This window comes from Nerophis ophidion, linkage group LG01 (genome assembly GCF_033978795.1).
Source record: "Nerophis ophidion isolate RoL-2023_Sa linkage group LG01, RoL_Noph_v1.0, whole genome shotgun sequence".
NCBI classification, from domain to species: domain Eukaryota; kingdom Metazoa; phylum Chordata; class Actinopteri; order Syngnathiformes; family Syngnathidae; genus Nerophis; species Nerophis ophidion.
The window spans coordinates 75492089-75636267 of record NC_084611.1 but is presented as its reverse complement, the minus strand read 5'-3'; the positions used below and the strand labels follow the sequence as shown (position 1 = coordinate 75636267).

Below are 144179 nucleotides of genomic sequence, written 5' to 3'. Positions count from 1 at the left end.
ATTATGACATATCATTAAAATACCATGTGTTACAATATGAAAATTAAAGCAAATGTTTATTTGAAGAAAACCGATGACACAGAAAGTTCCCCTAAAATATTTTAGACATTAAAATGACCATATAGTAAATTAACCTTGCTCCAAAATTACAAATCCCACCAGACAGGTTTAAGTTACAATTGATATATTTTTAGGTCCTGAAGAGGGTGTGCTTGTTGCTGCAATTTTGCAATTCGGTTTCAAACTTGCCATTTCTTGTTTAAAAAAATACTTGTTTTTGAAAAAAATAAATCATGCTTCCCCACAGTAACCACAAAATCTGAAACCAATAGCATACTTTCTGAATTTACAACAGCATGTCAACAACTGTTTATGAGCAGATATTACTGATATTTGCAACAAATCATATTATATATTATAAACATGGGTCTACAAGGGCTGGACCTGAATATCCCATCTTTGTGGTGGTATAAGTGGTTCAGGAGGCGGGAAGAGGACACTGGTGCTGGACTGCCGCCAAAAAAATTCAATAAATAAACAGCAGGAGATATCCATGCTAATACTGTCGGACTCCGGAGCAAAGAAATTGCTATATATATATATATATATATATATATATATATATATATATATATATATATATATATATATATATATATATATATATATACATATATATATATATATACACATACATATATATATATACACATACATATATATATATACATACATACAGTATACATATATACACATACACACATACATATATACATACGTATGCATATATATACATACATATACATATATATACACATCATAAATGAAACCTTACAGGTTTAGTAAAAATAAAAATCTCCTGTTCTGCAACCGTAAACACATCCAAAAAAGTAGCTGCGTGCCACAATGCCAAGTTTGCAGTTGTTAGCTAGCTAGCTAGCTGGCAGGCTAAATGGGTTAGCTAATGCTAACGTTAAGTATTCCATATTCCAACACTGACTTGAACAGATAAGCAAAGGCAACGTACAAAGTTAATTGAGCATATAACCTACCCATGTGGCTCCATTTCCATGAACTTTCTTGTTAAATGACTGTCCACGCCATCTGCTGTCTTCCGGTGAAATCCTGGTGCCCATGGGCGTGTCTGAGAGGAAAAGCGCAAACGATCCTCTGACGCATGCGCTGAGTGACCACAAGGTGGCAAGGTCTACTGCTATTATCCAAGTATATTTTACTTTCTGGTATCAGGTTGTAAAATCAATATATTAGTTAAGTAAATATTACTTGGAGTGAATGATCCATCCATCCATCCATCCATTTCCTACCGCTTATTCCCTTTTGGGGTCGCGGGGGATGCTGGCGCCTATCTCAGCTTCAATCGGGCGGAAGGCAGGGTACACCCTGGACAAGTCGCCACCTCATCGCAGGGCCAACACAGAGAGACAGACAACATTCACACTCACATTCGCACACTAGGGCCAATTTAGTGTTGCCAATCAACCTATCCCCAGGTGCATGTCTTTGGAGGTGGGAGGAAGCCGGAGTACCCGAAGGGAACCCACGCATTCACGGGGAGGACATGCAAACTCCACACAGAAAAATACCCGAGCCTGGAATTTAACCCAGGACTGCAGGACATTCGTATTGTGAGGCAGACGCACTAACCCCTCTGCCACCGTGAAGCCCAGCAAAACAAAATCAAACATTTGAAAATGTCAATTAATGCACTAAGTACTTGGATTACTGCATCAATGCAGTGTGGCATGGAGGCAATCACATATAAAAGTGAGGATACAAAATTACAGAAAACCATCAAGTAATTAAATAAAAGGTGAGATTTTAAAGTAAAAGAAGTGAAATAATAAATATTTGTAAAATTTAAATGAATATCCGTGGTAACAATTACAAGGCCAAAAAATATTTTTTTTCCAGTGTAGGATTGGGTAAAATAATCCACTAGACCGTAAATGGATCGATATCTTTAAAATTTTGCAACATTGGTTTAGGGTGACACTACGCCAACAATAGTTTGACAACAAGCCGTTCCGGGAAAAACACAAGAAAGTGAGGGATTCACCAGCATTTCCACCCGACTCTCCACTGGCCTTCAAGATACGAAACTGGGGCAACATTTCAGGGGATATTTCATTGAAAACTGAATGATACGAAAAGTGGGACTTACGAAAACCGAGGTACCACTGCATATGTATTTAAATGTTTTCCTTAGTCAGCTGACCAGCTCAATAAAATGGTACCAAAACATGTGAAAGAACAGAAATTAAGCTACTATTAATACGCATCATGGGTTCAAACAAAGTTCTCACAAAGCATTTACAATGGTCACATTGCTATTTCTGTCCAATTATTAGGACATTGTGGCATATTGGTAAGAATCCAAAAAGCAGCAGCAGCACCCACAAAAACAAAATAGAGCACAATTGAGTCAGTGTGGAAGCTACAGGGCTAGTCAGGTCCAGTTACAAATCTGCAGCCTACAAGAACAATAGGGTAGAGAACCAGAGCAATAATGTAGACAGAAGAGCTGCAGCAGGCAGGTCATCAAACCGCTCTCTGTGTCAGCAAAGAAGATGAAATGCAGCCCTGTGCACTGCCCTGGTCAAGGACCACAACACTGAATCCCCACCGCCTAGCCCTGATGGAGCATTCTTGGGAAAGAGGTGTGGTTGCATTTTGATTTTGGTTTGCATTGGTAATGGATTTTCCAGTAAGTAGGGCTGGTCCGTATACAAGTATTACAGTTAATACCAGTATATTTTAGAAATAGATATATATTTGAGACAATACCGCCATACTGATATATTTTGATGTGCCTTTGTTATGGCCGGTTGCCCTTCTCTGCCCTTGATGCAATACAACAAACTTTTCAAAAGAATATTGTCGCACAGTTGCAAACTTCTCGACTCGAGTGATGCAATGTGTTGGTTACTGACTGCATTTGGCTATTGGTGAGTGACTACAGATTTATTTACACATACATCAATTTGCTTGGGAACCTGTATCTCTTAGTGAAGCAAGTTTATCACTAATCTCATCTGATTATGTTGTTCAATTCTGTTAGTGACATAGCACAACAACTAGCGATAGATCCTCTCTGCTGCTCGCTTGGTGTGTCAAATGTTTAGCTACTCTGCGGCTTGAAAGTGCCTCTCCCCATAGCCCGTGCTGACTAACCTAGTCTAATGGCTGGATGGCTGAAGAGTAATTTCAAATTTATCAGCCAGCGGCCTTCATCCCAGTTAGCGAGTAGAAGCTCCATGTACCCCCGCACACAAGCATGAGCTTATAAACCTAAAAATGATGGACAAAATTAACAAAAACTGCTTTGACATAGTAATGGCTAATTCATTACTTTATAACAATAAGCAACACGTTACATTACTACTTAAAACAAAAATAATCTGAGTTAAGTTAAAAGTTAAAGTACTAATGATTGTCACAAACACTTCAGGTGTGGTGAAATTTGTCCTCTGCATTAGACCCATCCCCTTGACCACCCCCTGGGAAGTGAGGGGAGCAGTGGGCAACAGCGGTGCCGCGCCCGGGAATCATTTATGGTGATTTAACCCCCAATTCCAACCCTTGATGCTGAGTGCCAAGCAGGGAGGCAATGGGTCCCATTTTTTTTTTATAGTCTTTGGTATGACTCGGCTGCGGTTTGAACTCCCAACCTACCGATCTCAGGGCGGACACTCTAACCACTAGGCCACTGAGTAAGTGCTCTCACCACTGGTTATCTAGCCATAAAACAACCTTAAGCGCTTTGTACGTTTTGTTTAAGATACCGGTACATGGTTTCACCTAAACTGCCGAGATACCTGTGGCGTGGTCATAATGACGTCATTGAATAATTGGAATTAATTGCTATGATGATATGATTTTCTTTAAAACGGCCACAAATGTATACATACATTTAAAACTAATCTGCTTTTATTAATTTATATTACCTTAAATCTTTTTTTATTGTTTTGCCATATTTTCAAATTGTTGCTGCATTTTGTACAAGGTACTTTGAGATTTTTTTCAAGCGTTTAAAAACCTTCGACATTTTCAAATTAAAAGCAACTAGCAACAAATCAAGCATTCTCTTCTGGCGTTATTATAGAATGTACTCTTGTTTAGAGACTTCTATCCCTCAATGTCCCTGACTAAAGAGGCTGAAACGGGCATGACGTCACACTTGCCTCGCGCTGTTGTTCCAGTTGGACTTTCTTCTGTTAAAAGCCGCCACTGTCTTCTTAATATTTGCACATTTTGTAGATGGCTGTCCATGCAGATATATCTGCATTATACATAAAATTCACCTGTACATCGCAGTAAGTATAAAATACAAATCTGAAGTGGAAATTCAGTACCACTGTACTGTCTTAATCTATACAAAAGTTTGCACATGTCTTCAATCCTACACAGACTTTGATGAACTCATTACTTTTCATAGCAGTCCTTTTGACAAACTGTAGAATACTGATAAAATATAAACAATTAGCAGCATTACAACATATAGCCCCTGACTTGCATGAAAGAGAGTAAGTAGTCTAGCAAGGGCCAACCAAGAAAGACCTTTTGGTGAGGACCTGCTTAAGTGAGCATACACAGGAATCAACTTCTGCTAGTTGAAACAGCAGTGGCTAAACAATTCATGTTCTGAAAGTCAGGACTTTGAAAAACATCCCAAAAAAACAAAAAAATGTATGATAAAATCAAAGAATTAACAAACAGAAAAAAGAAAAAAAGGTAGTAGCGCTATTACAGACAAAAACGGAAAAATATTCAATGAAGAGCAGATAGCGACCCGATGGGTTGAATATGTAACCAAGTTATATGGTGACAAAAAGAGAGCAGAAATGCCCCTGATTACGTCAACTGATGGACATAATGTTATGAGGAACTAGTAAATGCTATCAAGACAATAAAGACAGCAAAATCTAACTTCCCAGATGATATGCCAATAAAATCACTGAAAGCTCTTAATGAACATGATACAAAATTATTAACAAGATTGGGGAACAAAATTTACAACAGAGGATCTGCTGAATTGGGACAATCCATTGTTGTTCCCTTGCCAAAAACAAAGAAAAAAAACAACAAAAGCACAAGACTGGGCAGATTTCCGAACTATCAGCCTAATGAGTCATTCGACAAAATTACTCCTTAAAATAATACAACAAACAGTAAGAAAAAGAATCAATGAAGAAATAAGTCAACTACTAAGTGGTTTTAGACCAGGCATGATTACTCGAGGAGATCCTCAATCAAGATGTTTATATTTGCTTCATAGACTATACCACAGGTTTTTGATAGAGTCAAGCATTCCAAAATTATTGAATGTCTTTCCAAAATAGGCATATGTGGGAAAGAAAAACAAATTATTACAAAGATGGATTGGGAACAAACAGCAGTCATAAAAGCCGATTGAGGAACGACAAAAACATTTTATATTAAAAAAGGAGTAAGACGAGTTTATGCATTGTCCCCAAGTCTGTTTAATTTATATATCGAAAACATTTCAGAGAAGGTGAAGACATGGCAGGTTTATCTATAGGTGGTCTTAACGATACGTTGATGATACATCCTTGTCACACTGAACACAAACAACATTCAACTATTACTAATTGTAGTGAATGATAAAGGCAAACCATATGGAATTAAAATTAATATGAAAAAATACAAAGCAATGGTATGGTAGTAAGAAAAAAATCAACCACGTCCAGTAATCCCTACAATAGATGCAGAGCTATAGAACAATTATCCAATATCATGTATTTGGTCAAAAGCTTTTTTTTTTTTATTTGTCATGAAAAAGGCAGGTTTTTGGGTTGGTGCACTAGTTGTAAGTGTATCTTATGTTATTTATTATTATTTGTTTTTTTGGGACGGCGTGGCGCAGTGGAAGAGTGGCCGTGCGCAACCCGAGGGTCTCTGGTTCAATCCCCACCTAGTATCTACCTCGTCACGTCCGTTGTGTCCTGAGCAATACACTTCACCCTTGCTCCTGATGGGTGCTGGTTAGCGCCTTGCATGGCAGCTCCCTCCATCAGTGTGTGAATGTGTGTGTGAATGGGTAAATGTGGAAGTAGTGTCAAAGCGCTTTGAGTACCTTGAAGGTAGAAAAGCGCTATACAAGTACAACCCATTTATCATTTATCATTTATGTTAATTTAATTAAAAATAAAATAAAAATTAAAATACATAAAAAATGTAAAAAAAAATAATAATAAAAAATTCTTCCCCGGCCCGGTACCAATCGGGCCTGGTGGTTGGGGACCACTGGTATAAAGGACCTTGGACCACTATAAACACATCGGCATTCTTGTAATGACATATAATCCTTGCTTGCAAACATAACACTGGGGTCCAAATGTGTGATTTACAGAACTAAATTTTCTCCTTTTAGGCGGTTACATTTTTTTCATAATAAGATTTACCGTATTTCCTTGAATTGCCGCCGGGGCGCTAATTAATTTAAAACCTCTTCTCACTCCTGCGCTTACCAAAGGCATGCAGTAAAAATTTGAGTGTGATGTAAGCTTAGACCTTAAATCCTACTGAATAGCTCTAAATCTTCTTCCCTTTATGCGATTTCAAATTACCGGTATTAAAATCAGCCTCCTACATTTTGAAAATGATGACAGGGGAAGTGTCACTCGTCTGGCGGTGGTTTGACTTCAAGTGGGAATATGTCGAACAGACAACCATAATTTGTCAAGTATGGTGTTAAAACGTTGCTACAAAAAGTAGCATTGCTGCTAATACGTTGCATCATTTGAAAAGCCACCTGCTAGAATTTGAAGAGTGATTACTCCGCATTTCAACATCTCCATTTGGTGCCACACGTCCACAAAATCATGCACAAAAGTGCACTTTATTTGTTTTAAACTATTGTAGTGGCGTTCTGTACAAAAAGTGCACTTTAATTTAGTGCTGTTTTGATATGTCATCTTAGTGACATCATGCACAAAAGTGCACTAAAAGCTCGTTTTAAAATGTCTCTGACAATCTTGCACTTTCTGTTTTGGAAATGACATAAATGTGTGTGCCACTGCTTAATAGGTGTTTAATAAATACAGTTTTGGTCAATTGACTTAGTTGTGATTTCCTTCTCTGCATGAAAGTTTAAAATGAGCATATATTAATGCAGTATGAACAATGTTTTAATGTAGACACATAGAATCATCATACTGCTGTGATTTAATGCATCAAGTGTTCATTCAAGGCTAAGGGAAAATATCGCGATATATATCGTGTATCGTGACATGGCCTAAAAAATAGAGATATTAAAAAAAAGGTCATATCGCCCAGCCGCCAGTCCCACACACACACACACACACACACACACACACACACACACACACACACACACACACACACACACACACACACACACACACACACACACACACACACACACACACACACACACACACACACACACACACACACACACAAAGAGCCTGCCTTGTTGCCCTTTTAACTTGCCTTGGTTTCCTAAAATATGAGCTCTCCTTAAAGGAAACACTTGCCTTGACCTTAAAAAAGTTAAAATTCAAGGCCTACCAGATTGTAGAGTCAAGACTCAGAATTAACTGAAAGATGGTGTGATGGAGCGACGTCAGACGACGACTTACTGTATATTTGTAATATCAGTGGATGCTATCTTGCTTCAAAGCAACTTCATGGACATTACTTCTAATTTTCACTTATTTGAGTGGATTACTGGATGGCTATGAGGAAGGTTGATAAAGTGCGGTAGCAGCAGTCATGGGTAAAGCGCGTTCACTTTAAACTGACACTAACTTATTAGCGTGCGTGACTTTGAGGGACTTTTGGCGAAATACTGTTGTGTTAGAAACTTCTGTGTGGTGTTGCTTGCTAATTTGTGATTATTCCAAGATAATTTTCAATATGTAGCAGTGGCAGCTGAAATAAATTTGTCATAATTATGGACACAGTTGGATTGAAAAAATACGTGAGCGGTATTGTTAGTCCAGAATTTTTACAGCCCAGGAGGACCGACCTTATTAGGAACCAATACCAAAACATATTGGTGCTTTGTATACATGCCTACCTCGCACTAACTCATGTTCCATCATACTTTCTCTAAGATTACCATTTTTCTGGACTCACTAGGACAGGGGTGTCCAAAGTGCGGCCCCCACACATTGCAAAATTGATAGTATTGCAAAAATTTAAAAACATTTTAAAAAAGCGGAATGAGGTGAAATCTAATGAGGAAAAACTGGCAATGTTGACACAAAGCTGCCATGCGGGCAGTTTGTTTTTTTCCTTTTGTCTTTATTTTCTTTTTTTTCCATTGCTCAAAAAAAAAGGACAAAAAATCTATGTTATAATGAATTATTACTTAAAAAGTATCACTTTAAAATGTTTTATGTGGAAAAAATATTGCATATGTTGTGTGGTTGCCATATAAAAACATAAAAGTTTTGACAGAGCATAAAACAAACAAAATAATAGTTCCAACTTAAAATCGACAGATATGTCGGAAGTTGATCTTGAAACGTAAGTGTTAAAAGTAAAAAAATTAAAAAAAATAATAAAAATGTATCACTTATGAGTGGGGAACCTTTCGTATCTCAAATATATTTATTAGGATTTTATCTAACTTTTCACTGAGATTACTCAAAAATATTAAATAATTGAAATCAATGGTGTCCTGCATTATTGATCTTTGAGGGCTTTAATTGCTAAATAAAAGGAACTCTCCTGAAGGAATCAATAAAGTACTATCTATTTATCTAAATACTGCATATTTCAGTTTTATTATAAAACACAAAGTTGTTTTTGACAGAAAAGGCATAAAACCTTATTTGTTTTACATTATATCAACCTCAAGTTGATATAGAGATTTATTGTAAGCATTAGATTAAAAAAAATAATAATAATTTGACTTTTTTCTAACATTTTAGTGACTGGGACCCTCAATGCTCCCCAGGAGCCCTAAGGATTAAAAAAAAAAAAATCTATATATTTTGTTATGGTTTGAAAATGAAAAATATCAAAATGGCCCTTGCATGCTTAAATTTTTCCGTGTGCGGCCCTCTGTGGAAAAAGTTTGGACACCCCTGCACTAGGACAACAACATATTCTTTCGGCATTTGATTGCTGAAAATGACTAATTATGTTATAACGTGGTGGAGTGGCTGCTCTCTCACACACAATTCTAATAAATAATCCCAAGACTTATCACTTTCACATTGTTGTACTATGAGCCCACAGTAGTTAAAAAAAACTATTTGAATGAATGGGCTGAGTAAGAGGTGAGTCATAAGCGTAGCACGTCTTTGGCGTATCCCTTTGGGTCTGTGTCCGTAGGATCAGATCCAAAGTCTGGAAGTACTTTGAAAAATAAAGAATCTTAGTTCACAAGGAAATCAGAATGAGCTATTTGTTTCCGTTGCTGCTGAGACTTGTGACATGCCTTTTGCACGTTGAGAGGATTCCACAGATAAGCCTGAAAGTCAACTCATTGTACCCCTGACACAGCAAAGTAAGCCTACTCATAATTTTAGCACGGGGGGGTTCAAGGAAAGATTACAGCCAACAGACTATGATCAACACCTGGGTAAATGACCACCTACTGTACTGTATGATGAGTAGTTGTGACACATACATCCCGTTAATTAGTAGTTACTGATTATTCATGTCTTGAAGTAACTAAGCAAACATACAGTACACTGCCTGGCTGCAGCCAAGGACAATTCAGTGGTCAGAAGAACAACAACATGACTTCAATGATGGGAATTTAGGCTACATCCCTGCACAAGGCACAACTCCTCTGGGCAACAATATTCTGCTCAGTAAAACACTGGCACGGAAACAGGAGTTGAGAACATAGAAAAATTCACTGATGTTAAAAAATTACATTTCAAAAGTAACAAAAGCAGATGGATTAATTTGGTTCTGCAAGATTCTGGAAAATATTTTCGTGCTTAGACTTGCGATAAGGGCTTAAGCTATCGAATATTTAAGTAGTCAAGTAATCTATCCATTAATTTGTTCGAGTAATAGATTAATCGGATAAAACACACTTTATAGTCTAAATGCATATTTAAGGAAAAATAGTCAAGATACACAAATATCTTTCGGCTTGCAATAACCTTTTTTTATACAGTGGGGCAAAAACTGTCTCTCACAGTTGAAGTCTACCTATGATAAAAATTACAGACCTCTGTCATCATTTTAAGTGGGAGAACATGCACAGCGCTATATAAATATAATTCACTTCACTTCACAATCAGTGGCTGACTAAATACTTTTTTGCCCCATTGTATATATAATAAATGTCCTTCAACATTGAAATTGCACTTTTAACGTGTGCGCATTAAAAAAATTAAGAAAAGAAAATCTATTCGCCATTTGCCACAGTAAAGATCTTGGCACCCACACATCACCGCTCCCATGTGCGCCCTGTTGCAATTATGACCATGTATTGAAAGTTCCATGCACCCCGTGCAGTCCAGAGTTTATCTTTTTTTTTTGTTACACTCAAACGATTAATAGAAGCGACAAAGTACAAATCTAAGATGTTCCTTAGTGTAGTTATTAATTGGTTTAATCAATTAATTGTTACAGCCCTCATTGGGATTGCGATTTTCCGGGATTATTTTGTCCACACAAACGCCCACGCACGCACACCATGTTAAATTTCCAAGTCTGTCTGATATTTTTAAAAGGTCTGATGAGAACAGGCACCAAAAACATGATGTATTTCGGGTCACATATACTTGTAGAATTTTCATTTAGATAGCAGATTGTTTTTTACCAGATTATACGTATGTTGGATGTAATAAAGAGGATGTAAATGATCTCCCCCCAAAAAATAATGTTATGTACTGCAAAGAGACAATGTTTCTGACAACTTCACTTGTCCTTTTTGGTACCACTGAAAGACCAGAACAAAGACTCCTCTCTTTTTAGGTTTTTGTCACCATACAAGCAGACTCTGGTCTTGAGTGAGGCAAGGGTGAAATCTGATCGCACCAAACTCTGACCAAAAACACCAAATACAAACATGACCTGGTGAGGCAGAGCAACACCCATACCATAAATCAAATATACAGCACTACCTTGACTTACGAACTCAGTTACTTCCCCGAATGAGCTCAGAACTCATAACACTCCTATCTCAAATCTGCTTCCCCGATTGGAAAATTATTTTAAATGTATGTCATCTGCGCATGGCCCTCAAGAAACCAAAATTTTAACATGCAACATGCCTTTTGATAAGAAACACACTTTTAGATGTGCCTGGGCAATATACCCTAAAATTTGTGGAAAAAAAAAAATTTTTTAATATAGTCTGCAACAAAAAAAAAAAAACTTTATGGATAAAATCGATTCAAAGCCCAAGCCTACTTTTAGATAGGAAATATTGTTTGAAAAACATAACAATAGCATGTACTACAAGCAACTACAATAGTTTTATGAAGTAATATAATAATAATATTCAGCATTTACCTTGGGGAACAGAGCTTTATATGTGTCCCTTATGGGCTGCTTCTCTGTCGTGTAGCATTAGGAACTAAGCAATAGTTGTTCACGTTGCACGGGGACGTATTTGGGTGACGGTAAGAGTTGACAGCAACTGACATGCACGTTTGTGTACAAAAGTAATGCTTAATCGTATAGTTTGTTGAGTCAGGACTGAAACACGTCAAATAGAGTTAGCAGCTTCTTAATATTTTTACAAATAAATGTCTGTCGTTTGGATGCTTGTGGCTAAATGCCGCAGAGACTGACTGGCGGATAGTGTGATGCGGACTGACAGTGCTGCAGTCGAGCTGACTCTATAAAGGCAATATAGGCTAACTTTTTAGAATGTTTATCATTGTTGTTACATCTCAGCTGGTATATGTCAGCTGCTAAAAAACAAATCGTACATACAAAGGAAAGTCCTACAAGTCTATCCGACCAGAAAGTTGCTTTGGGTGCATGAGATCATCGGCTAATGTAAATTTCACATGTCTTTATGTATATCATGAGCTGTGACCATTATTACATCTGCTGACAAAAATACAAGTATGATTACTAGCCAGAAGGCCTTTAGAGGAAAATGTATTTTGCTCATCATCCACAATCTCTATGTGTGTAAAGAATGTACATCTTTCTCAGTTTTGAGGGTTCTACACAAGTAAAGAAATTGCTATTATGAGGCGGTTAACAATGCAGCGAATTGGGATTCATAATTTCTGCCTATAAAGCACTCTAAAACATCCATACATCCATCCATTTTCTACCGCTTGTCCCTTTCAGGGTCATGGTGGATGATGGAGCCTATCTCAGCTGCATTCGGGCAGAAGGCGGTGTACATCCTGGACAAGTCACACCAAAAAAAGCCAACATTGTTCCATTTACATGCTGTGCCTTGCGTATAAACCAAGCTGCTACCTTTTTCCTACATTTTGAACCCTGCAGCTTAAAAAACAGTGCGGCTGATTTATGGAATTTTTTTTCGCTAATGTCCGTAATGCTTTGTGCTCAATAGTTCTCAGTAAACCCAAGCAGAGGCCTGAAAAGGTATGTTATCGTTTGTGCAACGGCGCCATCCTTGGTGGAGTTTGCTCACTGCAGGTATTGAGGGTTGAAAATTTATTTCTTGTTTTGATGAAATAAACCGGAAGTAAACCCGTCCATAGCATGTTTGCTCGTAAGGATTCTTCATTCATCACTCCAGGCAACATAAGTTTTACAATTTACCTAAAACCATACTTGTTAAACCGTCCCGTGTGTGATGTCTATAGAAGTGTTTTCATGCACATTTGTAAGCGCCATCGTAATGCAGTAGCTAATATGCTAATACGTTTACGAGTAGAAGTGTGGGAAATAATCGATTTTTAGATGCATCAAAATTTGGACATGAATGATTATATAATAGATTAGTAAACGTTCATAATTGATCATCGATGTATTTCTTGTAAATAATGTAATGAAGACAGTTTTAATATTTAGCTGACTGCAACGAGCCACCTTACTGAGAGATCCGATCAGCTCCTTCATTATAGGGCACTTATGTTCGGTTTTTGAATACATTTCTATTAATTTAATAAATGTGATGAGAATTAATGTAACTGCTTCGTATAACAGATGCACTGTTTTTAAAATGTGCAAGTGATAAATGATTATTTAATGAAACGAAAAGAAATGTAAAACTGCATCAATATACATGAATTAAAGATGCATCAATAATCAATTTTTAATCGAATCTTGGCTCCTGAATCGTAATAGAATCGGGAGGTGACCAAAGATTCCCACCTCTATCTACAAATATGTGTTAGTATGATGACCTTACAATTGCATTATATTTGTATTTTTTCAGTTTCACAAATATCTAAGTAAATTCACCAAAATTCCACCGTGGAGTTATTGAGTCGATTCTGCTGATTGAAGAACTAGCTTCCACAGCGAGTGGGTCCATGACGATGGCTTCTGTTTTGTTTGATCAGCCGTCTTACTGCCGTGTTACGGACACCATTTGGAAACAATTAAAAGGTATGCAAATAAACATTTACAAAATCTGTGTAAATAAATCCTTTCACAACATATGTATCTGCGACTTATAATCCGGTGCGGCTAATACACAGAAAAAAAACTGTTCTTCAAAAATTTTGGTGGGTGCTGCTTATATCTCGGTGTCCTCTATAGTCCGGAAAATACGATAATTTTCTGGCGTTGTGACACATCGTCTTCCTTCAACTGATCCTTTGATCACTAGCAAGCAGTCAGCTACTTGCTAGTAGCTAGTTTGAGCTGCTAATAACATTGGTTGCAACCCACCATTAAATTCAGAGCTGCTTCTATATTGCCATTGAGTTTAGAAACGTTAATGCTAGGTGATAAATCATACATCTCTCCTAGGGCTCCACGATTTATCAACATCAAGATTTTGATTAGTGCGCTAAAAACCACGAGGCGGAGATTTTTTTATTTTCTTCGATGGCATTTGAGTGACAGACGTTTGCCAATCAGAATTGTTGATCCCTTTGCTTTCTGGCCAATCAAAAGTGTTTAAGAAAAAATGAAGTTTGTGTGCGTTGCAGCGGAGGCATCCAGTACGCTAATACAAAAATACCACTTGCTCCTCGGAAAAAGTTTAAATTACACACACAGAAAGCACGTGCTAAGAGCCTTGCTCCTCACCAGTGAGAAGTTCTCCACAGTAAGATTTTTGCTTATAGAAAGGAATATACATTTTATTTTGTTTGTTAGTTTATTTATTTAGGATAAAGGTATTTATCTTCCAATTATGGAAAAATAGTAAACAATTCTACAGTAATGATCAGTGTTAATTTTGTTGACATGAAAACGTTCGTCTTAGTTATTGTCAACCTATTTTCCGCTGACTAAAATAAAACGATAATAAATCAGAACCAATGCACGTTACGATGGATCCCGTGCTGTTTTTCTTAGGAATTAATTCTTCCTTCATTTGTTACCAGATTGGCACCTTCTTTCTCTAGTATTACTACTCGTATCACTCCTCTAGCATCACAGCTAATGTTACCCATGCTGCTACCTCTCATGCGGGGGCGTATGATGCGACAGTGTGTGACGTTTGTAAGAAGGTGCGCTTGTCTGTGAGGAGACACAAGGAGTGGGAAAAGCCTGTAGTGTAATGCCTGAAGCTAAAAGTAACTGCGTGAGAACGTATACTCAAATATCACGATATAGTCATTTTGTATATCGCACAGAGACAAACTCGCGATATATAGAGTACATCGATATATCGCCCAGCCCTACATGAGGGTCATACTTAACATAAAAACCAAAGTAGTTCCCACTGCCAGATCTGAATTATGGTGGATCATGTTCAATTACAGGTATATTTGAGCCATCAGCCGTGTTGCGATGAGCTATAGATGCTCTGCCTCAGCAGCTTGTTTTAGTCTGAATGAATGTGGGAGGTGCAGCTTAGTGCATCTGCGCTCAACTATGCCGTCTTAGGCTTCAAGAGGACTCATTGAGCTTTCTGCAGAGCGCATCGTCACAAGTTGATAAAACCAAATCAAGACCATTGTATCGAGCGGTTCAATAAGAAGAGGTGTATTGTTGCACCCCTAATCTTAGCATCCCTAAATCCCATTACCTGCCTTGTTAGTCACCTCATATTAGCAGTTTTTCACTATTTAGAATGTACAGAAAAGGAGAAAAAAATGTTCTTGTCTCCTATAGGGAGTGTGGATGATGGGCAACACACACGACATCCTTCCGAGCAACACTTGGGTAACTTGCCGTGTCTGAACAGCCACTCCAGGCCTATAAGCATTACAACAGCACGCACGCAACTCAAGAGTGGCCTTGTGGTTAGAGTGTCCGCCCTGTGATCGGCAGGTTGTGAGTTTAAACCCCAGCCGAGTCATACCAAAGACTATAAAAATGGGACCCATTACCTCCCTGCTTGGCACTCAGCATCAAGGGTTGGAATTGGGAGTTAAATCTCTAAAATTATTTCCGGGCACGGCCACCGCTGCTGCTCGCTGCTCCCCTCACCTAACAAGGGGGTGCAACAGGGGGATGGGTCGAATACAGAGGGTAATTTCACCAGTGTGTGTGTGACTATCAGTGGTACTTTAAATTTAGTCTGGGATTGATCTTTTTTTTACTTATAACTAACGCTTCGTCCACCTTTTAAGGGGTGTCGTAATGGGCAACCGATCAGCAACAGTCTGTACAATGTGTGTCTGTTCTTGAACAGGTTTGTGCTGAAAATTAAATTCCGTTATACTTACGCAATGACAAAGTTTCTTCCGGGGGGGGGGGGCGCAGTTGCCCTTCGAGTGAGCATCAATTATTTCTGACCTGAGTACAAGTTCAAGTATGAATGAACCATACAAGTCTGCTTGAAATAGGAGGAAAAAAAAAAAAAAAGGAAAAAAATACTGTTTTCTACGGAGCCCCTAAAGGACATGGATATTTTGCGAGACGTTGCAACACTTTTAGCCAGGCCTCGCAACACTTTTAGCCAGACCTCACAACGCTTGGCGCGAGACCTCGAACGCTTTTTAGCGGGATCTCGCTAAAAGTATTGCGAGATGTCGCTAAAGTTTTTTTTTCCTACATCAGTGAACCGGAAGTAAAACAGACACAGCAATGGAGCATCTTACCAATCATCCGTGGGAGAACTTTATTGATTTCTAATTTAGTATTGGCCTAACATATAAAGACATCAAATCGGAATATGGTCCCACAACAGACCACAGATGATGGGTAAGTATTGAGAGATCTCGCAAAACATTTTTTTCCCCTCCATACCCCTTTAGGGGCTCAATAGTTTTCTAGTAATGACTCAATCACAAACAATAAGACCATAAAGATGAATGACCCTTACAAGTAGGGCTGGGCGATATATCGATTTATACGATATATCGCGGGTTTGTCTCTGTGCGATATAGAAAATGACTATCGTAATATTCGAGTATACGTTCTCACGCAGTTACTTTTAACTGCGGGCGTACACTTCAGGCTCTTCTCACTCCTTCTTGTCTTTCCTTCTCACAGACAAGCAGGCGCATATTCTTACATACGTCACACACTGTCACGTCATACGTCACATACAAATACGCTCTCGCAGAGCAGAGAGGTAGCAAACTGGGCTACGTTAGCTGCTAACGCAGCCGTACAAGAAAAATAAGATGCGGATCTGGTAACAAATGAAGGAAGACTTAATTCCCAATAAAAACAGCAGGGTTTCCATCGTCTGACGGTGGTTTGGCTTCAAGTGGGAATATGTCCAACAGACAACCGTAATTTGTCAAATGTGGGGAAAAAGCGTTGCTATAAAATGTAGCATTACTGCTAATATGTAGCATCATTTGAAAAGTCACTCGTTAGAGAATGAAGAGAATTTCATAACCTTGGTAACATACCACATAGTGAAGGACGAATATTATGTGATTTCCTGTTATGCAGCTAATTTTTATTCGACACTTAAAATGTCTCTGACAATCTTGCACTTTATGTTTTGGAAATGACTTGAATGTTTGTGCCATTGCTTAAAACCTTTGAAAAAAACACTTTTGGTCAATTGACTTAGTTGTGATTTCCCTCTCTGCATTAAAGTTTAAAAGTAGCATATATTAATGCAGTATGAAGAAGAATGGTTTAATGTATACACATATAATCATCATACTGCTGTGATTATAAGCATCAAGTGTTCATTCAAGGCCAAGGCAAAATATCGTAATATATATCGTATATCACAATATGGCCTAAAAATATCGCCCAGCCCTAGTTCCACAACAGAGCACAGATGATGGGTAAGTATTGAGAGATCTCGCAAAACATTTTTTTCCCCTCCATTCCCCGAAGGATTCTAGCGGGAACTCTCATTCAACCCTTTTTCGATTACGCTTGCACGTCCTGGTACCCCAGCACCTCCAAAACCCTCAAATCTAGACTCCAAACATCCCAGAATAAGCTAGTCCGGTTACTTTTATACCTCCACCCCAGATCACACCTCAATCCAACCCACTTCTCCAAAGTGGGCTGGCTCAGGGTGGAGGACAGAGTAAAACAACTTGCACTGAGCCTAGTCTATAAAATCCGCTCCACCTCCCTGATACCGAAGTACATGTCAAACTACTTCCTTAACGTAAATGACCGCCATAACCACAACACCAGGGGGAGCTCCACAAACCACGTTAAACCCAGATTCCGATCTAACAAAAGGTCTTAACTCATTCTCTTTCTATGACACATCAATGTGGAATGCACTCCCAACAGGTATAAAAGTAAGTGCATCTCTTTATTCCTTCAAACCCGCTCTAAAACAACACCTCCAGGCAACTTCAACACTTTACTAATGCCCTCCTCCATTCACATCCCATCTCCCCGGATTATAAACAACCTAATGTAAATAATCAAATGTACTTCTAATGTATATACTGTACTTGTTCTTATGCTATCTGAACTCACTATGTTCTCTGCTGGCTGTACAAATCCTACTAAATAAGACCTACACTGTTTCAATGTACACATTTCTCTGTTGATGCAATTGTTGATGACTGAAGTACTGATATCAACCAAAGCTCCTCATCCCACCCCCCGGATTGTAAATAATGTAAATAATTTAATGTGCATACTATGATGATTAACCTGCGTGATGACTGTATTATGCTGATAGTATATATTTGTTCCATGAATTGATTAACGTGGACCCCGACTTAAACAAGTTGAAAAACTTATTCGGGTGTTACCATTTAGTGGTCAATTGTACGGAATATGTACTGTACTGTGCAATCTACTAATAAAAGTATCAATCAATCAATCCATAGTTTTCTAGCAATGACTCAGTCACAAACAATAAGACCATATATCCTTTTCCCAAACAACTACCCATAAAGATGATTGACCCTTAGAACACAATTCTTAAACTATAGGGTTCCCCTATTGTAGTGGTTCTCAGCCTTTTTTTAGTGATGTACCTCCTGTGAACATTGTTTTAATTCAAGTACCCCCTAATCAGAGCAAAGCATTTTTGGTTGAAAAAAAGAGATAAAGAAGTAAAATACAGCACTATGTCATCAGTTTCTGATTTATTAAATTGTATAACAGTGCAAAATATTGTTCATTTGTAGTGGTGTTTCTTGAACTATTTGGAAAAAAAGATATAAAAATACCTAAAAACTTGTTGAAAAATAAACAAGTGATTAAATTATAAATAAAGATTTCTACACATAGAAGTAATCATCAACTTAAAGTGCCCTCTTTGGGGATTGCAATGGAGATCCATCTGGATTCATGAACTTCATTGTAAACATTTCTTCACAAAAAAAGAAATCTTTAACATGAATATTTATGGAAGATGTCCACAAAAAATCTAGCTGTCAACACTGAATATTGCATTGTTGTATTTCTTTTCACAGTTTAGGAACATACATTCATATTTTATTGAATAATTATTCAATAAATATATATTTTTAGAAATAAAAAAATATATATATATAACATGTACCCCTTGGCATACCTCCAAGTACTCCCAGGGGTACGCGTACCCCCACTTGAGAACCACTACCCTGTTGAGCCCAATTTGAAGATGGCAGCTCATCTCTCAAATCCGAGCTGGCCTTCTATCGAGTAAGGCCTGCCCGCATGCTCTGCAGTCGACTGACAGCCGACGTGGAATCAACATCTGTAGTGGTGAAAGTCATCTCCTCTTGCAGGGGGAGCGAACACACCGGCTTCCCACAGCAGCGAGGTTGTGTAACAACAGCGTGGAATGAGGACAACACAACACGGACATGACACGCGACAACAGTCTGCAGCTATGATGCCTTTTTTTACGGGCTATGCAAATGAATGGCAGCGTCTCATTTGAGAAGCTATATGACGGAAACATAACACGGAAATTCCAAAAACCACACGGATAATTGCCGCCGAAGGAGCGGCGAGGAACATTTGACCGGACAGCCGTCGGTGTTGTTGCTATGTGGGCCCGAGCAGTTTACAGGCACCGAATTGCCACCAACGTGGTATACGGCGACAACATTGTCGCCTATAAATATGTACAAATAAATGCAACAAATGCTTACCAGGCGTGCTTTTCCATGCCGGGGCGGTGCAGTTCGGTCTCTCCCAGTCTTAAACGTCAACAATGGCCATCTTCTCCGCTAATTAAAACCTTAATAGACCACCGAGGAGGACACGCTCACACGCACGGGCGGACCGCGTCCAACGCAGTGCCATGCCCCTCCTCGCCCCGCCAGCTCCAACAGCTGCCAATTTAAAGGAGAAGTTAATGTATTTCAATTTTTTTTTTTACTTCTAATTGACGAAAAGAGGCATCAACTCCGCCATGTAGACGCCGGTTTGACGGGAACACCGCGCGAGTCACTGACAAGGAAATCATTCAGAACGGCTTGTGATTCTGCAGGCTCCGAGGAGGGGCGAGCCAATCAGCGTTTAGAATGATCTATGATTGACATGTCATCAGCCAATCGTCTTGTGGAATGACGGCTCCCCGGTCAAGCGGAATGACCGTGGCTGCCAATCCCCGTTGATATTCATTATGATGGAAGGCGGGGCTTGCAGGTGTCGCACAGAGACATAGTTGGCAGACGAATGCAATTATAATGAAAACGATGATGCTGTGTTCCAAATTTAAGTTATTTACTGCAATTGAGTGAGCCTATAGCTTTGTACTTTTTTATTATATATATATATATATATATATATATATATATATATATATATATATATATATATATATATATATATATATATATATATATATATAGGGCAGCACGGTGTTACAGAGGTAGTGCGTCTGCCTCACAATACGAAGGTCCTGAGTAGTCATGGGTTCAATCCCGGGCTCGGGATCTTTCTGTGTGGAGTTGGCATGTCCTCCCCGTGACTGCGTGGGTTCCCTCCGGGTACTCCGGCTTCCTCCCACTTCCAAAGACATGCACCTGGGGATAGGTTGATTGGCAACACTAAATTGGCCCTCGTGTGTGAACGTGAGTCTGAATGTTGTCTGTCTATCTGTGTTGGCCCTGCGATGAGGTGGTGACTTGTCCAGGGTGTACACTGCCTTCCGCCCGATTGTAGCTGAGATAGGCACCAACACCCTCCGCGACTCCAAAGGGAATAAGCGGTAGGAAATGGATGGATATATATATATATAAATATACATATATATATATATATATGTGTGTGTGGGGAAAATCACAAGACTACTTCATCTCTACAGAACTGTTTCATGAGGGGTTCCCTCAATCATCAGGAGATGAAAAAAATCTCCTGATGATGATGAAGTAGTCTTGTGATTTTTCCCACATATATATGTCGCGCTCTACCACGGTATCGAGCATTATTCTCTGGATCATCCAATTGAGACATATACATATATATATATATATTTATATATATTTATATATATGCCAACAGTGCCAAAACCACCAGTAACTGGTGTACTGACCATGGCATTCCTGTCCTGCCAAGAACCCCATAGAGAATTTGTGGGGTATTGTGAAGAAGAAGCTGAAAGACACCAGACACAATAATGCAAATGAGCTAAAGGCCGCTATTGAAGCATCCTGGGCATCCATAACACCTCAGTAATGCCACAGGCTGATTGCCTCCATGCCACGCCGCATTGATGCAGTAATCCGTGCAAAAGGATTCCCAACCAGGTACTGAGTGCATTAATTGGCATTTTCAAATGTTTGATCTTGTTTTGCTGTTATAAATCTTTTTTTTCTACTTGGTCTGAAGAAATATTCTAATTTTTTGAGATAGGATTTTTATGTTTTCTTAAGCTGTATGCCATAATCCGCAATAATAATAAGCTTGCAATATTTCAGTTGATGTGTAATACAGCTGTTCTCAAACTTTCACCTGTGAACATGTTTTTAATTCAAGTACCCCCTAATCAGAGCAAAGCATTTTTGGTTGAAAAAAGAGATAACAAATGATAATTGGTAAATGGTGAATGGTTGTACTTGTATAGCGCTTTTCTACCCCTTTTTTAAGGAGCCCAAAGCGCTTTGACAGTATTTCCACATTCACCCATTCACACACACATTAACACACATGAAAGGTGCTAACCAGGTCCCATCAGGAGCAAGGGTGAAGTGTCTTGCCCAAAGACACAACGGACGTGACTAGGAAGTAAAATACAGCACTATGTCATCAGTTTCTGATTTATTCAATTGTATAACAATGCAAAATATTGCTCATTTGTAGTAGTCTTTCTTGAACTATTTGGAAAAAAATATATAAAAATAACTAAAAACTTGTTGAAAAATAAACAAGTGATTAAATTATTAATAAAGATTTCTACACATAGAATAAATAATCAACTTAAAGTGCCCTCTTTGGTGATTGTAATAGAGATCCATCTGGATTCATGAACTTAATTCTAAACATTCCTTCACAGTTTATGAGCTTACATTCTTATTTTGTTGAAGTATTATTCAATAAATATATTTATAAAGGATTTTTGAAATGTTGCTATTTTTAGAATATTTTAAAAAAAATCTCACGTACCCCTTGGCATACCTTCAAGTACCCCCAGGGGTACTTGAAGTTACTATTTGAGAACCACTGGTGTAATGAATCCAGAATGTATGACATTTTAATGTCTTTAGTTGCTTTACAGAAAATAGAGGACTTTATCACAATATTCTAATTTTCTGAGACAGTCCTGTATATATGTATGTATGTATGTATATATATATATATATATATATATATATATATATATATATATATACATACATCCACATATATATATATATATATATATACATACATCCACATACACACATATATATATATATTGCATTCTATTTTAGTTACTTTGAATTTACAACCCCCTGACGCTGTTTTATACAGTTTTTGTACTGTTTTATGCTGTTTTTGTACTTACTTTGATTATTATTTTCAACTGTTTGTAAATGTTGAAATTTATAAATGAAGGGTTATTAAAAAAAAGAAAAAAAGAATGCAATTATAATTGCACATACAATATGTGGGAGTCAAAGTGCATTAAAAACAGCATGACATTTGCAATAAAAAAAAAAAAATGGCCAGTGCTTCTCTTGGATAATGTAAGCAAGACTTCCTTCCTTTAGACTTCCTTTTATTGTCATTCAAATTTGAACTTTACAGTACAGATCAAATCAAAATTCACTTAGAACGATTTACTTAACTCTTTTATTGCCGAATTTACAGTTTTGCGCGGAAGTTTGGGGGCACACCTACAGGGACACTATTGAACCTGAAAAAAAAGCAATTGGAATTATACATTATGCCTCATTATGGCTCCAGGATTAGGTCTCTGCTTTTTGCAGATGATGTGGTCCTGATGGCTTCAACTGGCCAGGATCTTCAGCTCTCACTGGATCGGTTCGCAGCAGAATGTGAAGCGACTGGGGTGAGAATCAGCATCTCCAAGTCCGAGTCCATGGTTCTCGTCCGGGAAAGGGCGTAGTCCCATCACTAAGTTGGGGAGGAGCCCCAGCCCCAAGTGTAGGAGTTCAAGTACCTAGGAGTCCTGTTCACGAATGAGGGAAGAGTGGACCGTGAGATCGACAGGCGGATCGGTGCGGCATCTTTAGTAATGCGGGCACAGTATTGATCCGTTGTGGTGAAAAAGGAGCTGAGCAGGAAGGCGAAGCTCTCAATTTACTGGTTGATCTACGTTCCCATCCTCACCTATGGTCATGAGCTTTGGGTTATGACCGAAAGGACAAGATCACGGGTACAAGCTGCCGAAATGAGTTTCCTCCGCCGGGTGGCGGGGCTCTCCCTTAGAGATAGGGTGAGGAGCTCTGTCACCCGTGAGGAACTCAGAGTAAAGCCGCTGCTCCTCCACATCGAGAGGAGCCAGATGAAGGGGTTCAGGGATCTGGTCAGGATGCCACCCGAAAGCCTCCCTAGGGAAGTGTTTGGGGCACGTTAAACAGACAGGAGGCCAAGGGGAAGACCCAGGACACGCTGGGAAGACTATGTCTCCTGGCTGGCCTGGGAACGCCTCTGGATCCCCCGGGAGGAGCTGGACGAAGTGGCTGCGGAGAGGGAAGTCTAGGCTTCTCTGCTTCGGCTGCTTCCCCCGTGACCCGTCCTTGGATAAGCAGAAGAAAACGGATGGATGGATGGCATAATACCCCATATAGAGCTCATAACAATGATCTGTTCATAATGAGTACTTTTTCTTAAACTACATGATACAATCAATACAGTAGCCTTCAAGTACTGTTTATGGCTTCAAAAAATATACAGAGGCGGTTTTCACTCAGAGGTGGTCCACATGAACTCAGGGGTGTCCTGAAATTCAATCATAGTAAATTCTACATTCAAGACTCAAACGTTATGTATAGCGGGGGTGAAAGTGTGGGACAATGTGAACAGAGAATTTAAACTGTCCTCTAGCCTAAGATTGTTCAACCTTGCGGTAAAAAATGTGTTGTTGGGAAACTATAAACAACATGACTAGTTGTTTGGACTATCTCAACTGTGGGACACAGGTGCAAAAAACTCACTGTGGAATAAGGGACATAACACGCCAGACAAGGCTTCAGAAGACGAAAGATACCCAGGCAAGATGGAGCTAATCTCATGGTCACTCAATGCTATTATATCCATATTGGTGTATGTATACTGACTTATCATTATCATATGTTATACTTGTTCTGAAATTATCATGTATCCATCCAATCTGCTGTTGAAACTTGGACTATATAACCAACATATATAACCAACATATAAATTGATTGTAAATTAGGGGCGCGACATGGATAAGATGTCTGGCTTTTTTCCCCGTATCCCTTTTTGCATGTCTGTCAAACTACAGAGTGACGAAGTGTTGCTATATATGTCTGTTTGCCGAAATAAATAGATTAATTCATTCATTCGGATAACATTTTGTTTCATTAGCTTGTTGCAGTGCAGGATAAAAGAGCAATAAGGTGCAGATGTAAATAAATAGATCACTGTACGGATAAATAATTTGCACTTTTTTTATATGCATCCATGTTTATGGATGCATGTGTGTGTGCATATGTATATATGTATGTGTGTTAATTTAAATGTATTATATATAGATAATATATAGCATCTATGCAGCAACCACTGAATTGAATTATATTATATGTATTATTGTATTATATATTGTGTATATATATATATATATTGTATATGTATAGGGGTGGGACCAAATAAGTTTACTTCTTCCCACTCCCTTTTGAGCCAATCTTGACATATACAAAAGATTAGTCACACGTAATGTTTTCTATGCAGGTGTAAAAATAATGTATATATATATATAAATATTTCTTTTGTATTTTATGTCATTCTTTTGTTTTGTTTGCATGGCTCAAAATAAACCATTCATTCATTCATTCATGTTATATTGTCTTTATATTCCAGTGAGTTAATCCGTTTTGGGGGATTGAGGGAATTATTATGATCATGCAACATGCACTGCAAGAGCATACATTGAACCAATCTCTTGATAAATCAGTTAAATATGCAAATAATCCCAGTGTCGTGGTTAAAATGTAATTTTGTTTTGACTCAGAGACAGTGTGGGCAACTGTTTAGTGTATATTTGAAGTATCTTCTGCAGGTTTGTACTGTTCAAATGGCCCAATGTTGTCACCAAGTGGCCATGTTAGACACTACACCTTTCTTGGCAACTGATTGCAGGTTTATAGTTATGAAGTAAATGAAAAATGTGATTTAGTCATGACAATATTCTCAGCAATAATAATAACAAGGTAACAACGGGTCATTTCCTGACAAACTAGCAGATATGAACAATCCATCCATCCATCAATTTTCTACCGCTTGTCCCTTTTGGGGTCGCTGGCGCCTATCTCAGCTGTATTCGGGCGGTAGGCGGCGTACACCCTGGACAAGTCACCACCTCATCGCAGGATATGAACAATCGCTAAAAGGAAAATAATGATGCCCTGCGATGAGGTGGCGACTTGTCCAGGGTGTACCCCGCCTTCCGCCCGATTGTAGCTGAGATAGGCGCCAGCGCCCCCCGCGACCCCAAAAGGGAATAAGCAGTAGAAAATGGATGGATGGAAAATAATGATAGCTTCAAGTACACTCGTAATTTGGCAACTTTTGTGAAAGATTTTTGGATTTGTTCAAGTGTTTTCTATATTTTAGATTTTATTGAATTTTGAAATGCATATCTTTTGGAGTTGTGTAGGTTTTGTTTCTTATTTCAATTATCAACCTCCTTCACAGCCTCTAACAACATAACACGCTATTGTGACTGTGCACGTTCTATACGGACATGAATGCACCCGGGATGTGCGCTGTGCTGGACCATACGGCAAATTTTGTTATCGACACAATACTAGGGTGATTTTTAGACTGACATCGATACTTAAAACAGAAAAAATATTTGAATGAATAATTCTGTTTCAATTTTATTGATCATGATTAGGAAAGTTGTATAAATGAGGGTTACGTTTTAGGGTCAAGTTTGATTACAAAACTTGTGGACAGTTTAACACTGTATCTGTATAATATATTACATATGTAAACAATACAACAATTAATAAAATTCAACAATATAATAATACAAACAATAGCAAAAAAAACCCCGGATATTAAAAAAAGAATAGGGCTGGGCGATACATCGATATACTCGATATATTGAGGGTTTGTCTTTGTGCGGTATAGAAAATGACTATATCGTGATATTCGAGTAGACGTCCTCACGCAGTTGCTTTTAGCTGCTGGCATTACACTACAGGTTTTTCCCACTCTTTCTTGTCTCTCCTCACAGAGACATAAAACAAGCGCACCTTCTTACATACGTCACATACGTATATGCCCTTGCGGAGCAGAGAGATAGCAGCATGGGTAACGTTAGCTGTGGTGCGAGTAGTAATACGAGAGAATGAAGGTGAGAATCTGGTAATAAATGAAGGAAGAATTAATTCCCAGGAAAAACAGCAGGGGGTCCATCGTCTGGCGGTGGTTTGGCTTCAAGCGGGAAGATGTTGAACAGACAACCGTAATTTGTCAAGTGTGGGGCAAAAGCGTTGATACAAAAAGTAGCATTACTGCTAATTTGTAGCATCTTTTGAAAAGTCACCCGCTAGAGAATGAAGAGTGCTTGAAACTCTGCATGTCAACATCTCTGTTTGGTGCCACACCAACAAAATGCCGAGGCAACCCTTTCCACATCAACATCGTATGAAAAAAATAGTCGACAATAGAAAGAGATAACGTCCGCATTAACCTACCACATAGCGAAGGACATACATTATTTGAATTCCTATTATGCAGCTCATTTTTATTTGACACTTATGGAAATATCTTGCATCATGCACAAAAGTGCACTTTCTTTGTTTTAAACTATTGTAGTGGCGTTCTGTACAAAAAGTGCACTTTAATTTAGTGCTGTTTTGATATGTCATCTTAGTGACATCATGCACAAAAGTGCACTAAAAGCTCGTTTTAAAATGTCTCTGACAATCTTGCACTTTCTGTTTTGGAAATGACATAAATGTGTGTGCCACTGCTTAATAGGTGTTTAATAAATACAGTTTTGGTCAATTGACTTAGTTGTGATTTCCGTCTCTGCATGAAAGTTTAAAAGTAGCATATATTAATGCAGTATGAAGAAGAATGTTTGAATGTAGACACAGAGAATCATCATACTGCTGTGATTATATGCATCAAGTGTTCATTCAAGGCTAAGGCAAAATATCGAGATATATACAGTGGGGCAAAAAAGTATTTAGTCAGCCACCGATTGTGCAAGTTCTCCCACTTAAAATGATGACAGAGGTCTATAATTTTCATCTTAGGTACACTTCCACTGTGAGAAACAGAATGTGAAAAACAAAATCCAGGAATTCACATTGTAGGAATTTTAAATAATTTATTTTTAAATTATGGTGGAAAATAAGTATCTGGTCACTTCAAACAAGGGAGATCTCTGACTCTCACAGACCTGTAACTGCTTTAAGAAGCTCCTCTGTCCTCCACTCATTACCTGTATTAATGGAACCTGTTTGAACTCATTATCTGTAAAAAAGACACCTGTCCACAGCCTCAAACAGTCATACTCCAAACTCCACTATGGCCAAGACCAAAGAACTGTCAAAGGACACCAGGAAAATAATTGTAGACCTGCACCAGACTGGGAAGAGTGAATCTACAATAGGCAAGCAGCTTGGTGTGAAAAAATCAACTGTGGGAGCAATTATCAGAAAATGGAAGACATACAAGACCACTGATAATCTCCCTCGATCTGGGGCTCCACGCAAGATCTCATCCCGTGGGGTCAAAATGATCATAAGAACGGTGAGCAAAAATCCCAGAACCACACGGTGGTGCATGGTGAATGACCTGCAGAGAGCTGCGACCAAAGTAACAAAGGTTACCATCAGTAACACACTACGCCGACAGGAAAACAAATCCTGCAGTGCCAGACGTGTCTCCCTACTTAAGGCAGTGCATGTCCAGGCCTGTCTGAAGTTGGCCAGAGAGCACATGGATGATACAGCAGAGGATTGGGAGAATGTCATGTGGTCGGATGAAATCAAAATAGAACTTTGTGGTATAAACTCAACTTGTCATGTTTGAAGGAAGAAGAAAACTGAGTTGCATCCCAAGAACACCATACCTACTGTGAAGCATGGGGGTGGAAACATCATGCTTTGGGGCTGTTTTTCTGCTCAGGGGACAGGACGACTGATTGGTGTTAAGGAAACAAATGAATGGGGCCATGTATCGTGAGATATTGAGCCAAAACCTCAGTGAGAGCTTTGAAGATGAAACGGGGCTGGGTCTTCCAGCATGACAATGATCCCAAACACACCGCCCGGGCAAAGAAAGAGTGGCTCTGTAAGAGGCTTTTGAAATTCCTTGAGTGGCCTAGCCAGTCTCCAGACCTCAACCCCATAGAAAATCTGTGGAGGGAGTTGAAAGTCCGAGTTGCTCGGCGACAGCCCCAAAACATCACTGCTCTCGAGAAGATCTGCATAGAGGAATGGGCCAAAATACCAGCTACTGTGTGTGCAAACCTGGTAAAGACCTATAATAATCATTTGACCTCTGTTATTGCCAACAAAGGTTATATTACAAAGTATTGAGATGAATTTTTGTTATTGACCAAATACTTATCCACCATAATTTACAAATAAATTCTTTAAAATTCCTACAGTGTGAATTACTGGATTTTTTTTCACATTCTGTCTCTCACAGTTGAAGTGTACCTATCATGAAAATTACAGACCTCTGTCATCAATTTAAGTGGGAGAACTTGCACAGTCGTTGGCTGACTAAATACTTCTTTGCCCCACTGTATATTGTGAATCGTGACATGGTCTAAAAATATCGAGATGTTAAAAAAAGGCCATATTGCCCAGCCCTCCAACAAAAGATAAACAAAATACCCAGCTTGTTGTGCGTTATTGTTATTGCCCGTGTTATCGAGAACATCGGCATTTGCGTCGACCCGCCCACCCCGTGTGCGCATGCTCACTGTGCGGCGGATGCTTGCTTGCATAGTCACTAAATCAAAGGCGGTTGGAAATAAGACTAACCAAGGTTTTGAAGGTAATATACATTCTTCTCATATGTTAATAAAACATTCACCTCCTACAAACACACCTAAATAGTTCGTTTGCACTAACTGGCTGCTATCTAAAGTGTTTTGTATCGTAAAGTGGGCCCATTGTCGGTTGCTAACAAGCTAAACGCCGCGTTGTTTTTCGACTCTTTGGAATAAAATGGATCACGTAATTGCGGTAGAAGTGTAAACATTGCTTTCATTTATAGTCGATATAAAACCGAACGTAGTAGCAATGAGTCCGTAGCAGGAGTTGTTTGTTTACTAATAGTAATTCGTGTGCCGCGATTCGCTGCTAGTATGCTAACTAGTCTGGTCGGACGGAAGGTTGTTGACTCCTTTGCACGCTGTTGTGCACGTTGTGGGCTTGTAAGTCATCTGTATCGTTGTAATTACACAGATCACACAAATATTGCTGTCGAATCCATTTGAAAGATTTCGATAATGTGCACAATATGGATGCAGTTGCACAGTAGGGCTGGGCGATATGGCCTTTTTTTAATATCTCGATATTTGTAGGCCATATCGCGATACACGATATACATGTCGATATTTTGCCTTAGCCTTGAATTAACACTTGATACATATAATCACATTAGTATGATGATTCTATGTGTATACATTAAAACATTCTTCTTCATACTGCATTGATATAAACCATATTTCCTTAAAATGCCGCCGGGGCGCTAATTAATTTAAAGGCCTTCTGAAATGAGATTTTCTTATTTAAAACGGGGATAGCAGGTCCATTCTATGTGTCATAATTGATCATTTCGCCATATTGCCATATTTTTGCTGAAAGTATTTAGTAGAGAACATCCACGATAAAGTTTGCAACTTTTGCTTGCTAACAGAAAAGCCCTGCCTTTACCAGAAGTAGCAGACGATGACGTCACGGGTTGTCGGGCTCCTCACATCCTCACATTGTTTATAATGTGAGCCTCCAGCATCAAGGGATATTCGGACAGAGAAAGCGACAATTCCCCATTAATTTGAGCAAGGATGAAAGATTTGTGGATGAGGATATTGATAGTGAAGGACTAGAAAAAAAAAAGGCGATTACGTTGGGACGGATTCAGAAGTTTTTAGACACATTTACTAGGATAATTCTGGGAAATCCCTTATCTTTCTATTGTGTTGCTAGTGTTTTAGTGAGTTTAATAGTACCTGATAGTCGTAGGTGTGTGTCCACGGGTGTGTTGACGCGCAGTGTCTCAGGGAAGTCGACGGCAGCTTTATGGGCGGCACAAGCTCAGCTGATCTCCGGTAAGAAGCGACTTTTTACCACAATTTTCTCACCGAAACCTGCCGGTTGGGATCTATGTTCGCTGTGATCCATAGTAAAGTTTCACCTCCGTAAATTTTAAACAAGGAATCACTGTGTGTTTGTGTGGCTAAAGGCTAAAGCTTCCCAACTCCATCTTTCTACTTTGTCCTTCTCCAATATTAATTGAACAAATTGCAAAGGATTCAGCAATACAGATCTCCAAAATACCGCGTAATTATGCCGTTAAAGCAGATGACTTTTTAGCTGTGTGTGTGCGCAGCGCTCATATTTCCTAACAGCCCGTGACGTCAAGCGTACACGTCATCATTACGCGACGTTTTCAAGAAAAAACTCCCGGGAAATTTAAAATTGCAATTTAGTAAACTAAAAAGGCCGTATTGGCATGCGTTGCAATGTTAATATTTTATTATTGATATGTAAACTATCAGACTGCGTGGTGGGTAGTAGTGGGTTTCAGTAGGCCTTTAAAACCTCTTCTCACTCCTGCGCTTACCAAAGGCATGCGGTAAAAGTAAGCATGCGCTAATTATTTTAAAACCTCTTCTCACTCCGGCACTTACTAAAGGCATGCAGTAAAAAATTGAGTGTAATGTAAGGATACCATCATGAAAAGCAATTTAATAAAAAACGTTATTATGGTCTTATCTTTATGTAACGCGTGTGTCAAATACATACATTTGTGGAGACTATTAGGTTCTTGCCTTTCTATTTACTCTTTGCGCGCTTCCTAGTCACGTGACTGCCACAGTCCAATCAGCTGTAGTTGTATGCCGGTAGCAGGAAGTGACTGGTATGCTCTTGCTCTAATTACTCTTTGGGAACTCTGTGCTTTCTCCCTCGTCACGTGACGAGGGAGAGAGCACAGAGTTCCCACGCCGCCAACTCCAGCGTGCCCTGCCTGTCTGTCAGACCGTCGGCTCCACAGGTATATTAATAAAACATAGCTGATTACTGTTCTTTATAGCATACTGGTATTCAATAGCTTGGACCTTAAATCCTACTGAATAGCTCTTAATCTTCTTCCCTTTATGCGATTTCAAATTACCGGTATTGAAATCAGCCCCCTCCATTTTGAAAATGATGAAAGGGGAAGTGTCACTTGTGACGTCACGAGTTTGACCCGGCGGTAATACTAAGCATGCGCTAATTATTTTGCGAAACGAGTTTGACCCGGCAGTAATTCAAGGCAGGCGCATACTATATAGCCGGCGGCAATTCAAGGAAATACAGTATACATTTTAAACTTTCATGCAGAGAAGGAAATCACAACTAAGTGAGTTGACCAAAACTGTATTTATTAAACACTTATTAACAGATGACTTTTGAAATTATGCTACATATTAGCAGTAATGCTACTTTTCAGTAATGCGGACGTTGTATCGATCCGTTGTGGTGAAGAAGGAGCTGAGCCGGAAGGCAAAGCTCTCAATTTACTGGTCGATCTACGTTTCCATCCTCACCTATGGTCATGAGCTTTGGGTCATGACCGAAAGGACAAGATTACGGGTACAAGCGGCCGAAATGAGTTTCCTCCGCCGTGTGGCGGGGCTCTCCCTTAGAGATAGGGTGAGAAGCTCTGTCATCCGGGAGGATCTCAAAGTAAAGCCTCTGCTCCTCCACATGGAGAGGAGCCAGATGAGGTGGTTCGGGCATCTGGTCAGGATGCCAGCCGAACGCCTCCCTAGGGAGGTGTTTAGGGCACGTCCAACCGGTAGGAGGCCACAGGGAAGACCCAGGACACTTTGGGAAGACTATGTCTCCCGGCTGGGCTGGGAACGCCTCGGGATCCCCCGGGAAGAGCTAGACGAAGTGGCTGGGGAGAGGGAAGTCTGGGCTTCCCTGCTTAGGCTGATTCCCCCGTAGACCCGACCTCGGATAAGCGGAAGAAGATGGATGGATGGATGGGTACTTTTGGTAGCAATGCTTGTGCCCCACACTTGACAAATTAGAGTTGTCTTTTCGACATTTTCCCGCTTGAATCCGAACCACTGTCCGACGATGGACCCCCTGCGTTTTTTGGGGGGGAATTAATTCTTCCTGCATTTGTTACCAGATTGGCACCTTTTTTCTCTTGTATTACCACTCACACGGCTTCGCTAGCATCACAGCTAACGTTACCCATGCTGCTACCTCTCTGCTGGGCGAGGGAGTATACGTATGTCACGTGGGACGTGACAGTATGTGACGTATATAAGGAGGTGTGCTTACACTCTGTGAGATGGAGACACGAGAAGGAGTGGGAAGAGCCTGTAATGTAATGCCCGCAGCTAAGAACAACTGCGTGAGCACGTTTACTCGAATATCACAATAGTCATTTTCTATATCGCACAGAGACAAACCAGCGATATATCGCGAATATAGATTATCGCCCAGCCCTAGTGCACAACATGGATGCAGTCTCCTCATAGTATTATTCCTTTAATGGGGTGGTTCTCAAACTTTTTTTTTTATACCAGGTACCACCTTAAAAACACTTTGCTACCCAAGTCTCATTTATCCAGGTCAGGCTTGGGCAATTATTTTGACTCGGGGGCCAAATTTAATTGAAAAATGTGTCAGGGGCCGGTATATCTGTTTTTAGGAACACTAATACAAAACCTCACAATAATGTCTGATTGAATGCAAAAAAAACACCTTCAAAAACGGAATGGAATTAAAAATAAAATGTAGATTTTCATTTTCCTTAGGGAACTCTCCTGAAAGAATCAAAGTACTATCTATCTCCTACCATCCATTTTCTACCCCTTGTCTATCTATGTAATTAAAGAATGTGTGATTTACAATATTCATTATGAATGATAAAACACTGAATATTGAAAACATACGAGTATATGACATATTTTACAACCAGGCAAAAATGCAACAAAAAATGAACAAACAGCGAAATATGAACGCAAAGGGTAGAAACCTACAATCTGATACATCTGATATATCACTAAGCTTTAGAACTTTCTAGTAAAAATCTACTTCCGTGTCTGTCCCTTACATCCACATTACAGGCTGGCCACTCTGGAAACACTCCGTGGAAACGTTCCCCACCCACACTGCTTGGTGCCTGGTCTGAGCTGCTGTGACTTAGATTACCATAAGAACTAATTACATTACTAGAGTAACTAATTAAATTACCATAGGAAAAGTGCAGATTTCAACCACTGAAATACTTTGTATAGTTCAAGATATACGGTTTTGTTCAGATATTTGTGACGCGAGTACTTGTCCAAACTGTAAATTCCGATATTCTGGATAAGTTAGGATGTGTGTTCTCAGGGTTTCCCACACATTCATTTATTTGTGGAGGCCCGCCACGAAAGAATAGAGGCCTGGCCTGTGGGAAACACTGTACTACGTCATCAGTATTGGTGATGAAAACAACGCAAACGCAGTGGAACTCTAAAAAGAGCTGTCCAGTCGCTACCGACAATGACGCATTGAAGTGTGAAACACTATGAGTGACCACTGTAGAGATCAAGCCAGCAGCAAATACACACACTTACTTTAATGCAACACCATCACTATCCCAAACATTGTTCAATTGTCTGGTAGACTTTGGAAACAAAACACTTAATACACATTTGCAGTGTCCTCAACAGCAACTAATATGCATTGTTTTCTCACAGATGTCTGAAGCTGACGTTGATAACGAACTGTTAGATTACGAAGAGGATGAGGAGCCCCAAGGAGCCCTAGAGGCGTCAACCCCAGCCAACAAGAAGGCGGTGAAAGGGTCGTACGTGTCCATCCACAGCTCCGGTTTCAGAGATTTCCTCCTCAAACCAGAGCTTCTTCGTGCCATAATTGACTGTGGTTTTGAGCATCCATCAGAAGGTAAGTAACAGCGTTTTGGTGGCGGTGAGCAAAACATGCCACTGTTGGACCAGAAATGGTATCCCTTTCATATCATTTGTTAGATGCCTGGAGGTATACGTTGTTTATGACTGGGGATGTAACGATGATACAATTACATATCACAGTCAATATTAGCAATATTATCACTGTTATTATTATCGCGGTACGGTTATGTGCTCAAAAAGTACTTTTACACACTGAAATCTTTTGACAAAGTTATTTTTTTAACAACTAAAATGAAGACACTGTCAGAAAAGCCACTATTTTGCATGTTTTGTGTTTAATGCTTCACTGATAGTGTTTAGACTTAGTATTTTATCTGTTTTATTAGCTTAGATTTTATTGCTTAAAATATTGGTTTGAACTGTAGCACTTTAAGATTCATTTACTTGAAAAGTGCCTAACAAATAAGATCTATTATTATTTCTGGCTGGCATTGTGGCGTCCTACTCAGTTCAGCGGTTCTGGGACACCGTCTCTTTTCCTCTGAGTATAGAACAATCGCTCTGTTCTGTAAGTTTAGGTTGGGATATGTTGTTTTGTAATGAAGAAATATGTTAATGTCTCTGGTGTTGTTATCATTTGAAGGGTAACTACACCCTTTTTTTTGCAATTTTAGCGTATAGAAGACCCAATTTTTTGGGGGCATTCTAATTTCTAAAAATCGCCTCGTTCTAGGTGGCTAGCAATGCAACTAATGGAAGCAATCTAGTCTTCCACTAAAGCCTTTTGAAAATGCATCCAAAACTGCCAACAATACTTCATTTATTTTTCGTAACCTTTATAAAAACCAAGCTGTAACAACGTTGTTATTGTAAGAGCAAACATTGAGGAACTCTTTTTCTGGCGTAGCAACACATCGGCATGCTACAATGTTAGCGGTAAGCAAGGTACGGCAAGAGGTAAGCTATACCATCTGCATCAATAGCTGACTGGATTTGAATTTATAATGCATAATGCAATAGTACTGATTGAAAAAAAACATTAATACTCATTTGTCTAAAAATAGTCGTCTGTCATTTATTACCAAGTCTGCCATGATTATAAAACACTCGCGTTTGTTTCCAAAAGTAGAAACACTCACCAAATAAAAAAAAAAACTTTAAAAAAATAATAATTTTTTTTGATAATTAAAAACGGTAACACTGTTTTACCACGGTTATTATTTTGTTGTATCCCTAGTGGCAGAATATAGAAAATATGTTATGTTTACATATATTTACACGTTAAAAGTGCAGTTTCAATGTTGATGATTCGCATTTATTACAATAAAGAATGAAGGTTATGTGAAGCTGAACATTTTTTTATTTTAACCATTTATTCCTGAGGCTATAAAGTGTGCTGTGACAGACTACTCAAATAATCAGAGAAACTGATCCATAGATCAATCGATTACTGAGATAATCGATAGCACTAAAAAGTAGAGCTGCACAATTAATCTCAAGCAGGTGTGTCCAATTGATGATGCATTGATGATTAAAATAATTTTTTTTTCTTATGGTCCCGTAAAAAATGAATAGAGCTAAAGGCGTCATGTCATGGGAGAAATCCTAATAATTAATAAAAATACAAAGATTTGTCCTTAAATATGTATACATTTTATTTAGCATTTTTTATTAGACTGTTTTATTACAAATAGTATTCACACGTCCCCCACCTACAGGACCCCACCACCGCAAGTACATTGCTAACGAATGGGAGACTGAGGTTTTTTTTTACCAAAATGAAGAATAATTGTGTTAGGGGTTCTGGGAAAATATAATTCACATCTGAATCGTGAGTCATATCATAATTATGAATTGATTAAAATATTCAATAATCAATTGTTAATAACTTCTTAAAGGCCATAAGCTAGCAGTAGAGATGTAACGATATCAACATCCTAAGGTATGATATTATTACGGTATTAAGGCCACGGTACAAAATTATTGTGGCATTATATGTAAAAACCCCCACAAAAAAAACACTGTAAATACTATAGTGTGTAAACAAACTGAACATGAATGTTTAGGATAAACACTCTTACTGTAATTGAACACAAATGTTCTAACCATATTTATTACTACAAACATGTATTTTCAAAGGGCAAAGAATTGTGCGGAAACATCTACTGTGTCTCAACTTTTACTTTTTGAGAAGCAGTGTCCTATACAATGGACATTTTTGATCTCAGTTTGCAAAATGCAATTTCTCAGAAAAATTTATTTACATTATAACTTTTGATAATAGAAATACCTCACAAATTTAAGTTTATCTTCAATGGCTTGATCTTTTCCGGGTGATGGTAGCTTATCCAGTAGCTTCGGTGTGCAGCAGGTGCTTTCCCTCGGCAGGGTCAATCAATCAATCAATGTTTATTTATATAGCCCCAAATCACAAATGTCTCAAAGGACTGCACAAATCATTACGACTACAACATCCTCGGAAGAACCCACAAAAGGGCAAGGAAAACTCACACCCAGTGGGCAGGGAGAATTCACATTCAGTGGGACGCCAGCGACAATGCTGACTATGAGAAACCTTGGAGAGGACCTCAGATGTGGGCAACCCCCCCCCTCTAGGGGACCGAAAGCAATGGATGTCGAGCGGGTCCAACATGATACTGCGAAAGTTCAATCCACAGTGGCTCCAAGACAGCAGCGAGAGTCCCGTCCACAGGAAACCATCTCGAGCGGATCAGCAGCGTAGAGATGTCCCCAACCGATACAGGCGAGCGGTCCATCCTGGGTCCCGACGAGCGGTCCATCCTGGGTCTCGACTCTGGACAGCCAGTACTTCATCCATGGTCATCGGACCGGACCCCCTCCACAAGGGAGGGGGGGACATAGGAGAAAGAAAAGAAGCGGCAGATCAACTGGTCTAAAAAGGAGGTCTATTTAAAGGCTAGAGTATACAGATGAGTTTTAAGATGAGACTTAAATGCTTCTACTGAGGTAGCATCTCGAACTGTTACCGGGAGGGCATTCCAGAGTACTGGAGCCCGAACGGAAAACGCTCTATAGCCCGCAGACTTTTTTTGAGCTCTAGGAATCACTAATAAGCCGGAGTCTTTTGAACGCAGATTTCTTGCCGGGACATACGGTACAATACAATCGGCAAGATAGGCTGGAGCTAGACCGTGTAGTATTTTATACGTAAGTAGTAAAACCTTAAAGTCACATCTTAAGTGCACAGGAAGCCAGTGCAGGTGAGCCAGTACAGGCGTAATATGATCAAACTTTCTTGTTCTTGTCAAAAGTCTAGCAGCCGCATTTTGTACCAACTGTAATCTTTTAATGCTAGACATTGGGAGACCCGAAAATAATACGTTACAGTAATCGAGACGAGACGTAACAAACGCATGGATAATGATCTCGGCGTCTTTAGTGGACAAAATGGAGCGAATTTTAGCGATATTACGGAGATGAAAGAAGGCCGTTTTAGTAACGCTTTTAATGTGTGCCTCAAAGGAGAGAGTTGGGTCGAAGATAATACCCAGATTTTTTACAGAGTCACCTTGTTTTATTATTTGGTTGTCAAATGTTAAAGTTGTATTATTAAATAGAGGTCGGTGTCTAGCAGGACCGATAATCAGCATTTCCGTTTTTTTGGCATTAAGTTGCAAAAAGTTAGCGGACATCCATTGTTTAATTTCATTAAGACACGCTTCCAACTGACTACAGTCCGGCGTGTTGGTCAGCTTTAGGGGCATGTAAAGTTGGGTGTCATCAGCATAACAGTGAAAGCTAATACCGTATTTGCGTATGACGTCACCTAGCGGCAGCATGTAGATGCTGAAGAGTACAGGGCCAAGGACCGAACCCTGGGGAACTCCACATGTTACCTTAACATAGTCCGAGGTCACACTGTTATAGGAGACGCACTGCATCCTATCAGTAAGATAAGAGTTAAACCATGACAGGGCTGAGTCTGAAATACCAATTCGTATTTTGATACGCTCTAATAAAATATTATGATCGACGGTATCGAAAGCAGCGCTAAGATCGAGGAGCAGCAACATAGATGACGCATCAGAGTCCATCGTTAGCAATAGATCATTAGTCAGTTTTGCGAGGGCTGTCTCAGTCGAGTGATTTGCCCTGAAACCGGATTGAAAGGTTTCACATAGATTGTTAAACGCTAAGTGCTCATTTAGCTGCTCTGCAACAATTTTTTCGAGGATTTTCGAAATAAAGGGAAGGTGAGACACCGGTCGGTAGTTTACCATGAGGTCTGGATCGAGGTTAGGTCTTTTAAGGAGAGGATGAATAACCGCTTTTTTGAATGCAACGGGAACAGTGCCCGAGGAAAGTGATAAGTTTATAATATTTAGCACTGATGGACCTAATAATACAAAAAGCTCCTTGATAAGTTTCCCAGGAAGTGGGTCAAGTAAACATGTTGTTTGTTTTATTCCATTTACACGTTGTAACAATCCTTCTAATGTTATTTCATCAAAACGAGAGAAACTATTTTGGATATTTGCAGTATCCGCTGTATATACAATCGTATCTGTGTTACTATAACCCCGTTGTAGCTGGGACGCATTGTCTTTAATCTCCTTTCTAATAAGTTCAATTTTCTTATTAAAGAACTTCATAAAGTCATCTGCCGAATGGGTGGAGCTACTGGAAGGAGTCCCTTGTTGGGTTAGCGATGCTACTGTACTAAACAAAAATTTTGGATCGTTTTTATTAATGCGGATGAGATTTGAGTAATAATTAGTTTTAGCTAAGGTAAGCATGCGTTTATAAGTTATTAAACTATCACTCCATGCTTGATGGTGCACCTCAAGTTTAGTCGTGCGCCATTTGCGTTCCAGCTTTCTACATAATAATTTCTGAGCTCTAGTTTCTTCAGTAAACCATGGCGTACGCCTTTTTGGAGCCTTTTTTAACTTCAGCGGTGCTATACTATCAATGGTTTCGCGCAGTGCGTTGTTAAAGTTGTTAGTGAGGTTATCAATAGACCCCACATACTTTGGGAACGGTGCCATTACCGAGGGCAGTAGGTCCGCAAGAGTCGTCGTTGTGGCAGCATTAATGTTGCGGCTGCTATAGCAGTTATTATTATTATTAGCTTGCCGAACATGAGTCTGAACTTCGAATTTTATAAGGTAATGATCGGACATTACTTTAGTATACGGGAGTATCATAACTTTGGAGACGGTGATACCTCTGACAAGCACTAGGTCTATCGTATTACCGCTGCAATGCGTCGGTTCATTTATTATTTGTGTAAGACCACAGCTATCAATTATAGTCTGGAGCGCCACGCACGGTGGGTCCAATGGGGTATTCATATGGATATTAAAGTCCCCCATTATAATTATATTATCGGCGTGCGTCACTAGATCAGCAACAAACTCTGAGAATTCATTAATAAAGTCCGAATAGGGCCCTGGGGGGCGGTAGATAACGGCCAGGCACAGAGGCAGAGGTGTGGCAGACTTCATAGAAAGCACCTCAAACGATTTATATTTATTATTTAAGTTAGGACTAAAGTTAAAGTTTTCGTTGTATATTAGTGCGACACCCCCTCCCCTTTTGAGGTGACGGGCAATATGCGCATTCGTATAGTTAGGAGGGGATGCCTCATTTATCGCAAAAAAGTCGTCTGGTTTGAGCCAGGTTTCGCTAAGACCGATGACGTTAAGGTTGTTGTCTCTAATGACCTCATTGACTAATAACGTTTTGGGAGACAAAGATCTGATGTTTAGAAAGCCCATATTATAGGTAGTGGGCTGTTTTAAGGAGTTGTTGATAAAATTATCCGTAGTAGCAATATTAATAATGTTGCGTTTATTATGCGCAGTGTACTTAAAATAATTACGACCATATCTAGGAATTGATATGACGGGAATTTTCAGATTGTCTACTTGGCGCTGCGATAAACTGAACGCATCATAATTTGCCACCTCAGTAGAACGCATGTCTAACTCTGACGAAGTCATAGATACAGTAGAAAAAACATTTTGTGAGTTGTGTATTATTCTACGAAAATTGCTATGTGTACAGGGATCATCCAGCCTGGCGCTGGCTAGTTCTAACTTAACTGACTCCATACCCAGGCTAGCAGGCTCTGTAATTGCCTGTGACCGGGCTTGCTCTAGTGCAGTTAGTCAAATGTGGCTCAATGCGAAGTCTATGTTCCGAGACAAGAGGATAGCGCCTTCCTGGTTAGGGTGAAGGCCGTCTCTCCTCAGCAAGCCAGGTTTGCCCCAGAAAGAGGGCCAATTATCAATAAACGTAAATCCCTGTTGTCTGCAGAAGCTATCCAGCCACCTGTTAAGAGAGACTAATCTGCTATATCTCTCATCATTGCCTCTCCCAGGCAGGGGGCCAGAGACAATTACTCGATGCCTGGACATCTTTCTGGCGAGATTACAAGCCCTGGCTATGTTTCTCTTTGTAATCTCTGATTGTCTCATCCTAACGTCATTGGAGCCAACGTGTATTACTATATTCGCATAACTAGTGGTGCGGTTAGCCTGCCGTACGTGTTTACTAGACCTGTTGCGAGTTAGCTCCCTAAGATTAGCTTCAATGTCAGGTGCTCTGCCCCCGGGAATACACTTAATTGTGGCTGGTTTGCTAAGCTTTATGTTTCGGGTGATGGAGTCCCCTATAACTAAAGTGTGGTGCCCGGTAGACTGGGGTGTAGGACTAGCTAAAGGGCTAAATCTATTATGCGTCTCAACCGGTACACCGTAGCTTGTAGGCCGATTAGGGCTGCTACAAGCTGGGCTAGTTAGCTCGCTACAGCTAACGCTAGCAGATGTGTCCGCAACATCTAAAGTTACGAAATTACACTGCTCTAACTGGCGGACACGGCTCTCTAGCAAAGCCAACCTATCCATGAGTAAAGTGCACGAAGCGCAGGAAGCCATACTCACAGAAACTTTCCGTCGCCGAGTGGAGTGCCAGCTGTCTTCGGGAAGTGGTGGTCACGGTGGCTGGGGAGAAGCTTCCTTCAGACCGGCGCTGCCTTTCTCCGCTAGCCTCGTTAGCTTAGCAGCTAGCTAGCTGAGGGCGGAGTGGTGAGACAGAGATCGGGTGATTTGCAAGTTAAATTGAACTATTAAATATGTTCGATAAGTTGTAAATAAAGCTGCAAAACAGTTAAAATCACACAGATAGAACGATACTTAGCTTTTTTGCAACAAGAGCAGTCAGCGAGCAGTCATTCACGTTGACCCGGAACCGGAAGATTTTCACCGAGTCTGATTTGGTTTGAATCGCTCCAGACGAACGTGGCGCAACAGAGTTGTCGGCAGGGGTTGTCTGTTAGTTAGCAACACAACTCAAAAAGTTATGGACAGATTTTGAAAAACAAAACAATTCCTCTTTTCTCCTACGAAGTGGAACACACTTCACTTCCCACTTCTTATTTCTCTCCCCTGTATAGCGCTCCACGGCCCCACATTTCGATCTCGAGCTGTGCAGAGGATTTTGGGAGATTTTTATTTTCAAGCGTGCTAAAGCAAAAGTGTCACGCGTCACGGCATCATTGTGAAGATTTGGAAACCGTGGCATCTACAATACTGTTACATCCCTACTTAGAAGCCAATAGACACTTTTGTAACATGGTTTGAAAAGGTTTTATCATTAGTTTTGTACCAATATATTGAGAGAACTGGTTTGAATTTATTAGTCACACCAAGAATAGGATTGAATCGTGAGTGGTTGCAAGATTAACATCTCTCTAAAAAATGATTTCAATATCATTTGGTTAGTTTGTGTTATAATATAGATGTTGAAGTTTGCAAATGTTAGGCATTACATGTATGCTGAACATATCCCATGCAGTCTTTAGAGGCCTTTTTTAGGCTTTTCTTCTGCCTGTTTATCAACTATTTGTTGTATTTGCAGTCCAACATGAGTGTATCCCCCAAGCCATCCTGGGCATGGACATCCTGTGTCAAGCCAAGTCTGGTATGGGAAAAACTGCAGTTTTTGTACTGGCCACCCTTCAGCAGATTGAACCCATGGACGGACAAGTGAGTTTACCTTTTGATTTGAAGTTGTAAAGAATTTGGGATTAGGTTACAATTACATACAGTGAGACTAACGCTGCGTTTACCTCTGCGCCAGGTGTCGGTCCTAGTCATGTGCCACACTCGAGAGTTGGCCTTCCAGATCAGCAAAGAGTACGAGCGCTTCTCCAAGTACATGTCCAGCATCAAGGTGTCCGTCTTCTTCGGCGGCTTGCCCATTAAGAAGGACGAGGACGTCCTGAAGCAGAGCTGCCCTCACATTGTTGTGGGCACACCCGGCCGCACTTTGGCTCTCATCCGCAACAAGACCCTCAGCGTGAAAAACATCAAGCACTTCGTGCTCGATGAGTGCGACAAGATGCTGGAGGAGCTCGGTGAGTAACGTGAAGTCTTACCTAGAAGAAGCGGGAGATAGGTTTGCGCAATATTTGGCCGACGATAGTTTTTAATACTATCGTTATATTGTGATAATACATGTTGACACATTCAAGCCGTGTGAACAAATGCAACTTCAGCATAACGAAGCATTCTAACCAGCGGCTAACGTCCCCCCACAGCGTAAAATCCCTTCTAAGTTAGCAATTCTCGCCTCCATGTCAGCAACTACATTTCCTACAAGTATCATCCCTAGAGGACAATGAATAGCTCAACATGCTACACTACACACTGTAAGGGAATATGCTAACCACAAGCTGGAGCTCTTGATTGTAAACAAAGGTGTGCGAATTGATGAAAATATGGACTGTAACGATTCCAAGTATGATATTATTTGATCGATACTACAATGGTCGATATTTTTTTAATTCTAAAAAATATTTGGTCGTTTTTGAAGTTTACAAACTCAAGAAATAAGAGCCAAATGTGGAATGCGATTTTTATTTTTTTTAATTGATATTGTTACATCACCACTCTGCGTTTTTGTTTGATTATAATTGTGTTTAAAACTATCAATAATCTTGCAAAATTTACCTATCACTACCAGCGTCAGTTTTACCAATACTGCCCATGTATTGGATCGATTCCCACGTTTCTAGTATTTTACAAAACTAATGTAAAGTTTTAACCAAGAGTAGAATAAATGCTTATTACATTTTAACAATAGGTTAGATAGAACCATGTTACCACAGAAAATAACTAGACATTACCAGTACATTAGCAAGTAGATTAATACTAGTTTTGAGAAAATTATATACTGTAAATGACGCAATGTTACTGCACACGTCAGCAGTTAAATTGGAGCCCTTGTAACCTGATCTGAAACGAGTCGATTATCATTTACATACCAAATAATTAGGGGTGTAGCGGTACACAAAAATTTCGGTTCGGTACGTAGCTCTGTTTAGAGGTTACGGTTCTGTTCATTTTCGGTACAGTAAGAAAACAACAAAACATTAATTTTTTGGTTATTTACCAAATTTGTAAACAATGGCTTTATCCTTTTAACATTGGGAACACTATAATAATTCTGCCAACGTTAAATTAAACTGCCTCAACTTGTTGCTCAGATTAAATAAAATGACAAAACTTTTCTTCTACATATAAAAAGTGCAACATTTAACAGTTTCAAGTGAAATCCTCATGCTTAATTTATTACAGCATTTGGGAAGCCTGTAGTTGATTTTTATTATGTAAATGTTATATTTTTATCAACATGTGATAGCAGGGACCCTGCCATTCAAAACTAGGCCGCTAGATTACTAATGATTAATGTAACTATAGCTGAAAAAATAGCACAATAGCAATAGGAGAGACTATTCATCCCTGAACACCATAGAGTTCATGTAGGCTTAATGATGCAGTTACATTATTATATTACTAGCATACACGCACACACACACACACCGCAAAATGAGCTAACGTTATGCTAAAAGTCAATTAGCCTTCACCTCAAGCCAGGACTGCGAGCGAGCTGAGCTGCTGTTTGTTTCTAGAACGTCATCTAGAACGTTGACTGGGAGGTGTTTGTTATAATTTGGGGAGAGTGCACTGCTCACCTGCTAAACACCTATCTGCTCGACGTTGAAGCACTGACTGCATGCGCTCTGAATACACACTGCTGATTGGCTGTTACTGCTCTGAATACGCACTGCTGATTGGCTGTTACCGCTATTTATGTAACCAATCAGATGGTTGTGTAGGTGGGACAATGCTGGGTGCTGTGTAGGAGACAGAGGCAGAACGGAGCGGAGCAGCTTGTTAAGACTCTTGCTTAGGCGGCTACTTCATATGTTCGTGTGGAAACTCTTTCGGTACACCTCCGAACCGAACCGGAACCCCAGTACCGAAACGGTTCAATACAAATACACGTACCATTGCACCCCTAGATAGTGTAGATAGAACCATGTTACCACAGAAAAGAACTAGACAATACCAGTACATTAGCAAATAGATCAATACTAATTTTGAGAAAATTATACAACTGGAAATGACGCAATGTTACTGCACACGTCAGCGGCTAAATTGGAGCCCTTGTAACCTGATTTGATACGATTCGATTATCATTTACATACCAATTATTTTTTGGTGAGTTACTGTTCGATCAGGAGGATGCGATATGTATCGCAATGTAGATTTCAGGCCGGATCGCCTATCACTAGTAGATGACAATAATTATGAGATGACTTCACTTGGCTTAAAGGAGTGAAAAACCGTGTGATGTCTTTATCGTCACAGACATGAGACGTGACGTACAGGAAATCTTCAGGCTGACCCCTCATGAGAAGCAGGTCATGATGTTCAGTGCCACGCTAAGCAAGGAGATCCGCCCTGTGTGCCGCAAGTTCATGCAAGATGTGAGTTGTTTTTTTCTCTTTGAAATGCGCATGTTGTCTTATCTCTCAGTAGTTAGGTTGTTAGCGTTTCTAAGGTGGTATCATTAGGTGCAGCACGATGAAATGTGATAGGTTTGTATTTTCATCTAATCAAGGGTCAAACGTCATAGCCCATGTTTTAAGTAATATGGAATGTTTATGAATAATTTAGTTAGAAAAAAGTTTAGATTTATTTTCTGTTGTTTCGCATAAAGAGACTGTCTTCAACTTTACTCTAGCCGCAGATATGCACTGTGAAATTATTTACACAATTTAGAATTTACATAGCACGTTTTTTAAAAATGTTTATTTACATTCCATAATTGTTTCCAAACGTTGCCTGTCACACGGGCAGTAAAAGGGCTGCTCAAACAAAACAGAAGTCATCGTCAGGGACCCACTAACTCTGGAAGCTAGCGTTCCAATCAGTAAAACAGACTCAATAACTCCACGGCGACGTTTGGGTGAATTGACTGAAGAATTTGTGAAGCTGAAACAATACAAAAACAATGCCATTGTAAGTTAATAATACTAAGTATTAATAATAAGCCCAGACACTCGTAAAAGTGTTAGCATATTAGCTAATGCTAATGGCGCTAGCATCATTTGATTACAATAGCACGTGCAAATATGCATGAAAACAATCCTATAGGCATCACACATGGGACGCTTTAGTAAGTGTGAATAGTTTGTTTTTTTGTAAACGTTGGTTGATGAGTAAAGAATACATACAAGTAGAAACGCTATGGATGACTAGAAGACTGAATGCCACTTTTACTTTTCGGTTTAAAGCACCAAACGGAAGGAAATACTGGAGCACCTGCATTGAGCAAACTTGTCCTAAAGATGGTGCCATACCTCAAATAATAACACACCTTTTCAGTGTCTGTTTAATGGAAACTATTTATGGAACACAAAATATTATGGCTGTTGGTAAAGAAAAATCCATAAATTAGCCACACCATTTTTATAAGCCGCAGGATTTAAAGCGTAGGAAAAAAGTAGTGGCTTGTAGTCCGGAATTTATGGTAAAATTTGTACAACCTGGATTCTACAATCAAATTAAAATGTTTTTGGTTTGTTTTAACTGTTAGCCACCAGAATGGAGGTTTGCGCTTTTAGCTTAGTCTGGACATAAAACAATACTAAAACAGGTCTGGTAAAGTATGTAGTGTTAAATGAAAACCGAAGAATCAAAATATAAACATGCAGAAAAAAACAGTTGCTGTTTCAAAACATGCTTAATTATCACCTCTTCATCTTACGTCTCCAGTAAAAGTCACAAGTGCATTATTTCAATGCCCACTGTTTAAAGTTAGCCAGTCGTAGGTGCGTCACATTTATTTACCTTCCATGATTGGAATCCATCACAGATCAGCCATGTGACCAGTTAGCCAAAATGTCTGCGAGTTAAGTAAATAAGATGCAAGAAGCCCCTCTCGCTTTGCCCACTTGTGGCTGTCAGTGCTAAAAGTCACACTCATGGGTAGATGATACTCCTGGTTCTAATGCTGCCCGGGACAAAACACATGTCCTTGTTCCATGAGAGGGACTAATGTCGGCCACCTTTTTTGGCGTGTAGCCGATGGAGGTGTTTGTGGATGACGAGACCAAGCTGACCCTCCACGGCCTCCAGCAGTACTACTGCAAGCTGAAAGACAGCGAAAAGAACCGAAAGCTCTTTGACCTCCTCGACGTGCTGGAGTTCAACCAGGTAGGAGCAAAAGTGTATTTATTTAAGTAATGTTTATTTGTAAAAAATACATAATGCTTTGGTTCCGTTAGGTGGTGATATTTGTGAAGTCCGTGCATCGCTGTGTAGCTTTGTCCCAGCTGCTGGTGGAGCAAAACTTTCCAGCTATTGCAATCCACGGAGGAATGCTACAGGAGCAAAGGTAAGCTGTGCCAAGTTATTATTCCTAAGCTTTATTTTTTTCAAACAAGTTACATCCTCATTAGTTATGTAGAAATATGCAGCTCTATTGAAAACAAGCTGAGGTTAGGTATTGATTTTAGTTAGGACAATGTGCAAACACGACGAGTTGAGTTTATACTAAAAAGTTATATTTTGGTTTCAATTGACCACATGACATTCTCCCAATCATCCATGTATCCATTTTGGTATAAACTCAACTCGTCGTGTTTGGAGGAAGAAGAATACTGAGTTGCATCCCAAGAACACCATACCCACTGTGAAGCATGGGGGTGGAAACATGCTATGGGAATGTTTTTCTGCTAAGGGGACAGGACGATTGATCCGTGTTAAGGAAAGAATGAATGGGGCCATATATCGTGAGATTTTGAGCCAAAACCTCCTTCCATCAGTGAGAGCTTTGAATGGTTGATCAAATACTTATTTTCCACCATAATTTACAAATAAATTCTTTAAAATGCCTACAATGTGAATTCCTGGATTTTTTTTCACATTCTGTATCTCACAGTTGAAATGTACCTATGATGAAAATTACAGACCTCTGTCATCATTTTAAGTGGGAGAACTTGCACAATCGGTGGCTGACTAAATACTTTTTTGCCCCTCTGTATATGTTATAGTTATTTGAATGACTCTTACCATAATATGTTACGTTAACATACCAGGCACCTTCTCAGTTGGTTATTTATGCGTCATATAACGTACACTTATTCAGCCTGTTGTTTACTATTCTTTATTTATTTTAAATTGCCTTTCAAATTTCTATTCTTGGTGTTGGATTTTATCGAATAAATTTCCCCCAAAAACACGACTTATACTCCAGTGCGACATATATATGTTGTTTTCCTTTATTATGCATTTTCGGCCGGTGCGATTTATAATCCGAAAAATACGGTAATCAAAACAGTAAACCTTTAACTGAAATATCAACATGCGCCCTTCAGAATAATCCCTCTGACACAAACAATGTTGCAGGTTATCACGCTACCAGCAGTTTAAAGACTTCCAGCGGCGGATCTTGGTGGCAACTAACCTTTTTGGCAGAGGCATGGACATCGAGAGGGTCAACATCGTCTTCAACTACGACATGCCTGAGGATTCCGACTCGTACCTCCACAGAGTCAGTGGCGCTTTAACCTCAAACTGTTGATTGATCCTCCCTCTCACGCATGTCCTCTCTGAACTTCAGGTGGCCCGTGCCGGCAGGTTCGGCACCAAAGGGCTGTCCATCAGTTTCGTATCCGACGAGGCTGACGCCAAGACCCTTAACGAGGTCCAAGACCGCTTCGAGGTCAATGTGCCAGAGCTGCCAGAGGAGATTGATATCTCCACTTACAGTAGGTTGTCAGACTGTATGCACAAATATATAAACATGTTTATTCACGCAAGTATCATGCCCTTCCCCTTTTGAAGAATTTAGAGCACACCATTTATCATTTTTACTTACTCTACCTTCTCTCTCTTTGTCGCAGTTGAACAGTCCAGATGAATCCAGTTTCCAGTGAAGTTCTCATGTGACCCCTTGGTGTTCTTGTCATTTCGTTAGGGCGGAGAAAAAAAAGCAATGTTTCACTGCCACTATTGGCAAGTTACTTTTTTTAAATTTTATTTTGACATGTCTGCTTGTTCTCGTGTGTTTCTTTTTAAACAATGTTTGGTCAAAGAAATAAACATTTTATACCTTATTTTAATATATTTGTTTCAGTGTAAATTGATCATTAAACCCGATTGATTCCGTTGGTCAATGCTTTTACTCGCCAGCAGAGGCCAGCAGTTACCAACAACACTTGCTCTGGAAAACATGTTCTGCATATCCATTTGTTTTTCCTTCCGTTCATTTTGCCTTTGACAACTAAACTTAGCAGTAAATGTTTTTATATCTTGCTCAAACTGCTGCAGTTTTTTAGCACATTTCAGAAAACCCCAAACTGTTAAAATATTAGCGCTGTCAAACGATTTTAGTCAGAATCTTCACAGGGTTTCTGTGGATTATTTCGATTAATCAGTCCTAATTAGCAAAGAAGGTCAAGAATGAAATCATTTTATATGAAATGGACATTTCTAAACTGACGTGAATTCACATTAATGTGGACTTTATTTATTTTAAGGCGGAAGTGCTTTGTTGAGCCGTCCATTTTCTACCGCTTGTCTGTATTTTAATTTTCCTGAGGGAACTCTCCTGAAGGAATCAATTGGTGTTGGATCTTATCAAATAAATTTCCCCCCAAAATGTGACAAACTCCAGTGCAACGTATATATGTTTTTTTCCTTCTTTATTATGCATTTTCGGCTGGTGTGACGTACACTCCGGAGTCATCTATCTATGAGCTTCCATATCGGATGTTTGCTTGGACAAACTACCTCAACTGCGTTGCCTGAGATGTTTTGGGGATTTTAAATCATTCTGCTCTGCAGCGAGATCAAAATGATTCCCGGGCACGGCCACCGCTGCTGCTCACTGCTCCCCTCACCTCCCAGGGGGTGAACAAGGGGATGGGTCAAACGCAGAGGCTAATTTCACCACACCTAGTGTGTGTGTGACTATCATTGGTATTTTTAACTTTAATTGTGTAAACATTTTCAATCCGATTAATCCACATACCGTATTTCCTTGAATTACCACAGGGCAAATAGTATGCGCCTGCCTTAAATTACTGCCGGGTCAAACTCGTTTCCCAAAATAATTAGTGGATGCTTCGTATTACCGCCTGGTCAAACTCGTGACGTCACGAGTAACACTTCCCCTGTCATCATTTTCAAAATGGAGGAGGCTGATTTCAATACCGGTAATTTGAAATCGCATAAAGAGAAGAAGATTAAGAGCTATTCAGTAGGATTTAAGGTCCAAGCTTACATCACACTCAAATTTTTACTGCATACCTTTGGTAAGTGCCGCAGTGAGAAGAGGTTTTAAAATAATTAGCGCATGCTTACTTTTACCGCATGCCTTTGGTAAGCGCAGGAGTGAGAAGAGGTTTTATATTAATTAGCGCTCCGGCGGCAATTCAAGGAAATGCGGTAACTTGAATTCACAATGTGGACTTTCTATTTATTTTAAAGCGGAAGTGGCTTGTCGAGGCATCCATTTCTACCGCTTGTCTGTAATTTAATTTTCCTGAGGGAACTCCTGAAGGAATCAATAAAGTACTATGCATCTATAAACTTCCATATTGGCTGTTTGCTTGGCCTGAGACGTTTCAGGGATTTTAAATCAGTCTGTCAAATGATTCCCGGGCGCGGCCACCGCTGCTGCTCACTGCTCCCCTCCCAGGGGGTGAACAAGGTGATGGGTCAAATGCAGAGGTTAATTTCACCACACCTCGTCTGTGTGTGACTATCATTGCTGCTTTTAACTTTGTGTTAAAATTTTCAATCCGATTAACGCCACATAATAGCTTACATCATTTTAAAAAGGTACGTGAAACCTCAGCTGTGGAACCGACACCTCTCTCGTCAAAGTGCATTTCAGGGTGCAAAAAAGGCAATAAAAGTGGAATTCCATAAAAAGTTAATTTATTCAAAGTGTACCTCAATTTAAGTGGGTCGTTTGCGACACTTACACAGATGCCTAGAGGGCGCTAATGTGTTTCAAGCACTATGTCCCGCCCACTTCCGTCTTTAAAGCATGTAATGACGTAATCCTACGTACGTAGCATGCCCATTAACATCGCTGTTTGCGAAATAATAACATTGTTAGTACACGTACAATTTGGACACTTCAAAACAGGGGGGGACAAACTTTTTGCATCCAACGGCCAAAGCAAAAAGGTGCCAAAATAGGAAAAAAAATCTAAATCTCAATACAGTTCTTTTAATCAGTGCTAATGACAATAATAGATAACCAATGAACCTCGACATATTATTATGACGTGAATGCTCATTAATCCGGTTACTTTTCTCTGACATGCGCACAGCCCTGCATGCGCTATGGTGCCCTCTTGTGGGCAAATTGACCCACTACAGGTTCTCAGAATTTACGTTGTGAACAAACATGGCTTTTTGCATTTCTGCTTGTCCGACGCAGTCATGATATGTTTTCCTTCTGCTCACTACTTTTGTTTTCGCAGTTCTCGTTTTTAGAGCAACAAACTTAAGAGGACATAAAGCTACTTCTGTACATGTTGAATGGGGCGAGACAGCAGCAAGACAATTGCTATTTAAAGGCCTACTGAAACCCACTACTACTGACCAAGCAGTCTGATAGTTTATATATCAATGATGAAATATTAAAATTGCAACACATGCCAACACAGACGGTTTAGTTTACTGAATTGCAATTTTAAATTTTGCGCGGAAGTATCATGCTAAAACGTCGCAGTATGATGACGCGTGCGTGTGATGTCACGCATTTTAGAGGACATTTTGGTCCAGCACTGTTCACAGCTATAAGTTGTCTCTTTTCATTGCATAATTCCACAGTGTTGTGGACATCTGTGTTGCTGAATCTTTTGCAAATTGTTCAATTAATAATGGAGACGTCAAAGAAGAAAGATGTAGGTGGGAAGCGGCGTATTGCGGCCGCCTTTATCAACACACACACAGCTAGTGTTTCCTTGTTTCCATTCCCGAAAGATGACGGTGAAGCTTTACTATGGAACAGAGCGGTCAAGGGAACATGGTTCCCTACCACATGTCAACCGGCAGGTTTCGGTGAGAAAATGGCGGCAATAAGTCGGCTCTTACCGTAAACATTAGCGGAGAGCTTGCGTCGTTCGTCCTGCTCCTGTCAAAGAGGCAGCTGCGGACTCTCTTGCCTCCCCCCACCGGCTGCCCCGAACCGTCGGATGCTTCCACCGTGGAGGAGGGAAACATTTTTTTATATCTCAGCCCGGCCCCACTGGCTGCGTTCACCTCGTTGAGAAACGTGGCTTCCCTCGGAGACACTAGCAGTCACCACACCCGTGGCCACACCCCTCTGACTTTCAGGTATGACTATATAATCTCACTAAAACACTAGTAACACAATAGGTAGATAAGGGAATTTCCAGACTTATCCTAGTAAATTTGTCTAATAACATTTGAATCGCTCTGCAGTCTAGTTTTTTGTTTTTTTTCTAGTCCTTCACTCTCACTTTCCTCATCCACGAGTCTTTCATCCTCGCTCAAATTAATGGGGGAATAGTCGCTTTCTCGGTCCGAATCGCTCTCGCTGCTGGTGGCCATGATTGTAAACAATGTGAGCTCCACAACCCGTGACGTCAAGCGTGCATCGTCTGCTACTTCCGGTATAGGCAAGTCTTTTCTATTAGCGACCAAAAGTTGCGAACTTTATCATCGATGTTTTCTACTAAATCCTTTCAGCAAAAATATGGCAATATCACGAAATGATCAAGTATGACACATAGAATGGACCTGCTATCCCCGTTTAAATAAGAACATCTCATTTCAGTAGGCCTTTAATTTAGTCCCCCTCCACCACCAAAGTACAACTGACGTCACACACATGCACAGTAAGGATCATTTCTACCCGAAAGACTACCAACATAAAACGCCCATCTCAATCGGAATAACATTTGAATCCGAACGTGCGTGATCGGGTCAGAATATTCCTATTGGCGTGTTTACCTGAAGCATTTTTATTCCGGTTAGGTTTTTAATTCGATTAAATGTGTCCATGTACACATAGATAATTATTGTGTGAGCTTGAGATACAACTTTTTCACTTACGATACCGGTATCGGAGCCTTGAGTATCAGCTGATACTGATACGATATCAGCATACTTTTATTTTGTTATGTGGAATGTTAGAAAAGGTTGGATCACATGAAATGAGTCAAACAGAACAACGGTATGTCTGGAGAACACAAACCTACTTTACTATTAACCGTATGGAATGGTGTTTAAATTAAAGTGGCGTGGTCATTTGTGTTTGGGCGACACCTGGTGGTCACAAAGATTCAGGACATTAGGCTCAGTTGAATGATGTGGACGCGGTTGTTACTGGATATTTTTAGAACACGCTTCTATTTGGAGACTTTTGCTGCGTTCCGTTTACCTGAGTGGTTGGAAAGTGGATGCTGGGAATGACGTCAAAGCCGAGCTATGAGGGTTCCTGTTACGAGGTCGGAAATCAAGATGGCCACATCTTCGATGGCTATTTTTGCGCGTACGCACACACACACGCACACACACACACACACACACACACACACACACACACACCCCTTCTGTTTAGATCAGGGGACTCAAACTCAATTTACCCGGGGGCCACTGGATGCAGAAACTGGGTGAGGCTGGGCCGCGAGAAAAAATAAAAAAAAAGTCAAACATGCACTTTTTAATGAATTCACTTCTTTGAATGGCTTTCCCGCCCTAGCAACATACTTGTCAACTCTCGGGATCTTTCCGGGAAACACCCGAATATCAGTGCCCCTCCCGACAATCTCCCGGGGCAATCATTCTCCCGGTTTTCGCCTGGACAATAATAAGGGCGTGCCGTGATGGTCCTGCCTTTAACCTCCTCCACAACCTGCCGTCTCGTCCGCTTTTCCATCATACAAACAGTATGCCGCCCCAGTCACGTATTGTATGAGGCTTCGGAAGACCCACGGAAGTGACTGCAAGGCATACTTGGTCAACAGCCATACAGGTCACACAGAGTGGTCGTATAAACAACTTTTGACACTGTTACAAATATGCGCCACACTGTGAACCCACACCAAACAAGATTGACAAACACATTTTGGGAGAACATCCGCACCGTAACAACATAAACACAACAGAAAAAATACCCAGAATCCAATGCAGCCCTAACTTTTCCGGGCTACAATAGGTGGCGGGGGTGTATATTGTAGCGTCCCGGAAGAGTTAGGGCTACACGGGATTCTGGGTATTTGATCCGTTGTGTTTATGTTCTGTTACGGTGCGTGTCAGAAAGTGTTTTAGTCTTATCTTATTCTGACGCAGTTTTGAGATGTTAGATTTCCTGTGCTCTTAATTTGGCGATCTATTCTGAGACGTCATTTCCTGTTTGTAGCGTTTCTACGTAGTATGGGCTCTTGGGTGATCGTGTAAACAGCATTGTGTGCATTCCTGACTAAAATGTAAGTATACGTCGAATACAGCACGGTTATTAATGCTACAATGCCTGTAGTGTGTGAGATGTAGCCTTGACCGAGTGTTTGTTTGCAACAATATTTCTGTTTGACGATATAATTAGCCAGCACAATTTTCGCCCCGTTAATATTTCTTGTTACACAGTAGTTACCCTACCCTACCACTAGATGGCGACACAGACCACGTTTCAAGCACTGTTTTAATCAATAGTGCTTATTCCCCATTTATCTCTATTGGACTGGTTTAATAGTCCACGTACATTTATTTGTATATTTGTTTTATAAGACATTGTAGAGTATATTAGATATAATACTATACATATCCTGTTATATTATTGCATGTTGTATTGCATCAATGTATCCTAATCATTCTTTGTATATGTTCCCTTCAGACCACACACACACACGCACATACCTACCCAAACCTAAATCCCACTTGTTCAACTTCACCATTAAAGAGTGCCTGAAAGCCTCTCTGTGGCCTACTCGCTGACCGGAGTCCTTGTCCTAAAAATATATCAGACGAGCATTTCATATCCAGAGTAACCTACTCTATCACAGTGCGGATGTTCTCCCAAAATGTGTTAGTCATTCTTGTTTGGTGTGGGTTCACAGTGTGGCGCATATTTGTAACAGTGTTAAAGTTGTTTATACGGCCACCCTCAGTGTGACCTGTATGCTTGTTGATCAAGTATGTCTTGCAGTCGCTTACTGCGTCTACAGAAGCCAAATACATCCTGTGGCTGAATCGTCCCGCTATGTGTACAGGTTGTAAAGGAGACTAAAGGCAGTGCCTCCACAGTGCCCCCTTAATATTGTTGTTGGGCTGAAATTCGGGAGAATGTTGGCCCCTGGAGGGGCACTGAAAACTGGGAGTCTCCCGGAAAAAATCGAGGATATAAAAGTATGACGCTGTCTAGCGCCATTAACATAAAACTCGCGGGCCGGACCAACATTAAATTTTCACATTAAGGTGCGGGCCGCAAAAAAAACAATTGTGGCCCGCATGTTTGAGACCCCTGGTTTAGATGATGACTTAAGCCTATTACGCTACTGTATTTTAACATTGGTCAGTATGGCAAGTTTTTTGTGAGGTGGTGCTTGGTTGAAAAAAGTTTTGAGAACTGATCTCTAGTCTACCATGTTTACTTGCATAAAATAGAAGAAACTACAGTTTGGATGCAAATCCATACTTATTTCTGCTGATATCGGGCCGATGTCAAAATATCAATATCAGATCGTGGCACCCCGAGTGAGCTTGAAATAATGTCCGTATGAGTATGTTGTTTACCCCTGATTAAAAATAAAATGTAAAACAACGTTATGTTTAATGGTAATATACAGTGCATCCACAAAGTATTCACAACGCTTCACTTTTTACATATTTCGTTGATGCCAAAATGGAATAAATTCAGTTTTGTCCTAAATATTCTACACACAATACCCCACAATGAGAAAAGCTTTTTTTTTTTTTTAAATGCAAGTTTAACAAAAACTAAAAAAAATCACAAGTATTCACAGTCTTTTATCATTACTTTGGCAGCAATTACAGCCTCAAGTATTTTTCAATACGATGCCACAAGCTTGGCACGCCTATCTTTGGGCAGTTTTGCCCATTCCTCTTTGCAGCGCCTTTCAAGCTTTATCAGGTTGGATAGAAAGTGTCGGTTGTCATCCAGGTTGTCCCTGAACATCTCCAGCATCCTATTCAATATTACTTGAGACTGTAATTGCTTCAAACAAGTGCACAAAGTATTGAGCAAAAGCTGTGAATACTTATAATCCATCTCCATCCAATTTCTACCGCTTATTCCCTTTGGGGTTGCGGGGGGCGCTGGTGCCTATCTCAGCTACAATCGAGCGGAAGGCGGTGTACACCCTGGACAAGTCGCCACCTCATCACAGGGCCAACACAGATAGACAGACAACATTCAGACTCACATTCACACACTAGGGCCAATTTAGTGTTGCCAATCAACCTATCCCCAGGTGCATGTCTTTGGAAGTGGGAGGAAGCTGGAGTACCCGGAGGGAACCCACGCATTCACGGGGAGAACATGCAAACTCCACACAGAAAGATCCCGAGCCCGGGATTGAACACAGGACTACTCAAGACCTTCGTATTGTGAGGCAGATGCACTAACCCCTCTTCCACCGTGAAGCCGTACATATAATCCATTTTTGATTTTTAATACATTTGCAAAATAAAAAAAAAGACAGTTATTGTGGGGTACTGTGTGTAGAATTTTGAGGACCAATACGAATTGATTCCATTTTGGAATAAAGCTGTAACACAGGGGTCACCAACCTTATTGAAACCAAGAGCTACTTCTTGGGTACTGATTAATGTGAAGGGCTACCAGTTTGATACACACTTAAATAAATTGCCAGAAAAAGCCAATTTGCTCAATTTACCTTTAATAAATAAATCTATATATGTATATAAAAAAATGGGTATTTCTGTCATTCCGTCGTCCTTTTTTTTTTCCTTTTACTGAAGGTTTTTTGCAAGAATAAGTGATGAAAAAACAGGAAAAAAAATGAACATTTAATTTTGAAACATAGTTTATCTTCAATTTCGACTCTTTAAATTCAAAACTCAACCGGAAAAAAAGAGAAAAACTAGCTAATTCGAATCTTTTAGAAAAAAATTTTAAATGAATTTTTGGAACATCATTATTTTTTTCCTGATTAGAATAAATTTTAGAATTTGGTGACATGTTTTAAATAGGTTAAAATCCAATCTGCACTTTGTTAGAATATATAACAAATTGGACCAAGCTATATTTCTAACAAAGACAAATCATTATTTCTTCTAGATTTTCCAGAACAAAAAATTCATAAGAAATTCAAAATACTTTCAAATAAGATTTAAACTTGATTCTAAAGATTTTATAGATTTGCCAAAATATTTTTTTTGAATTTTAATCATATTAAGTTTGAAGAAATATTTCACAAAGATTTTTCGTCGAAAAAACAGAAGCTAAAATGAAGAATTAAATTAAAATATATTTATTATTCTTTATAATAAAAAAAAATACTTGAACATTGATTTAAATTGTCAGGAAAGAAGAGGAAGGAATTTAAAAGGTAAAAAAAGTATATGTGTTTAAAAATCCTAAAATCATTTTTAAGGTTGTATTTTTTTCCTCTAAAATTGTCTCTCTGAAAGTTATAAGAAGCAAAGTAAAAAAATAACTGAATTTATTTTAACAAGTGAAGACCAAGTCTTTAAAATATTTTCTTGGATTTTCAAATTTAATTTGAGTTTTGTCTCTCTGAGAATTAAAAATGTCGAGCAAAGCGAGACCAGCTTGCTAGTAAATAAATACAATTTGAAAAATAGAGGCAGCTCACTGGTAAGTGCTGCTATTTGAGCTATTTTTAGAACAGGCCAGCGGGCTACTCATCTGGTCCTTACGGGCGACCTGGTGCCCGCGGGCACCGCGTTGGTGACCCCTGCTCTAGCATAACAAAACATGGAAAAAGTGAAGCCATGTGAATACTTTCCGGGTGCACTTTAAACTCGTCGGTGGCGTCCTTTTTTTATTTTGAAAAGTGTAACTTTGGGCAAGTTGCGACACAACCGATTTAATTCGCAGTCCATGTTTTTTCACTTCCGAGCAGAAATGCGTCACACCTTCCCCCACTAGCGGGGGGGGAAACTGAAACTAGTGCAGTCTGTGTTTCAAAACTGCCGCGTCATAGTCATTATTCCCTGCAAAAGCCTCAAGAGTTCTTTTGCTGGTTGTCAATTGGGACCAATGCATCATGGGATATGGCGTCGAGCGACTTGGACTTGTGGTCACCGTGTCAAAATGTCATGTTGCTGCCTGCAAGCTCCCAAAATACTAGCGTCAGAACAAGCGCTCCTGAAGTGTTTTTGAATCTGGCTCCCACGTCTGACAAGGACGCAGTACAACTAGGGGGCGCCCTGCTGGTGGGCAGCTGTGTGTACGCAGTTTTTACTCACTCGGAGCCAGGTGAGGAAAAAAAAAAGAGAAAAAAAATGGCTCGTCGTTTTCTTCCGCCGTCCATCCATCGCAATAACAACCTTAATCTATGAACTTGTGCGTGTCTCCATACATCCAGTGCTGTGGCGGCAGCGCCACGTCGTTCAGGTGGCCGCACGCTTCCTCGCTGCATTTGCACGACTGAATGAACATGGTTGACCTCTGAAAGCGCTGGCCGTCCGGGCAGGCGAAGGTCACGGGCACGGTGCGCGTGCGGCGCGGTGAGCAGCAGCGTCCGTCCGGACACACGCCGCAGAAGTTGGGGCGGTAGAGACGCACGCTCACACACTCCCCGAAGGACAGGCGCTGGGGCGATGCCGCTTTTTGGGTGGTGGAGCATCTTTTTCCTCTCTGCGCCTGGAATGACAAACATGTAATAATAATGTGGTGTATTTTCGGACTATAAGGCCGACTTAAGGCTTCACGGTGGCAGAGGGGTTAGTGCGTCTGCCTCACAATACGAAGGTCCTGCAGTCCTGGGTTCAAATCCAGGCTCGGGATTTTTCTGTGTGGAGTTTGCATGTTCTCCCAGTGAACGCGTGGGTTCCCTCCGGGTACTCCGGCTTCCTCCCACTTCCAAAGACATGCACCTGGGGATAGGTTGATTGGCAACACTAAATTGGCCCTAGTGTGTGAATGTGAGTGTGAATGTTGTCTGTCTATCTGTGTTGGCCCTGCGATGAGGTGGCGACTTGTCCAGGTTGTACCCCGCCTTCTGCCCGATTGTAGCTGAGATAGGCGCCAGCGCCCCCCGCGACCCTGAAAGGGAATAAGCGGTAGAAAATGGATGGAAATGGAAGTCCGACTTAAAACCCTTTGATTTCTCTAAAATCGACAGTGTGCCTTATAGCAGGGGTCTCAAACTCAATTTACCTGGGGGCCACTGGATGCAGAGTCTGGGTGAGGCTGGGCCGCAAGAAAAGCTTTCTTTAAAATTTTTTTTTGCATACTCCTCAGCATGTGTAGTTGCATAATGACGTTTCAAATTGTATTCCTTGTGCACCCCAACTTTCGCTGTGCAAATAAGACAAGTCGGGTGCCCCTGTGCTCAACATAGAAATATTGCATCTCCTACTTTTCCTGGAATTGTCTTCCCTCACCACTAACCCTTCTCTTCACTGCAGGCTTTGAAAAAAGACATGTTTGGGGTAGTGGAACATATTTGTATTTAGCCGAAGCACTGACAATAATGTTATTTCCGCAATGTGTGTCGTTCCGCTTTTCCTCCCTACAGCAACACGGCGGTCGGCGGATAATAGCCGGGAAAGTACCGGGATAGCTAGCGCAAATATAGAAATATATGTAGTGTTAATCATGCGAGGCAATGCAAATTAAACAATAAAAAAAAACTAACGGTTTGAATTGGTCCAGGTTATTGGGGACTGTTATTACTGACGGACAGGTGTCGCGATGTGACTGCAGCCAGGCGCATAAGAATACCCTCGTCTCCATGGCAACGTCTCTGTCACTTTCACTCATTTGCTGCTTTTCCACTAATGCAGGGGTATTTTGGAGCCAAATAACAAAAACCGTCTCTGTCTGGAGCTGTCACGCCAAATTTCTTCTCCCTACAAACCGCCCCCCCCTTTTACTTCCGGGGTCATGATTAATACAGACGTTTTGTTAACGCTATATTATAAAAATACAGACGTTTCGTTAACGCTATATTATAAAAAAAAATTAAAAAACAATTTACAAACATAAGCAATGGGATGACATGAGAGGAAACGTGACCCCGGAAGTAAATGCGTCATCCCATAGCTTGTGTTTGTAAATTGTTTTTTAATTTTTTCTTTTTTCCTTCATGGATCCAAACTTTACCGCTGCTGGTAGTTTGTCTATGTTTATATTTAATAAGGTGTAGGTGTATTTATTTCAGTATAAAAGTATAAAAAGTGTTTTGCTTGGGTCATGAAATGATAATGGTGTGCCAGGGTATACATACATTTTATATTTAATGCTTAAATCTCTGGAGTCTACATCAACATCAGCTCTATTCCTCATTTCAAAATGTTTTATTAGTGTTTTTTTTATGTTGTTTTTTAGTTTGCTTATTTTCTACCCTTTTTTTGTCAAACAAAACTATGTTTTTTATGGCAAACACACAAAATATGCAAAATCTTCCACCAACAATATTTTTCAAAGTGGAATATTTGATGTGACGTAATCGGGGTCGAGGTGTGTGTGTGTGTGTGTGGGGGGGGGGGGGGGGTGTATATTGTAGCATCCCAGAAGAGTTAATGCTGCAAGGGGTTCTGGGTATTTGTTCTGTCATGTTTATGTTGTGTTACGATGCGGATGTTCACCCGAAATGTGTTTGTCATTCTTGTTTGGTGTGGGTTCACAGTGTGGCGCATATTTGTACCAGTGTTAAAGTTGTTTATACGTCCACCCTCAGTGTGACCTGTATGGCTGTTGATCAAGTGTACCTTGATTGACAATCATTCCATGACTTCGCTCTCTCTGTCTTTACTCCTCCCTCACAAACGCTGCTGCGTGCACACACCTTCACAATTTGATTTGTTTGTAACCCCTCTTAACCCTGAACGTACATTGGAAATACACGCAAACTTGACACAAAACACCGGACACTTGAGGCATTTAAGAAACCCTGCCCGGACATCCCCGGACAGTCTCGCAAAAGAGGACGTGTCCGGGTAAAAGAGGACTTATGGTCAGTCTACTACACGCCGTAGCTCACCGGCATCACAACCGTACATTTAATAAACAGTCAAAAAGCATGTTTCAGTGTTATATTCATGTTGTAGAAACAAAATGTTACTAAAATCCACTATATTTGCCTAGACAGTTGATAAGGATTATTATGATGGCAACAGTTTGAGCCTGGAACAAGTTAATTCACTTGACATTATTTCCCACTGCTCCACCGCATAAAAATCATAATTTTGAAGTGCATCACTGTCATTATCGTGATTCTACTACCCCACGCTTCACTTTGACCACCCACTTGTATTCTCTCCAATATGCTTCCATGCATGACAACTCTTTTCCTCTAGAAAAACACATTTTTTTGCCTTTTACCCAACAGCTTCTCATTGTACATCTCCATAAACGTGCACACTCTGATTTTCCACGGCACCTTAAGGCGAACCGAGCATGACAAAGAGCCCCCACATGCACGCGGAGCTTAGCTATGGACAGTTGCTTGGCAGGAATGCCAGGCCTGGATAAAGGGTGCTATATATACTAAACAAAACTAAAACACAACAGAGAAAATGAGCACCTGTGCTTTTACAATTGCATGTAGCGCTTAGCCAGGAAACGGTAATGACGACTTTGGCGCTTGTGACTGACAGCACAAAAAAAAAACAGTCTCACAAAAATCCTTGAGTGTGTTACAAGTAGTGTTTAAGAGGAAAACTGTGATCACGTGATGCTTGTATCAATATCAAACCACTTGCAAAAGCAGTTTTAGAAAAACAAACATCAAGTGAACTCACCGCACAGGTAGATTTTTTTTATTACAACCAACCTGCAGCCTAGAACTGATGAAATAATAATAATAATTTAAAAAATAACTACAGTAAACCCACCTTACTCTTTGCTTTGATACAAGGCCACCTTTCTCACACGCTGTGTGTAAGGCCCCACAAGCCATGTAGGGGCCCCATTTTACATGAAGAAGTGCATGTAAAATGTCAATTAATAAATGACAGAGCGCTTCATATGAAATTTAACCGCTAATGTAATCCTTCACCCCTTCCTGCTCTGTCACTGATAACAATATAATGTCAAATTTCCCCAGAAATTCTCATTGTGGGCGAGTAAATAGATCTAATGGGATCAAATTCCGGCCTGCAATGGTAAACGGGTTGTACTTGTATAGTGCTTTTCTACTCCATCAAATTAAATTCAAGTTGTGTTGAAAAAAAGGGTAAAAATTGTTTCATACGAATAAATGTGTGAAAATGTTTTTAATGGGTGGCCTCAAAATAAAATTCTGCTTCCGACCCAATTTAGCTAGTGGTCTGAAAGCTTTGTTTGTTTATAATTTGTAAAATTTGTTATTTTACATAAAAATTAATTTGAACAATATATTTCCCATTAATTCATTAATACAAAACATGCATCAAATTAAATTAAATTATGATTAAAAAAAGCATTAAAATGATTCCACATAAATAAAGTTTGAAAAAAAATATTCAAGTTCAAAATAAAATTCTGCTTAGGGCCTGTTTTTGTTTATGTTTTAATGTTGTTAAATCAATTTTTTTTTAATTAAAAATATGAACAATTTACTTTTTATTAATCTACTTTAGTGTAAAAAATGCATCAAAATATAATCACATTTGATTAAAAATCTACTTTGGGCCTTTGCTTGTTTGTTTTATTTACATTGTGTTTTTTTGCAATTTAAAAAATATTGAAGAATTTATCTTCCGCAAATACATCTTAGTACAAAACATGCATCAAAATAAATCCATATTTAATTAAAAAAAAAAATATATAAACATTTTTAAAGAAAAAAGTGTGAAAAAATGTATTATTGGTGGCAGGGGGCTTAAAATAAAATTCTGTTTATGCCTCAATTTTGACAAAGCACTGCTTTGATAGCAAAATGACCATTTCATAATCAGGGTAAATTAATTTAATATTTATTTTAGTACAAATCATGCATCAAATTAAATTCATGTTTAAATAAAAAACTATAAAAATGGTCTCACATAAAAAAAGTGTAAAAAAATAGATTTCTGGACGGCATTAATAAATCATATGTCAAAAAGGCAATATTAAATCATGTTATTTTCAAATACCTCTATAGTTAGATTTACAGCCCCGAAATCTTATCGTTTTCATTTCGATGCCCTGCCCAAAACCATTTGACTAATTAGAAAGTCCGTGAAGTCCGTGAGTGTGTTACATCCAGGTTGCCAGTTACGCACCGCCATCTTCGTCTAGCGTCTGCCACTGATAAAGTTTCTAAACATGTCAGACCTTAATAAATCTAAAAGGCCCAATTACGGTTCTCAACTTATTTATGACAAAGCCAGAAACAGAACGAGGATTTGTATACCTTTGAAAGATGGAGACGTTTGAAGGCAGAGAAGATATTTTCATCCGACGCCAAACTTGCTAATTTCCTCCTTGATGATAGGTAAGTCAGGCATTTATGTTTTCTTTTTACTTGTAATAAATGGAAATGGACATTTTGTATGTAAACTATTTTGTCCAATACAGTCTATAATCTTGTCTAATAAAACTGGTATGTTTGTGCAACGAATGTTAAGTATTCTAACCCGGTCAATGACACATCGACATATAGGCTAACGGGGGTAATATATATATATCTGTTAGCCTGTATGTTGATGTGTATTCGAACTGACAGGGCAAAATGTATTTTGGACAAATACACTGTAAAACCTATGATGTTATGGGTAGTGTCAGTGCCTATTTCGTTCTCAATATGCTGATAGGCTGAGGAAATGGGTTCCAACATTAGCACGGCTGTCATGGCAATGTGAAACGTATGGAGTTGGCCAAATCACATGATGAAATAATTCCTCATTCGCATATTGTGGACAACAGGTACCAAGTTTTCGTAAATGGCAATCTGAAATGTTTGAAACCGTAACTTGGTAAAATGTCTCCTACTTAGTTTAAGCCTTACATTAGGCTGGTAAGCAAGGTGTACTTAATTTAAACAGTATAACCATTGCTAGTGTTGGTTGAAGTTTGTTTTAGTCTTTGTTTTCTGATAGTACTGACAATAATCATGATTACCATTTGTTGTGCTGTTGTACACAGGCATGATGTACTATTCCCTGAAAATAGCCTAATATCTGTGTAAAGTGTGTTGGTAAGAGATTTGTTATTGACAAAACGCTTGTCTATTCAGCTATTAGGGTCCCAGCCCCTCTACCCCTAATAAGAGGCAGTGGAAGTTTGAAGTTCCTTGGAGTAGCCCTGTCGATCGAGCTGGATTCGGCCGTGATTGCAGTATCATTTAAGGCCAGATTACTACATGTGACTCCTTTAAATTTGTTATTTTATTTATTTATTTTATATATATATATAAAGAAAAAAAGATCAATCATTGAACCTTTTATTTTCCATGAATTCGTTTTAGTACCAAATATGCATCAAATTAAATTGTTTGATTAAAAAAGTATAAAAAATGTTTATCATAAATGAAGGAAAGTGTGAAAAAAAATAACATTGATGGAAAAGGAATACAAATAAAATGTTCAGGGCCATTCATGTTTGATTAAAAAAAGTATACATTTTTTTTAACAAATATAAAAAAAAGGGTGAAAAAATGTCATATTGTTGGAATTGGGAATTAAAATAAAGTTATGTTCAGGGCCTCAATTTAGGTCATTTTGCTATGGAAGCAAAATTACTAGAGATGTCCGATAATGGCTTTTTTACCAATATCCCGATATTGTCCAACTCTTAATTACTGATACCGATATCAACCAATACTGATATATACAGACGTGGAATTGACACATTATGCCTAATTTTGTTGTGATGCCCCGCTGGATGCATTAAACAATGTAACAAGGTTTTCCAAAATAAATCAACTCAAGTTATGCAAAAAAACGCCCACATGGCACCGTCATATTTATTTTTGAAGTCATAAAGTGCATTATTTTTTTTTTTTTGCATGCTTCAAAACAGCTGCTTGGAATTTGGGACATGCTCTCCCTGAGAGAGACAATGAGGAGGTTGAGGTGGGCGTGGTTAGGGGGCACGGGGTTGAGGCGGGGGATGTAGCGGGGGTGCATATTGTAGCGTCCAGGAAGAGTTAGTACTGCCAGGGATTCTGTGTATTTGTTCTGTTGTGTTTAAGTTGTGTTACGGTGCTGATGTTCTCCCGAAATGTGTTTGTCATTCATGTTTGGTGTGGGTTCACAGTATGGCGCATATTTGTAACAGTGTCAAAGTTATTTATACGGCCACCCTCAGTGTGACCTGTATGGCTGTTGACCAAGTATGCTTGCATTAGCTTATGTGCGTTCAAGAAGTTGTAAATATCACATGACTGTGTTGGTACGCAAAGGCAGTGCCTTTAAGGATTATTGGCGCCCTGGACCTTTCCCTATGTCCGACATTTTAAAGTGTCTTGAATTTTACTCATTGAAAGCGATACCGATAATCATGAAACCGATACCGATAATCTCCGATATTACATTTTAAAGCATTTATTAGCCGATAATATCGGTGGTCTGACATCAGACATCCCTAAAAATAACCTTTTTATACTTAGGGTTTAACAGGGTAGTCTATTTTAATACTAATTTAAACTAAAAAACGACGATAAATAACAAAACAAAAATATTAATATCCAACCATTTTCTACACTTGTCCCTTTCATCATAAATTGTCCTTGATTAGATATTATTCTATTCCTTTATATCAATATCTGATACAAACTGAAAGTCAAACATGGAGGTTCCGCGAGTTTATTTTGCATTGCGGTATAGCTCAGTTGGTAGAGCGGCCGTGCCAGCCACTTGAGGGTTGCAGGTTCGATCCCCGCTTCCGCCATCCTAGTCAATGCCGTTGTGTCCTTGGGCAAGACACTTTACCCACCTGCTCCCAGTGCTACCCACACTGGTTTAATCGTAACTTAGATATTGGGTTTCAGCATGTAAATCGCTTTGAGTCACTTGAAGAAAAAGCGCTATATAAATATAATTCACTTCACTTCATTGAGAATTTCCATCCTGTGTTGCACTCTGCGGATGTTTTTGGCCTGAGTGTGAGACGCAAACATGGCAAGTAAAAGTGTATTCCTTGGCCTCATAATGTGTAACAAGGACAAATAGGAGCTAACTCATTTTGTATGGTTAGGTGTTTTCACAAGGCGTGGAGGTTTACTTGATAAGTTTTGATAAGGGCATGTTTTGTTGCTGCGATAAAAAAAAAAAAAAAAAAAAGTCTAGTTTACTTTACCTTGCTTGGAAAAGTCCCAGTGCTGCACGGCCGTACCGTACAGAGTCTGGTTTCCCTCTCCAGCTTGCATCGAGGGTTCTTGTTGGAGAGGCGGGAGGAGACGCCCATACCGCAGCTGCGCGAGCAATGGGACCAGTCGGTGCTGAGGATGGGACACTTCTTCAGGGGGCCCCACACTGAAAACACAGATAGTGTTTTTCAAAACATCGCCTGCTGTGAGATCATTCACACAAGAATGCTCTCTCCTCTCACCAGGCAAGTGATTGTATCCTCGTTCACCTTCCCAGCCATTAGTTCTGAGAGGCGTGACGTCGTTCTCCACGAGCGGATCGTTTTCACGAGGTCGCAGGGGAGGATGACGCTCCGGTTTGGATTGGTGTCTCTTTGGAAAGGACATCTAGACGATGGAACACAAATTTGCATTTTTACAGAACTTCTTTATTCATTCTTCTTTAAGATTATTAAGCGCATTAATCAGGGCAAATGTCACTGCTGAGTGGTTGTCGCACTCATACAGTGGGGCAAAAATGTATTTAGTCAGCCACCGATTGTGCAAGTTCTCGCACTTAAAATGATGACAGAGGTCTGTAATTTTCATCATAGGTACACTTCAACTGTGAGAGACAGAATGTGAAAAAAAATCCAGGAATTCACATTGTAGGAATTTTAAAGAATTTATTATTAAATTATGGTGGAAAATAAGTATTTGGTCAATCATTCAAAGCTCTCACTGATGGAAGGAGGTTTTGGCTCAAAATCTCACGATACATGGCCCCATTCATTCTTTCCATAACACGGATCAAACGTCCTGTCCCCTTAGCAGAAAAACAGCCCCAAAACATGATGTTTCCACCTCCATGCTTCACAGTAGGTATGGTGTTCTTGGGATGCAACTCAGTATTCTTCTTCCTCCAAACACGACCAGTTGAGTTTATACCAAAAAGTTCTATTTTGGTTTCATCTGACCACATGACATTCTCCCAATCCTCTGCAGTATCATCCATGTATCCATTTTGTTACTAATCTACTGTTTGCTTTTGTCTTACTGTTTTAAATTAAATAATGTTTTCCTGCAAAAAGCTTCCTTCCTTCTCTGCATCTTGGGGTTCGTCAACAACAGACTCTGACAGGGACAATCCTAAAGTGTATAATATGTATATTATTAATCTTATGCCTCTTCCATCCAACAACTAACCTTTTTGTGATGTTTAGGAGGAAGGCCCCAAGGGCCTTTGTGGCAGTCCACAGTGACGCAGCACTGATCGGGTATCCTGACCAACTTTGGGAAGGGGCAGGACGGAGAGGCCGGAGGCAGCCTGTCATCGCAGAGTGGCGCACATCCCACAGCGCCGTCTATACAGGTACACTGGTGCTTGCATCCCACATGGAAGCTCTCGCCGTTCTGGTAGATCCTGCCGCTGTACTCGCATGTGCGTCCTTCGGATTTGGCTGGAAACAGAAGCGGTGACACTTTTAATAGGGAGAACGACTTGGTGCAGGGCTATTCAATCGGCACAATGGGGGCCAAATCCGGCCTGGGAATGACACCATACCTGCCCCCTGAGTTCAGTTCAAAACTTGGGAGACAAACATTTTCTTAGCAAATTTCGAAAAACCCATTGGAAAATCCTTGCATTGACATCCGAACCTTGCCAGTAAACAGAACACCGGGGTCCAAACTTGTGATTGACATAACTGAGGCATTCCTCAAGGCATCCCTTTAAGACAGGCCTGGGCAATTATTTTGACTCGGGGGCCACATTTAGAGGAAAAAAAATGTCCGGGGGCCGGGTATATCTATATTTAGGAACACTAATACAAAACCTCACAATAATGTCTGATTGAATGCTAAAAACGTTATGACAGACAGCATTAAAAAACCTAATGGAAATTTACATTTTTCTATGAAGGATAAAACACTGAATATTGACAAAATATTAACGTCACACCCCCTCTCGATCGACATATTTTACAACCAAGTGAAACGCAACAAAAATGCAACAAACAGTGAAATATGAACGGGAAGGGTACAAAATGAACCCACCTACAATGCGATATATCACTAAGCTTTAGAACTTTGTTGTGAAAATTTCTTTCCGCGTCTGTGGAAACGCTTCCCGCCCACACTGCTTTGTGCCTCGTCTGATCTTCTGTGAAATAGATTACAATAGCAACTAATTAGATGACCATAGTAACTAATTAGATTACCATAGTAACTGGTATATCATCCCAAATCGCAGATTCCAACCATTGAAATACTTTGTATAGTTCAAGACTTACGATAATTAGAAAATATCACTGCACATCATAATGGCAGCTACACTTTCCATCTTAAAGATTTTTAAAAAATATTTGGGAATGTCCGGCGTGCCAGATTGAAAAGCTCAACAGGCCGCATGTGGCCCCCGATCCTTAATTTGCCCAGGTTTGCTTTAAGACCTCTCCTTTTTAGTAGTTACAATTTTTTTTTGTAATTATGATTTATGTCATAGGTGTTCCTGTAGCTTTTTTACTTCAGATGCAGTCAGTCATTTGTTCAACTTTTTACAATTATACTAAATGATGTTCCTTAAGGTTCCATTTTAGGTCCTCTCTTTTTTTTATCAATTGTTCTAATCATATGGTGGCCCGCCAGTTCAGTTAAAAGAAACTTGTAAGACAATATTTTATGCAGAAGGTACTTAAAAACAACAGTAATAGAACCAAATCTGTAGAGGATGCTGGTTTTCCAGAATATACAAAATAAGGGGACACCCGGTCCTTAGCTTGAAATGTGGCCCCCAAAACAATCTAGTTTTCCTTAGTGGATCAACTCAAAGAACAACTCATACTGTATCCATGAGCTTTATGACAAAAATATGCTTTTATTTCAATACTGAAATGTGACCACTCCCTATTATACACACACAATATCTTCCCATAGCAACAAGGTTTTGGAGTGAAAGGTCAGTGGTAATAGGGAGACAGGAAGTGTCAGACTACTCGTCTCCACGACTAGAAAAAGCTGCTATTCATAGTTTGTGGGACAGCGCTTGGCATGAAGATTATTTTTATCACCATTACTTTTGCTGCCATACAGTAAAACATCCTCCGCTCTCCCGCTCAGGTTTGAAGCATGTGCAGGCGTTCGTGCCACGACCCATACTACTGCTGGCTTTACGTGGCTTAAATGAACAATGTTGCTATCTTACACAGGCCGTGTCAGTGTCTTTTGGATTTCCGTTTTTTTTTTTTTCAAACCGTATTTTACAGACAGCCAATGTGATGAACCGAGCAGAAGTAACGTTTAATAATGACCACAGGCGAGAGTCATTGTTTTGGTTAGTGAGAGATAGTCAGAAAGATCGTACATTAAAGGCCGGATTTACTAAGATCTGAATACCACGCGCTAAAAAACTTGTGCAAACTATAAAATTGTGTGTTTAATCAACTACCGTACTAACCTGGACCCCGACTTAAACAAGTTGAAAAACTTATTCGGGTGTTACCATTTACTGGTCAATTGTACGTGATATGTACTCAACTGTGCAAACTGCTAATAACATTTTCAAATCAATCAATCTATCCAACTAAGACTGCGTGTACAACTGATAAAGGCTGCAGACGGCCTTATTTTAATGAGGCTTTTGCATGTACTACTAGCTGTGGCCATGGAGACACTCATTTACTGCACATTGATGTCATCATGCTCTTACCAGGTGGCGTTTTGCTACATGCAGCAGACATCAACTGTATGTACCACATTTTATGGGCATTTTAGATACAGCACTGCGGTGGCTCTACAATAGAAACCACTTCCTGGGCACTTTCCAGCGCAAGGATATGCATATTGCAAGACGTTTTTTCAATTTATATGGAAAAAACGAACGTCATTTAAAAAAACGCCATTAGACTTCTTTTAATCAGCCCATTAAGTCATCCAAGAGCTATAAAATAGTATTGCTGAATAGGCGACATGCCTAATATTTTTAATTCTGACAGTCAATAAATGTTGACAAGTAATATTCACGTACTGACACGTACTAGGGGTGTCAAAAATATTATAGGCGTTTCGATGTGTAATTACCGTAGTATATTGGGGTTCCTGCTACCACGGAGGGGATTGTCGGGACAGAGATGACTGTTTGGGAACGCAAAGCGTCCCATTTAATAACAATAAATCTTTCAATCATTCAATCAAACTTTCACATCTTTGACATGGCGAACAGCATTCGTGCAGAGTACAAATAATACAACGGTGCAAAGTAATACAAAGTGCTCGCCTGTAACATGGCAGTAAAAGTGCAGTCTTCATGCTGCCGTCTCCAACGTCTCACCATTGATTCATTGATGTCAAGGGTACGTGCAGCAGCTCTATTTCCTTCTTTGACAGCCAGATCGATTGCGTTTAACTTAAAAGCAGCATCATATGCACTTTTCCGTTTGTTTTCCATATTGAGGGTGTTTGCACGAACACTTCCTTCGCGCAAACTGTCGCTGATGCTCTCCTACTCTTTGTTTTGCTCTCGTTACCTGGCGCCAGATGTCTGCTTCGGTCGTGCGCACCCCTGGTTACCGTAAGCCGCACCGTTGTATAAGCCGCAGGGACCAGAACGAGGGAAAAAAGTAGCGGCTTATAGTCCGGCAGTTACGGGAAATAAAATATCCATAAAAAAAAATGTAATGTAACATGTAATGGAATTTAACCACGGCAACTGCGGAAAAAGCCGCGACTGAACTTGTCACTTGCTGTAATGCCCTAAAAAATTGACAGCAAGAACATGCCGTGACCCTCTTGACTTTTTACTTGTTAATGGATGAGGGATGCAAGGGTAAACCGTATAATGAAAATTCCCGACAGTAATACCGTCCAATTTTTTAATTACCGTAAACCCGTCATTTATGAATGCATTTTAGGCTACACAAAGTCATGCGCAGTAGCGTCGTTTGGCTTGATAATCATGGTGGAGAAGCTAAACAGACTTTGCCCCGGAGATTTCCCCTCTGAGTAAACGGAGCCAAGCGCTTCGATTAACGTAATTTTCCCACTCTTCCCGGCGTGTGTATAAGAGTGCACTTTAGATGGAGACAGGTGTGGACAATGTTGGAGACGGACGCAATAGTCCCCACACTAAAAGTATGCAGCGAAAGAGAAAACAATTTGATGTTGCTTTGATGTTCTCAATACAGCATCCATCAGCTGCTGTGACTGAGTTAAGGAGGTGAGGAAACATGCAGTAGGCGATGTGTCCTGAACGTTGTCACAACTTGTTTATAAAGTCTTTAGTTTGTTTACTGGGTTGTTCACTCGTCCTTTAATTAACTGCAAACTGTATCAGTGTCATTTCATCGAACTGAATGCAAGCTGTGAATATTAAGTATGAGATGTGAGAGGTGTTATTCTTTATTTCTGTTGGCCAAACTGGAACAACTGCACATCACTGAATTGTTTTGCAGTCGCTTCCAATATTGTGGCTTTACCAAATCAGATTTTCTTTTTTACTGTTTTCTATTGTATTCTTTCGTTTTTGTCTTAAATCTAAAATGTTCAAGCATAAAATGGCGAAATTAACTAAAATAGCAATAACCGTGGAAAAAGACCACTAGATACGATCAAACCAAATTAAAACACGCTGTTCAGTGTCGTGGACATTGATTGGCTCAGCGTCAGGTAGCATTACTTATTTTCACGTCGGTGGTTAATTTGATCTAAAAAATAATGCTGACGATAATATCTTTATCAACACTAATTTTTAGGTCAAAATATAAAGCAAAATTCCTTATCGGCCAAGAGATAATTAGTAAAAAGGATTAAAATAGTTTAAAAGTGACTGAAGGCTGTTATTTCATGTCTAGAGGGCGGTCATAATATTGAAAAACATATTTAGAAGATCACAATGTTTCATGCTCTAGCTATGATATATGATGATGATCTATATGTGATCTTTAATTAATCATTTCTACTTTCAGTCATGTCCAGAACTAATTAATCGCCATAAACGAGGGATTATTCTACATGTTTTTATTGGTGTCTACATTTGTTTTTATTGGAATGGTCCACCTTCTATGAACATTTTTTTTCCCTACCAGTGCTTCTAATAATTTTCAAAACAGATTAATCACACTTAATGTTGATGAATCACCGCTATTTAACTTATTTGTGGTACTTTTGTTGACAACATTAATAGGATAGTGTTGTTTGGCGTTCATTGCTTGTTGTTAATGTAATAGTAGTGATCTTTCTAGTGGCTGCCTCAAAAACTCATTCTGCTTTTAAAAACTTATGTTTCAATGATAAAAAAGTAATCACTCTGATATGCAAAAATGTACTTGGTTTTATCGAAAGTCTCATTGGGTTGTATATTGCAGCAACATTTGAGCATAAACATTAGGAAGGGGATTCACAGTTTAACTGACACATGAAACGTGACAAAATGTGGGGTTTCACTTTCCAGTTTAGTCGTCAGATTGCAGTAAAATGTTGAATCGCTTAAATTGTGTTTCCTAGCAACTCCAACTTTAACCACAGCGTCAGCTGTTATGTAGAGTGGCGTTTTCCATTATTTTCAGGTGACTGCATCGCGAAATGATTAACCCATACTTGCCAACCTTGAGACCTCCAAATTCGGGAGATGGGGAGGCGGGGGGTGTATATTGTCGAGTCCCGGAAGAGTTAGTGCTGCAAGGGTTTCTGGGTATTTGTTCTGTTGTGTTTATGTTGTGTTACGGTGCAGATGTTCTCCCAAAATGTAACAGTGTTGAAGTTGTTTATACGGCCACCCTCAGTGTGACCTGTATGGCTGTTGATCAAGTATGCATTGCATTCACTTGTGTGTGTGTGTGTGTGTATATAAGCCGCATGTAATATGTGAGTGGACCGGCACGCTATTTGTATGGAGGAAAAGCGGATGTGACGACAGGTTGTAGAGGACGCTAAATATTGTTGGCCGGGTGTAAATGGTGAGAAATTCCGGGGAATGGTGGCCCCGGGAGATTTTCGGGAGGGGCACAAAAATTCGGGAGTCTCCCGGGAAAATCGGGAGGGTTGGCAAGTGTGGATCAACCCCCACCCTCCTCTTCTCAACAGAGATACATCTTCTTCCACTTATCCGAGGTCAGGTTGCGGGGGCAGCAGCCTAAGCAGAGAAGCCCAAGCTTCCCTTTCCCCAGCTATTTTCTCCAGCTCTTCCCGTAGGATCCAGAAGCGTTCCCAGACCAGCTGGGAGACATAGTCTCTCCAACGTGTCCTGTGTCTTCCCCCGTGGCCTCCTACCGAGGGAAGCGTATGGGGGGGCATTCTGACCAGATGCCTTAATCACCTCATCTGGCTCCTCTCGATGTGGAGGAGCAGCAGCTTTACTCTGAGCTTCTCTCTTCTCACCCACTCTCTAAGGGAGAGCTCCGCCACCCGACGAGGGAAACTCATTTTGGCCAATGGTACGCGTGATCTCGTCCTTATACATGATTGATGTGATAATGTTTTGGCGATGAATCGCATGAGTTATTTGACAGACCTACAGTAATCCCCACGTTAGCCACATAGCAAAAGGAAGAGGCAATGTAGCACTATTTGGTCATACTGTTCTATGCAGAGGTGAGTAAAGTAGTCCAAAAATGTACTCTTTGAGTAATGTGACTCAAAAATAAAAAGGTAGTCATTCAAATAACTACTTGGGTAAAAGTAGTACATATAAAGCAAAACAACTACTTAAATGGGAACATTATCACCAGACCTATGTAAGCGTCAATATATACCTTGATGGTGCAGAAAAAAGACCATATATTTTTTTAACCGATTTCCGAACTCTAAATGGGTGAATTTTGGCGAATTAAACGCCTTTCTGTTTATCGCTCTGGAGGGGATGACGTCAGAATGTGACGTCGCCGAGGTAACACAGCCGCCATTTTAATTTTCAACCCATTGTAAACATTGGGTCTCAGCTCTGTTATTTTCCGTTTTTTCGACTATTTTTTGGAACCTTGGAGACATCATGCCTCGTCGGTGTGTTGTCGGAGGGTGTAACAACACTAACAGGGAGGGATTCAAGTTGCACCACTGGCCCGAAGATGCGAAAGTGTCTGCCGCCAGACCCCCGTTGAATGTACCAAAGTGGCTCCACATTTTACCGGCGATGACAGACATGGCACAGAGATGTATGGATAACCTGCAGATGCATTTGCAACGATAAATTCAACGAAATCACAAAAGGTGAGTTTTGTTGATGTTGACTTATTTGCTAATCAGACATATTTGGTCGTGGCGTGACTGCCAGTTAATCAATGCTAGCATGCTACGCTAATCGACGCTCACATGCTATTTACCGGCGGTGCTAAAGCAGACATGGCACAGAGATGTATGGATAACCTGCAGATGCATTTGTAACAATAAAGTCACAGTAATCACAAAGGTGAGTTTTGTTGATGTTGACTGCCAGCTAATCGATGCTAACATGCTACGCTAATCGATGCTAACATGCTATTTACCGGCGGTGCTAAAGCAAAGATGGCACAGAGATGTATGGATAAGCTGCAGATGCATTTGCAACTATATTACGTTTCCTTCCACTCACATTTAATGCGATAAAAACACTTACCAATCGACGGATTTAAGTTGCTCCAGTGTCACAAGATGCGAAAGTCCTGATCGTTTGGTCCGCACATTTTACCGGCGATGCTAACGCAGCTATTCGGCCATGCTATGGCTATGAATAGCGTCAATAGCTATTCGCTCAATAGCTTCAGTTTCTTCTTTAATACTTTCATACTCCAACCATCTGTTTCAATACATGCGTAATCTGTTGAATCGCTTAAGCCGCTGAAATCCGAGTTAATGTCGCTATATCTTGCTGTGCGATTCGCCATTGTTTGTTTACATTGGCAGCACAGTATGACGTCACAGGGAAATGGATAGTGCCATCGCAAATAGCGAAAATCAAGCACTTTAAAGCTTTTTTTAGGGATATCCGGAGACCGGTAAAATTTTGAAAAAAAATTCAAAAAATACAACAAGCCACTGGGAACTGATTTTTATTATTTTTAACCCTTTTGAAATTGTGATAATGTTCCCCTTTAAGTACTGAGTAACATTTAGTAGCTATATATTTTTAAATGGTACTTGCAGTACAACCTTGGTTAGTGTTTGTGTGAGGAATACTACAGCATGTGCTACAAAAGATGCACATTTTACAGTAACTTATGACATTAACAGGGCTATTGTTAGCATATGCGCAGCTAAAACACAAAAAAACAATCTATAACATATTGCAACATGTATTTTTCCTAGTTGGAAGTGGAATTCTTGTCGGCTGAAAAGTGAAGATTTCTTCTGACACAGATGACAGCGATTGATATAAATGTTTTTTTTCATAGTTTGTAAGTACAGTAGGGAAGGGATTCATATGACCCCATGCCTGGGTGGATCACACGTGAGAAAAAGGCACTGGGGTTAATAATTTCGCAATGCAGTCTGCTGAAAATGATGGAAAACACCACTCTACATAGCAACTGAGAATGTAGTTTAAGTTGGAATTGCTACTGTAGAGGTTGCCCTCTAGTATGTTTTTCAGACCAGCACAGACTGCCAGGAATTCAGGATATTACTCTGTTTTATTTTTATCCAATGGTCCAAAGTCTCCTTTTCAGCATATTGTCTTTTCTAATTCAATAGTGCAACGTTTTTTGTTTTTCAGCACACTGTCTCTCAGCGGCACCTCCAACTACAACTACTCGTTTCATCACGGCTGCTCCTAATAAAGGCGGCAGGTGATTAGCTAACAAGGCCCACCTGTGCCATCTCGGCACCTGTCGCTGTCTTCCAGGCCGGTCCTGACACACCCCGTTCTGTGGCAGGCCCGCAGGCCACACCCCCATTCACAGCTACAAAATACATTTTAAATCGATTTCAAAGCTTTGCCATCTGGCAGCTAAAGTGAATAGTGCATCCCCCCAAGTTGTGATGTTTCCTGTGTCAGGTAAACCGTGACAAATGGGGCCATTGAAATCCCCATCCGACTAAGTCGCTGTCGTTTTCTTCATTGCTGCTGGCCTGGGGTGTAAATATGTCACTTTTTACAGTGTGGTAGGGGCCGCCAATATTTTGGAGTGCAGTCATGTGAGTGCCAGGCTCCGTTTAGTGGAGTCAAACGTCTCCAGTGCTTAGTTTGGATTGGTGAAACAGTCATGTGACAGCGCCTTCCATACATACGTATTTGCAAACAAAAAGTAACTTTAGTGTGTAGTGCAGCACTACCCACCTCTGCATCTGCAAACCCCGTTTCCATATAGGAGTTGGGAAATTGTGTTAGATGGAAATATAAACGGAATACAATGATTTGCAAATCCTATTCAACCCATATTCAGTTGAATATGCTACAAAGACAACATATTTGATGTCAAAACTGATAAACATTTTTTTTTGCAAATAATCATTAATTTTAGAATTTGATGCCAGCAACACGTGACGAAGAAGTTGGGAAAGGTGGCAATAAATACTGATAAAGTTGAGGAATGCTCATCAAACACTTACCTGGAACATCCCACAGGTGTGCAGGATAATTGGGAACAGGTGGGTGCCATGATTGGGTATAAAAGCATCTTCCATGAAATGCTAAGTAATTCACAAACAAGGATGGGGCGAAGGTCACCAATTTGTAAGCAAATTGTCGAACAGTTTTAGAACAACATTTCTCAACGAGCTATTGCAAGGAATTTAGGGATTTTACCATCTACGGTCTGTAAAATCATCAAAAGGTTCAGAGAATCTGGAAAAATCACTGCATGTAAGCGATGATATTACGGACCTTTGATCCCTCAGGCGGTACTGCATCAAAAACCGACCGTGTGTAAAGGATATCACCACATGGGCTCAGGAACACTTCATAAAACCACTGTCAGTAACTACAGTTGGTCGCTACATCTGTAAGTGCAAGTTAATACTCTATTATGCAAAGCGAAAGCCATTTATCAACAACACCCAGGAACGCCGCCGGCTTCGCTGGGCCCGAGCTTATCTAAGATGGACTGATGCAAAGTGGAAAAGTGTTCTGTGGTCTGACGAGTCCACATTTCAAATTGTATTGGAAAACTGTGGACGTGGTGTCCTCCAGAACAAAGAGGAAAATAACCATCCGGATTGTTATAGGCGCAAAGTTCAAAAGCCAGCATCTGTGATGGTACGGGGGTGTATTAGTAACCAAGGCATGGGTAACTTACACATCTGTGAAGGCACCATTAATGCTGAATGGTCCATACAGGTTTTGGAGCAACATATGACGTCATCCAAGCAACGTTATCATGGACGCCCCTGCTTATTTCAGCAAAACAATGCCAAGCCACGTGTTACAACAGTGTGGCTTCATAGTAAAAGAGTGCGAGTACTTTCCTGGCCTGCCTGCAGTCCAGACACGTCTTCCATCGAAAATGTGTGCCGCATTATGAAGCGTAAAATACGACAACAAGACCCGGGACTGTTGAACAACTTAAGCTGTGCATCAAGCAAGATTGGTAAAGAATTCCACTTTCAAAGTTTCAACAATTAGTTTCCAAACGTTTATTGAGTGTTGTTAAAAGAAAATGTGATGTAACACAGTGGTGAACATGCCCTTTCCCAACTACTTTGGCACATGTTGCAGCCATGAAATTCTAAGTTGATTGATATTTGCAAAAAAAAAAGGTTTGAGTTTGAACATCAAATATCTTGTCTTTGTAGTGCATTCAATTGAATACGGGTTGAAAAGGATTTGCAAATCATTGTATTCAGTTTATATATACATTTAACACAATATCCCAACTCATATGGAAACGGGGTTTGTATGCGATAGTCCCTTCCCTTCCCAGCATGCAAAGCTCCCATCACCACTTACCTCGACAGACACCCCAGGCCACGGTCACATCGTTGCCGTAATTGCACTCCAGCCCTTTGTGATGGTCACAAGGTTTTATGGGGCCGCAGTCCTGGTTAAGCTGTGCAGCGCACACTTTACAGCAGCCACATCCGTCTGGTACAGCGCTAACCCCGGGTGGGCATATCGGGGGTCCCGCAGGGCACTCGCACACAGCCGGACAGCTACCCGTCACCTGGGAACATCTCATTGTTAAAACAGATTCTGCACCCAAAAAACAAACAGACTTTTTTTTTTTCATAACAAACTGGAATAAAATAACAAAAAAAATGTGGATAAAACATGTACTCTGACAGTCTATATATATATAAAAAAAAAACTACAGTTGGTGATATAACAGGATGGTGTCATTACAGTAATGCAAATTTACCAATTTACCAATTTTGGTGGACATGTTGGACTCCAGCAGTGGTTCTTAAACATTTTTCACCAAGAACCACCTCAGAAAACATTTGGCTTTCCAAATACCACCATAATGACCAACATTAAAATACAGTAGCACAGTAGGGCTAAGTATACATGGAAAAACAAGGCAGAGGTTTTATTTAACATGCATATTTCATTATTTGGCAAATGTTACATTACACACAGTTTGAACGGTAACAATGCGTTTTAATATTTATTTAACTGATTCTTTGGCGTACCACCAGATGGAGCCCGTGTACCACAGTTTGAGAAAGATTCTGTCAGAGTTTGTTGGTGACGAACCCCGAGATGCAGAGATGGAGGCAGGCATGGCGTGAGAAAACATGATTTGATAAAAATACTAAAACAAGAACAAACCAAAAGGGGTACAACAAAAAGCGCGCACGAGGCGGATAACAAACAAAGAGAGCTAGCATGGGAACTAAAAAATAAACAGAGCTTAGCATGGAAGCTAGCAAAAACAAAAACACCTAGCATGGAAGCTAGTAGGTTTCAAGCAGGAAACAGAAGTCGTACATGTAATATGAAAACAAACTTTCAAGCAGAGAACAAAAAGCAGTAAGCTAAAAACTACAATCAAATATAGCTTACCGCAACGCTGCATTGACAAGACATGATACGACACGACACGACAAGTAGCAACGACAAGAGCGGCAATAATCCAGCATTGACTGGAAGACAAAGCAAGTACAAATAGGAGCGGGCTGATTGACACCAGGTGTGGCCAGGTGCCAATCAGCCGTAGTTGAGGGGAAACAGCACACAGGAAAAAAAACAGGAAACAGACAAAATAAGAGCGCTGACAGGAACTAAAAACAAGAAATACTAAACACACACAGAGGAAAAACTAAAACACAAACTGTTAGTACCAAGCCTGACAGATTCAAGGATTGATACCACATTCAATGGTATCTCAACTTAAGAGCGTTTTGAGATAAGAGCTATCTCTCGGCTACTCGTTATGCTTTAAGTCACAAGCAGAAATTTGAGATACAAGCATCCCCGCCAAATGTCACAGTAAATCTAATAAGATCCGGCCAAAATGTTTGGTCTTGTCGCTAGCATTAAGTTATAAACATGAGATCGACATAACTTTATTCGCCAACCATTGGAAGGAAGCAAGTGAGCGTGAAGGACGGTGATGAAAGTGAGTTGATACTCATTGAATTAAAGAAATAAAACATCAAAAACATGAGCGAGTGTGTAATCGTCTTGACATATTGGAATTGCATCACTGCTACTCTGCACCATATTGCAGCAGGAGGAGTCAAACGCCAGCCCTCGATGTTAAGATAATATCAAAATGGCAGACATTTATCCATGAAAATATACAAAAGCTGCTGATGGTGTGTTTGACGGACAAGATACCGTATAAGTCCACTCTAAAAGGTAAATGCTGTACATTTCAATTACATTACTTAGTAGTATATTATATTGTATTATTTTTATGCAATATGTTTTATCACATTTACAAAAAAAAGGCATGTTACATGTTAAATTGTGCTGTTTTGGGGGCTTTGCGCAGATTAATTTCATTTCAGTTGGAAATGTTTTGGTTTAAGAGCTTCGTCACAAAGCTTGTCAGTTGAGGTAGTATTATATTTTGCAACTTATTTTTTTTGCAAAGAAGGAGCAGCCTCGACAAGGCTCAGGGTAGAACACCAGAAGTTACAGACTTAGTAAGACTAAATTGTATTGTTTTTAAGCTTGACTATTAACTCATGTGATTTATGTCGAGGGTTGTTTGTGTCGTCTTTCTGGATTAAAGTTACGTCCGTCTTAAAATATCAGGTGAAAAATTACCAGCATTGTAAGAGTGCTCCAAAAAAATGGATTCATATCAAAATCAGTTTTTATTTATTCTGATTCTAAAATCGATTCACAATATTCGTGAATCAATTTTTATATCTTTTTAATAATTTTTGGATTAAATCAAACAACTGTTACTGGTATTATTTTTCAATCCTAAGCATCGTAAGACTGGGAATGGGTTAGAGTGGTACCATTTCAATGCTGCTCAAACTTTTTTCACCTAGAACCACCTCAGAAAACACTTGGCTGTCCAAGTACCACCATAATGGTCAACGGTTAAATACAGTAGCGTAGTAGAACTAAATATTCATTAAAAACAAGGCAAAGGTTTTATTTGACATGAATTTTAATATTTTTGGCCACTGCAACATTACCCAAAGTTTGAACAGTAAGACTGTGTTTGAATAATTAATTAAGTGGTTTTTTGGTGTACCACTAGGAGCCAGCGTGCCACTAGTGGTACCACAGTTTGAGAATAACTGCTCTGTTTTATTTTATTAGGTTGATTAACATTCTGCAATTTTTGTTACTAGAATCTTAAAAGTAAATTTTTAAAAATACGTTTCTTAGGCCAACATTGCGGGTATAAGTCGTACGTCAGCAGGCAAGAGGAGCTTTTGTATCCTGTAACCTGTTTTGAAAAGGTTTTTATTTTCATTTATACACAATATATATGAGAATTGTATTGAATCGAGAACCGATTCTGAATCGAATATTCACCCCAAGAATCAGAATCGAATCATGGAGGTGAAAGATCACGATTAATTCTATTTCCATTGTTTCTTATTGTATCCAAATGGTGTTCGATCTCCTCCTGCAACGTTTCTCTAACCGTGGTACGTGTACCACCATTGGTACGTGGGCGCCATCTAGTGGTACACTCCCAAAAAATCACTTGCTTAAAAGTAAAGTGTTTTTTTCCCCTTTCTTATATTCAAACACAGTGTTACTGTTCAAACTGTGTGTAATGCTATAATAGCCAAACATATCAAATATTCTTGTTAATCTAAACCTCTGGCTTGTTATTAATGAATACTTAAGGCCTAATATGCTATTTTAATGCTAATCATTATGATGATACTTGGAGAGCCAGGTTTTTCCCAAAAGTTGTCCTTATTTTATTTTTCCCCTTTTTATATTTAAACACAGTTTTACTGTTCAAACTGTGTGGAATGGGGGGAGGGGGGGTTGCCCACACATGCGGTCCTCTCCAAGGTTTCTCAAAGTCATCATTGTCACCGACGTCCCACTGGGTGTGAGTTTGTGGGCTCTACCGAGGACGTCGTAGTGGTTTGTGCAGCCCTTTGAGACACTAGTGATTTAGGGCTATATAAATAATCATTGAGTGATTGAAGCCAAACATATCGAATATTGTTAATTTAAACGTCCGTGTTGTTATTAATGAATACGTGGGCCTACTACGCTACTGTATTTTAATGTTAATCATTATGATGATACTTGGAGAGACAGGATTTTTGTGAGGTGGTACTTAGTAAAAAAATGTTTTAAAAAGAACCACTGTCCTCCTGTATTCCACTTTCTTGCAAAGTCACACTAATTGCTATTAGACAAGCACAAACAAGCGTGGACAGTTTTATAACCACTTTAAAGTCAATTCATCATAAAAATAGGCATATTAAATAGACATTTATGATACTGTATGCACTATTGTTAATTGCCTACTTGCTCTTTAGCCAATTTTTGAACAACTGACAGTATTTGGACTTTTGTTTTCACGCAGTTACATAAGTTCATGTTAGAAGGAACCTACCTGTGAGATAAAGGATGTTGTCAATATGAGCAGGCCCAGAAAAGATTCCATGTTACACAAAAATATAAATATAAACTTAAGCAGTGATCCACTGAATGGCGGTCAGTCCTAAATAGTTTCAGTCCCCTTTCAGGTCTTGGTCCAAGTGTTCCCACAGGGACAACTGCCCGACAGACCACTTTATACCACCTCTCAGAGCCCACCCCTCTCCTCACCACGAGCCAATCGGTGTGCAGCAAGCAACGGACATTTCTAAATGGGCACGTCTTTACATCAGAGTTAATTTTCTCATTGGATGGCCATATTGGAATGAATGCAGCCATTCATAAAATTGCACACAAAAAAATTGCAGCGCTGCTCTGTTTATTTTATGGGTTAAAAATTAAAATGGAAGCGGCCCTTTCAAGTCACATTCCTGCTTTTGTGGCTGGAGCTCTCCATGCGCTAAGTAAATATATTCAGCTGGGCCAGACAGCATGGTTACATTCGGGAGACCTCCACCTTTGGAAAAAGAAGGGGATGGAATTCCCCGAAGTACTAGACCAGTGTAGGAAATGAAAGTGGAGGGTAGTGAATCAAAAATGTGTTTTTCTTATGTAGGGTTAGACTAGCACTATTTAGTAACTCGGTGTCAAACATTCTTAAAAATACATTTTTATGGCCGACTTCTCCAGAAAGGCTAGACATCGTAAAGCGAGGTTGAGCAACCCTAAAGCTAGCTGGTTTGTCCAAGCCTGGGAAAGGGTTGGTTTGACACTTTCAGAACAGCGTCATGTTATCGCATAAAAATGTAAGCACCATATTTTGCGGAAATTTCAACTAGTGATCACCAGTGTTATGTGCATTACTCTAAAACAGTGTTTTTCCAACCACTGTGCCGCGGAACACTAGTGTGCTGTGAGATACAGTCTGGTGTGCCGTGGGAGATTATCTAATTTCTCCTATTTGGGTTAAAAATATTTTTTGCAAACCAGTATTTATAGTCTGCAAATGATGTGTTATTGTTGTTGAGTGTCGGTGCTGTCTAGTGCTCGGCAGAGTAACCATGTAATACTCTTCCATATCAGTAAGTGGCAGCCGGTGCTAATTGCTTTGTGGATGTCGGAAACAGCGGGAGGCAGTGTGCAGGTAAAATTGAGTCTAATGCTTAAAGCAAAAATAAACAAACAGTGTGTACCCCTAAGAAAAGTAATTGAAGCTTAGGGAAAACTATGCGGAACAAAACTAAACTGGCTACAAAGTAAACAAAATCAGAATGCTGGACGACAGCAAAGACTTACTGTGAAGCAAAGACGGCGTCCACAAAGTACATCCGAACATAACATGACAATCAACAATGTCCTCCCCATACAGCAACAGATAATATTAGTCTATTACATGAAACCTTCTATGTCAGCTACTTCTTTGTTTTTAATGTCTATATTCTATTTTCTGCTGGACTTACTCTCTTTTTTATGCTGGGGCTGCCAAATATACTGTGATAGTGTACATAGCAATTGGTATATATTGTATATATGTTAGTCATATTATATCTGTATATATAATACACCTTACACATATTAAGTATATATTGTATATATTCGCAGATATGTTATATTTTACATTGCTGTACCTAGTCCTTTCCATCCTTATACTTTCCATCATTGTAACAAAGCTACTGTGTTGAACAATTTCCCTTGTGGATCATTAAAGTTTGTCTAAGTCTAAACAACTAAAATCTTCTTGATTGCTAAAACAAAGTAGATGTGGGAAATATCGCTCAAAAAGGAATACATGAAACTGCTACAGGAAAATACCAAAAAAAGAGAAAAAGCCATTAAAAATAGGAACAATAAACTCCAATAAGTGATGTGACAGGTGGTGACGGTACACCTACTTTGAGATAACGACTTTTTACTGTCAACTCAGTTTCGTTTTTTAATGATGTCTGCTGGTGGTGTGCCTGTGGATTTTTTCAACGCAAAAAATGTGCCTTGGCTCAAAAAAGGTTGAAAAACACAGCTCTAAAAAGTAATTAATTATTGTAACTTGTTACTTTTCCCCAAAAAAGTAATTGAAGTACTGCAGAGTTATTATTTAAAATATGTCAAACATTACTAAGGAAAGTAATTAAAGGGGCTGTTTGCAACATTTAGACAGATTTTGGAAGGGCGCTAACCCTCAAATGTATTTTAAGCGTTATATCCCGCCCTCTTACGTCTTCTGGGACGTAATGACATAACTACTTACGTAGGTAACACGAGCACGCGCATTTGTTTTGGGTGTTAGTTAATAATAGCAATATGGAGAGTTGGCATGGGCTATCATTGCATGTACAGTGCATCTGAAAACTATTTACAGTGATTCACTTTTGCCACATTTTGTTTTGCTATAGCCTTATTTAAAAAATTTAATAAATTAATTTTGTCCTCAAAAATCTATAGACAATAGTATATTTTTTTCCATTACACACACACACACACACACACACACACACACACACACACACACACACACACACACACACACACACACACACACACACACACACCCCTCCACATCCCACCTCCCCGGATTGTAAATAATAAAATGTATATACTTGTTCTCACGTTGTCTGATATCTTTATGTCCACTACTTGCTGTACATATCTTACGAAGTCAGACCTACACTGTTTCAATGTCTATTTCTCAGATGATGCAATTGTTGATTGAAATGCTGATATCAACCAAACCTAACCACCCACCCCGCTCCCCTCCACATCCCACCCCCTGGATTGTAAATGTAAATAATTCAATGTATATACTCTGATGATTAACTTGTGTGATGACTGTATTATGCTGATAGTATATATTTGTACCATGAATTGATTTACGTGGACCCCGACTTAGACAAGTTGAAAAACTTATTCGGGTATTACCTTTTAGTGGTCAATTGTACGGAATATGTACTGAACTGTGCAATCTACTAATAAACATTTCAATCAATCAATCAATCAAACACACGCACACACACAAGTATTCACAAGATCTGCTCAATTCTTTGTTGATGCACCTTTGGCAGCAAATACAATCGCAAGGCTTTTTGAATACGAAGACACAAGATTGGCACACCTATCTTTGGGCAGTTTACCCCATTCCTCTTTGCAGCACCTCTCAAGCTCCATCAGGTTGGATGGGAGAGTTGGTTTTCATTCAGGATGTCTCTGTGCATTGTTGCATTCATCTTTCCCTCTATCCTGACTAGTCTCCCAGTTCCTGCCAATGAAAAACAGCCCCACAACATGATGCATGCCACCACCGTGCTTCAATGTAGGGATGGTATTGGCCTGGTGATGAGCGGTGCCTGGTTTTCTCCAAACATGACACCTGGTATTCATACCAAAGACTTCAATCTTTGTCTCATCAGACCAGGGAATTTTGTTTCTCATGGTCTGAGAGTCTTTCAGGTGCATTTTGGCAAACTACTAAGAAATGGCTTCTGTATGGTCAATATACTATACAGACCTGATAGGTGGATTGCTGCAGAGATCGTTGTCCTTCTGGAAGGACCTCCTACCTCCACAGAGCTGTAGATCTGACAGATTGACTATTGGGTTCTTGGTCACCTCCCTGACTAGACTAATATGGATACAGCAATGAGATCCTGGATGAAAACCTGCTCTAGAGCGCTCTTGAACTTTCAGCAGGACAATGACACAGCAAGATATCAAAGGAATGGTGTCAAGACAACTCTGTGAATGTCCCAGACTTGAATCCGATTGAACATCTCTGGAGAGATTTGAAAATGGTTTCGCACCGACACTTCTTATCCAACCTGCTACAAAGAGAAATGAGCGAAGCTGGCCAACTTGTGAAATTGTATTCAAAAAGACTTGAGGCTGTAATTGCTGCCAAAGATGCATCAACAAGGAACTGCGCACAGGCTGTGAATATTCATCTATATGTAATTATTTAGTAAAAATCTAAGTTTATTTATATAGCCCTAAATCACAAGTGTCGCAAAGGGCTTTACAAGCCACAACAACATCCTCAGCTCAGATCCCACACCAAGGCAAGAAAAAAACTCAACCCAATGGAATACAATGAATAAGAAAAAAAAAATAAAAATTCACATTGTCATTATGGGGTGGACCCAGATAAATGTGTTCCATTTTGGAATAAGGCTCTAATATGACAAAATGTTGAAAAGGTGAAGCGCAGTGAATACTTTCCGAATGCGCTGTACATTCTACCGTAACAACAACATGACTGCAAATTGTTGGTTGCTTCTCTTGAACTGTTTTAATGTGTGTGCGTACATGTTGGCGAGATAGGGTGAGTGACAGCTGTATACACCATTTTTTATATTTTTTTAATTCTTTTAATGAAAACGTATCAATTGTGAAAAATATAAATAAACAGTTTTATAACATGTGTAGTCTTAAACCACTAATGGTAACATAAGCTAGCCGATGTTTTTGTTATATTTTTTGCTTTGAAAAATTGAACTGTGAGCAAACAGACCCTTTAATGTTATTTTTTTGTTTTTTTTAACATTCATGTATTTGTTGCATGCAGTTGAGATGTTTCATGAGATAAACATGTGTAAGTGTGAGCTTTCAAAAGGCGGTGACTATTGCCAAATGTCGTGTGACCTCCGCGGGGGCGCGCTCATTGGCTGTTTTAGCTCAGCATTGGTAGTCTGCGAACTGCAAGGAGGTTGTTAACGGTAGAATCTCTGGAACGTCACTTTAATTGTGCCTCTGCTTATCCACCAAAGGGGTATTGTAGGTATTGCTCCTCTGGAACGACAGAATGAACTGGTTTTGGATCGCTTTAGTACAACTCTTATCACGTGATTACGTGCGGATTTGCGAGATCATGTAAAAGTCTGCGCTATTTTGCTGCACAGTGGATGACTGCTGGAACGCATCCAGGGTAAAGTATCAATAGTAATGTTCCACGTTACATCAAGCGTATCAGTAACGGCATTGTAAATTACATACATAAAAGTAATTAGATTGGCAACATTAAATTGGCGCTAGTGTGTGAATGTGAGTGAGTGTGAATGCTGTCTGTCTGTGTTGGCCCTGTGATGAGGTGGCAACTTCACCAGAGTGTAACCTGCCTTCCGCCCATGTGCAGCTGAGATAGGCTTCAGCAACTCTCGCGACCCCGAACGGGACAAGCGGTATAAAATGGATGGATGGATTACTTGTTACTGGAAAAACAATGGTGATTGTTGTTGCAAGTTACAAAGCGCTTAAAGTTACTTACAGAAATGTAAAACCATGCATTGGAAGATGAAGCGTTAACAATATGCCAAATTCTTTTGACGCTTGGATGGCATCGTGGTGCGGGTGGCGCTCTTGGGGTGCAGATCGGGCACGGACACAGCGTAAAAGGTAAGAAATATCGGTTTATTAAAACTAAAAACAGACTAAGAACAGAAACAACTTGTACTTGGCACAAAAGGCAAAACAAAGCGCTAGCATGGGAGCTAGGAAACACAAACGGCTAAGCACGGAAGCTAGAGAGTACGGAAACAGACAGCCTAGTCATCACTTGTGAAACACAAACCGTATGTACACAAAACTACGAGAAGAGGACGGGTGAACGGAAAAGGCAGGCTTGAATACAGAAGTAAACAATTACCAACAGATGCGCATCAGGAAGCAAGTAGCAGGTGGATCTAATGTGAAACTATGGTAACGGAGCAAACAAGGAAGTGCACAAACAAACTCAAAATCCAAATACCATATGATCCGGGTAGCGGATCATGACAATTCTGTGCAGTTTTGGTAATTTTACGTATTGTTCTATTGCGGTTTTGTATACTATCGATATTTTTTAGAATTGTGATGTGATCGTGGTGTAATGATGCAATGGACTAAGAGTCGGTTAGATCCTCACTTAAAAAGGTCCCATGTACAAAATGCATTGCCCTCTGCTGAATTTCATTAAAGATAATACCTAAGTTGGTCTGACATAGAAATACTGTTTTCACATATTTCATCTGTCTTTACAATGTGCTGATGCAGGAAAGATGGGAGTGTCCCCTGGAAAGAAGGGCTGAAAGGAGGGTGGAAGCAGGATTATTGTTTTAAGGACAGCTCTTATGAGGTTTGGTCGCTTATTGGTTGGCTGCCTTCCCTTTTCAACCACAACTTTTTCAACCACACCTGCCCCAACACAGAGCTCCTCTTTGACGGAAGAAATGTGATACAGGCACACAGTTAAATGCTGGCTTCCTGCACGCATGCTTAACAAAGTTCGAGCAAAGAGCCATCAAAACATCTGGCAATGTTTCGAAGAGTGGCCTTTTTTGTCTATTTTATCCTTTTTATGATGTTGCCCTTGTTTGAAATTCATTGTTTTAATTTACCAATGTTATGTCCAGCACTGTGATTTGTATGTGTGAAAAGCACTTTATAAATAAAATGTACTTACTTGTCATTTTACAAGCATATTTGTGTCAGTATGAGAGTTGCAAATATTGCTAGATTTCACTCAAAGATTTTTACACAGTTATACGCTATGAAAAATTGAGTCTAAACAAGAGGGGGACAACTATGGACAAACCCACCAGAGACCATTAAAGGCAATTTGGAACTGAAGTCGCCTTTTGGATTGAAGGTAAAGCATCGTCAACATTTTTTGCGGAATATCATGTTTTGGATCAGTGCTGCTCATTTATTTTCTGTCATGACTCTTTTAAGCAATTATCCTGACTAGAATTACTCTTAAGAACATGATAGTATTCATATATTCATGTATGAGTCACATTCTTTACATAATAACCTTATCAATAAGAACATGATAGTATTCATATATTCATGTATGAGTCACATTCTTTACATAATAACCTTATCAATAAGAACATGATAGTATTCATATATTCATGTATGAGTCACATTCTTTACATAATAACCTTATCAAAAGTAGCTGAACAACAATTTAAAAGGCCTACTGAAATGAGATTTTCTTATTTAAACGGGGATAGCAGGTCCATTCTATGTATCATACTTGATCATTTCACGATATTGCCATATTTTTGCTGAAAGAATTTAGTAGAGAACATCGACGATAAAGTTTGCAACTTTTGGTCGCTGATAGAAAAGCCTTGCCTCTACCGGAAGTCGCAGACAATGACGTCACCCGTGTGATGGCTCCTCACATTGTTTTTAATGGGAGCCTCCAACAAAAAGAGCTATTCAGACCGAGAAAACGACAATTTCCCCATTAATTTGAGCGAGGATGAAAGATTTGTGTTTGAGGATATTGATAGCGAAGGGCTACAAAAAAATAAAATAAATAAATCAAGTAAAAAAAAAAAAAAAGGCGATTGCATTGGGACTGATTCAGATGTTTTTAGACACATTTACTAGGATAATTCTGGGAAATCCCTTATCTTTCTATTGTGTTGCTAGTGTTTTAGTGAGTTTAATAGTACCTGATAGTCGGAGGGGTGTGTCCACCGGTGTCTTGAGGCCAGTGTCTGAGGGAAGTCGACGGCAGCTGTATGGACGGCACAAGCTCAGCTGATCTCCGGTGTGGCGACTTTTTAACACAATTTTCTCACAGAAAACTGCTGGTTAACATTTGGTCGGGATCCATGTTCGCTTGACCGCTCTGATCCATAGGAAAGCGTCACCTCCGGGAATTTTAAACAAGGAATCAACGTGTGTTTGTGTGGCTAAAGGCTAAAACTTCCCAACTCCATCTTTCTACTTTGACTTCTCCATTATTATTTGAACAAATTGCAAAAGATTCAGCCACACAAATGTCCAAACTACTGTATAATTATACGGTTAAAGCAGACGACTTTTAGCTGTTTGTGTGCGCAGCGCTAATATTTCCTTACAGTCCGTGACGTCACGCGTACACGTAATGATTCCGCGACGTTTTCAACAAGAAACTCCCGGGAAATTTATAATTGCATTTTAGTAAACTAAAAAGGCCGTATTGGCATGTGTTGCAATGTTAATATTTCATCATTGATATATAAACTATCAGACTGCGTGGTCGGTAGTAGTGGGTTTCAGTAGGCCTTTAAACCAGGGGGTTTAAACTTTTTGACCTTAGGGGCCAGTGTTTCAATGAGGTGGCAACTTGACCAGGGTGTAGATAGCTAAATAGTACTTTGATTCCTTCAGGAGAGTTCTTTCAGGAAAATTAAAACCCTGCCTTCCACCTGAATGCAGCTGAGATAGGCTCCAGCACCCCTGTGACCCCAAAAGGGACTAGCGGTAGAAAATGGGTGGGAGGGCCCCAGGACCCACTGAAATATTAAAACTGAAATGGTCATTTTACTCTGGATTTGAATCGTATTCAATAATTTAAATTATCTAACCTACTTACAGTTTAACAGGAGAAACCTTGTCAAATGATTTGAAAACATGTATTAATCACAAATATTATCAAGGCTTAGGTCAGGCTGATTACAAAAATGAATGGTAATTACATGTACTGCATAAGAAGGTACTCATGAAAACTGATGAAAGATACTGTACATGTAAATGCAATTACACGGTGCTAAAATAAATACATTCTAACTAAAGTAATAATGTTTCTAAAATAAACAATCTATAAAATGTAGAAATGCAAATGAAAATACAGCTTCCCCACTTTAGTCATACTTTCTGCACTTTAAAAATATTCTATGACTTTAGCTAAATATCTGTTTGATATTGACTTCACTGTCACAAGTGGTATAAAAGTGTATTACAATGGAGTACCGGCGCAGCCCATACGGACTACAGCTAAGAAACAGATTATTTTTCGTGGCCCTCTAAGAGGCCCCTCCCCGATAGTTAAGTTAAACATTGACTTAAACCAATTTCCATCTTACGTTTAGTAAGTCAATATGTAACATTTCAACAAGACTAATCAGTCTCTGTGATTCTCAATACATACAAGATAACTCAATAACATTGACAATGTTTTAAAACTGTAAAAAATGGTTACTTGTCAGCTTTCTCATTTTTAAAAAGAGCAATATATTTTTAATTTTTGTTTGTTTTGTTCAAATTTGCAACACTATTTCTTATTTTGCACACACACGCTGTGTCTCAATTCGGCGGCTGTATCCTTTGCTGTGCACATTAGTGGGGCGCTGACGTCATCGCGGTGCGCAAAGGCTGTCCCAATTCAAAAAAGTTCCAAGTGTCCTTCGAATCCGGCCGAAAAATGTGTCTTTTTCTCCCATTAGCAGAAAGGATGCATCCGTGTACACTTTGCATCCTGTCATATCCCGAAATTCTTTGCACGCTCAACTCTGAAAGATATTTTCAACACGGAGACGCTACCTTAAAATGTAAGTATAATTTTATTTATTAATTGAAAACAGCTAAAAACAGACACGTCAAGTGATGTACATTTGTGTTAAAATGCAAGACTATCGTAATATTGAGTGACCTCCGTGCTCTAACCCTCTCTTTACACCGAGGGAGAGACACACATCTAGCCATTGCAGATAGTTTTGTGCCCGGAACTATTTTCAACAATTTAAAGTAAAGCCTGACATCTTCTAATTTACTTAATTATTCTCAATTAATGTGTGGCCAGAAAGATGAAGTGCTGTAAACCTGTGCATCAATGTACCAATATTGATTATTGATGTTTTTTTGTGCACATTTGCATGTTATTTGAAAATGTTCACTTCTATCAATGATTATTGTGATCTTGTGTTTAACCTTTCTCTATTTTTTACATGCAGAATCATCAAGGAGGACTTGGACAACAACAGAGCACAAATAAACAACAAACACATTTATACCAGTTTGGATGATCATTTAAAAACAGCATATTTTTATAACCTACTGTTAGAATAATTATGTAGATATTATCACACAACTTTTATGCTTAAGGGCTGTTGCTATAATTATTGTCAATTGTGCTGAAGTGGCATTTTTCTTTGTCTGTGCAAAGCTGGCAATCCAAAAGTTTGCAAGCCAGTCTCGTATCAGTGTCTGTGTCCAGGAACGGCCTGCTGACTGCCCAGGCCGAACACTGCCGTGACGCAGACATAGCAGAGACAAGGCAATATCACCAGCGTCAACATATTTGCATTTGTTGTATAATCATATATCAAACTAAACTACTGTAGATCAGTTTGAGCATACTTTTAAAAAAAATAAAATACAATTAAGATACAGTACTTGCCAACCCTCCCGATTTTCCTGGGAGACTCCCGAATTTTAGTGCCCCTCCCGAAAATCTCCTGGGGCAACAATTCTCCCGAATTTCTCCCGATTTCCACCCGGACAACAATATAGGGGGCGTGCCATAAAGGCACTGCCTTTAGCGTCCTCTACAACCTGTCGTTATGTCCGCTTTTCCTCCATACAAACAGCGTACCGGCCCAATCAAATAATACATGCAACTTTTACACACATAAGTGAATGCTGCATACTTGGTCAACAGCCGTACAGGTCACACTGAGGGTGGCCGTATAAACAACTTTAACACTGTTACAAATATGTGCCACACTGTGAACCCACACTAAACAAGAATGAAAAAACACATTTTGGGAGAACATCCGCACCGTAACACAACATAACAGAACAAATACCCAGTTACCCTTGCAGCACTAACTTTTCCTGAACGCTACAATATACACCCCTCCTACCACCAAACCCCGCCACCCCCCCCAATTAACTTTGACAAAATATTTCTAAATTTATAGTATGTGTGTTACGCCGGTTCGGCATCGTGGTACCAGGTTCGATTCCCTCGAGGATGCGTCAAACGACGAACACAACAAAGGTAGGATTTAACAAATTTATTAACAAAAAGTGAGCTCTGAACAAAAACACAGGAGTTAATAAAAAGGGAAACAAAAGACGCTAGCGTGAAAGCTAGGAAATATAAAGAACTAAGACTGGCATGATGGCACAAAAAGTAAAAACAAAGATGATTAGCATGTGAGCTAAAGATGACAATAAGGTTGCTTAGCTAATGAGCTAGCGAGAAAAACATACCTGACTTTACTTGTTGGATGTGAGCAAATTAGAGTCCCAGAAAGAATAAACAGAAGAAGCTGGCTTATAAAGGAGGGTGATTAGATGAAGCAGGTGTGCGGACCGAGTGTAGCAGGTGAACTAATGAGTAACCATAGTGATGGACAAAACAGGAAATAAACGGGTCAGACGGAGAATGAAACAAAGATGGAAAAACAAACAACATGTGAAGATCCAAGTCACGGATCGCAACAATGTGTCTGTTTTATATGAACTCATTCAACTTCCAGATGCACAGAAAGTCTTTACAGCAAAAACAACAAATCTGATGTAAATGTATGTTATGTTCCTTATGTCATTTTTCAAACATGTCCAAAACAAATAAACCATTAACAATACTATTAAATGAGCTAAAAATGTATAACAATGGCATTGTGCTTAAATTCACAGGATACAGGATAGGTTGATGTAAGATAGAGCTCCATGTTTCCTGAGCTCATGGCTATTAGCAACACGCTAATGTTTTGTTCCCCCCCAACACATGTAAAAGATCTGCAGAACAACCACATTTTTTGTTTTAACACCTGGTTTGAAAATCAAGTTGCATGCACGTCATGAAGTGCCCTGGAAAAAAAGATTTTAAAATAAAAAAAAAAACCCAAAACAATAGGCTACTATAGCGCTTGTTAGCTTTGCTGGATGTTGTGAAGTATACGCGTTTCATTCCGTTTTTGTAGGTTTTTATATAACTACTAACAGTAACTGCACTTTTGAAATCACATGCTTTTAGATATAGAATACGTTTAGTGTAACTGCTCCTAAGGTGCACATCAAAGTCAGAAAGCTCTAATGTAATTAATCTCCAAGCTAATGCCTTCAAGAAGTTTAATGTGCCTGTCAACATTCATTTCTGTTCTTGAACTGACCTGAATGATTAGAATTCCTCTGAAAAGCACGTAAAGAAGTCTGAAAGTAGGCTTGTTACTTACTCTGAAACGGAAAGCAGCTCAGGAAGCTGTCACCCACAACTTCAATGCTGTGACCGAGGAGAGCATCCATTTTCATCCTACTCATGGTCTGCGTCCGTTTTCAGAAGACCTGTAAAACATTTAGGCTACTGTATGATTTGAGCACATGCATGACTAATTATAACTATTTTAAAATTTTCCTGAAGGAATCAATAAAGAACTATCTATCTACAAGGCTTTATTTTATGAGCGGGTTCCACAGGTGGAGGTGTTCTTTTGCGATACGGTTAAAGTACCACTGATAGTCACCCACACACACTAGGTGTGGTGAAATTACTCTCTGCATTTGACCCATCCCCTTGTTCCACCCCCTGGGAGGTGAGGGGAGCAGTGAGCAACAGAGGTGGCCGCACTCCGTAATCATTTTGGTGATTTAACCCCCAGTTCCAACCCTTGATGGTGAGTGCCAGGCAGAGAGGAAATGGGTCCCATTTTTATAGTCTTTGGTATGACTCGGCCGGGGTTTGAACTAATGACATACCGATCTCAGGGCGGACACTATAATAATTATTGTAGCAAATTGCGAAAATCATTTTAAATCTAGAATCATGTTGAATGGGGAATCGATTCTGAATCGCAAAGTCACCTTAGGAATCTGAATGGGATTGCATCGTTAGGCACCAAAAGATTCACACACTTACTATCTATTAGGGCTGCGAAACTTTGGGTGTTCCACGATTCGATTCAATATCGATTCTTGGGGTCGCGATTCGATAAATCGATTTTTTTCGATTCAACGCGATTCTCGATTCAAAAACGATATTTTTCCGATTCAAAATGATTCTGTATTCATTCAACACATAGGATTTCAGCAGGATCTACCCCAGTCTGCTGAAATGCTAGCAGAGTAGTAGATTTAAAAAAAAAAGCTTTTATAATTGTAAAGGACAATGTTTTATCAACTGATTGCAATAATGTAAATTTGTTCTAACTATTAAAAGAACCAAAAAGATGACTTATTTTATCTTTGTGAAAACATTGGACACAGTGTGTTGTCAAGCTTATGAGATGCGATGCAAGTGTAAGCCACTGTGACACGATTGTTCTTTTTTAATTTTTTTATAAATGTCTAATGATAATGTCAATGGGCTTCACGGTGGAAGAGGGGTTAGTGCGTCTGCCTCACAATACGAAGGTCCTGCAGTCCTGGGTTCAAATCCAGGCTCGGGATCTTTCTGTGTGGAGTTTGCATGTTCTCCCCGTGAATGCGTGGGTTCCCTCCGGGTACTCCGGCTTCCTCCCACTTCCAAAGACATGCACCTGGGGATAGGGTGATTGGCAACACTAAATTGGCCCTAGTGTGTGAATGTGAGTGTAAATGTTGTCTGTCTGTCTGTGTTGGCCCTGCGATGAGGTGGCGACTTGTCCAGGGTGTACCCCGCCTTCCGCCCGATTGCAGCTGAGATAGGCGCCAGCGCCCCCCGCGACCCCAAAAGGGAATAAGCGGTAGAAAATGGATGGATGGATGGATAATGTCAATGAGAGGGTAATTTCATCACACCTAGTGTGTGCCCATCAGTGTTAATTTATCTTTAGATTCTATTATAAAATCCTGTATTCTTGACAAATTTAATAGTTACTTTAAAAAAAAAAAAGAGAAAAAAAAAGTATTATTTTTTTTAGCAAAGCTTTACTCACTGAAATAGTGGGCATTTACACAGTAACACTTCCATCATGACAATATTCAAAAGCGAAGTTTAGAGGACACTGGTTCTCAGGATCTACAATGGGATAACAGTCATATTCCTGCCTCTTTTTTCAAAAAGTTACATCACCAATTATTGGCCTGCCATGCATATTGCACATACCGTATTTCCTTGAATTGCCGCCGGGGCGCTAATTAATTTAAAACCTCTTCTCACTCCTGCGCTTACCAAAGGCATGCGGTAAAAGTAAGCATGCGCTAATTATTTTAAAACCTCTTCTCACTCCGGCACTTACCAAAGGTATGCAGTAAAAATTTGAGTGTGGTGTAACCTTGGACTTTAAATCCTACTGAACAGCTCTTAATCTTCTTCCCTTTATGCGATTTCAAATTACCCGTATTGAAATCAGCCTCCTCCATTTTGAAAATGATGACAGGGGAAGTGTCACTCGTGACGTCACGAGTTTGACCACGCGGAAATACTAAGCATGCGCTAATTATTTTGGAAAGCAAGTTTGACCCGGCAGTAATTCAAGATAGGTGCATACTATATGCCCTGCGGCAATTCAATGAAATACGGTACTTGCCAACTCTCCCGAATTTCAGTGTCTTTACCGAAAATCTACCGGGGCAAACAGTCTCCCGAATTTCTCCAGAATTTCACCCGGACAACATCTTTTACGGCATGCCCTGATGGCACTGCCTTTAGCGTACGCTTTCCCTCTATTCAAACAGCGTGTCAGCCCAATCACATGTTAAATGTGGATTCTGCATACACATGTAAGTGACTGCAAGGCATACTTGGTCGACAGCCATACAGGTCACACTGAGGGTGGCCGTATAAACAACTTTAACACTGTTACAAATATGCGCCACACTGTGAACCCACACCAAACAAGAATGACAAACATTACGGGAGCACATCCGCACAGCCACACAACAAACACAACAGAACAAATATACAGAATCTCTTTCAGCCCTAACGCTTCTGTTACGCTACAATATACACCCCGCTACCACCAAACCCCTCCCCCCAACCCCAACCACCTTAACCCCCCCATCTCCCAAATTCGGAGGTCTAAAGGTTGGCAAGTATGATATCGCAGTGTTTTTACATTGGTTTTTGCAGGCCAGTGTGAACAGAGATTGTTTTGGCAAAACAGCTTTTAGTGCAGTGACGTTCTGTCAGGGGAGGAAAGTGAGGCAGTGCCTCATCTGCCAACAGATGGCTTAACCGTGAGATGTTCCAAAACGAAGTAGTAAAATAAAATAAGTTTTAATATTTGTCTTTTGGTTTATGCTTTCTATATGATTTTGGTGTGGTTCCTGTATAATTTGATAATTTTCATGGTCAAAATCGCGGAAATACCATGTTTCCTGATCAAAACAATGCAGCAGATGAGAAGTGAGGCAGACGCAGGCGGTGCCTCCAAGGCTACGCACAGTGTGTATTGGGCGTGCGTGCGAGGGGGTGCATGCTTGTCGCCACGTGCAAAAGGCAGGTCTTGAGGCAGCAAGTACCTCTGCCTCAAGGTAGGGGGTAATAAATTGTCAACTTGCAGTTCATTGCCTCAGCAGTACTCTGACTCACCACACTGGGAGAAGTGGGGGCGCTCAAGCTCGCAGACTAAGGTCTCTCCAGCCGAAGCCAGCATTTTCTTCTTTACTTTTTTTTTTTTTAACTGTATTTATAAGAAACACGGCATTTTTAATTACAGTAAGCCAGCGTTTGTGGGTGTTTTTAGTCAGATGCAAAAATATTGTTGAATTTCTTGGAATGAAATTGAATTAAATGATGTTTCTGCCAATATGGAGGATTATATACTGCATCCAACATTAAATACTACTCTAAACTGGACTTTAAGACAAAATGCAATCATACAAAGTACGTTTTCATGGAGGATAGCTATTGCTGCTTCAGATACAAATACAGAAAGGTAAATTACACTCACAATACTTGATTTATTTTGTTCAAAACAAATGGGACCAAAAAGTATTTAATAACAACTTTTTCAAATAGTTTTTGGACCCATTTATCGTATCATCATTATGATAAGGTTTTTACGAATGCAAATAACTCCCTTTTTTTCCCTGTAACTATAATGTGCAACCTAAATGAACAATGACTAGAGCTGCACATATTAAGTAGAAAAAAAAAAGTATGTATGCCTCACCTGGTGTTTAGTTCACCGCATATCACTGTTTTAGTGTATGGGAAGGTTTTTAAAAAACTTTTCACAATGTCTTCGGGGGCGTAAACGTAGCAAAAGTGAGGCGTAAAAACAGGAAGTGGTCTGAAAAGAGTGCTATGATTGAAATAGGAGAGAGGAACATGGAGTGTTGTGAGTGAAGGAAAGGCAGATGTGAGGATGTGGAGGGGGTCGGGGTTCACTGACAGGTGTTTCATGGGAAGATTGTTTTTACAAGGAAAAGGACTGAGCGAGGATCAAGTGAGCTGGGTGTGCTCCACTCTAATGGGCTTCTGGCGGTCTGATGTTTCTAAGAAAAACACACAGCTGCCAGTTCGGCCCATACCACTTTGAAGGCCACGTCGACACACTTCTACCATACAAATATATATAATCTGAACATGTGTGGGAAGAGGAAGAGAAATGGACGTTGCATAATATACATGGAAAAATTTGGCAAAAGAGAGAGAGAGAGAGCATGAGAGAACACAAGCTTTCATGACTAAGTGATTTTTTTTATTTTCTGTATGAGGAGGTTTTAATGGTGGAAAAGCATGCCGGGAAAGCTCATATGTGGAAGGTGTTCGAGCAGAGCGTTCACATCACACTCCCACGCAATGTTGTTAATGTTGGTTTTCTGGATGTGCTGAAGAACTGCATCAGTGGTAGGTGGGCGGATCAATAATAAAATATCAATAGTGTCGATACCCAGGGCAGAATCGCTATTGGAAACACACTGGGATGAGAGTTTTTTGACAGTTGTCTTCAAAGCACATTTTTTCACATATCATATTAATACATTGCCAATATTAATGTTTTTTCATGCATTATTTAATTGTTAAATAAAATAAGTCATTGAAACAAGAGGAGTTTGGGGCAAAACAAAAATTGGAAGTGGATTCAAAACTAATTTTGGTTTTAGTTCACTCATTGATGCATTATTTAAACAGGAAAATGTGTTGTATTTATATTTTGTCATGGTTATAATAAAACAATATTTGATCATTTGATATTGTTATAACTAACCCAATTATTCCTACAACTGTGGCAACAAAATATTGATACGTGAACATTTTGTTGCTATTGTTAGAGCCACTAAACGACTATTTCTGTTTTCAATAAAATAACACTTTATGCAGTAAATACAATATAGAAAATATTCCATATCAAACATGTATAATTGTATGCCTTTTTTTGTAAATACACAAAACATTTTATTTTCCATATTATTGTATTCATACATTTAAAAAAAATACAATAAGAATATATAAATGCAACATATTGTATTCATACATACCGGTAGTTAAAAAAAAAATAACAATATGGAAAATATTTGATATTTTTGTTGAAAACGGGAATATAGTCATGTTGATGATGTAACAATAAAGAAAATATTGATATTTTAACATTTTGCAGCTTTTGATATATCAACAACATGATTATATTATTGTTTCCAACAAAATAAAAATATGGATTAATTGATTTACCATGAATTGACTTACGTGGAGCCCGATTTAAACAAGTTGAAAAACTTATTCGGGTGTTACCATTTGGTGGCCAATTGTATGGAATATGTACTGTACTGTGCAATCTACTAATGAAAGTTTCAATCAATCAATCAATAAAAGATGTATAACAATATGGAAAAAGTATTTTGTTATCAGAATAAACATACATACATACATATAAAACATATAACATCAAGGGTAATCAGTTGTAATACACTTGAAGTTAAAATATATGATATATATGTATATATAAAATGTAAAAAATATTTTAGGTGGAAAAAAGGCATAATTGGTATTTAATTTTTTTCCGAAAATAACTAAGAGAATAGTCAAAATGTTAGGAAAAGTGTAATTTTGCAAAAATGTATAAAGATTTTTTATTGTCAATAAAGAAAAGATGGAAAGAAAAAATTGTTTTCTTTATCCTAAATTTATTCTGATTACAGTCACGATGAACAAAAATCGCCACGTCATTAGATTAGTTAGAAAAATGGCAAGTGAAAAGTATGAGTACCGTATTTCCCTGAATTCTCGCAGGGTATATAGTATGCGCCTGCCTTGAATTACTGCCGGGTCAAACTCGCTTTGCAAAATAATTAGCGCATGCTTAGTATTTCCGCCTGGTCAAACTCGTGACGTCACGAGTGACACTTCCCCTGTCATCATTTTCAAAACGGAAGAGGCTGATTTCAATACCGGTAATTTGAAATCGCATAAAGGGAAGAAGATTAAGAGCTATTCAGTAGGATTTAAGGTTCAAGCTTACATCACACTCAACATTTTACTGCATGCCTTTGGTAAGTGCCGAACTGAGAAGAGGTTTTAAAATAATTAGCGCAAGCTTACTTTTACCACATGCCTTTGGTAAGCACAGGAGTGAGAAGGTTTTAAAATAATTAGCGCATGCTTACTTTTACCGCATGCCTTTGGTAAGCACAGGAGTGAGAAGGTTTTAAAATAATTAGCGCATGCTTACTTTTACCGAATGCCTTTGGTAAGCGCAGGAGTGAGAGGAGGTTTTAAATTAATTAGCGCCCCGGCGGCAATTCAAGGAAGTACGGTATCTGCAATGTTGACCCTGTGTTTACTGTACAACTTTACTTACTTTGCGGTACCGTTTATTTTCTACGTCCATCCATCTATTTTCTACCACTTGGGGTCGCGGGAGCCTATCACAACTGCTTTCGGTAGGAAGGCGGTGTACACCCTGGACAAGTCGCCACCTCATCGCAGTCATTTTCTACGTAGAGTAACAAATCAGGTGAGTATTTTGAGTGGCAATGACAACACCACTATGACTGTAACTGTGCTTGTGTCTCCCCCTGCTGGCATTCAAGTAGTAGCTCAATCTTGCACTATGATTAAATAAAGCGAGGGTTTCCCATCTCTGGGCTGTGGATCAATAATGCGTGGGCTGCAGGACATACAGAATAAATCACCATTACAAGCAGGAGGAATTTACTTAAACAACCTTATAGAAAGTATTGAAGCCATTGAATGCAGCAACTAGTTTGTTCATTGACCTGCAGCATATTATAATAAAAAGTGAAAATAATAACATATTAAAAAAAAAAAAAGTTAAATTGTTTCAATTATTATTATTTTTTTTAATTCGGGTCAGCGCACATAAATGAACAATCTTACTGGCTGTACAGACCATGAACGACCCCGATTATTGCATAGTTGCGAACATTGAATCTGTAGTCCTGAGGAAGACAGGAAACAATCCTAATTCTACATACCTGTATAGCTCGGTTGGTAGAGCGGCCGTGCCAGCAACTTGAGTGTTGAAGGTTTGATTCCCGCTTCCGCCATCCTAGTCACTGCCGTTGTGTCCTTGGGCAAGACACTTTACCCACCTGCTCCCAGTGCCACCCACACTGGTTTAAATGTAGCTTAAATATTGGGTTTCACTATGTAAAGCACTTTGAGTCACTAGAGAAAAGCACTATATAAATATAATTCACTTCACTTCACTACCTGTTTAGGACTTATTTATTATGTTCCTTAGTTTCCTTTGTTTTCGTTCAGCGCTCTCATTTCCACACCACTTCCTTTTTGCCTCCATTCTTAGCCAGTTTGCCTTTAGGCCTGAGCGCCGTTTCCCTCACCTGCTCCTGATTGACAATCAGGAGGCTCACCTGTTCCTGGTTGCCAATCAGGAGGCTTCCTATGTTCATTTATACATTCTTGTTGTGCTGCCACGCCGGCTTTTTTGCCATTCTTCACCTTAGGAGCGTCAAAGGAGAGGAGTAAATGGGGCTGTTGTACTGGCCTTTTCTAAAGTTGTTTCCCCCCCTGTCATTTTGGTCTCAAATAAAAAGACAAAAAAACCCAAAACAATATATAGTGTTGAAAAAAAAATTAATCTGCCCGTGAAAGTTCAATAATGTAAAAAAATACTGATTTATTAATTAATAAAGGTTTTTTTTTGATGATTTAAATGTATATATTCCAGCCACTTTATATTGAATGTGTTGGTATTTAAAAATACAAAACAAAACCAAACTTTAGAAAAATAAATAAATACAATTGTTTGGAGAGTTTATGTTCTAGTCTAGATATGTTAATCCCATCTTTCAAAATCCAGAAACCTTTTACCTGTTTTAACAAGCTGCTTTCAACCAAATCCATGCAATAATGAGTTTTTTAGTGCATGTAATCATATCAAGTGTGTGTACGTCGCGGTAAAGTTGGGTTTAGGCTGGGGCCATTCTGGATTCTTGTGTATTGGAGCCCAGTATTTGGTGCTACGCGCCTGATAATGTTTTTGTTCAACCGTGGTCTCGTATCTCGACCCGGCTGGTGCTACTTTAAAATGACTTTTACCTGCACATCGCCTGTCAGCTCTGCCTTTTGTGGTCACGCCGCCATCCGCCATGTAACAGAAAACAAGAAGGAATTTATGACAATTTAAAACATAGGGTTAAAAACACAGAAAAAAAATCATGATACAATCGATCAAAGTGACAACATGACTGCAGTGGGAACTTTAAATAAACTGTTTGTCTATATCAGGAGTGTCAATATCCATCCATTTATTTTCTACCGCTTGTCCGTTTTGGGAACATCACGGGGGGTGCTGGCACCTATCTCAGCTGCATTCGGGTGGGGTACACCCAGGACAAGTCGCCACCTCATCGCAGGGCCAACACAGATAGACAGACAACATTCACACTCACATTCACACACTAGGGCCAATGTAGTGTTGCCAATCAACCTATCCCCAGGTGCATGTCTTTGGAGGTGGGAGGAAGCCAAAGTATCCGAAAGGAACCCACGCAGTCACGGGGAGAACATACAAACTCCACATGGAAAGACCCAGAGCCCGGGATTTAACTCAGGACCTTTGTATTGTGAGGCACATGCTCTAAACCCTGTACCACCTTGTTGCCGAGTGTCAATATACATATCTATATATACACACATACACACACACACACACACATATATGTATATATATACATATATATATATATATATATATATATATATATATATATATATATATATATATATATATATATATATATATATATATATATATATATGTACATATACACAGTGGGGCAAAAAAGTATTTAGTCAGCCACCGATTGTGCAAGTTCTCCCACTTAAAATGATGACAGAGGTCTGTAATTTTCATCATAGGTACACTTCAACTGTGAGAGACAGAATGTGGAAAAAAAATCCAGGAATTAACATTGTAGGAATTTTAAATAATTTATTTGTAAATTATGGTGGAAAATAAGTATTTGGTCAACCATTCAAAGCTCTCACTGATGGAAGAAAGTTTTGGCTCAAAATCTCACGATACATGGCCTATTCATTCTTTCCTTAACATGGATCAATCGTCCTGTCCCCTTAGCAGAAAAACAGCCCCAAAGCATGATATTTCCACCCCCATGCTTCACAGTAGGTATGGTGTCCTTGGGATGCAACTCAGTATTCTTCTTCCTCCAAACACGACGAGTTGAGTTTATACCAATAAGTTCTATTTTGGTTTCATCTGACCACATGACATTCTCCCAATCCTCTGTTGTATCATCCATGTATCCATCGGTGGCTGACTAAATACTTTTTTGCCCCACTGTGTGTGTGTGTACATATATATATATATATATATATATATATATATATATATATATATATATATATATATATATATATATATATATATATATATATGTATATATATATACATATATATATGTATATATATATATATACATTCAAACATACATATATACACACACACGTGTATATATATATATTCACACATACATATATACACACACACGTGTATATATATGTATATACATACATATACATATATGGACACACACACACACACATATATATACACACATATATATATATATAAATATATTAAAGTTAAAGTAGCAAAGATTGTCACACACACTAGGTGTGGCGAAATTTGTCCTCTGCATTTGACCCATCTCCTTGTTCACCCCCTTACACATGTACATACATTATATATATACAGTATACACACACATATATATATATACACACATACGTACACACACATATATATACACACATATGTGTGTATGTACACATACATACATACATATACACACACACATACACACAAAAATACATATATTGCTTTCACTAACTAAGGTAAACTATTAGCTATGCTGCCTGACAAAAGACAAATCTTTTAATAAAGACAAATTGCATGTGGAACCTTACCTCAAGATTCCACAAGATGGCGCCACATAATAAATTTAGGTACTGCCACTGTTTGATTTGAATCCCCGCAAGCATGCATACATTAGTAACACTATCATGTCCTTTCACTGGCTGACCTCCCCCTGATTGTGGCTAAAAACTTTTCTCTACTGAGAACAAGAACGCTCCCTTTCTTCCTCTGCATTAGCCTTCCTTGTTATTCCCCAATGGAGACCACTCGTGTTTTCAACCAGCTCCCAAATTATCCTCATTCTTGTTTTTTTTCCCATGGCTCTTGTCTGCTATTAACCAGGGTCTCCTAATTAGACCCCCACTCCCTCCCTCCCTCCTTCAACAGGTTCTATACGGCCCACATAATCAGGAGAAAAATGGCGATTCCAGGACCAGAAAAAGCACTGCCTGAACAATGGATAGCCTTAATATTCTTGTTGTCTGAGAGCTATACGAATTGCCCTTTGTCTGCGTGTGAGATCTACCATTTCCCTTATGGGACTTCTTACCGGCTTTGCAAGCACAAATATGAGAATCTGTTCTGTCGTCACAACAGATGTGTACTGCATGTAAGATTTCACCCCTGCTAGATAATCCACCGACTGCACAACAATTATAGAATCCCAGAATAAATTATACACAGAATAAAATAAACAAAGAGTACATCCTGTAGTATTATAAAACAGATTCAAAGATGTGTTTTGTAATCCATCAACTCCTTTAAGCCTGTCATTTACCTACCTTGAGTATATATGCAATAAACCACAGTGCACACGCTGTAGCCTTGGTGTTTTTCCCAGTACGTTACAGATTTTATCGATCAGAAGAGTCAGCCTTGGCGAGCTGGATGAAAGTAGCAGCAATGATTCTTCCTCCATCAATGACTGAAACCTGGACCACCAGTCATACCCTCTCGTTTAGTTACATATTGGATGTACACCATACTTGCCAACCCTCCCGAATTTTACGGGAGACTCCTGAATTTCAGTGCCTCTCCCGAAAATCTCCCGGAACAACCATTCTCCTGAATTGCTCCCGATTTCCAGCCGGACCTGAATGAGGACAACCTGTCGTCACGTCCGCTTTTCCTCCTTTTAAACAGCGTGCCGGCCCAGTCACATTATAACAATGACGGCTTTAGGAGAGTGCACAACTGCACACACAACAAGAAAGACACTATTATATATGTCTCCGCTATCCATAGGTTTATCTATAACCCATAAAGTAGGCCGGCATGGAACTATTTCTCAGTGTGTGTTTATTCCAGCCGGCACGTTAATACACTGACACACAACGTCCGGAATCCCATTAGGCATTGCTTCAAAACTACGGCAAGTAGTAATGTCCCAAAAAAAGATAGTGCTAAAGAATAGAACGAAGATGGACAATTCAACCCTAAACTCACTCCTTTCCTGAAAATTTAATGTCACAGATGCTGCCAATACCTATGCTCCTTCAAAGGCTTTGCTACTGGCTAAAAAGCATTGCACTTTCAAATACAACAATGAGTAGAGGAGTGTTATGTGTGTGTAAATGTACAAATAAATGAACACTGAAATGCAAGTATTTCTTTTATATATATATATATATACATATATATAAGTATTTCTTATATATATATATATATATATATATATATATATATGTATATATATATATATATATATATATATATATACATATATACATATATATAAGTATTTCTTATATATATATATATATATATATATATATATATATATATATACATATATATATATAGGGCTTCACGGTGGCAGAGGGGTTAGTGCGTCTGCCTCACAATACGAAGATCCTGCAGTCCTGGGTTCAAATCTAGGCTCGGGATCTTTCTGTGTGGAGTTTGCATGTTCTCCCCGTGAATGCGTGGGTTCCCTCCGGGTACTCCGGCTTCCTCCCACTTCCAAAGACATGCACCTGGGGATAGGTTGATTGGCAACCCTAAATTGGCCCTAGTGTGTGAATGTGAGTGTGAATGTTGTCTATCTGTGTTGGCCCTGCGATAAGGTAGCGACTTGTCCAGGGTGTACCCCGCCTCCCGCCCGACTGTAGCTGAGATAGGCGCCAGCACCCCCCGCGACCCCAAAAGGGAATAAGCGGTAGAAAATGGATGGATGGATATATATATATATATATATATATATATATATATATATATATATATATATATATATAAATAAATACTTGAATATATAAGTATTTAGTTTATATATATACTCAGGAACAATTCAGAAAACCACTGTCACTGTATACAGTTCGTCGCTGCATCTGTAAGTGCAAGTTAAAGCTCTACTATGCAAAGCAAAAGCCGTGGCGCAGTGGTAGAGTGGCCGTGCGCAACCCGAGCGTCCCTGGTTCAATTCCCACCTAGTACCAACCTCGTCACGTCCGTTGTGTCCTGAGCAAGACACTTCACCCTTGCTCCTGATGGGTGCTGGTTGGCGCCTTGCATGGCAGCTCCCTCCATCAGTGTGTGAATGTGTGTGTGAATGGGTAAATGTGGAAGTAGTGTCAAAGCGCTTTGAGTACCTTGAAGGTAGAAAAGCGCTATACAAGTACAACCCATTTATTTATTTAATTTAATTTATCAACAACATCCAGAAACGCCGCTGGCTTCTCTGGGCCCGGGATCATCTAAGATAGACTGATGCAAAGTGGAAAAGCGTTCTGTCGTCTGAGGAGTCCACATTTCAAATTATTTTTGGAAATTTTCGACATCGTGTCATTCTGACCAAAGGGGAAGCGAACCATCCAGACTGTTATCGACGCAAACTTCAAAAGCCAGCATCTGTGATGGTATGGGGGTGCATTAGTGCCCAAGGCATGGGTAACTTACACATCTGTGAAGGCACCATTAATGCTGAAAGGTACATACAGGTTTTGGAACAACATATGCTGCCATCCAAGCGCCGTCTTTTTCATGGACGCCCCTGCTTATTTCAGCAAGACAATGCCAAGCCACATTCAGCATGTGTTACAACAGCGTGGCTTCGTAAAAACAGAGTGCGGGTACTTTCCTGGCCCGCCTGCAGTCCAGACCTGTCTCCCATCGAAAATGTGTGGCGCATTATGAAGCGTAAAATACGACTGCGGAGACCCTGGACTGTTGAACGACTGAAGCTCTACATAAAACAAGAATGGGAAAAAATTCCACTTTTAAAGCTCCAACAATTAGTTTCCTTAGTTCCCAAACGTTTGAGTGTTGTTAAAAGAAAAGGTGATGTAACACAGTTGTGAACATGCCCTTTCCCAACTATTTTGGCACCTGTTGCAGCCATGGAATTCTAAGTTAATTATTATTAATTTATTTGCATCAGTCCATCTTAGATGATATCGGGCCCAGAGAAGTCGGCGGCGTTTTTGGATGTTGTTGATAAATGGCTTTCGCTTTGTATAGTAGAGCTTCAACTTGCACTTACAGATGTAGCGACAAACTGTATTCAGTGACAGTGGTTTACTGAAGTGTTCCTGAGCCCATGTGGTGATAGCCTTTAGAGATTGATGTCGGTTTTTGTTACAGCGCCCTCTGAGGGATCGAAGGTCCCGGTCATTCAATGTTGGTTTCCGGCCATGCCGCTTATGTGGAGTGATTTCTCCAGATTTTCAGAATTTTTTGATGATGTTATGGACCGTAAATGTTGAAATCCCTAAATTTCTTGCAATTGCACTTTGAGAAACGTTGTTCTTAAACTGTTTGACTATTTGCTCACACAGATGTGGACAAAGGGGTTTACCTCGCCCAATTCTTTCTTGAGAAAGACTGAGCATCTTTTGGGAAGCTGTTTTTAATACCCAATCATGGTACCCACCTGTTCCCAATTAGACTGCACACCTGTGGGATGTTCCAAATAAGTGTTTGATGAGCATTCCTCAACTTTATCAGTATTTATTACCACCTTTCCCAACTTCTTTGTCACGTGTTGCTGGCATCAATATTCTAAAGTTTCTAATGTTTATTAGCATGAACATCAAATATGTTGTCTTTGTAGCATATTCAATTGAATATGGGTTGAAAATGATTTGCAAATCATTGTATTCCGTTTATATTTACATCCAACACAATTTCCCAACTCAACTCATATGGAAACGGGGTTTGTATTTGTGTTTTGGCACCATTTTATGGAAAGGTTTGTTCACTGCAGGTGCTGCTTCCATATGTGGGTAGTGTTTTTTCAAATGTGTTCATATTTTCAGTCGTCCATAGCCTTCTACTCGTTTGGATTCTTTATTCATTACTCCAAGCAATGTTTGTGTGTTTTACACACAAACATACTTACTAAACTGTCCAATGTGTGATGTCTGTAGGAGTGTTTTCATGCATATTTGTATGTGCTATCGTAATGTAACGGTGCAAGCGTCGTTAGCAAGAGCTAATATGCTAACATGTTTACTAGTGTCTGTGTTAGTATTATTAGTTTACAATGGCATTCTTTTTATACTGTTTCAGTTTCACAATTCCTCAGTAAATTCACCAAAACATCACCATGAGTCTATTTAGCTGATTGGAGAGTTAGCTTCCGCAGCTAGTGGGTCTATGGCGATGGCTTCAGTTTTGTTAGAGCAACAGTTTTACTCCCGTTTTAGACATCGTCTGGAAACAATTACAGTATGAGAATAACCGTTTCCAAAATCTTTTTGTGTAAGTAACTAATTTCACAACATATTTACGGCGTATAGTCCGGTGCAGCTAGTATATGGAAAACATTTATTACTTCGAAAATTTTGCTGGGGTGCTCTGTCATCTGAAAAATTTGCCACAATTATTTATCTACCAAATATTCAAATTAATTTGATGTTGTTGGAAGTTACTTTAAGATTAATTTTTATGTGCAAAAAAAAAAACATGAAGGGAACTTATCTGTGAAATTCGGTGATCTGGATGCAATGGGTCCTTTAAGAGAAGAATACAGATTTAGTTAAACACAACTTGAGATTTTTGGAGTGTTTTATGAAAATACACTTATTAAATTGTTTCCTATTTGAATACAATATCGTTTCTAACAGCTATGAAATGAGCAGGATTGGACCCTTGATATTTGAACCTCACCGTATTGTTCTTCAGCTACTGTACGTAATATCCATTCAAGCATCCGTTTTCTACCGCTGGTGCCCAGTACAGAATGTACTCAGCGTCTCACCCACAGTCAACTGCGATAGGCTCCGGCTGAAAATACAGTGAAGATAAATCCAAACTTAGTTCTGAATCTCACCTCTCTACATGAAATACTACCACATCTGACATGACTTACCACCACCATTACAAAGGCTTATGCTTCCATCCATCTCTTTCTTCCCAATCAGCCTTAGCACATTTGACAATGGAGGCATTTTGAATGTACTCTAAGAGATAACCTGCATCCCTCTTTCTTTGCAACCTCCCCTCACTCTATCTTTTCATTCCGTGCCCCCCACCCCCGCTTTCTCCGAGCGCCACGGAATGAGGGTCTTATGAAGATAAATGACATCTCCAAGGTTTCTGTGCCCACTTCCATCTGCTCCCTTCAGAGCCGTGGTGGGGAAGTCCTGTGCAATACCTCAGAGTGTTGCTGCTGACGGATTCATAGCGGCATTAGTGAGGTGAAGGAGGGCTAAAAAAAAGGCATGATTTTGACTGATGAAATCAGGAAGGCTACTCTGAAACATGACACTCATCAAATTTGAATCATGATGGAAATTAATTACAAATCTAAAAGGGCTGATATATAACCACAATTATTGAGCATTTTATCCCTTAACAAATGGAGATTAGATTTTGGTTGAATTAGACGCAACATGGATGGATGGATGGATGTTTGCATTGGGTATTTGTGTTGAAGGGGAACTGAACTTTGATTGCAATGTTGACTATCGAACACAATCATTATGAAAGACATAAAAACGATTCTATTATTTTTTAATGCATTCTAAATAGTAAATATATGCAATCGAAAGTCCGCTTACAATGGAGCCTGTGGCAGCCGCTCTATTAAGCCTTTAAACATCCAAACACCTCCATTAAGTAAAATTAATCATTATTATTATCATTAAGGTTTTATATACATTTATAATACAGTGAGCAAATATTTGAACGCAACACTTTTGTTTTTGCTCCCATTTTTCATGAGTTGAACTCAAAGATCTAAAACTTTTACCAAATACATATTCCTCTCAAACATTGTTCACAAATAGTTTTAAATCTGTGTTAGTGAGCATTTCTTCTTTGTCAAGATAATCCACCCCACCTCACAGGTGTGGCATACTAGGATGCTGATTAATACAGCATGATTATTGCACAGGTGTGCCGTTTTATCCAACAGCACAATGCCACAGATGTCGTTTTGAGGGAGCGTGCAGTAGGCATGCTGACTGTAGGAATGTCCACCAGAGCTGTTGCCTGTGAATTGAATGCTTAATTCTCTTCCTTAAGACGTTTTTGAGAACTTGGCAGTAAATCCCACCAGTTTGATTTTTTTATTTCAAATACGGTCCACTAGGACGAAGACCACTACTTTTTCCTCTCACATGTCTTTTTCTACAGTTTATTGCCATTTTTCCCAATCTTTACCATGGTTCTTCTTCAATATTGTTAGATTTTGGAGGATTTTGGGATTGGAGGACTTTACTCTGGCTCGGTGATGGGTCGTAATGTGTTTTGATATATTTTTTTTACCTTTATGTGTGAGGTTAGTAAATCTCTAAGATTTACTCAATCTGTGTGTACGAGGTTCTATGAACAGACAGCGATTAAAGAGCCAAACTGATCCATCACTCTGTTTTTATTAATTACAATTACACTCCATCCATTTTCTACCGCTTATTCCCTTTGGTGTCGTGGGGAGCGCTGGTGCTTATCTCAGCTACAATCGGTCGGAAGGCGGGGTACACTGTGGACAAGTCGCCACCTCATCGCAGGGCCAACACAGATAGACAGACAACATTCACACTCACATTCACACACTAGGACCAATTTAGTGTTGCCAATCAACCTATCCCCTGGTGCATGTCTTTGGAGGTGGGAGGAAGCCGGAGTACCCGGAGGGAACCCACGCATTCACGGGGAGAACATGCAAACTCCACACAGAAAAATCCCGAGCCCGGGATTGAACCCACAACTACTCAGGACCTTCGTCTTATGAGGCAGACGCACTAACCACCCTGCCAATATTACCGTATTTACCGTAATATGCGCCTGCCTTGAATTAGTGCCGGGCAAAACTTGCTCATCAAATTAATAAGTGCATGCTTACTTTTACCGCCGGGTCAAATACGTGACGTCACGAGTGATGCTTCCCCTGACGTTATTTTCAAAGTGCCGGAGGAGGTTTGATTGCCTGTACTGTGAGTAAACCAGGGGTCTTGTTCCACAGCCGTACAGATCACACTAATGGTTGTGATATAAAACAATTTTAACACTCTTACTAATATGCGCTACACTCTGTGAACCTGCACCAAACACATTTCTGGAGAGTATTGGCTCTGTGGGACATTATAAAGGCAGCATAGGGATTACCCATAATGCCGTGCATCCATGACTCTTGGATATATTATACACGCGGATTGGTAAGTGCAGGGTGAGAAGAGGTGTTAAAATTATTAGCGCCTGCTGACTTTTACTGCATGCTTTGAATAAGCGTAGGAGTGAGAAGAGGTTTTAAATTTATTAGCGCCCCGGCGGCTATTAAAGGAAATATGGTACACTCAGCTGTAAATAATATTTATGTAAGGCATTCATGATCAGAGCATAGATCTTTTACATGATATTGAATAGCAAATAAATAATATCAATCAATACAATAAATTAGCATGTTGGCTGGGTGTGCGTTTGATCAAGGTGTGTTTTAATGTTACGCAAATGTGGCGCGATGGAGTGACGTCCGATGGCAACTAGAGGTCAGCTGATGCTATTTTGCTTCAAAGCAACTTTATGGATTATTATATCAGTTAAATGTTTCACTTTTTTGACTGGATTATTTTTGCCTGTAGATAATTGGATCCCTAGGAGAACGGTTGATGAAGTGCGGTTGCGGCAGTGGGGATTAAAGGGTGTTTACTTCAAACCGACACAACCTCGTACTAGTGTGCGTGACTTTAGGGAACTTTGACGAGGACATACCGTTGTTTTACAAACTTTTGTGTGGTGTTGCATCCTTATTTGTGATTATTCCTATCTAATTATCAGATGCTACCTGAGTCTATTTTAATGTGTTGCATTATGGTCTATTATATACAAAAAAAAAAAAAAAAAAAGATAACTGAATCATTTGTCCAGAAACTTAATTATTCTCCTTGACTCCCCCAATTAGGAGCCAGTACCAAAAAAACAGACATACTCACTAAATTACAACTTTTACACTAAATTCCCTTTTTCGATTTCCAAGTCGATCGACTTTGGCTTTGGGACTGAATTTTGTGCATGACGTTTCTACGCCACAATGATGGTGAGTCCATAGCGCGCACAATGGCTGACTGAATGATTGCGTGAGTCTGTCTGATTTAAGGTGAACAATTTCATTGGTCCACCGTGACCTGTTCGACAATTTCAGTGGTCTGATGTGGTGGGGCTAAATTTGTGGGCGGCATGTGAAAACAAATCAATAAATTAGCCACTGCGATGTATAAAGCACAGGGTTCAATAAATAAATTGTGTTTTATAATCTGGAAATTACAGTGTTAAAGGGAGCCATATGTAATGAATAATCTGGCCAGAAATGCTACTGCATCACGGTCAAATTCTGTAGTCCCCTTCCCCTCTCCCTGACTAAGGTTGCCAGATACGCAGCCGAATCCAGTTTGATCGACTGGGCTACTCCAAGGAACTTCAAACTTCCACTGCCTCTTACGAGGGGTTGAGGTGCTGGGACCTTAATCGCTGAATAGACAAGCGTTTTGTCAATAAAAAATATCTAAGCAATACATTTTACACAGAATTAGTTTTTTTTTCAGCAAGAAGTATGTCATGGCTGCGTACAATATCACAACAAATGGCAATCATATGGTTATTGTCAATAATATCACAAAAGAAAGACTAACACAAACTATAACCAACGCTAGCAATGGTTATACTGTTGAAAATAAGTAGGGGCATGCTTAGCAGCCTAATAATGTACGCCCAAATTAAAGAGGAGACATTTGACCAAGTATGCCTATAGGGTACTGTTTCGAACGTTTCAGATTGCCATATAAATTGGTACATGTAGTCCACAATATGCAAACATGAATGAGGAATTATTTGATCATGTAATTTGGCTGTCTCCATACGTTTCACATTGCCATGACAGCCGTGCTAATGTTGGAACCCATTTCTTCAGAGTATCAGCATATTGGGAACGAAAAAGGCACTGACACTACCCATTTTGCCCTGTCAGTTGGATGACACATTGACATACAGACTAACAGTCATATATTTCCCCCGTTAGCCTATTTTGATGTATCATTGACTGGACTAGCATGCTAAGCATTACACTAGGAGCTAAGCACCATCACACTAAGCATTCCTTGCACAAACATACAAGCTTGGTTAGACAAGATCATAGACTGTATTAGATAATATAGTTTACATACGAAATGTCCATTTCCATTTATTAAAAGTAATAAGAAAACGTAAATGCCTGACTTACCTATCAAGGAGGTAATTAACAAGTTTGTTCCTGGCTTTGTCATGAACAAGTTGAGAATCGTAACGACACCTTTCAGATTTACAAAGGTCTGACATGTTTAGTAACTTTACCAGTGGCAGTAGCTTGACGAAAAGGCAACCTGGATGCGACACACTCATGGACTTTCTAATTGGTAAAACAGTAGAGGGCAGGATATATAAATGAAAACAATAACAACATTTCGGGGCTGCAAATCTAATTTTTAAATAAGCATATGCCGGCTGAACTACTGTTATCAATAATAAAGGTATTCGAAAAGAACATGATTTATTAATGCCTTTTGACATATCAGGGCCATTTAATGATGACTTGACATGACATTATTAAATCAGGCTCTTTTAAATGTCAGTTTTATGTGCATTACAGCAAACAAGATCACCATACTGTTCAGCAGAAGGTCAACACAAACGGATAGAGTTGTGCAAACATTTACTGTATTTACTGAAAAACCTGAAAAGATGAAGCACATCTGTCTCGTAGCTATTGCTCTAACCACCCCCTCCCTAGCTAACAATGAAAAAAAGGTTAAAGTGCTTTCAGATAAATGATCAAGCGTCTCCTCCCGTTTTATCTCAGTCTACTCAAGTGTGTGTTGTTTATATTCATTTATGAGTGGTTGTTTGTGTGCAATGAATGTTTTAGGAGTGAGTAAGTCCGCCTGCTTGCTCTCTGGCCCTTGGGCAGTAACTGCATTATTCAAGAGGAGATAAGAGCCCTCACACTCTGGGTTTTTGTGATACTGCTTAACCTTAGTATGGTCACACACACACACACACACACACACACACACACACACACACACACACACACACACACACACACACACACACACCTGGCCATCTGATAATTTGACAAGTAACCTTCACAAACCAAACGTGCTACAGGAAGGACAGAAGGATTCACTTCACTTATTTTTACTGTTTCAAAGGCAACCCCGATGAGAGAAAAAATAAATTTTCAGCTGTGGAGAGGCGGAGCCGGCAAACGAGCAGCAGGGCAGGGCACGCCAGATCCCGGCCCAAGATGGTGGCGAGGAGGTGGGGACGAGGACGGTGACCGAGCGAAGAGCCAGGAGCGACGCCACGATCGTATTCAGGTGCGTGGATCGTGCACCTGTACACAATCGGTGAATCTCGTCTCGCTGTATAAAAGGGCAGCAGCAGGGAAGGTGAGGCAGAAGGAGTTGGAAAGCCCGCAGCAGTTCAGGAGGAGCGAAAGCGACAAAGAGCGAGCAGTAGACGACGACGACGCGGGCGGCTAATGACTGGACCGAAGAGCGCGCAGTGAAGGAGCTGAAAAGCGACCCAACCGCAGACAAGCTTGCATTGAAAAATAAACAAAAGTCAAACCTGCGCAAGCAATGTCCTTCCTTGATGGTCCTGGGAACCCGCAAGACGGTATGATACCGTCACATTTGGCGCCCAACCCGGAATGACCATCGGAGGCGAGGGAGGACGATCTCCTCTGGGCTCTTGTCGGCGCGTTCACTGAGCTGGCAGCAGGCAGCCGGCAGCGGCTCGAGGAGTCCCGCCAACAGTGCTGGCGAACCAGGTGGGGGGGAGGTGGCGAGTGCCCCCCCCCACAAAGAAATGGTGGAAGAAAAATCGGTGAAAGAAGTGGTGGTGGTGGAAGAAGAAGAAGAAGAAGAAGAAGAAGAAGAAGAAGAAGAAGAAGAAGAAGAAGTGGTGGAAGAAGAAGTGGTGGTGGAAGAAGAAGAAGTGGTGGTTGAAGAAAAAGACAAACAAGACAAAGAAAAGGATGAAGAAAAGGATGAAGAAAAAGACAAAGAAAAGGACAAAGAGGACGAAGAAAAGGACAAAGAAGAAAAAGACAAGGAAAAAGACAAATACAAGGAGAAAGACAACGAAGAAGACAAAGACCAAATGGAAGAATAAAATGAAGAGAAGACAGGTGGCCGTGGCAGTCTTCATTTCCCGCCCCTTCAAAATAGGGAGGGGGGAGTTTGCTTAGCCGCTTGGAGTTCCGGCTTGCGTCTGGCGATAAAGTTAGGGGAGAGGCGGAGCCGGCAAACGAGCAGCAAGGCAATGCACGCCGGCCCAAGATGGCGGCGAGGAGGCAGGGACGGGGACCGAGCGAAGAGGCGGGGCGTGCTGGGAACGACGTCACGATCGAGTTCAGGTGCGTGGATCGCGCACCTGTACATAATCGGGGAATCTCCTTTCGCTGTATAAAAGGGCAGCAGCAGAGGAGGGTGAGGCAGAAGGAGTTGGAGAGCCCGCAGCAAGGCAGGAGGAGCGAAAGCGAAAGCGACAGCGACAGAGAGCGAGCAGTAGACGACGACGACGTGGGCGGCTTCAGAGTGGACCGAAGAGCGCGCAGTGGAGGAGGAGCTGAAAAGCGACCCGACCGCTGACAAGCTTGTATTGAAAAATAAACAAAAGTCAAACCTGCTTAAGCAATGTCCTTCCTTGATGGTCCTGGGAACCCGCACAACGGCATGAAACCGTCACATCAGCACATTAATTGCCTTGCAATCCCCAAATGATACCTTTTAATTCCAATAATTGCCTAAAGAAGGATAGTACATCGTTGTAGGGCAGCGTGGAGTTCCAATGTTGCCTTACTTTTAACTAAAATGTGGGTGTGACTCCAATTGGCTCTGGAGTCTCATGCGGCTCTTTGGCGCCGCCCTAGTGGCTCTCTGGAGCTTTTTCAAAAATATACGATAGTGGAAAAAGATGAGGGGAAAAATATATATTTTTTGTTTAAATATGGTTTCTGGAGGAGGACAAACGCAAACCATCCTACTTGTTATAAAGCACTCTGTTTATATCCAACAGTGTGATTCGAGTATTTAGTGAGCGCCGTTTTGTCCTACTAATTTTGGCGGTCCTTGAACTCACCGTAGTTTGTTTACATGCACAACTTTCTCCGACTTTCTAAGACGTGTTTTATGCCACTTCTTTTTCTGTCTCATTTTGTCCACCAAACTTTTGATGTTGTGTATGAATGCACAAAGGTGAGTTTTGTTGACGTTATTGATTTATGTGGAGTGCTAATCAGACATATTTGCGCACTGCATGACTGCAAGCTAATCGATGCTAACATGCTATTTAGGCTAGCTGTATGTACATATTGCATCCTTGTGCCTCATTTGTAGGTATATTTGAGCTCATTTTCCTTTAAGTCCTCATAATTAAATTTATATCTCATGACACACTATCTGTATATAATATGGCTTTTTATTTTTTGCGGCTCCAGACGGATTTGTTTTTGTATTTTTGGTCCAATATGGCTCGTTCAACATTTTGGGTTGCCGACCCCTGATTTACAACAATCCGGATGGTTCTTTTCCTCTTTGTTCCGGAGGACACAATGTCCACAGTTTCTAAAAACAATTTGAAATGTGTACTCGTCAGACCACAGAACACTTTTGCACTTTGCATCAGTCCATTTTCGATGAGCTTGGGCCCAGCGAATCCGGCGGCGTTTCTGGGCGTTGTTGATAAATGGCTTTGGCTTAGCATAGTAGGGTTTCAACTTGCACTTACAGATGTAGCGACAAACTGTAGTTTGTATTTTCAGTAGTTTTGGAGACTATTATCATTATTATTGATATGCAGTGATAAGACAGTAAATCAGAGAAAAACTAAGAATATATGGCATATTATTGGTTATTTATCTGGTTATTGGTTATCTATTTATCTGTTAGGTCGTCTGGGAGTATGGAAAAGACACTTTGGGGAAGCTGACGTTGTTAGGCACTGACCCAACAGTGACAGTGTGTATAGGGAGTGTAATTATAAATCTATAGCAAGGTCGAGTGGTTTTGTTGGTGTTCTTGAGGTCCTGAAAGAGTCTAATCTCATTAAGAGGACTTCACCCCCCACCTCCACCCGCCCCGCACACACACAAGACCAAACTTCAAGTGGCGAAGCTCAAAAGCATCTAAAGGTCCAATTAAATCAGGCAATTAACCTCTTTCCTCAGCGACTTTGACCTACGTATACGTATATACTATATTTAGCGGTCAGACAATTAACATTTTCAATAGGATTAATCACAGGGTCGCTGTGGATTAATTTTGATGAATCACGATTAAATGTTCTTAATTTTTAATCCAAATTAACCGCTTTTCATTTTGCATGAGGAAAAATCTCAATTGTATTATATTTTTTTCTACATTTAAAACACTTCCTTGCGGTCTACATAATATGTAATGAGGTTCTTTGGTCAAAATGTCGCAGAGATTATGTTTTACAGACCATCTTCAAGCCGCTTTCTGACCGCCTCTTCAGGTAGCGCCATTTTGTGGGCCGTCTCATTTACAAACCCCGTTTCCATGTAAGTTGGGAAATTGTGTTAGATGTAAATATAAACGGAATATATTATTTGCAAATCTTTTTCAACCCATATTCGATTGAATGCACTACAAAAACAAGATATTTGATGTTCAAACTCATAAACCGGCTTCTCTGGGCCCGAGATCATCTAAGATGGACTGATGCAAATAAGTTAATAATAATTAACTCAGAATTTCATAACTGCAACACATGCCAGAGTAGTTGGGAAAGGGCATGTTCACCACTGTGTTACATCACATTTTCTTTTAACAACACTCAATAAACGTTTGGTAACTGAGGAAACTAATTGTTGAAGCTTTGAAAATGGAATTCTTTCCCATTCTTGTTTTATGTAGAGCTTCAGTCGTTCAACAGTCTGAGGTCTCCGCTGTCGTATTTTACGCTTCATAATGTGCCACACATATTCAATGGGAGACAGGTCTGAACTGCAGGCGGGCCAGGAAAGTACCCGCACTCTTTTACTACGAAGCCACGCTGTTGTAACACGTGGCTTGGCATTGTCTTGCTGAAATAAGCAGGGGCGTCCATGATAACATTGCTTGGATGACAACATATGTTGCTCCAAAACCTGTATGGATCTTTCAGCATTAATGGTGCCTTCACAGATGTGTAGGTTAGCCATGCCTTGGGCACTAATACACCCCCATACCATCACAGATGCTGGCTTTTGAACTTTGCGCTTATAACAATCCGGATGGTTATTTTCCTCTTTGTTCTGGAGGACACCACGTCATCTGTTTCCAAATATAATTTCAAATGTGGACTCGTCAGACCACAGAACACTTTTCCACTTTGCATCAGTCCATCTTAGATGAGCTCGGGCCCAGCGAAGCCGGCGGCGTTTCAGGGTGTTGTTGATAAATGGGTTTGGCTTTGCAGAGTAGTCTTAACTTGCACTTACAGATGTAGCGACCAACTGTAGTTACTGACAGTGGTTTTATGAAGTGTTCCTGAGCCCATATGGTGATATCTTTTACACACTGATGTTGGTTTTTGATGCAGTACCGCCTGAGGGATCAAAGGTCCGTAATATCATCGCTTACGTGCAGTGATTTCCCCAGATTCTCTGAACCTTTTGATGATTTTACGGACCGTAGATGGTAAAATCCCTCAATTCCTTGCAATAGCTCGTTGAGAAATGTTGTTCTAAAACTGTTTGACAATTTGCTTACAAATTGGTGACCCTCACCCCATCCTTGTTTGTGAATTACTTAGCATTTCATGGAAGCTGTTTTTATACCCAATCATGGCACCCAACTGTCCCCAATTAGCCTGCACACCTGTGGGATGTTCCATATAAGTGTTTGATGAGCTTTCCTCAACTTTATCAGTATTTATTGCCACCTTTCCCAACTTCTTCGTCACGTGTTGCTGGCATCGAATTCTAAAAGTAATGACTTTTTGCAAAAAAAAAAAAATATTTATCGGTTTGAACATCAAATATGTTGTCTTTGTAGCATATTCAACTGAATATGGGTTGAAAAGGATTTGCAAATCGTTGTATTCCATTTATATTTACAGCAAACACAATTTCCCAACTCATATGGAAACGGGGTTTGTATATGGCTCTATTTCGCCTGGGTTTTCTCCCCGCCATCTTTATTTTTAGCGAGTGTACTGACCGATATAAATTAGAACTATTGTTGTACAGTATACCGTGACTAACAATGTACCGCGGTACTAATAAATTAAAAAAGGGACTATACCACATTTAAAAAATATTGCTACTTTTTTTTTAATGCGCTGGCTGATGCCACGCCGAGGCGCATGTCGCATGTTGACATCAACACACACACAGACCACTTGCAAGCAGAAAAAGGGTGGAGACAAAAAAGGGAGAATCGATGTATATTTTGTTTTTAAAACTAACAATAAAGGTGGCGCTGTAAGCATTGAAATGCCGCTCTTTAAGCAGTGCAAACACAGCTAGCTAATAGTGAGAGGCTAATGTCCATCCACACAGTGTTTTAGCTACATAGCTAGCTAGTAGCTAGCTAACAGTTAACGTCCGTTCCACACAATGTTTTAGCTACTTCTAATTTACTAATCCCCACTTCCATGGTGACAAACTACGTTTCTTATACGTATCATCCCTGCAGGAAAAAGAATAGCTAAACATGCTTCACTACACACCATAAAAAAATACAATAGCTAACGGCAAACTAGCGCTCCTGATTGTAAACAAAAGGGTATTTGTATTTTTCTTGACATTCTCTTGTACTGTTAACGGATAGCATTATTTTAGTTTTACTGAGGTTTTATGATAGTCGGTTTTTGTCAAACCATCCCTTTAATTTATTCATTTATTTTGTTATTATTTGTATTCTAACGGCAGTTGCTTCTTTAGCGACAGGTGACACTTTTAATATGTTTATTTCAACAATGTTGTACCTTATGCCGTCCAGAGATCAAATTGAGGTCTCAGCCTGTCAATTTATATCACTCTGGGTTGTCGGAAGCACTTTAAAACGGTTTCAAACTCTCCCCGTAGCGTATGGTTGCCAGGCAACAGCTTTGAATTGCGTTGTGGAGTCGTTGGCTTGAGGCCAACCGCTCTTCCAACTCGCCTTATTTTAGCGACTCGAACCTGACCAAAATCAGTTCAAATATTGCAGTATAGCTGTCCTGTTGCTGTGATCACAAATCAGTGGTCAAAAGTCTTCAAATGTATCAAAACCCCCGGTAGCAAAAGCGTAGCCTTTTTTATTTGCGCCCTCTCCCACTGACAGGATGTGACTTTTGATGAGTGTTTACTGGACAGCCAGTTAACATCTAAATGTCCTCCATTAAAAATGCTGAATTTCCCCCAGGGATCAATAAAGTACTTTCTATTCTATTCTAGTCTAAAAACACACAAGTTTTGTCTTTTCTTGTATTTTAGTCATTCAAAAAAAGATAAACATGGTAGGCTATAGGCTTTTAGTAACGAGCAGCTACACAACAGATAAGCACAAAGGAGCATACAAGCTAGATATACGTTAAAGGTGTCCTTAATCATATGACATTGCAGTCTAAAACAGCACATTGGTCAACATAAACAAATGTTAAATAATTATATTTGTATATTACTTACATATACAACATCAATCAATCAATGTTTATTTATATAGCCCCAAATCACAAATGTCTCAAAGGACTGCACAAATCATTACGACTACAACATCCTCGGAAGAACCCATCTCCAAGGCAGAACCATATTTTTAGTATCCAGTAATAAACGTGTCCGCATCATTCAATTTACTGTGTCACAAGCTTAACTTAATGAATTCTTTTGACGATTAGGTGTTGCCAAAAAAACTAATTCATACCCCACTTTAAAGGCCTACTGAAACCCACTACTACCCACCATGCAGTCTGATAGTTTATATATCAATGATGAAATATTAACATTGCAACACATGCCAATACGGCCTTTTTAGTTTACTAAATTGCAACTTTAAATTCCCCGCGAAGTGTCGTGTTGAAAACGTCGCGGTATGATGACGTGTATGATGACGTGTGCGTTTGACATCTTGGTTTGTAGCGGACATTATTTTCCAGCCCGATTCAAGCTATAAGTAGGCTGTTTAATCGCATAATTACACAGTATTCTGGACATCTGTGTTGCTGAATCTTTTGCAATTTGTTCAATTAGCCTTTAGCCACACAAACACACTGTGTGTCCTTTTTAAAAATTCTCGACTGTGAAGCTTTTACTAATTTTAGTATTGGCTGTTTTTGGAGAAAAGTTCATGAATTAGCAGAACCGTGTACAGTGTAAGACAAATGTAGCGTTTTATAATCGAATCTAACCTACCGTATTTCCTTGAATTGCCGCCGGGGCGCTAATTAATTTAAAACCTCTTCTCACTGCTGCGCTTACCAGAGGCATGTGGTAAAAGTAAGCATGCGCTAAATATTTTAAGACCTCTTCTAACTCCGGCACTTACCAAAGGTATGCAGTAAAAATTTTAGTGTGCTCAAAGCTTGGACCTTAAATCCTACTGAATAGCTCTTAATCTTCTTCGCTTTATGCAATTTCAAATTACCGGTATTGAAATCAGCCTCCTACATTTTCAAAATGATGACAGGGGAAGTGTCACTTGTGACGTCACTAGTTTGACCCGGCGGTAATACTAAGCATGCGCTAATTATTTTGGGAAGCGAGTTTGACCTGGCAGTAATTCAAGGCAGGCGCATACTATATGCCCTCCGGCAATACAAGGAAATACGGTAATTAGCATTTGAGTAAGTGCAGATTTGAATAATGACACACAGGAACACTTATTGGGATTCTTGCAAACGTCATTTCAAATGGATGGAGGCAACACAAGATGACATCAGACTTACCCTTCATCCTCTTTTCTGTGTCCCCTGTCACTTGACTGCCCCCCCTACACACACACACACACACACACACACACGCACACACACACACACACACACACACACACACACACACACACACACACACACACACCCTTTAGCAAACCCGACAGAATAACCTTAGGTGTTACACGCTCACCATGTCTTCTTCTTCAAGGACAACCGCTGCTGTCATCGCCAAAATGAAAGCCTCCTCCCAATTAAACTTTGTCCTTTTCCTCTCTTTGTGCCTCCGATGAAGAGCCAAGGATCACCCAAAACCCATTATAGCCTGCAGATAACGAACGAACATAAATATTTATCGGTGTAATTACTTATATTTCACCGCAACGTGTTGCCAACTATGTAGTGATGATGGGAATAAACAAGCAAAGAAATGGTACACTAATGCAAAAAGCCATTAGAGGCGATTGGCGGTATATCTCTTTTTATGCTCTGGGGCACCTTGTCTGGTAGCTCCGCTTTTGTTAATCACTCATAAACACTGAAGGGTCTTATAAGGGGCAATGATGATGCTGGAAAAATATTTTCAGCTCCGCTTTCCATCTCTTCACCCTTAAAGAACCTTGGCTTGAGTGGACAGGTCAGCCCACTGGAGACTGAACGTGAGAAGGGAAGTGGGAGGGGCGAATGTCTGTGTGCACGTGGGCTTAATAAAAACGACTAAAAGAGCTTGAAGGTCACAGAAAGTGTGAAATAGATCATAGTTCTTAAACTTTTTTTCCACTAAGTACCACCTCAGAAAAACAATTGGCTCGCCAAGTACCACCATAATGACCAATACAGTAACATAGTAGGCCTCTATTCATTAAAAACAAGGCAGATGTTTTATTTAACAATTATATTTTATATTCTTGGCCGCTGTAACATTACACACATTTTTGAACAGTCACATTGTGTTTGAATATTTAATTGATTTTTTTGGCTGACCATTCACTGCAAAAAGTCAGTGTTCAAAAACAAGAACAAAAATTACAAAAAATGAGGGGTATTTTACTTGAACTAAGCAAAATTATCTGCCAATAAAACAAGAACATTTGGCTTGTCAAGACTTTTTGAAACAAGTAAAATTAGCTAACTTCAAGGAACCCCAAAACACCTTAGAATAAGTATATTTTCACTAATATTAAGTGCACTTTTCTTGGTGGGAAAAAAATGACACCTTTTTGCGCAATATGTTGAAAATGTTCTATTAAGTAAATGCTAGTGCCATTATCATGACAAAATGATATGCGCTCGGCATTACATTTCTTGAAACGAGCAAACTTCCCCCCCGTGCCAGAATATTGACAAAGCGTATGTAGAGCTTGGCGTCATGAGGAAATATCCATGTGTAGTTAATTATATTATGCAGAGGGTGTACTTACAACAATTTCATAGACTGCTTGACAGTAATATGGCTCAAGTAAAGGTAAAAAGTAGTCATCTAAAAAAAGTTATTTGAGTCAGAGTTAGTATCTATAAAAAAACACAAAAATACTGAGTAACTGGTGAGGAACAGTGTGGTTTTTGTCCTGGTCGCGGAACTGTGGACCAGCTCTACACTCTTGGCAGGGTCCTTGAGGGAGCATGGGTGTTTGCCCAACAGGTCTACATGTGCTTTGTGGACTTGAAGAAGGCATTTGACCTGTGGGGATAGGTTGATTGGCAACACTAAATTGGCCCTAGTGTGTGAATGTGAGTGTGAATGTTGTCTGTCTATCTGTGTTGGCCCTGCGATGAGGTGGCGACTTGTCCAGGGTGTACCCCGCCTTCCGCCCGATTGTAGCTGAGGTAGGCGCCAGCGCCCCCCGCGACCCCGAAAGGGAATAAGCGGTAGAAAATGGATGGATGGATGGAGTGCTCAGAGAGTATGGGGTAACGGACTGTCCACTCCCTGTATGATCAGTGTCAGAGCTGGGTCCACATTTGGCGGCAGTAAGTCGGACTCGTTTCCAGTGAGCGTTGGACTCTGCCAAGGCTGCTCTTTGTCACGGATTTTGTTCATAACTTTTTTATGAACTATTTCTAGGTGCAGTCAGGGCTTTGAGGGGATCTGGTTTGGTGGCTGGAGGATTAGTTTTCTGCTTTTTGCAGATGATGTGGTCCTGATGGCTCCACCTGGCCAGAATCTTTAGCTCTCACTGGATCGGTTCGCAGCAGAGTGTGATGCGACTGAGATGAAAATCGGCACCTCCAATTCCGAGTCCATGGTTCACGCCTGGAAAAGGGTGGAGTGCCATCTCCAGGTTGGGGAGATCTTGCCCCAAGTGGAGGAGTTCAAGTACCTTGGAGTCTTATTCACGAGTGAGGGAAGAGTGGATCGTGAGATCGACAGGCGGATCGGTGCGGCGTTTTCAGTAATACAGACGCTGTATCGATCCGTCGTGGTGAAAAAAAAGATGAGCCAGAAGGCGAAGCTCTCAATTTATCGGTCGATCTACAGTCCCATCTTCATCTATAGTCATGAGCTTTGGGTTAAGACCGAAAGGACAAGATCACGGGTACAAGCGGCCGAAATGAGTTTCCTCCGCCGGGTGGCGGGGCTCTCCCTTAGAAATAGGGTGAGAAGCTCTGTCATCCAGGAGGAGCTCAAAGTAAAGCGGCTGCTCCTCCACATCGAGAGGAGCCAGATGAGGTGGTTCGGGCATCTGGTCAGGATGCCACCCGAACGCCTCCCTAGGGAGGTGTTTGGGACACATCTGACCTGTAGGAGGCCACGGGGAAGAGACCCAAGACACATTGGGAAAACTATCTCTCCCAGCTAGCCTGGGAAAGCCTCGGGATCCCCCGGCAGTAGCTAGACGAAGTGGCTTAGGAGAGGAAAGTCTGGGCTCCCCTGCTTAGGCTGCTGCCCCCGCGACCTGACCTTGGATAAGCGGGAGATGGATGGAATCGCACCACAAGTTTTGCTTTATTTTCCCGTCTGATGTCTTTCGCATCCCTACAAATGGGGTCTTATGCAGATCTTTTAAGCAGCCTATCCCTGTTGCATTTGGGCCGAAGGCGGAGTACAACCTGGACAAGTCGCCACGGACTGAGGTGTATACCTACAAAATTTGCTGAAACTAAAAGATAGCATATACATTTGCATGTTAACAGATACTATTTGTCTAGAAAAACATACAATTCACGGCGAGGTGTATAACTGCAACAATAGCAAAAATGTTAGCATGCTAATGTTAGAATGCTAATAATTGGGCTGCAGGCCGTTAAAAAATTAGCTTCGGGACGCACTTTGAACGCCCCTGCTTTAACCATTTGAGAGGCAGCAGAAGATCTTCCGCTTCTGCAACCAGGCGTGAGATTACAAGCTGAATGATTTTCCCCAATGAGGCGTATTCCGCGTCTATACCCTGTGCAGTAAAGCACAAATAGCATTACTGTACTTTTAACACTCTGTGAGCACAGGCACAACACAAAACACACAATCTGCTTTACGAGGTATATATTTATTGTGTTGTTTTAAAGAGGTGCAGGCCAAAGGCTGCGTGCACCCTGCACAATATTTCATATTTGAAGCCTAATGCGGAAAAACAACAACAACAAAAATACATCCAGCCAAAGAAATATGTGCGGCTGTAAAAGTTCCTCCAGGTTTATCTTGTGGATAAATGTGTCTCACCTTTCGTATCAAACCCCTGAGCAAACAGGTCACAGACCCTATTTGCACTTTTACAGTAGAGCATAACAATGTTTTTTTTTTTTAGTATGAATATAAAAAGAAAGTGCAGGGGTGTGGAAACTTAAAAAACAGCTCCAGTGTAGAGTTAGCCAAAGTGAAGCACCGTCCATTAAACACCAATAATGATTGTTCTTACTGTCCTATTTTATATAACACACCAGGATATAAGTTGCACCCACAAAATCTTTGAAGAAAAAAATAATTTCCAAATATTAGCCTCTTCGGTCGATAAGCCGCTAATATTTATGTAGTGAATTTAGTTATTTACACAGAAATGTTTTGTGAATGTTTATTTACATAAGTTAATTGTTTCCAAGCAGAAGTTATTATCATGGACCCACTCGCTGCTTAACAGCTAAACAGACTCCATAACTCCACGGCAACTTCCTGGCGAGTTTATTGAGGAATTTGTGAAACTGAAACAATACAAAATAAATGTCATTGTAAGTTAATAATACTAACACAGATACAAATATACATATACTCACATACACCCCGTTATTTATTCATACACAGGTACCTACGCTCCCACATACATACCCAAATACAGTACATACCTACATACTCAAAGTTCGTAAATCCACACGCACATTCACGGTACAAACATACATATACCCATACATGTGCATATGCATTCACTGTTCAAATATACATATACACATACTGTACATATACATTCACTGTACAAACATACTGTGGAGAGGCGCAGCTGAGGGGCTGACGGCGGGGCAGGGCACGCTGCAGCCCTGTCCAAGATGGCGGCAAGGAGGCGGAGAATGCGGCGGAGCGGAGAGGCGGGGCGTGCCGGGAGCGACGCCGCCACAATTGAATTTAAGTGCGTGGCTCTCACACCGGGGAAAGATTAACTTTTCTCCTGACACTGTATAAAAAGGGAGAAGGAGGATAGATAAAGGAGAAAGGAGTTGGAGAGCCGGCAAGAGCGATCAAAGAGCAACAGATAGCGAGCCATAGAAGAGGACGACGACGACAGCGGCTGAAAGAGCGGACCGTGAGCGAGCAGTGGAAAGGAGCAGCTGAAAAGCGATCCGTCTTGAGACACAGCTTTGATTGAAAAATAAAGCCAGACAAACCTGCAAAAAGAGATGTCCTTCCTGGGTGGTCCACTGAACCCGCATGACGACAGCAAGGGACTGTCACACAAACATATACACATACTGTACATATACAAGTACATATAGATACATACACTCATGCGCATAAACAGGTTTCATCAAACATAAATAAATGTTGTTACCCTAGGGTAAACTAGATAACACATGGCACACTGACAAAGCTTAACCTATTGTTACTATAACAATCTACAAGGTTAATATAGGTTACTTCTCTTTCTTCCCCTCCATTTTTCTGCTTTCTTTTGTATCTCTAATTATCATTACATATATGTATTGTTGCATTTGAACAACTGTATTGTTGATAATAGAGGTACATTATTGGTAGTGTTCATTATCAATAGTGCTATTTCTATTCGTATTTGTATTGCTCCATTTGTAGTGTAATAATGCTCATTGTCATTTCTGTATTATTATTTATTTCGCTAACTGCTTCTTTGCTATCACTTTTACCATCAAATTTGTACATATTGTATTTGCTGATGTTGTTCTATTGTTGTTGTTGTGGTGTTTGCCGTAGTAGTTTTTGTCTTTCTGTCTAATCCTCCTCTTGTCCCCACAATTCCCCCCTCTGTCTTCCTTTTTCTCTTTCTATCCCCTCCTGCTCCAGCCCGGCTGCATCAAATAATAATTCAAATATATTTAATAAAGTCAAATACACATAAGGCAACAAGAGAATTATCCCACACTTCTCTTTTGTAAAGTAAATCTGAACAGCCAATATGGGCATCTACATCAACTATATGATTTGCCTGAGAAGCTGGATAGGACAAAAAATAAAAAATAAGATAAAATAATAATAATGATACTAACACAGACATTTGTAAAGGTGTTAGCCAACTAGCTAATGCTAACGACGCTAACTTCATTACATTACGATAGCATGAAAACATTCCAGCAGACACCACAAATGGGACGATTTATGAATTAATAATTGTTGTAGTTGAACTACAAAACTTACAAACGTTGCTTGGAGTGATAAATGAGACATCCTTTTGAGCAAAAATGCTGTTTCTGGTCACGGAATCAAAACAGGAAGTACATTTTCAACCTGCAATACCCGCAGTGAGCAAACTCATCCAACAGAGGGCGCTATAGCACAAACAACTAACACACCCTTTCAGCCCTTTGCATGGATTTAATGCAAACTATTGAACACAAAACATTACAGGCATTGGCGGGTGAAAAAAAAATCCATGAATTTGGCCCTCCCGTTTTTATTAGCCGCAGAGACGACAATCTAGGAAAAAGTAAAAGTTTATAGTCCAGAATTTGTGGCACATTTCCCCTGATAGTTTATGTCAACACATGAATATCCATCACCTTGAATGTCTTTTTGAGGAATTATTCAAATTTTAGTTCTGATTCCACAGTGAGGAAATAACTTTGGACACCAAAACTTTGATGTTTCATTGAGAATATCGAACATTACACAACGCGTTAAAAAATGTGTTAAAATGTTTTAGTACGACTTTGGTAAGGTATACGAAGAGCCTCTTGATGAATTTCCGAATCATTACGGCTACCGTGCTTGAACTTACGATTATTATTATGCTGTGTGACCCCAAAATAGCACATATTAAGATACATTATCTGGCGTTTTCGCAATATTATGCAAACCCAACTTTTCTTACCTATTGGTACGTGCTGATATGTATTTGGGATCCTGAAAATTTGCGCGCATCCGCCATTGTAGCCCAATGCCAGAGTCAATAAGCGCCTTCTTATTCTCTATCCTCTTTCTGTGGGACATTCACCCTCTACTGTTGCCATTTCTAATACAAAGTAGCGTGCAGGTCTAACTTATATCTGTCAGTAGTTTCAATATGGAAGCACTAAAAACCACTATTAAAACAAAGATGACGGGGAGAATACGCTGTTGAAGTGGAGGCACGTAAATAAGGCCCCCCACCAAACGGCGGATCCTGAAAAGACGTTTAGAAAGCGGCTTGAAATACAATCTGTGGAACATTTTGACCGAGGAACCACAATTACATGTTATGTAGACCAGTGTTTTTCAACCACTGTGTCCCTGGTGTGATTATGTACCTAATTGGATTAAAAATATTTTTTTGCAAACCAGTAATTATAATCCACAAATTATGTGCCGTTGATGAGTGTCGGTGCTGTCTAAAGCTCGGCAGAGTAACTGTGTAATACTCTTCCATATCAATAGGTGGCAGCCGGTAGCTAATTTCTTTGTAGATGTCGGGAACATGGTTTGTCGTGATCACAGGCGACAGCGGGAGGCAGTGTGAAGGTAAAAAAGTATCTAACGCTTAAACCAAAAATAAACCAAAAGCAAGTGCCGCTAAGAAAAGGCATTGAAGCTAAGAGGTAGCTATGCAAAATGAAACTAAATCTGGACTGGCTGCAAAGTAAACAAAAACAGAATGCTGGACGACAGCAAAGACTTACAGCGCGTGGAGCAGAGGGCATCCACAAAGTACATCCGTACATGACACAATGTCCCCACAAAGAAGGATAGCGTCCGCACGACTTAAATAGTTTTGATTGCCAAAACAAAACAGGTGCCTGGAATAGCGTTCAAGGAAGACATGACACTGCTACAGGAAAATACCAACACAACAGGAAAAGCCACTGAAATAGGAGCGCAAGACAAGAACTAAAACACGACACACAGAAAAAAGGTCAAAAACCTCAAAAATAAGTTACAGCGTGATGTGACAGGTGGTGACAGTACACCTACTTTGAGACGAGAGTTATATATAGTTATTGTTTGAATTCATATCCAACAATTTGCGAAAACAACTTTGTAGAAAATGGATGGATGGATGGTCTTTTTACTATTAATATCGGATGCTGAGTTGAATTTTTCAATGATTTCAGCCGGTTGTGTGCCTTGGGATTTTTTCAATGAAGAAAATGTGCCTCAACTCAGAAAAAGGTTGAAAAACACTTAAGTAGACCATAAGGAAGTGTTTTAAATGTAAAAATAAATAAATCATATGACCCCCTTTAAATGCGCTTTATAATTTGCTGCGCCTCTTGTATGAAAATAGACCTGAATAGACCCACTCATCGGCAATGGGACTTATCATCCGGTGCGTCCTTTGGTCCAAAAAATATGGTAAGTAAATGGGCTTTTGTTCTTTACGGTATTTTGGGGGTTTTGACAAATACCAATACAAATAGCTATAAAAGGGTCACATCCTACTCAATTCAGGGGCTTCGAACATGATATTGGATCCCAGTGGGACCTTATAGTGAGCATTCATTTATAAAATATTTCATAAATTCCTGGTGTTTACGTGGTGAATCTCAGTTGTTTTTCTTTTGGCCAACATTGCCTAATTCTGCAGCCCCCTTCTAACCACACTGGGGGTCTAAAGTTGGCTCCACCCCTCCAATCATTATTTAGGTAAAACAAGGTACCTCAGCTTACGAGTGTTGTGAGGTAAGAGCTGTCCATCCATCCATCCATTTTCTACCGCTTATCCCCTTTGGGCTCGCGGGGGGCGCTGGTGCCTATCTCAGCTACAATCGGGCTGAAGGCGGTGTACACCCTGGACAAGTTGCCACCTAATCGCAGGGTAAGAGCTGTATCTTGACTAATTCTTAAAGGCCTACTGAAACTCGCTACTACCGACCACGCAGTCTGATAATTTATACATCAATGATGAAATCTTAACATTGCAACACATGCCAATACGGCCGGGTTAACTTACTAAAGTGCAATTTTAAATTTTGCACCGAAAGATCCTGCTGAAAACGTCTCGGATTGTATAGGACTTTTTGTGCCAGCATCGTGCCCAGCTATTAAGTCGTCTGTTTTCATTGCAAAATTCCACAGTATTCTGGACATCTGTGTTGGTTAATCTTTTGCAATTTGTTCAATGAACAATGGAGACATCAAAGAAGAAAGCTGTAGGTGGGAAACGGTGTATTGCGGCCGGCTTTAGCAACACAAACACAGCCGGTGTTTCATTGTTTACATTCCCGAAAGATAGTAAAGAGTGTTATGCAGCGATCATTTAAAAAAAATAAATACAATTTTACCATTCTGTATTCTGAAGGCGATCTATGTCGTGTGCTACTCCAGCATCAATATCAGCAGCATCCTCCTGACCGTCACCGTCAGCGTCGGGTTCAAAGCGGTATGGCTCTATCCCTTGTTGCGGTTGGGCCTGGCCGAGTCTTCCTGCCACCCCCATGGCTGACACGGCACCTCTCAAAGCATCTTCCCTATCTGAATCGCTCCCACTGCCGTCTAGTCTCTATTTTTTTCCTAGTCCTTCACTCTCGCTTTCCTCATCCACGAATCTTTCATCCTCGCTCAAATTAATGGGGAAATCATCGATTTCTTGGTCCGAATCGCTCTTGCTGCTGGTGGCCATGATTGTAAACAATGTTCAAGTGTGAGGAGCCCCACAACCCGTGACGTCACGCGCATATCGTCTGCTACTTCCGGTACAGGGCAGGCTTTTTTTATTAGCGACCAAAAGTTGCGAACTTTATCGTCGATGTTCTCTACTAAATCCTTTTAGCAAAAATATGGCAATATCGCGAAATGATCAAGTATGACACATAGAATGGAGCTGCTATCCCCGTTTATATTAGAAAATCACATTTCAGTAGGCCTTTAAGCTTTGAGTTACAACCAAAAATGTGAGATATAAGAATCCCCGCCATGGCTGAATGAGCAGGTATCGGACACCTCGGCCTCCTTAGATGCATCCTCGCTCATCCATGCGGACTGGACACTGGCCGAGATTTAGAGGGCGGCCGAGGGTGGAGTCGGCTCTCTTGGTTGCTTTGTTGGGTCTGCTCCTGTCTCTGGCCATGCTCCCCGCACTCCAGCAGACGATGGCGTGGAACACCGCAGACACCACCACAGTGTATATGTTTATTTATTTTGATTTATTTATTTTTTTGTAGCTGAATGTAAAAATGGCTGGTGCATCAGCTGCGCTCTTTTAATGTCTTTAATGTCCTTTGTGTTCTTTGATGTTTCCCTCTTACACATGTTTATGTGTGCTATGACTATGAAGTTTTTTCCCCCCATTGTCTTCAGTCTGGACCCCTCCCCAAGCGTTTACTTCTTTCTCACCTTTTTGTAAGGGGCACCAAAAGTTGGCAGACCTGTCAGCGATTCTGTTCTGTCTCCCTGTAATGTTTGTCTGCTCTTAAATGCGATTTTGCTGAAAATCCAAATTTCCCCCACGGGATTAATAAAGTATTTCTGGTTTTGATTCTGATTAGTTGGCGTAGCAAACGTCCCAATGAACAGCCTAAGAATCACACAAAACATCTGGTCTTACTCGCTAGCATTTGCTTATAGCTAGAAAGCGACATAACGTGTTTTTTTTTAAACCATGAGAAGGAAGAAAGTGAGTGTGAAGGACCGTGCTGAGAAGAAGAAGTGGAGGATATTGTCATCGAATTAAAGAAAGAAATCATCAAAAACACGACCGAGCGTATAGCAGACTTAGCGGAACAATTTCAGCGAATCACCGCCGGTCTGCACCATGGTGAAGCAGAATGTGACTAACAACATGTTATGGTCCGCTGCCCGGGTCATATTATGTTTAGATTTTTGAGTTTGTTTGTGCACTTCTCAGTTGGTTTCCATAGGTACGTATTATTTTCACCTGCCGCTTTTTTACGGACGCACACCTGTTTTTGTGATTACTGTCATTATTTAGCCTGCCTTCTCCCGTCAGTCTGTCTTGCTTCCTAATTTGTCTTTGCACAACAAGTGACGACTTTGGTTCCCGTTTCTGCTTATGCTACCTTCCATGCTAAGCCCATTTTGTTTTTCTAGCTCCCATGCTAGATCTTTTAGTTTTATCAAAGTCTGATTTATATTTTAAATAAATCATTTTCTACCTACATGCTGTGTCCAAAGCCCGTCTGCATCTTTGGGAGAACGAAACCCGCATCACCATGCGCCCAACTCGTCACACAACAGCCAAGAATGTTATAAATGTATATCTAAACAGCGGACATTTATCCATGAAAATATGGAGAAGCTGCCGATAGTGTGTTTGACCGATAAGCTGCTAGAAGAAGGTAGAAGTCCACTCTCCGAGGTAAATGCTGTACATCAGTGGTCCCCAACCAAGTATTTGCTACAGGGCCGCAAAGAAACAATAATTAATTCATAAACTACCGCATTTTCTCCGACTTAACTTTCGTCTGTCCCACTAAACACACCAATACGCTTGTTAATAGATGTATATGACAACTCATTTGTATTAGTACATGGGACAATGCACATTAATGGACATATAAAATGTTAATGTGCCAGACTGGAGGCAAAGGCACATTTTTCATGCTCGTTTTTTTTACTGTTTTTATCTACCGCACGTAGAAAAGCCGGTCCGTGAGAATAATGCATACATTAAACCGGTCCCTGGTGTAAAAAAAAATGGTTGCTGTACATTATTATTACAGTTGATAGTAGTACTGTTGCCAAAAGAAAACAATAGCGAATGAGCAGTGTTATTTGTAAAGTGTGGTGAAAGTTGAAGTATTTGCATTCATATAGTGTACAAACTGCTGTTGTATTGTACAACACACCCGCTGAGGTGTGTTTTTTCCCTGTTTGGCTTCTTTCTGCAACTATTTCTCCTTTAATGGCTGCTGTTTGAGGTGAGTGTTGGCACATCAAAAACACTGAAATGTGCAATTCAGTCATGTTTGCAACCCAACCAGGGACCACTAACACCACCATGGAGAGCAATAGTCTATCCTGTGTGTGTATGTGCGTGTGTGTGTCTATGTGTGTGTGCGTGTGTGTGGGAGTGTGATGTTGAGATGAAAACGGGCCAGCACGCCTGGATATGCTGACTCAATCAGTGGACTGTCTGGCAGGGAGTCTCGCATCACAGCCAGTCACCGTGGTGATCTGTCACCATGGGGACAGGTTTTCTTCGCTGGGCTTCAGTAATAAAATGTCTACCTGAGCCCCGCTCGGCTTCTTATTCGCTCTCTCCCTCCGCTGGACTTCTCTGATGAAATGAATTGCACACACGCACACGCACACACACACACACGCACACACACACACACACACGCACACACACACGCACACACACACACACGCATACACACACACACACACACACACACACACACACACACACACACACACACACACACGCATACACACACACACACACACACACACACACACACACACACACCACACACACACACACACACACACACACACACACACCCCTCTCCACGTGGGACCAAGCAACTCCATCAATGTCACCCAGTGCCAAGATTGGGTGCCAAAGCCTCTAATCAAGACAAGAAGCACATTTCACAGCCTTATAAACGCGTCTACTCCGTCTGGCCCATGAATGTGTGCCAAAGGAGTGTTGTAACGATACCAACATTTTGGTACCGGTGCCGGTGCTAAAATTATTACGGTACTTTTCGGTACTTTTCTAAATAAAGGGGACCACAAAAATTGCATTTTTGGCTTTATTTTGACAAAAAACGAACTTAGGGTACATTAAAGGCCTACTGAAATGAGATTTTCTTATTTAAACGGGTCCATTCTATGTGTCATACTTTAACATTTCGTGATATTGCCATATTTTTGCTGAAAGGATTTAGTAGAGAACATCGATTATAAAGTTTGCAACTTTTGGTCGCCAATAAAAAAAGCCTTGTCTGTACCAGAAGTAGCAGACGATGACGTCACAAGGGTGAGGACTCCTCACCGCCTCACATTGTTTATAATGGGAGCCTCCAGCAGCTATTCGGACCGAGAAAACGTCAATTTCCCCATTAATTTGAGCGAGGATGAAAGATTCGTGGATGATGATATTGATAGCGAAAGATTAGAAGAAAAAAAAAGGCGATTGCACTGGGACGGATTCAGATATTTTTAGACACATTTACTAGGATAAGTCTAGGAAATCCCTTATCTTTCTATTGTGTTGCTAGTGTTTTAGTGAGATTAAATAGTACCTGACAGTCGGAGGGGTGTGTTCACGGGTGTCTTGACGCCAGTCTCTGAGGGAAGTCGACGGCAGCTGCAAGGACGGCGCAAGCTCGACTTTTTACCACAATTTTCTCACCGAAAACCTGCCAGTTGACAAGTGGTCGGGATCCATGTTCGCTTGACCGCTCTGATCCATAGTAAAGCTTCACCTGCGGGAATTTTAAACAAGGAAACACCGTGTGTTTGTGTGGCAAAAGGCTAAAGCTTCCCACCTCCATCTTTCTACTTTGACTTCTCCATTATTGATAAAACAAATTGCAAAAGATTCAGCAACACAGATGTCCAGAATACTGTTTAATTGCGCGATGAAAAGAGACGACTTTTAGCCGCAAATGGTGCTACGCTAATATGTCCCCTGTAACCCGGGATGTCACCCACACGCGTCATCATTCCGCGACATTTTCAACAAGAAACTCCGCGGGAAATTTAAAATTGTAATTTAGTAAACTAAACTGGCCGTATTGGCATGTGTTGCAATGTTAATATTTCATCATTGATATATAAACTATCAGACTGCGTGGTCGGTAGTAGTGGGTTTCAGTAGGCCTTTAAATATATGTTTCTTATTGCAGTCAAGTCCTTAAATAAAATAGCGAACATACTGTAATGCCCGCGGTGGTGAAGGAGTCACACAGACGAGGATGCGCCGTTCAATCGCTTTATTAACAAGCGGTAACTTCTTGTAGTACCAAAAATAATGCACACACATACACGAGCTGCTGTTAGCCACAACTCACGCTCACACACACTGACACTTTTCCCGCCAGTCACCCGCGCATGCGCATTCACCACACTCTTAAAGACACAGTACACCAATACAAATATCCCAGATATTACACTGCCTCCCCCTTTATGAAGCCCCTCGCCCCGAGGGGTCAACCACAAAATCCCTGAACCTTGGCGGTCTACGCCTATGTCTCTGTGGCCGGCCCTGTTCTAACTCAGGTCCATCAACATGTGCCGCTGGCGGCTGAACAGGAACAACAATAGTGGAATATGGGGAACTTTGATCCACTAACTGTCCAGTGCCATCTGGTGAGGCAGGTGCCGCCTCAAACTGGGGAACTTCTCTACCCCTGTAGGGTGCCAAACGGTCTCTATGCAAAACAACCTTTCGGCCCTTAGGGGTCACTGCAATTCTATATACTACTTCTCCCACCCTCTCTAGCACCCTACACGGACCGTCCCAATGACTGTCCAACTTGGGGCAACGTCCTTTTTTTCTTTTTGGCGTGTACACCCAGACCAGTTCGCCAGGCCTAAAGTCCCGGCCCTTGCTCCGCACGTCATGGTTCCTCTTTTGCCTTAAACCAGCCTTCTCCAACTGGTCTCGCGCAAAGGAATGTGCTGCGTCCATCCGATCTTGCAACTTCCGAGCATATTCCAGTCCCGGTTGATCCTTGGTGCTGCCTGGTGGTCTCCCAAACGCCAACTCAGCAGGTGTGCGGATCTCCCGACCCAACATCAGCAGGGCAGGGGTGCAGCTTGTGGAACTTTGAACCGCGGAGCGGTATGCCATCAGCACTAGAGGAATATGACGGTCCCAATCATGCTGATGGTTGGCGGTGAGGATTGCCAACTGCTGCTGCATGGTGCGGTTAAACCGCTCTACCAGTCCATCACTTTGCGGATGCAAAGGAGTCGTGCGTGTCTTTTGCATGTCCAGTCTTTCACACAGGGCAGCAAAAACTCTGGATTCAAAATTCCTGCCTTGGTCGCTGTGAAGGATATCTGCAGTTCCGAAGCGACTGAACATGCCCTCCAGCAAGGCATCAGCCACGGTCTCTGCTTCTTGGTCCGGCAGCGCGTACGCCTCCGGCCACTTGGTGAAGTAATCCATTGCGCAAAGCACATACTTGTTTCCTTTGTCTGTTATGGGAAAAGGGCCCATAATGTCCACAGCTACCCTCTCCATGGGTGCTCCAACCCCTTGCTGCTGAAGTGGTGCGTGTGACCGGTCCTGGGGTCCCTTGTAAGCCGCGCACTCATCACAGCGCCGACAAAAGTCCTCCACGTCCCGCCGGTGCTGACCCCAGTAGAACCCTTGGCGCAACCGGCGGAGCGTTTTTGAGCTGCCAAAATGCCCTGAGCCCATTCCCCCATGACACGCCTTCAGCACTGTGTCCCTCAGAGTCTTAGGCACCACCACTTGCCATCTCTCCTCCCCGGTGGCCGGCTCCTTCCATGCACGCTGCAGTACACCGTCACTGATGCGCAGCACAGCAAATTTACTCCACAAGCCCTTGGTGCCGACTGACAGTCCCAACACGCCTTCCCAGGGTGGTCTCCTGCCACTCTGGACCCAATGCCGCACTGGTTCGAGATCGCTGTCCTCTGCCTGCCTGGTCGCCCATTCTGCGGCGTCCACAGTCTCCAAAGTGCAGCATGAAGGCCCTTCAGCTGTCTCATCTCCGCGCAGCTCTTTTTCTCTGGCGTCGCGCCGGTCACAGTAGCTACAGTCCTCAATAGCACACGGCCGCCGAGAGAGAGCGTCTGCATTGGCGTGCTGCGCCCCGGCCCGATGACACACACTAAAGTGGAAAGACTGCAGCTCCTCCAGCCATCGTGCCACCTGACCCTCTGGTTCTCGAAATGACATTAGCCATTGTAGTGCTGCATGGTCCGTTCTGATGGTGAAGGACACGCCGCACAAGTAGTACTTGAAATGGCGTACAGCTAACACAACAGCTAACAGTTCACGTCTGGTCACACAGTACCGCCGCTCACTCTTGTTGAAGGTGCGGCTGAAGTAAGCCACCACCCGCTCACCTTCTGGACCCACCTGCGACAGCACTGCGCCCATACCAACATTACTGGCATCTGTATCCAGCACAAAAGGCATAGCTGGATCTGGAGTGGTGAGGACAGGAGCATTCATGAGGGCCTCCTTGAGACTAGAAAATGCCTCCTGGCAGTCTGGCGTCCACACGAACATCTGATTGTTCTGGAGAAGGTTAAACAACGGTGCGCCACTGCAAGAAAATCCCTTCACGAACCGCCGATAATATGAGGCAAGTCCCAAGAAGCTTTTTAGCTGCTTCTGGTCCTTCGGAATTGGCCAGTCTCTTATAGCTCTGATCTTCTCCTCCAGTGTGCTGATGCCCCTTCCGTCCACCTTGTGGCCCAGAAACTCCACCTCACGCCGCATGAAATGGCACTTCTCTGGGTGTAGTTTTAGTCCAGCTGCAGCAATCCTTCCCAGCACCAGCCTCAAGGAATCAAGGGCTGACTGAAAGGACCGTCCATGGACGAGGACATCGTCCAAATAGACCAAGCACTCTTGCCTGGGGATGTTAGCGAGCACTGTGTCCATCAGTCGCTCAAATGTCCCTGGTGCGTTGCAAAGTCCAAAGCTCATGACCTTGAATTGCCAGTGGCCCCTGGTGGTGCAGAACGCTGTCTTCTGCCGTGACTCAGGGGTGAGTGGGACCTGCCAGTACCCACTGCGCAGGTCGAGCGACGAGAACCATGAGGACCCTGCCACCAGGTCCAACGTCTCATCGACTCGCGGGAGTGGGTAACAATCTTTTTTTGTCACCTTATTCAGCGGCCTGTAGTCAACACAGAACCGCGGCCTTGTGCTGTTCTTCCTGGGAACCATGACCACGCCAGACGCCCACGGACTGTCAGAGGGTTCTATGATCCCCGCCTCTAGCATGGCGTGGACCTCCCTATCAGCTGCTTCCTGCCTGATCATGGGGAGGCGACGGGGGCGCACCTTGACTGGCCGCGCATCCCCAGTGTCGATGTGGTGTTCGACCAGATGGGTGAGACCCACCTCATTTTCATTGAGGGCGAAAATGTCCTTAAAGTCCCACAGTACATGCCACAGTCGCTCGCGCTGCTCTCCTTCGAGGCCGACGCAGTTCTTTTCCCAGATGAAGCGGACCGCTACCGTCCGGTCCTCCCCTTGCTGTTGTTGGTTACGCGCTGCTGTTGGGAGTGGCCTGGATGACGCCGCTTCCCGCTTTGGGCTTGATTCTTCAGGGCGAGCGGACTCTGCCCCCATTACCGATGGCTGCTGCGTGGTGGGTGATGTCCTCTTGGCTGCGAGCTCCCCTATTGCCTCCTCTCTCTCTATGGAGGGCCTGACAGTCCCTTCCCAGGTTGTCGGACTGGCGACTGCGGTGTTGACGGACACAGCCACAGTTCGTTCAGTAGGAGCGGTCAGCTTTACTCGCTGGCCACTTGGCAGAATGAGCACAGCAGACCCCATGTCTATAACACACCTCGTGGCTTTTAAAAAGTCTCGACCAAGTATACATGGGTCGCTCACATCCGCCACCCAAGCGGAAAATGTTGCTGACAAGCCTCCGATTATGAACATAAAAGTTGCTTTGCCTTTCATCTGGGCAACTTCCCCAGTCACTGTCTTTAATCTGGTGAGACTTGGTTCTACAACGGTTCCAGCTGGAACAACGTCCGGTCTCACAATTGTGGCTGAAGATCCAGTATCCACCAGGGCTGTGCAGGCTACATTCCCAATCTGCACGCACACATGACATGGGTCCCCCACTTCTGTCCAGCCCACAGTCACAACAGTCTCATCACTTGAGGGCTGGTGCTCCCGGTAACTGGCTAAAGGAGTCCGTGTCGTCCGGGCTACACGGACCCTCTCCCGTTTCCCTGCTGGCCCTTCCTGTTTGGACAGCGCCGCAGCAGGTGGCCAAGTTGTCCACACCCCCAGCAGACAGCGGTGGACGTTCGTCTGTCCTTCTTTTCCTCATACTGGGTTGAGCGGGTCTGTAGCGCACATACAAGTTCCTCCACCCACGCCGGTCTTTGCTCTGCACCCTGCGTAAATGACGCAGCCGAAACTGGGCGGAAAGATGTCTCAGGTGCCGCCCCAGTGGCGATCTCACTCTCCATGGCGAGTTCAAGTGCATCTGCCAGGGCAGTAGGGTGGGCAAGCTGGACGCGCAAGCGCAATTCATCCGGTTTGAGAGCTTGGATGAATTGATCACGTATCAGTTCATTTTGAATTGCGTCCGGCATTCCGATATACGCACGCCGACCCAGCCTCTCGATCCCATGAGCAAGGCACCGAAGCGACTCACCGGGCAGCCTGTCACGGTGCTTGAACTCACAGCGCAAAGAGTCTCTCAAGTCAAACTCTCCAAAACGCCTTTGCAGCGCAGCAACCAGCGCACTGTAATCAAGTCTTTCTCCCGGGTTCAGCAGGAGCAAACAGGACGCAGCTTCTTCAGTCAGTGACAAAGCCAACTGTATTGCTCTCACCTCATCAGTCCAGCCTGCTTTATTAGCCACAAGCTCAAACTGGATTTTATAAGCCTCCCAGCTTCCTTTCCCTGAAAACTTCAGTGTTCTCAATGCTTCACACACAAGCTCATGGGCGCCGCCATGTTTGTTTACATTCGGCGGCGGCGGCGGCGCATGCGCTCCTGCGTCATGACGCCGCTCCGTCTTGGGGACACTGTTGTCCATGTGGCGCGAAACGCCGGCTTCATGGCGTCCGTGCTCGACGCAGGATGCGTCCGGCATGTCAATCGCACACTCTCCAGTTCCTTTCTCTACCTTCACTCGAGCGCTGAGGTCGGCGAACATCCTCTATCCATAGGCAGCGGGTTCAAACCGAAAACTTCTGACACCAATGTAATGCCCGCGGTGGTGAAGGAGTCACACAGACGAGGATGCGCCGTTCAATCGCTTTATTAACAAGCGGTAACTTCTTGTAGTACCAAAAATAATGCACACACATACACGAGCTGCTGTTAGCCACAACTCACGCTCACACACACTGACACTTTTCCCGCCAGTCACCCGCGCATGCGCATTCACCACACTCTTAAAGACACAGTACACCAATACAAATATCCCAGATATTACAATACTATACAACTTGTCTTTTATTAGTAAGTAAACAAACTAAGGCTTCTAATTAGTCTGCTGACATATGCAGTAGCATATTGTGTCATTTTCCATTCTATTATTTTGTCAACATCAATAAGGACAAGTGGTAGAAAATGTATTATTAATCTACTTGTTCATTTACTGTTAATATCTGCTTACTTTTTCTTTTGACATGTTCTGTCTACACTTCTGTTAAAATGTAATAATCACTTATTATTCTGTTGTTTGATACTTTACATTAGTTTTGGATGATACGCCAAATTTTGGTATCAATCCGATATCAAGTACAGGATCATACATTGGTCAGATTCAAAGTCCTCGTGTGTCCAGTGTCATATTTCCTGAATTTATAAAAATAATATACATTTTAAAAGAACAAAAAATATTGACGTAATCATTGTAGTATTGACTAGATACCCTACTGTACTTGATATCATTACAGTGGATGTTAGGTGCAGATCCACCAATGGCGTTTGTTTACATTTTGACGCCGGTGAGCTACGGTGTGTAGTGAAGCATGTTTAGCTATTCCTCGTCCTGCAGTAATGATACTTGTTAGAAACTTACCATTTGTCACTATACAGACCAGGATTAGTGATTTAGAAGTCGCTAAAACACTGCTGACGGCATGTCTAGCTCGCCATGTCTCAAAGCACCTCTTCCTGAGGGAGTTTTAGCGTTATGACTTCACCTTTATCGTTAGTTTATAAGCCAATATGCGTCTTTTCTCCCTTTTCTAATGTGGACCCACACTTAAACAAGTTGAAAAACTTATTCGGCTATTACCATTTAGTGGTCAATATTATGGAATATGTACTGTACTGTGCAATCTACTAATAAAAGTCTCAATCAATCAATCAATTCTGTTTACACACTGTGTCTTTTTATAAGTACTCTGTGATTGTGTGCCGCCGAACATCCTCCTCTGCTCATAAACCAGCAATGTACCGAATATGATTCATTAGTATCGCGGTACTATACTAATACCGGTATACCGTACAACCCTAGCCTGTGGTGTAGGGGTCACCGACGCAGTGCCCGTGGGCACCAAGTAGCCCGTAAGGACCAGATGAGTCGCCCGCTGGCCTGTTCTAAAAATAGCTAAAATAGCAGCACTTACCAATGAGCTGCCTCTATTTTTTAAATTGTATTTATTTACTAGCAAGCAGGTCTTGTTTTGCTCGACATTTTTAATTCTAAGAGACAAAACTCAAATAGAATTTGAAAATCCAAGAAAATATTTTAAAGACTTGGTATTCACTTGTTTAAATAAATTCCTTTATTTTTTTTACTTTGTTTCTTATAACTTTCAGAAAGACAATTTTACAGAAAAAATACAACCTTAAAAATGATTTTAGGATTTTTAAACACATATACCTTTTTACCTTTTAAATTCCTTCCTCTTTTTTCATGGCAATTTAAATCAATGTTCAAGTATTTTTTTTATTTTTATTGTAAAGAATAAGAAATACGTTTTAATTTAATTCTTCATTTTAGTTTCTGTTTTTTCGATGAATAATATTTGTGAAATATTTCTTCAAACTTATTATGATTAAAATTAAAAAAAAATATTCTGGCAAATCTAGAAAATCTGTAGAAGCAAATTTAAATCTTATTTCAAAGTCTTTTGAATTCCTTCTAAATTTTTTGTTCTGGAAGATCTAGAAAGAAATAATGATTTGTTAGAAATATAGCTTGGTCCAATTTGTTATATATTCTAACAAAGTGCAGATTGGAGTTTAACCTATTTAAAACATGTCATCAAAATTGTAAAATTAATCTTAATCAGGAAAAATTACAAATGATGTTCCATAAATTATTTTAAAAATTTTTTCAAAAAGATTCGAATTAGCTATAGTTTTTCTATTCATTTTTTTTGGTTGAATTTTAAATTTTAAAGAGTCGAAATTAGAGATAAACAATATTTCAAAATTTAATTTTCATTTTTTTCGTGTTTTCTCCTCTTTCAAACCGTTCAATTAAGTGGTTTTTTCATCATTTATTCTCTACAAAAAACCTTCCGTAAAAGAAAAAAAATGTACGACGGAATGACAGTCAGAAATACCCATTATTTTATACACATAAATTTATTTATTGAAGGTAAATTGAGCAAATTGGCTATTTCTGGCAATTTATTTAAGTGTGTATCAAACTGGTAGCCCTTCGCATTAATCAATACCCAAGAAGTAGCTCTTGGTTTCAAAAAGCTTGGTGACCCCTGCTGTAGTGTATCTTACTACATTTAATAGTCTTGTAGCCAGGCAAATGGAACAATCCGTTGGAATCCGTTTTCTCATCTGCAGAGAGTGCCACACATTTGTTCGTGGTGGACAAGTTGGACTTAATTCGTTAAAATTAAATGTTTTTAATTCTTTGTGTTGGTAAATAACCGCAATGAGGAGGTAGAACATAGCTGTGTCCTCAGCCAAATCTCCCAGCAGGCACAAGACAATAAAACAACGTTGAGAACTTGCTGAAATAGGTCCTGACGTTGCACAAGAAACAACATACTTTTTGACGACGTTTACTGAACGTTGGGTTCTGACGTCGATTAGACCATGGAAATTTGGTTGTTTCCCAACCAATATTCCACAAAACAAACAACTTTGAAGCAACATGCTTCTTAACAATGTTTGATCAATGTCAGGTTGTGATGTTGATTTGACCATTGAAATCTGGTCATTTTCCCAACCAACAATGTGGATCTAACGTTAGACTTAGACTTCCTTTTATTGTCATTCCAATTTGAACTTTACAGTACAGATAAGAACATAATTTCGTTGCATTAGCTCGTTGTAGTGCAGGATAAAAGAGCAATAAGGTGCAGATATAAATAAATAGATTACTGTACAGATAAATATATTGCAGTATTTGCATATGCATCCACGTTTATGGATGTATTTTATATTGTCTTTATATTCCAGTGAGTTAATCCGTTTTCGGGGGAATTGAGGGGATTATTATGATGCATTCAAGAGTCTTATAATAATAATAATAATAATAATAATAATAATAATAATAATAATAATAATAATGGATTAGCTTTATATAGCGCTTTTCCAGACACTCAAATCCTGCGATGAGATAGCGACTTGTCCAGGGTGTACGCCGCCTTCCCCCCGATTGTAGCTGAGATAGGCACCAGCGCCCTCTGCGATCCCAAAGGGAATAAGCGGTAGAAAATGGATGGTTGGATAGACACTCGAAGGCAAATCGCTTCACAGAGTGAGCGTTAGTGAGAACCCATCATTCATTTACATCTGGTGGTGGTAAGCTACTTTTGTAGCTGCCCTGGGGTAGTCTGCCGGAAGTGTGGCTGCCGGTTTGCGCCTACGGCCCCTCCGACCTCCACCTATCATTCATCATTCATTCACCAG

At 40.4% G+C, this 144179-nt stretch overlaps 3 protein-coding genes and 1 long non-coding RNA gene across 5 annotated transcripts in view; 2 read left to right on the top strand and 2 right to left on the bottom strand.

Moving 5' to 3' along the window:
• The window catches only part of evi5l (ecotropic viral integration site 5 like), a 92816-nt gene extending 72922 nt beyond the window's left edge, over positions 1-19894 (bottom strand). The window contains exon 1 of one of the 2 annotated variants that reach the window (XM_061911493.1): positions 19563-19894. The gene's annotated coding sequence lies outside the window, so the exon portion shown is untranslated. The remainder of the gene's footprint in view (positions 1-19562) is intronic. The other variant, XM_061911498.1, reaches the window with a different exon arrangement.
• Positions 19895-28940: 9046 nt separating this feature from the next.
• On the top strand, positions 28941-48626 carry LOC133559546 (ATP-dependent RNA helicase DDX39A-like). Its single transcript, XM_061911403.1, has 10 exons — positions 28941-29070; positions 33989-34196; positions 42068-42195; positions 42290-42566; positions 44866-44984; positions 46585-46716; positions 46788-46897; positions 47911-48055; positions 48125-48272; positions 48408-48626. Exons 2-10 carry the CDS (start codon positions 33989-33991, stop codon positions 48422-48424), a joined length of 1284 nt encoding a protein of 427 aa, XP_061767387.1. The 5' UTR covers positions 28941-29070; the 3' UTR covers positions 48425-48626.
• Positions 48627-50426: 1800 nt separating this feature from the next.
• LOC133559552 (CCN family member 1-like) lies at positions 50427-81962 on the bottom strand. The gene is made up of 6 exons (XM_061911415.1): positions 81812-81962; positions 77764-77977; positions 67119-67372; positions 66176-66320; positions 65924-66099; positions 50427-58360 (listed from the first exon to the last, which is right to left on the bottom strand). The coding sequence occupies exons 1-6, from the start codon at positions 81860-81862 to the stop codon at positions 58046-58048; spliced, it is 1155 nt and encodes a 384-aa protein (XP_061767399.1). The 5' UTR covers positions 81863-81962; the 3' UTR covers positions 50427-58045.
• Positions 53918-88164, top strand: LOC133559561 (uncharacterized). Its single transcript, XR_009808201.1, has 3 exons — positions 53918-53978; positions 67136-67284; positions 87811-88164. It is a non-coding gene; the product is annotated as an uncharacterized LOC133559561 (long non-coding RNA).
• The last annotated feature ends 56015 nt before the right edge of the window (positions 88165-144179 follow it).

Bases quoted from the DNA above. Each gene is read 5' to 3' on its own strand.
- LOC133559552 (XM_061911415.1), bottom strand. From the start codon at position 81,862: ATGGAATCTTTTCTGGGCCTGCTCATATTGACAACATCCTTTATCTCA. The intron at 66,321-67,118 runs GTTAGTTGTTGG...TCCATCGTCTAG, and splicing joins CTCCTAAACATCACAAAAAG to ATGTCCTTTCCAAAGAGACA. The intron at 66,100-66,175 runs GTGAGAGGAGAG...CTGTGTTTTCAG, and splicing joins AGGATACAATCACTTGCCTG to TGTGGGGCCCCCTGAAGAAG.
- LOC133559546 (XM_061911403.1), top strand. From the start codon at position 33,989: ATGTCTGAAGCTGACGTTGATAACGAACTGTTAGATTACGAAGAGGAT. The intron at 42,196-42,289 runs GTGAGTTTACCT...CCTCTGCGCCAG, and splicing joins TTGAACCCATGGACGGACAA to GTGTCGGTCCTAGTCATGTG. The intron at 46,898-47,910 runs GTAAGCTGTGCC...ACAATGTTGCAG, and splicing joins GGAATGCTACAGGAGCAAAG to GTTATCACGCTACCAGCAGT.